This window comes from Palaemon carinicauda, unplaced genomic scaffold (genome assembly GCF_036898095.1).
Source record: "Palaemon carinicauda isolate YSFRI2023 unplaced genomic scaffold, ASM3689809v2 scaffold32, whole genome shotgun sequence".
NCBI lineage: Eukaryota > Metazoa > Arthropoda > Malacostraca > Decapoda > Palaemonidae > Palaemon > Palaemon carinicauda.
Window position 1 is genome coordinate 334,252 of NW_027170871.1, and position 144,179 is coordinate 478,430.

Sequence of the window (144,179 nt, forward strand, 5' to 3'; positions counted from 1 at the left end):
AGTCTTAGAACGTGCCTCGCTGTCCAGCGTGGAGGCCACCATCATCCACCACCGCCTCCGCTGGATAGGACACGTGCATAGGATGGATCCATCTAGGCTCCCAAAGAAAATATTCTACGGAGAACTGACCCAGGGCACCAGACCACGAGGAGCCCCGAAAATGCGCTATAAAGATCAACTAAAGCGCACCCTGGCTCTAACTGACATCGATCCTTCCTCATGGTAAGAAACAGCCAGGGACAGGAAAACCTGGAGGAGTACAGTACACCATGGCACCGTGGACTTCGAGGAGAGGAGGAGACAAAATGAGGAGGCTAGGAGGAGAAGAAGGAGAGAGCGATTAAAACAGCCCCGCCCACCACCTACCCTCCCTTGTGAACACTGTCCGCGACTCTTCCACCACAGACTAGGACTTAACAGCCACATCAGGCATAAGCACCCACCCCGCAGATAGGAGGCTGATGGCTAACGACAGAACCCAATACTCGGACACGAGTGGGCGCCGACGAATCCTGATTTCTCCTTACCAACATTGTAAATGCCAAACCAAAACTAATATCTACGTGTGTGTAATATGACTGCATTTCAACGCACCAGGAATGAAGGCATTGAGACAATAATACTATCATATCATAGACTATCATATAATGGGTGGATGGATGGAGTGAAGAAAGCTCTGGGTGATAGGAGGATAGATGTGAGAGAGGCAAGAGAGCGTGCTAGAAATAGGAATGAATGGCGAGCGATTGTGACGCAGTTCCGGTAGGCCCTGCTGCTTCCTCCGGTGTCTTAGATGACCGCGGAGGTAGCAGCAGTAGGGGATTCAGCATTATGAAGCTTCATCTGTGGTGGATAACGGTGGAGGTTGGGTTGTGGCACCCTAGCAGTACCAGCTGAACTCGATTGAGTCCCTTGTCAGGCTGGGAGGAATGTAGGGAGTAGAGGTCGCCTTTTTTTTCTTTTTTTTTTTTTCATTTGTTGATGTTGGCTACCCCCCAAAAATTGGGGGAAGTGCCTTGGTATATGTGTGTATGTATAATTTCTCATAGCAATTCAAGAACAAGATAGTTTTTGTTCGAAACAATCAGACTTTTTTCAGTGAAATCTTAGACATTTCTCAGAGCCATACTGTAGGGTGGGCTGTGGCACCCTAGCAGTACCAGCTGAACTCAGTTGAGTCCCTTGTCAGGCTGGGAGGAACGTAGAGAGTAGAGGTCCCCTTTTTTGTTTTGTTTCATTTGTTGATGTCGGCTACCCCCCAAAATTGGGGGAAGTGCCTTGGTATATGTTCAACCTAGACTGATTAACTTGAATAAAAATTCACTTAACCGCATCTTTCTAGTTACTGACAATGTTATAAATATGTAAGGCTTTCCCCACAGACTTAAAAATGGCCACAGCAGTATTCATCCCTATTTCAGGTACAGGATATGAATGTCGAACTCAAGACGAAAAGCTATTTAAGCCCCAAGCTGGTACCACCTTTCGAAGGGACAGCATGTGTCCTAAATGTAATAAAAGTATTCCCATAGACTCGACCAAAGGAATAACTATTGATTTAATTGAACGCAAACTATTTCAAGTTTTTACCTTTAAAGACATCTGGCAGGATTTAAATTTGTAAAACGAAGTTTCACTTAAACAATGAAAAATCAACGTGATAGTCAATCAAATTAAAATAAAAAATGACAAGTCCAGCTCATTGTGAAAAAATGCTCTACGAATTCAATTTCCTACATAATGCACCACAAAATTTACATGAAATTGGCCAGTTCAAAATATTGGAATTAAAATTTAACCATCACAAAAATTTTGCTTAAAGAAAAATTTTCAAAATTAAATTGAAAAATCTATGGTTTTCTATGAGCTTGAACAAAAATTGTACATTCTTTAAACCTACACATCCAGTATTAAACATCACAAAAACTGAAAGCAGCCGAAATATGCTTATGCCAAAGTAAGGTTTCCTTGTTCATTCATAGAAGAATATGATTTTTTGGCAATTACATTTGACATTACACATTCTACTGCACATTCCATAATACAATAACATAAAACATTATTCACGTACCAATTCATAGACATGAGTGAAAACATGAGCTCAAGCCTCCCTCAGGAGTAACCCTACCACCCCCTTGGACTTCTGTGCATAAGTTTACTTTCACATATGAAAGGGACAAAATATCCTTTAACAGTGACATAGAAAACGGATCTGCATCTGGAAGAGCGCAAGGGAAGCGAGGGACTTCTCTTTCCCATCTCGGCAATCATCTGTCAACTTAAACCTTTGAATCGGTTTCGGAACTGATACCCGACTGGCCACGTCCCGCTGAGAGCACTCGGCCTCCTCTCGAAGAGTTTTCAATTGAGACGATTCTCTGGGCTGCTTTCAGATTTCCCTCAAGGCAGCAGATTTTCTGAAATAACATGAAATCAGTTAATATTGTCATACTGTACACGTTAAAATAATTTGGTATCTTTAAACATGGATAACGAGGTACAACAAGGACTCAAACATTAAACATGGATAACGAGGTAAAACAAGGACTCAAACATCTTATATTTATGTTCCTATCACTAAAAACAGCAAAAAAAAAGTGGCATATTGTAACCCGTATTGCTTATTTGAAGGCACTTCAATCAATTTCTATTTAGTCCGTTACTGTAACTGTGCATGCAATCATTTAAACATTTTACATATCGACACCCTCATAAACTAATTTACCTAAGTCATTTTCTCCACTTGTTGGGAACTCAAAAAAAACCTTCTAATTTCCTAATACTTCATATCATTGTCTTGATTTTCAATTCACAAATTCTCAGCAGTGGAATTTGTGAATTAGAATTTGTTAATTGAAGCTCAATACAATGATATAAAGAATTAGGAAATGAGAAGGTTTTTTTTATTTCCCAACAAGTGGAGAAAATGACTTGGGCAGTTAGTTTATGAGGGTCAAGATATGTAGAATTCTCCCCTTGCTAATAATGCCCCGGGTGCATTTTTGCTACTACGGTATATCTTTACCTTAAGTTCTGGGTGATAGGAAGATAGATGTGAGAGAGGCAAGAGAGCGTGCTAGAAATAGGAATGAATGGCGAGCGATTGTGACGCAGTTCCGGTAGGCCCTGCTGCTTCCTCCGGTGCCTTAGATGACCGCGGAGGTAGCAGCAGTAGGGGATTCATCGTTATGAAGCTTCATCTGTGGTGGATAACGGGGGAGGGTGGGCTGTGGCACCCTAGCAGTACCAGCTGAACTCGGTTGAGTCCCTTGTCAGGCTGGGAGGAACGTAGAGAGTAGAGGTCCCCTTTTTTTTGTTTTGTTTCATTTGTTAATGTCAGCTACCCCCCCAAAATTGGGGGAAGTGCCTTGGTATATGTATGTATGTAAGTTCTCAAAGAATTTTATCATCTATGGGATTTTCAAATTCACGACAAACATGCATCTATAAGGAAGCTTTTCCATCCATATACCAAAGGCACTTCCCCCAATTTTGGGGGGTAGCCGACATCAACAAGAAACAAAACAAAAAAGGGGACCTCTACTCTCTACGTTCCTCCAGCCTAACCAGGGACTCAGCCGAGTTCAGCTGGTACTGCTAGGGTGCCACAGCCCAACCTCCCACATTTCCACCACAGAAGAAGCTTCATACTGCTGAGTCCCCTACTGCTGCTAGCTTTTGATTCCTAAAATATGGTCTAGCTCAAATGGATTGGATAAAAAAAATTCCAATCAAGATAAAAAGGCAATATCTATAGCACAATAAGTCATTTGTGGGGTTCAAAGTTGCAAATTCTGGGAACACTAAATTGACTTGCAATGTTAATCTATGCAAAATGTTTCTCGATATGGGGTAAACCCTTTATAATTCATAGTTTTGATCAATTCCTCCTATATTGCACCATGCAAAAGCTTATCTTGAACTATCTGTGGCGTTAGCAGTTACTTTCATTTTCCTTAACAAAATTGATGATTGCATTAAATGCTATAAATTAACTTCGTAATGAAAACGAAAAATCAAGGCAAAAAATCCCACATTAGATTGTTTTGTGTTAGCTAAATGCTATTTGATTCCATACCTCTAATAGATGGAATCTTAAAAGAGAATCCAAGAAAAATTATGTTGATAAAGGATGTAACTTCTGGTTATACATACATATACCTAGGCACTTCCCCCAATTTGAGTCCCTTGTTAGGCTGGAGGAACGTAGAGAGTAGAGGTCCCCTTTTTGTTTTTGTTTCATTTGTTGATGTCGGCTACCCCCCAAAATTGGGGGAAGTGCCTTGGTATATGTATGTATGTACTTCCCCCAATTTTGGGGGGTTGCCGACATCAAACAAATGAAACAAAAATGGGGACCTCTCCTCTCTACATTCCTCCCAGCCTGACAAGGGACTCAACCGAGTTCAGCTGGTACTGCTAGGGTGGCACAGCCCACCCTCCCACATTATCCACTTCTGGTTATACGACATCTAAACATGAATGAAAGCTGAAGACGACTATAATATAATTATCAATATTTCCAGATTACAAAGAACTAAATCGTCAGTCCATTCGGTTCCAACACGAGCTTCAACAAACTGTCACTTCTCACCTTAGTGAAGTGTACTTTATATTCAAGCTTTCCTATCAACGGCACCTTCAATATTTTAGTTTTATTTCAGAAGTATTTTGTTCTTTATTTCTAAGGTAGTAGGTTGGCTAGGGCACCAGCCGCCTGTTGTGATACTACAGCTAGAGAGTTATGGGGTCCTTTGACTGGCCAGACAGTACTACATTGGATCCTTCTTTCTGGTTACGGTTCACTTTCCCTTTGCCTACACATACACCGAATAGTCTGGCCTATTCTTTACAGATTCTCCTCTGTCCTCATACACCTGACAACACTGTGATTATCAAACAATTATTCATCGCCCAAGGGGTTAACTACTGCACTGTAATTGTTCAGTGGCTACTTTTTCTTTGTAAGGGTAGAAAAGACTCTTTAGCTATAGTCAGCCGCTCTTCTAGGACACTGCAAAATCAAACCATTGTTCTCTAGTCTTAGGTAGTGCCATAACCTCTGTACCATGGTCTTGCACTATCTTGGGTTAGAGATCTCTTGCTTGAGGATACACTCGGGCACACTATTCTATCTTATTTCTCTTCCTCTGGTTCTGTTAAAGTTTTCATAATTTAAGAAATAAGAAATATTTATTTCAATGTTGTTACTGTTAGTAAGATATTCTATTTTTCCTTGTTTCCTTTCCTCACTGGACTATTTTCCCTGTCGGAGCCCCTGGGCTTATAGCATTCTGCTTGTTTTTATAGTTTAAGAAATAAGAAATATTTATTTCAATGTTGTCACTGTTCGTAAGATATCTTATTTTTCCTTGTTTCCTTTCCTCACTGGGCTAGTTTCCCTGTCGGAGCCCCTGGGCTTATGGCATTCTGCTTTCCCAACTAGGGTTGTAGTCTAGCAAGCGATAACAATAACAATATCATCGTTACACCTAATAGTAGACTTAACCACTTGACCCACAATATATCAGGCTTCAAAATACTGCTTCAAAGAAAAAAAGTTTTAAGACCACATTCTATTTCATACCATCAAAAATAAGCTGTTATAATTTCTTGCATTGACCTCAAATCAATAGAACAACTCTACCAAGTTCAATGTCTTACCTTTAGAAGCTCTGAAACCAGATGGCAAAATGACTTAAACCACCATCGTTGTATGATAAGGATTTAACTCTTCCTCACAATTCTTCCATTTAATCTATTGACCTCCTTTTCATATTTGATCAACCTGAGGGAAAAGAAACATATGAGAATAAGGATATTGCAATCTCTTGTCCTACTTTTCAAACCTGTAAGGATCTTTAGAAAAGTTGTCCTGTTGCGTTAAAATTGATAAACAGCCCTTTGAAGGTTTACTGTCATAGTTCAAAGAATCTATGCTGAATGCTGTTTAACTGAACGTGCTTCTCAGTTATACACAACAGCTACAAGAGTATAATGAATATAACTTATGTAACATATTTAACCCTTTTAACCCCAGGATATTTGGAAATTTCCAACCCTTAACCCCCAAGGGGTTATTTTTTTCCCAGCACATTTTGCAGTATATATTTTCTAAATTGCTCTAACAGCCTTAATTTTTGTCATAGAGAGGTCAGGTTGGTCTCATTCTCTTGGAAAATGCCTGAATTTTCTCAAAAAATTATCAAAAAATATGAAAAACTAATTTTTATAGCATTTTTTTGCAAGGACGTACCGGTACGTCCATGGGGGTAAAGGGATGAGTTTTATGAAATGTACCAGTACGTCCTTTGGGGGTAAAAGGGTTAAAAAGAATAGGAATAGCAATAAAAAAATGGCAATTTATATACAACCAGATAACAGATACATGATTCAAGATAGCAATGAATCATGAAACTAGTGTGTAATGGCTAGCGTCAATACTACAAAATCAATAATGTTCACTCAACTAGGGACATGGTATGCTACACCAAATATAGTAATTCTTGATTTTTTCTCATAAATTTCTGTCCCACTTCTCAAAAGATATACTCACTTGTTTTTAATACAATTTTTACTTTGAATGGCATTATCAACTACCTTGAATCTTATCAAATAACTTGGCGATGCTACCTTTGATGGGTTCTTCTAAGGTGCTTTGAGAGAAAACCTTACATTTGTCTAAAACATTGTTAAGTGAACGGAAAATTATATCTACTTCTTCCATGATTGTTTGTTAAGTCTTTGCGACAAATTTCTCTATATTAACCCTTTTACCCCCAGGCTCTTAGGAAATTTCCAACCCTTAACCCCCAGGGGGTTATTTTTTCCCAGCACATTTTGCAATATATATTTTTTAAATTGCTCTAACAGCCTTAATTTTTGTCATAGAGAGGTCAGGTTGGTCTCATTCTCTTGGAAAATGCCTGAATTTTTTCAAAAAAAATATCAAAAATATGAAAAAAAAAATGTAAATAGCATTTTTTTGCAAGGACGTACCGGTACGTCCATGGGGGTAAAGGGATGAGTTTTGTAAAACGTACCAGTACGTCCTTTGGGGGTAAAAGGGTTATGCAATGAAAAATAATCTTGACTACAGTACTATGGTGTTAAAAATTACTTTTGTTATCAATTTCAAAAAATGAAAAGACCCCTGAAGAAAATTACTAATTTCGTATTAATCATATTTCAGATATTCTGTATTCAAATCACATGCAACTTTATTCTTGATAATTCTAAAAAGAATTAAAGAGAGACTCACCTTTCGTCCAATAGAACAATAGAACATATTCTATTGTCATGGAGGAATCTATTGATTTCAGGCTTGTGAGAAGTGGAAATAACAGCCAAAGACCTGAAAAAGAACAAAGTTATTAGTAATGGGTAATCTCTCCGTAACAAGAATGAATAAAACCGAAAATAGTATTTGGAGGCAAAGAATCAAAGGGTCTTGACAAATAGCCTGTTGTGAATGGATAGACAAAAGTGACAATGCTTTTATTATCATTATCATTATTATTATTATTACTTGCTAAGCTACAACCCTAGTTGGAAAAGCAATATGCTATAAGCCCAGGGGTTCCAATAGGGAAAATAGCCCAGTGAGGAATGGAAAAAAAGTAAAAAAATTTTGAGAACAGTAATAATAAAATGAATATTTCCTATATAAACTATACAAACTTTAACAAAACAAGAGGAAGAGAAATTAGATGGGATAGTGTGCCCGAGTGTACCCTCAAGCAAGAGAACTCAAAAGGACATACGAAGACCAGGGTGCTTAATATTTCATCTCGCCATTTCCCACCCCTTCCGAGTCCTCAGTTGTGGATTTGAAGAATCTTGAGGGTGTTTAAGTTTCTACATTTGATGAGAAAATAAAGATTTTCTGGATTAATAATAGATAGTGAAAGAAAGGAAGCGAGATATTAAAGAAGAATGAAGGGGGTTGAAAAGAGAAATCAGAAGGATTTAAGAAAAGGGTTGTGATAGCCAATTGCTCAGACCTGCTCAAGCTCTCTAGTTTCTTGTAGTGTCTGCAACCCCACCATCCTTGTGAGCTAAGGTTGCGGGGTCTGGGGGAGCCTATAGGTTTACCTGCTGAGTCATCAGCAGCCATTGCCTAGCCCTCCCTGGTACTAGCTTGTGTGAAGAGGGTGCGTGGATGCTGATCATATGTATACAGGGGGTCCTCGGGTTACGACGCTGATCCGTTCTTAAGACGCGGTGTAACCCGAATTTCCGTGTAAGTCGGAACACCATAAATATACGTACTGTACTGTACTGTAAAGTATTACTGTATACTGTACTATAATAAAATGTATCAAATGACATAAAAACAATATTAGAAAAAGAGAAAACAATTCCTTACCACATGAATTAAAGTAAATATCAATAAAAAAAGAAAACAATTCCTTACCACATGAATTAAAGTAAATATCAATAAAAAAAGAAAACAATTCCTTACCACATGAATTAAAGTAAATATCAATGAAAAAAAAAGAAAACAATTCCTTACCACATGAATTAAAGTAAATATCAATAAAAAAAGAAAACAATTCCTTACCACATGAATTAAAGCCTCTCCTTGCCTGCTTTATGACCGGGTGCTGACTTCTCCTCCTTTGCTATGTACGTGCGGTTAGGCATGCGCTTCCAGAATAAACCTGTCTCATCCGCATTGAACACCTGATAAGCAGAATAACCCCCCTCCCTAATTATCTCAGCCAACGCTTTAGGAAATTCACTTGCTGCTTTCTCATCCCCACTAGCAGCTTCACCTTGCACTTTAAGATTATGGTAATTGGCCCGAGCCTTAAATCGCATAAACCAACCCCTACTAGCCGAAAACTCTTCACTTTCACTTTCTCCCCCCCTTTCTTTTTTCAACGCTTCAAACAACCTTTTAGCCTTCTCTTGAATAACCATTAAGCTCACTGGAATACGCCGTTGATTTTGATCTTCCAACCAAAGCACTAATAACCTTTCCATTTCGATAATTAAACCACTACGCTGTTTCGTTATCACTGTTGCTTTCATTGGAGCAGATCCTTTTACGTGTTCAACAATGCGCTCCTTATCTTTAAGGATAGTAGCCACGGTCGAACGGCTAAGGCCAAGCGATCGGCCAATGTTCGTTGGCGTTTCACCGTTTTTAGACCGCTTAATAATGTCTAATTTCACTTCCATGGTGATGGCCTTCCTTTTCTTCGATGCACTACCATCAGAAGAATCTGCCTTGCGCTTTGGAGCCATAATGAAGGGCAAAAAGTTCAAAAAAACAATCAAACACGTGAGAGAAAGAACAGGCAATCACAACCAAAAATGGCGTATGAGTGGAACTGAGCGACGCCGTCTTCCTCGCCCACAACCACCGCAAAGCGTATTCATCCACCGCGCGCTAGAAACTAGTTCGCAATTGTTTACGTCGCTTACGACGCTAACGGTGTAAGACAGAACGACGCTTAATATTATTTTTATATTTTTATGGGGCGCGTTCGTAACGGCGAAACCGCGTAAGTCGGGACCGTCGTAACCCGAGGACCTACTGTATATGATCCGTATCTAGGACAAGTTGTTCATTGCTTTTGCCATTCATGAGCATTCATGAGTAACCTCTAAACCTTTAACCTTATCATTAGTAATTGAAAGACAGCTTCAATCTGTTTAACTTACTGTACTTTCAATAAGAGGTCCAGTATAGGAAATCCAGATAAGAACTATAGAAAAGAAACTCTTGACCTCACTCATAACCTCGTCGGACGAGTAAAAAAAGTCCTATCTGTATAAAATCTTGCGATGACAGACTGCATACGTCACCAAGAGTCAGACTAACAACATACATACCGGTACTTATACTAAGGCACTTCCCCCAATTTTGGGGGTTAGCCGACATCAAACAAATGAAACAAAAAAGGGGACATCTCCTCTCTACGTTCCTCCCAGCCTGACAAGGGACTCAACTGAGTTCGGCTGGTACTGCTAGGGTGGCACAGCCCACCCTCCCCCATTATCCACCACAGACGAAGCTTCATAATGCAGAATCCCCTACTGCTGCTACCTCCGTGGTCATCCACGGCACCGGAGGAAGCAGCAGGGCCTACCGGAACTGCGTCACAATCGCTCGCCATTCATACTTATTTCTAGCACGCTCTCTTGCCTCTCTCACATCTCTCCTCCTATCACCCAGAGCTTCCTTCACTCCCTCCATCCATCCACCCAAACCTTGGCCTTCCTCTTGTACTTCTCCCATCAACTCTTACATTCATCACCTTCTTTAGCAGACAGCCATTTTCCATTCTCTCAACATGGCCAAACCACCTCAACACATTCATATCCACTCTAGCTGCTAACTCATTTCTTACACCTGTTCTCACCCTCACTACTTCGTTCCTAACCCCATCTACTCGAAACATGTTATTTTTATTAGTAAAATAAATTTTTGAATATACTTACCCGATAATCATGTAGCTGTCAACTCCGTTGCCCGACAGAATTCTATGGAGGGATACGCCAGCTATCACAATACTAGAAGGGGGTGTACTTACCAGCGCCACCTGTGGCCAGGTACTCAAGTACTTCTTGTTGACACCTCCTCAATTATTCCTCGGTCCACTGGTTCTCTCTGGGGAGGAAGGGAGGGTCGATTAAATCATGATTATCGGGTAAGTATATTCAAAAATTTATTTTACTAATAAAAATAACATTTTTCAATATTAAACTTACCCGATAATCATGTAGCTGATTCACACCCAGGGAGGTGGGTGAAAACCAGTGTACAAGATTAAAGGATAGCTAAGTATCCCATATTTCATATAACAGTTATCTCAAATAACAATGAAATAATAAGTACCTGGTAAGGAAGTCGAATAGAACCGTTACTCTGCCTCTTTTTTAAAGTTCGTCTTCCTTACTGAGCGCAGCGTTCCTCTTGGAGGCTGAATCAACCCAAAGGTGCCAAAGTACACGGGGTTGCAACCCCTACTAAAGGACCTCTACCAAACCTTTAACCCAGGCGCTTCTCAAGAATGAATAGACCACCCGCCAAATCAAAAGGATGCGGAAGGCTTCTTAGCCTACCGTAACAACCATAAAAACAACAATAAAAGCATTCAAGAGAAAGGTTAAAAAAGGTTATGGGATTAAGGGAATGTAGTGGCTGAGCCCTCACCTACTACTGCACTCGCTGCTACGAATGGTCCCAGGGTGTAGCAGTTCTCGTAAAGAGACTGGACATCTTTCAGATAAAATGATGCAAACACTGACTTGCTCCTCCAATAGGTTGCATCCATTATGCTCTGCAGAGAACGGTTTTTATTAAAGGCCATCGAAGTAGCTACGGCTCTTACTTCGTGGGTCCTTACCTTCAGCAATGCAAGGTCTTCCTCCTTTAAGTGAGAATGTGCTTCTCTGATCAGAAGCCTTATATAATACGAAAGCCCATTCTTGGACATGGGCCTCGAAGGTTTCTTGATGGCACACCATAAAGCTTCTGACTGTCCTCGAATAGGTTTAGACCTCTTAAGATAATATTTGAGAGCTCTGACAGGGCAAAGAACTCTCTCTAGTTCGTTACCTACCATGTTGGAGAGGCTAGGTATTTCAAACGATCTAGGCCAAGGACGTGAAGGAAGCTCGTTCTTTGCTAGGAATCCAAGCTGAAAAGAACATGTTGCAGATTTGGTTGTGAAACCAATGTTCTTGCTGAAGGCATGAACCTCACTGACTCTCTTAGCTGTTGCAAGGCAGACGAGAAAAAGAGTCTTGAGGGTAAGGTCCTTGAAGGAAGCTGACTGGAGAGGTTCGAACCTAGATGACATAAGGAACCTTAAGACTACGTCTAGATTCCAGCCTGGAGTGGAAAGACGACGTTCTTTAGACGTCTCAAAAGACTTAAGAATGTCTTGAAGGTCCTTGTTGGAAAACAGGTCCAAACCTCTGTGGCGGAGAACTGAAGCCAACATACTCCTATATCCTTTAATCGTAGGTGCTGAAAGGGATCTCTCATTCCTAAGATGTAGAAGGAAGTCAGCTATTTGGGTCACAGAGGTATTGGTAGAGGATATTGAATTGGCTCTACACCAGCTTCGGAAGACCTCCCACTTAGACTGGTAGACTCTACGAGTGGAAACCCTTCTTGCTCTGGCAATCGCACTGGCTGCCTCCTTCGAAAAGCCTCTAGCTCTAGCGAATCTTTCGACAGTCTGAAGGCAGTCAGCCGAAGAGCGTGGAGGTTTGGGTGCAACCTGTCTACGTGAGGTTGACGTAGAAGGTCCACTCTTAGAGGTAGAGTCCTGGGGAAGTCGACTAGCCATTGAAGTACCTCTGTGAACCATTCTCTTGCAGGCCAAAGGGGAGCAACCAGCGTCAGCCGTGTCCCTTCGTGCGAGACGAATTTCTGCAGAACTTTGTTTATTATCTTGAACGGTGGGAATGCGTACAGGTCGAGATGGGACCAGTTCAGTAGAAAAGCATCCACATAAACTGCTGCAGGGTCTGGAACAGGGGAACAGTACAGCGGAAGTCTCTTGGTTATGGAGGTGGCAAACAGATCTATGGTAGGTTGACCCCACAAGGTCCAAAGTCTGTTGCACACACTCTTGTGGAGGGTCCATTCCGTGGGAATGACCTGATTCCTTCTGCTTAGGCGATCTGCTGAGACGTTCATATCGCCCTGAATGAACCTCGTGACCAGAGTGAGGTTTAGACCTCTTGACCAAATGAGGAGGTCCCTTGCGATCTCGTATAGGCTCCTCGAATGGGTCCCTCCTTGCTTGGAGATGTAAGCCAAGGCTGTGGTATTGTCTGAGTTCACCTCCACCACTTTGCCTAGCAGGAGGGACTTGAAGTTCAACAGGGCTAGATGAACTGCTAGCAGCTCCTTGCAGTTGATGTGGAGTAATCCTTGTTCCTCGTTCCACGTTCCCGAGCATTCCCGTCCGTCCAAGGTTGCACCCCAGCCCGAGTCCGATGCATCTGAGAAGAGATGAAGATTGGGGGTCTGAATGGCCAACGATAGACCCTCCCTGAGAAGGAGGTTGTGCTTCCACCACAGGAGAGTGGTCTTCATCTCTTGGTTGATAGGGATAGAGACTGCTTCGAGAGTCGAACCCTTGTCCCAATGAGCTGCAAGATGGAATTGAAGAGGGCGGAGGTGGAGTCTCCCTAGCTCGACAAACAGGGCCAGTGATGAGAGGGTCCCTGTGAGACTCATCCACTGTCTCACTGAGCAACTGCTCCTCTTCAGCATGCTCATGATGCACTCTAGGGCCTGGCTTATCCTGGGGGCCGATGGAAAAGCCCGAAAATCCTGACTCCGAATCTCCATTCCCAGGTACACAATGGATTGGGAGGGAATGAGTTGAGACTTCTCTATGTTGACTAATAGACCTAGGTCTCTGATTAAGTCTAAAGTCCAATTGAGATTCTCCAGACAACGACGACTCGTGGAGGCTCTCAACAGCCAGTCGTCTAAGTAGAGGGAGGCTCTGATGTTCGACAAGTGTAGGAATTTTGCTATATTCCTCATCAGATGAGTAAAGACCATAGGAGCTGTGCTTAGGCCAAAACACAGGGCTTGGAATTGGTAGACAACCTTTCCAAAAACGAATCTCAGGAAAGGTTGGGAGTCTGGATGAATAGGAACGTGAAAGTATGCATCTTTCAAGTCCAACGAGACCATCCAGTCCTCCTGTCTGACCGCTGCTAAGACCGACTTCGTCGTCTCCATCGTGAACGTCTGCTTGGTGACATACTCGTTGAGAGCGCTGACGTCCAGCACCGGTCTCCAACCTCCTGTCTTCTTGGCCACAAGAAAGAGACGGTTGTAGAAGCCCGGGGATTGATGGTCCCGGACTATAACCACTGCCTTCTTCTGCACAAGTAGCGACACCTCCTGTTGCAATGCTAGCCTCTTGTCCTCTTCTTTGTAGTTGGGAGAGAGGTTGATGGGCGATGTGGTCAGAGGTGGTTTGAGGCAGAATGGAATCCTGTAACCGTTCCTCAGCCAACTGACAGACTGGGCGTCTGCACCTCTCTTCTCCCAGGCTCGCCAGAAGATTTTGAGTCTGGCTCCTACTGCTGTCTGGAGATGCGGAGAGTCAGTTTTTTCCTTTAGATGTCCTGGATCCTTTCCTAGACTTGCTCCTGTGAGAGTCTGGACGGGAGCTTCCTCGGCTGGGGGCTCTACCACGAAAGGGCGGTATGAACCTCGTAGCAGGGGTATCAGCCACTGGGGAGCGATAAGTCTTGGGGACTGAGGTAGCAACCTTAGACTTACGAGCCGATGAGGCTACAAGATCGTGTGTATCCTTTTGTATCAGGGCAGCAGACAAGTCCTTAACCAGCTCTTCGGGGAAGAGGAACTTCGAGAGCGGAGCAAAAAGGAGTTGTGACCGTTGGCAAGGTGTAATGCTGGCGGAAAGGAAGGTACACAGTTGTTCCCTTTTCTTCAACACCCCTGATACAAACATCGACGCAAGCTCACCCGATCCATCTCTAATGGCCTTATCCATGCAGGACATTAATAGCATGGCAGAATCTTTGTCCGCAGGAGAGGTCTTCTTGCTGAGGGCCCCCAGGCACCAGTCTAGAAAGTTGAACATTTCAAATGCTCTAAACATTCCTTTCAGCAAGTGATCCAGGTCTGAGAAGGTCCAACAAACTTTAGAGCGCCTCATTGCAGTTCTCCGAGGCGAGTCTACCAGACTTGAGAAGTCAGCCTGGGCAGAGGCAGGTACTCCCAAGCCTGGTGCTTCTCCTGTGGCATACCAAACGCTCGCTTTCGAAGTGAGCTTCGTTGGAGGGAACATGAAAGAAGTCTTGCCAAGGTGTTGCTTAGACTGCAGCCACTCCCCTAAGATCCTTAATGCCCTCTTAGAGGACCTAGCTAGGACTAGCTTAGTATAGGTGGACTTAGCTTGTTGTACGCCCAGCGAAAACTCAGATGGCGGAGAGCGGGGAATAGCAGAGACAAAGTGGTCTGGGTAAACCTCCCTAAGTAGAGCCAAGACCTTACGAAAATCAATAGACTGTGGAGAAAGCTTGGATTCATCCACGTCTGATGAGGGATCCAGGTGTGCCTCCTCATCATCAGACGCCTCATCACCAGAGTGAAGCGAAGGTATCGGACAAGAATGCTGAACAGCAGAGTCAGAACGAGTAGGAACAATAGAAGTGGTTTCCTCTACAAGTAACTGTTGAGGGAGAACCTGAGGCTCAGACTGCAAAGGCTGAATAGCAGACGAAGCAGAAGGAAGGCGCATGGGTGGAGGAGGCTGACTCCTAGCATGAGCGGTTGAACCCAAGGATTGCGCTTGCTGAGCGGTTGGTGGAAGCGGAGTAGAAAGTTCCTGTTCCTGTGGTGAGAGCGGAGCGTGATGAGGTTGAGGCTGCGCAGAACAAGGTAAATGTCTCGCAAGCTGAGGCTCCTGAGGCGCAAGGCCAAGGTGTAGTGGAGCTTGCCTTGTGGATGGTTGAGCTCGCTGCAGCGAGAGCTGAGGAGACTGACTCATGGACGGGAGAGGTTGTTGTACCTCAGCCAAGAGTTGCACCACTGGTGGAGCAGCAAAGGGAGGCGGAGGAAGAGAGGTATAATCCTCCTGATCCCATAACAAAGGTTGCCTTAAAGAAGGCGGAGGCTGAACACCAGTGGGAACAGCAAACTCAGACCGTAGCTCAACATCGTACGCCTGGCAGGTGGTACTGCGATCAGGCGGAGCAAGCGCAGGCGGAGCGAGCGCAGGCGGAGCGAGCGCAGGCGGAGGGAGTGTAGGCGGAGGCGGAGGAGCAACACTCTCAGCCCGACACTCACGCATCAAGTCCGAAAGCTGTGCTTGCATGGACTGTAGTAGAGTCCACTTAGGGTCGACAGTCGAGCTCTGTTGTGGCAGAACCTTACTCCTCTTGGGCGGAGTGCAGTCGACAGATGACTGCGGCGAGTCAGAGCTGAGCCAATGACTGCAACCTGGCTGAGCACTCGCGGACTGGACTCTGCGTTTAAGTGGTCTCGAGACCTGAGACCAACGTTTCTTCCCTGACAGATGATCAGCGGACGAGAAAAAGACGGGCTCAATCGTCTGCGGGTGGGAGTGACGGTCTTTGGAAGACACGCCCGCAACCACCGAGGAAACTTCTGTGCGCCTAACAAGGCCTGCCGAACCCTTATGCCCTTCGACATTGCTTCTCCCCTGGGCATGGGAGCTTGCAAGAGGTCCCGGACTGGGAGGACGACTGGCTCGCACAGAAGAATCCTCACGCACCACACTGGCACTGACACTAGCACTTGGCACTGCACTGACACTAGCACTCGTCACAGCACTGGCACTAACTCCACCCACTGCACTCTTGACCTTAAGTTCCTTAACTTCGGCCATCAGAGACTTATGGTCACTTACCACTGACTCTACTTTATCGCCTAAGGCCTGAATAGCACGCAAAACAACAGACATATCAGGCGGAGGGCAAACAGTAGGTTCGGGGGTAGCCACTACAGGGGTAGGAAAAGGTAGGGGATCATGAGGTGAGGAAAACATTGAAGAGTGAGAAGAACTCCTCCTAACTCTACCTCTCTCTAACTTAGATGAATATTTTAAAAGACGGACAAATTCCAGTTCCGAAAGTCCGGCGCATTCCTCACATCGATTTTCTAACTGACAGGGCCTGTCCCTACAGTCAGAACAAGCGGTGTGAGGATCTACCGAGGCCTTCGGAATACGCCTATTGCAAGACCTACATCGTCTATGGGAGGGGGCTTGCGAAATGTCAGACATCTTGAATCCAAAGAGTTAGCCAAAGGGGTTTCCAAAATCAAGCAAAAGATCGTTAACCGTTAATCAGGACTATATAAAAGCTATCTAGCTAATATAAGAAGGTTTCCAGTAATGCGACAGCCGAAATCTGAGAGAATACTTCACCAATTAGCCGTGAACAAACTCGAAGATCATAAGCGTATCCCAGAACGTCTTGCCGGAAGCACGACAGAGGAATAATTGAGGAGGTGTCAACAAGAAGTACTTGAGTACCTGGCCACAGGTGGCGCTGGTAAGTACACCCCCTTCTAGTATTGTGATAGCTGGCGTATCCCTCCATAGAATTCTGTCGGGCAACGGAGTTGACAGCTACATGATTATCGGGTAAGTTTAATATTGAAAATAACAAGATTAAGATAAAATTAAATAACTGGGAAAATGTTTAGCTGATGGCCATCTTCAATTGAAGACTGCCACAATCTGAATAACCTGGAACACAGGATGAAAAGGAGTTCCAGTTTACTGTACTCCACAGACAACAGATTGATGGGACGAAGGCCATTGCGAATTAGTATAAATTACTTAAGCCAGGAATTAGCAAGAATTAATACCCCAGGAATTAAAACCCTACTCACAACTTTTTTATATACATTGTCTTTGAAAAATACTGTAAATCACTCAACTGATGGTTTATGGATAATATAGTTTTAACTTTTGATTTCAAGGTGGTCATGCTTTAAGAGTAATTTTAACTTCACATAATTCCTGCACATTGGAAATGTGCATCGAAATATCTATATTGCACTAGATCCTTTAAAAGCTCCTGGATTACAATGAAAACTATTTTTATGTGATCTTTATAATGTACTTTATGATGACCTGACACTAAAATGTGATAACACAAACTTAAAGGATAACCTAATCGAACTGGTGCTTAATGTTTATGGAATATCTTTCCAACTAGACGAAAAGAAAAACAATATGATGGGGCAAGAAAGAGTGTGTGTTTATACTAAATGAATACTTCCCTCACCATGAAGCACTGAGTACTATAATGTACTAGAAAATGTCCCTGTAAATAAACAAAATGTTTAAACAAACTTTGGGGAAGGACAAATCTAGAAACTACGATGATGTGCTTCGTTGATTTCTGACTTACCTTATTGCCTATGGTGGTCCCATTGTGGGTGTCAACTTGTGGGGATGTCCGCTCGAGAGGGGTCTGCTCGAGAGGGATCCGCTTGAGGGGGGTCTGCTCGAGAGGGATCCACTTGAGTGGGGTCTGCTCGAGAGGGATCCGCTAGAGTGGGGTCTGCTCGCTCGAGAGGGATCCGCATGAGGGAGGTCTGCTCGAGAGGGATCCACTTGAGGGGGGTCTGCTCGAGAGGGATCCGCTTGAGAGGGGTCTGCTCGAGAGGGATCCGCTAGAGTGGGGTCTGCTCGAGAGGGATCCACTTGAGGGAGGTCTGCTCGAGAGGGATCCAATTGAGGGGTCCGCTCGAGAGGGATCCACTTGAGGGGTCTGCTCGAGAGGGATCCGCTAGAGTGGGGTCTGCTCGAGAGGGGATCCACTCGAGAGGGATTCAACAGAGTAGACTGCATGCCGAGGGTATTATCCACATCCCTGTAAAAGTTCAATTATCTATAATTTCCTGAAACTTAGTTCATTAGGTATAAAAGTTCCCTTCATTAATTTTCTTAAGATTATTTTTAAATCAGACTTGGAACAAACGTTTTAGAATAAATTACTAATTTGGTCTAGTTCTTCTATAATCAAGAATGAATATTGATTTATAGGATGTTTTTTACCTGTTCAAGATATTAGGTACCTTTAATTTCTAGAATACACAATTATATTACATAAAATCAATTTCTTGCAAGTGTACGTTTATTTTGTCTTGACATAACTAAAACTTAAATCAGCATAATCTCATCTTTTCTCACACGAGATAGGTAAAAAAAAACTGCCATAATATGGATAAATACAATATAAAATAATGGCTACTTACGTTCATAATGACCTCTGATTATTAATTGATAAATTGTAAGAGGGGATACTGCATTAGAATCGAGTCGAACGTTCTAAATTCATTAAACTTACCTCAAAATTTTTCCCCAAATTTCATGTTGAAGAAATTCATTTCCATACATTATATTACGGCAAGTCAATTCGATACAATCCAAGTGGTTGTTTGTTGCTGTTATTATTATTACAAGCTAAGCTGCAACCCTAATTTAAAAACCAAATAGAAGTTATATGAAAAAAATGTTTCCAAAATATACTTTTCAAAAATCGTAAACTAAGACATTTTTCCTCTTTCCATAAAAAGTTTTATTAAAATACAAATACGAAAATTATGCATAATTCAAATATCCGTTTTACGAAAAGCACGAATTATTAATTCTAATATATTTATCAATTCAATTATTATTAATTTCTGGAATCAATCAGTTTGTTTTGAGAATTTAAATCAATTATAATTAATTGTATTAATTCCTTGATATTTTACGAAAAAAAATACATAATAAATTTATTAAAAGTCTAAAGAGTACATAGATTTTGTCTAACCCCAAAGTCTAAAGAGTATGTAGATCTTGTCTAACCCCAAAGTCTAAAGAGTACGTAGATCTTGTCTAACTCCAAAGTCTAAAGAGTATGTAGATCTTGTCTAACCCCAAAGTCTAAAGAGTACATAGATTTTGTCTAACCCCAAAGTCTAAAGAGTACGTAGATCTTGTCTAACCCCAAAGTCTAAAGAGTACGTAGATCTTGTCTAACCCCAAAGTCTAAAGAGTACATAGATTTTGTCTAACCCACAGTCTAATGAGTATGTAGATCTTGTCTAACCCCAAAGTCTAAAGAGAATGTAGATCTTGTCTAACCTCAAAGTCTAAAGAGTATGTAGATCTTGTCTAACTCCAAAGTCTAAAGAGTATGTTGATCTTGTCTAACCTCAAAGTCTAAAGAGAATGTAGATCTTGTCTAACTCCAAAGTCTAAAGAGAATGTAGATCTTGTCTAACCCCAAAGTCTAAAGAGAATGTAGATCTTGTCTAACCTCAAAGTCTAAAGAGTATGTAGATCTTGTCTAACTCCAAAGTCTAAAGAGTACATAGATTTTGTCTAACCCACAGTCTAAAGAGTATGTAGATCTTGTCTAACTCCAAAGTCTAAAGAGTATGTAGATCTTGTCTAACTCCAAAGTCTAAAGAGTATTTAGATCTTGTCTAACCCCAAAGTCTAAAGAGTACATAGATTTTGTCTAACCCCAAAGTCTAAAGCGTACATAAATCTTGTCTAATTCCAAAGTCTAAAGAGTATATAGATTTTGTCTAACCCCAAAGTCTAAAGAGTATATAGATCTTGTCTAACCCCAAAGTCTAAAGCGTATGTAGATCTTGTCTAACTCCAAAGTCTAAAAAGTATATAGATTTTGTCTAACCCCAAAGTCTAAAGAGTACATAGATCTTGTCTAACTCCAAAGTCTAAATAGTATATAGATTTTGTCTAACCCCAAAGTCTAAATAGTATATAGATCTTGTCTAACCCCAAAGTCTAAAGAGTACGTAGATCTTGTCTAACTCCAAAGTCTAAAGAGTACATAGCTTTTGTCTAACCCCAAAGTCTAAAGAGTACGTAGATCTTGTCTAACTCCAAAGTCTAAAGAGTACATAGCTTTTGTCTAACCCCAAAGTCTAAAGAGTACGTAGATCTTGTCTAACCCCAAAGTCTAAAGAGTATGTAGATCTTGTCTAACCCATAGTCTAAAGAGTACGTAGATTTTGTCTAACCCACAGTCTAAAGAGTACATAGATTTTGTCTAACCCACAGTCTAAAGAGTATGTAGATCTTGTCTAACCCCAAAGTCTAATGAGAATGTAGATCTTGTCTAACCTCAAAGTCTAAAGAGTACATAGATTTTGTCTAACCCACAGTCTAAAGAGTATGTAGATCTTGTCTAACCCCAAAAGCCTAAAGAGAATGTAGATCTTGTCTAACCCACAGTCTAAAGAGTATGTAGATCTTGTCTAACCCCAAAGTCTAAAGAGAATGTAGATCTTGTCTAACCTCAAAGTCTAAAGAGTACATAGACTTTGTCTAATCCACAGTCTAAAGAGTACATAGCTTTTGTCTAACCCACAGTCTAAAGAGTATGTAGATCTTGTCTAACTCCAAAGTCTAAAGAGAATGTAGATCTTGTCTAACCTCAAAGTCTAAAGAGTACATAGATCTTGTCTAACCTCAAAGTCTAAAGAGTACGTAGATCTTGTCTAACCCCAAAGTCTAAAGAGAATGTAGATCTTGTCTAACTCCAAAGTCTAAAGAGTATGTAGATCTTGTCTAACCCCAAAGTCTAAAGAGTACGTAGATCTTGTCTAACCCCAAAGTCTAAAGAGTATGTAGATCTTGTCTAACCCCAAAGGCTAAAGAGTATGCAGATATTGTCTAACCCTAAAGTCTAAAGAGTATGTAGATCTTGTTTAACACAAAAGTCTAAATAGTATGTAAATCTTGTCTAACTCCAAAGTTTACAGAGTATGGAGATATTGTCTAACCCAAAGTCTAAAGAGTACATGGATCTCAGCTTATGTCAAAGCTAAAGATTTTGTGGATTTCGTCTAACCCTAAAGATGCACAATTAGTGACAACTTGAGATACCAGCTCCCTCTCGCCTTCCCCCTCACTCCTGTACCCTACTTGATACAATGCTGCCCACCGAACCTGACTCTTCGACACACTCCATTTCAATGAAACTGCCGCTCTTCGTCAGCGAGAAGCGTTCGTTTGCCTGGTTCCAGCATGCCGGAGTTCAGTTTTGCCTGACTGACCCAAACACCAAAGCAAACTATGTTCTCGCAACGATTCCCAAGGACCCTTTCGGAAATTTCAGATTGGCTTTTCCACAAGGGGACACCCCAATAGCTTATGGTGCCTTCAAAACATACCTCCTGGAGCAGTAGTCTCCATCGCCAATCACCCGAACAGCCAAACTTTTTCAGCTCTCTCAACAACCGTTGGGGAATCAAAAGGCTTCGCTCGCTCGCTCTCAGGGAAATGACCAGTATTGCTCGCCTACAACCCGCCGCAGACAGCTTTCCCCGAGAGGTGAACTTACTTTGTGCCCTTAGGGTATGACGCCTACGCAAACCTTTACACACTACCATATCCCATGACAATATTTTGCTCATGAAGGACCTGATGACCAAAGTCGACGTCCTTATGAACAGCTACTTCACCACCTTCAAGACCTCCATCAATAGCTCTACTCCTGACGAAGAGGACAACTATTCAACATCGACCAAAGCCGAAGTGAATGCAGTAGGACATAGATGCCCACACCGTGATGTGTCAGAGCGACAACAAAGCCGCCCATCACCGATATATGCCACCACTCGCTCACGCCCCAACCAACAACCTCTACAGCTACTTACTGACGCCCATCGACAGCAGTTATTCTGCTATCATTCAGATACAGGGCTGCTGCGAAGAAATTGCAAACGGTTATCGGAAGCCAAAAAGTGCATCAGTAGGTCATCACTTGTGGCAATGGCCTCCCCTGTCACTAATTTTTTCTTTTAACATGATGCAGGTACAGGCGCCCGCCTGGTCGCTGTCAATGGATCTGCGATGCCCCCCTACAGATACAAGACCCTCACATTATCGTTTAGAAGCGCCAAATATCATTGGAAGTTCTCGTTGCTGACGTTACATTGATAATCCTGGGTGCAGATTTCTTCTCCCATTTCCACCTCCTGGTTGATGTTCCTCACCGACGGTTAGTCAATACAGACTCTTCCTATTAACGGTTATTCAACGCAGACTCTTACTCGTCAACACCTCTTAAACCCACCCCTTCCAACCTCACTCTCCACTACGCTCACCCCTTCAGTCGTACCCAGAAGTTTCCATCCAGAACTTCACCAAACTCCCACAGTTCCTGGCAAACACAGTATTTATCACCATATCAAGACAATGGGGCTCCCAGTGTTAGCCAGATTCAGGCATCTGACATCAGATCATTTGGCAGCAGCTAAAATGTTCGCTGAAATGGAAGAAATGGGCCTTTGACAAAAAGCCTCAAGCCCATGATCGTCACCCTTACCCATCGTCCTGAAGATAGATGGCTCCCTTGTCCATATGGGGGATTACAGGCATTTGAACATGCAGACAGAACCGGATTACTATCGGCTCGCAAACATCGCTAACGTGACATCTTACTTGCACAAAGCAAAGGCTTTCTTCATGCTCGACCTCCAAAAGGGATATTATCAGGTGCCATCCCGTAGATCACCAACACCACCCCCTTTGGTACCATACATCTTCAGTTACTCCTGTTTTGACCTTCATAATACTGGGGCCACTTTTCAACGCCCTATGGAAGGCATCTTTGGGGACCTCCCCTTCTGTGTATGTTACGTTGACTGAATACAGTACTTGTGCTCTCTTCCTCCAAAAAGGATCAACTCCGTCACCTACGCATCGTGCTCCACCGCCTACAACAGTACGACCTTATAGTTCTGTGCGACAAGTGTACCTTTGGACCCAACAAAGTACAGTATCATTCTTGGAGCACCGCATCACTCCTAAATGAGTCCACCCACTCCCTGAGGAGATAGCAGCCGTTCAGAACTTCCCCACGCCCTCGATCATCAAAGCAATACAGTACGAGAATTCTTGGGCATGATCAACTACTATCACCGTTTCCTGCCTGCCATCGGCACCACTCTTACAACCCTCTACGCTTCCCTTAGGGGCATGCCAAAAAACCTCAAGAGGGGTCCCCTTCAAGAAGAGGCCTTCTGCAATGAAAAGAATGCGCTGCTGCTCTCATTTTTTGTGCCACATGCATCTCTCCTTCTCTCCACCGAAAACAGCGATGTCGCTATTGGTGCAGTACTCGAGGAGGTGGTCAACGGCTCACCGCGCCCACTGGCCTTCTTCAACGGAAAACTGTCCAAAGAGGAATCAGTTACTCAACGTTCGACCAAGAATTACTGGCGGTTCATTAAGCTGTCCATCACTTTCGCCATTTCTTAGAAGGTACACCCTTCGTCATTCGCACGGACCACATGCCCCTGGTGCACACCTTTACTCAACAGTCGGACACCTGGTCCACCCACCAATTGCACCCTTCAACACATACCTGGGAAAATGAATCCATTGTCGATGCCCTTTCAAGAAACACATTGGTCGCCATTTACCTGGGATGGTATCATAAAGCCTTGGCAGAAGCCCAACAAATAGATCCAAAGTACCAAGCATGTAGGACATCATGCACATCCCTCCATTGGGAAGACGTCGCCCTCGATGAATCCAACGCCACCCTCCTCTGTGACATCAGTACCGATAGACCACGACCAACGATACCTGCTCCCATGCGCCGACAAGTGTTTGATATCATTTATGGCCTTTCACATCCCTAGCGCCGATCTACTGAACAGCTACTGAAGACGAAGTTCATTTGGCACAGTACTAATAAGGATGCTAAGAATTGGGTCCTTGGCTGTACCTAATGTCAAACTTCAAAAGTACATCAACATACACATTCAGGAGTGGGGACCTTTCATCAACCTCAAAGACATTTTGCCCACGTTCATGTCGACGTAGTAGGTCCCTTACCCACATCACATGACATTGACATCTATTTACAGTCATCGACCCCTCCACTCTTTGACCTGAAGCCATTCCCATGGAAACTGTAACGTCCACCTTATGTACAGTACATCTTCCTTACTCTCAGGGTGGATGGTGAGATTTGGTACCCCTGAGCATATTACTCCTGACAGGGGTATCACTTTCAATTCTCAATTGTGGACATCATTAGCAAATCTCCTGGGTATCATAATACATCAGAAAACCGCCTACAGCCCCGTTGCCAACGGAATGGTTTTAAGTTTTCATTGCACCATCAAAGCAGCTTTGATGTCCCGCTCCAATGACTCCAAGTGGTTTAACCCGCTTCCCTGGATCTCACAGGGACTAAGAACTACTCCTAAAGACGCCCTGGATGTCTCAGCAGCTGAAATGGTGCATGGTCGTCCCTGTCGAATTATTTCCGTCTGCAACCTCCTTCGACAATCACCAGCGGCTACGTCACGTTGTGGGAAAATTTACTCCATGCTCACAGACTTACAAACCCCCAGTTAAGCAACACATACCGACAGATTTGCACTCTGCGACACACACTTTTCTGCGCAACAACAGTAACAAGCCACTGCTAACAGCCCCTTATACGAACCCTTTCCTCATGATCCATCGCAATCCGAAGGCTTTCTCAATTCACATTTGTGGCAAAGAACATTGGGTCTCCATTGATCACATAAAACCTAAATATCTCCCACAAGATGACCCACCTACAGTGCGCCTCTCAAGATCAGAGCGCCCCATATCACAGGTATGTCTTTCTTAGGGGGGAGACATGTACTGCATGTGTTTCACACATGCTAGTACATTGTAACGATATTTTCGTCTTTTGTTTTTTATATTTCGTTCTATCCCTCACTATTAACAGAACCTGTTTAAGACTGCCTTTACGCAAATGAGTCTATTTGAATTTTTCTGACACTCTTTTCAGGAACCTCTTGTATATAAACTCGCTATCTGTTGTAATAAAGTCAGTTGCATTCACCTCGTCTCTCATTTACACCCTAACGGATTCTTACCTGGACCCTCTTGTATATAAACTCGCTATCTTTTGAAATAAAGTCAGTTGCACTCACCTGGCCTCTTCGTTACAACCTAACGACCCACTTACACAAAGGAAAAAGAAAAATTTATAAGAATATCTTGAATGTGTATATGTAGCAAATGAATATTTATATTTATACTTTTATTTCTAGATTGTTATAGAATGATGAAAAAGGCTTTAGACATACACTAATATTATATATATATATATATATATATATATATATATATATATATATATATATATATATATATATATATATATATATATATATATATATATATATATATATATGTACATATAGATATATATATAAATTTGTGTGTCTCTCTTCTTGTCTTTAGGATTATAGAAAACTAGTAAACTACTGTATTGCCTTAATATATGTCACTAGTACTTTACTATTTAATGAAATTGAGAGAGAGAGAGAGAGAGAGAGAGAGAGAGAGAGAGAGAGAGAGAGAGAGAGAGAGAGAGAGAGAGAGAGAGAGAGAGAGAGTACAGCAGTTTCTTTTTAATTGCTTAACTGGGGCTCTTGATATACTGCAGCCAGTAAGGGTACTGCAGAGATAGAGATTGAGGCAAAGATGTGCAAAGATAGAGTTGTTACCATTTCATAATCATCGTTTCTTATTAGCATTTATTATTATTATTATTATTATTATTACCAGCTAAGCTAGAACCCTAGTTGGGAAAGAAGGATGGTATAAGCCCAAGGGATCCAACAGAAAAAAATAACCCAAACAGCAAAGGAAATATGGAAATAAATGAACTACGAGTGAAGTAATGAACAACTAAAATAAAATAATTTAAGACAACAACATTAAAATATATCTTTCATATATAAACAATAAAAACTTCACAAAAACAAGAGGAGAAATAAAATAGAATGGTGTCCCAGAGTGAACCCTCAAGCAAGAGAACTTTACCCCAAGACAGTGGAAGACCATGGTACAGAGGTTATGGCCCTACCTGTGGAATAATGAGTTAGGACAGGTCAAATCTGGCGGGCAAGCGGCACGTGCGCCACCTAGGGGCGCAAAAGGTAAACAGGGATATAAACAGATTCACGAGGGAAGTCTCAGCTACCGGAACTGTTATACTACAATGATTTTAGGAATATTATCTTGATTTATTTGTAAGTAATAGTATAAGACGGTGCATCATTATCATGAGCCCAGAGGGGGCCATCATGTTTTATTTATATTTCGGGCTACATAGCAGCCTCATGAGAGTCACACATTTGGATAGGCCAATCAGGGGCATATTTTACAGTTCTCCCAATGAGTAATTTTATGCAGGTCTGGCATTAAATATAAGCACACATCACAGTGTACATACATATATTAATATATATGACAGTGCATATCCCATATCCATGCAGGCCACAGGAAGGTCATATTTATATGTATAGATATGTATGTAGCAGGATGGCCTATCACAGGTATGGTAGCCTATTTCATTCTATAACCATTACGAGTTTGTAATTACATACATTTATTTTTTCAGCTTCAAACATTCGTTGCATGTTCCTCAAATAAAGTCGTCAAATGCACGAATGTCTTATTGACGAATAGGGAATATAGTTCTACACTCAAAATATATTGAAAAGTTGCCCTGTTGGGAGGCTTGCCTGCATCAGACGTACGATACAGCAAATGACAGCACAACCGTTGCAGCCCGAGAGAAAGGAAAGAAAAGAGGAAAAAGAGGCAGACATTTATACCTTTGATATTAGGACTTATGTTGCAACCGCCATCTTAGACTAGATGCTTCTTGTCCTGTGAGGGTTTGCTACACTACCAGTTGAGCGGCTACCAGCAGCCCAAAGGTAAGTGTCCGGGGACCTGCGAGTATATTTCCGAAAGCAGTGGGGTGCTGAAGGTCGTCTGCTGTTAACATAATCTAGCCTTCAAGACTTGCGTCACTGACAGGTGGTGGTGAAGAAACGGCAGAAGAGACCCAAAAATCTAATACAGTAAGCATGGAATCTAACGGTCGCCATGTCCTGTGTTCCTTCTGAAGCAGATGTTAGAGCATCTGCTAACACCTCCAGCAGATTTTCTGCTGATGGGCCACCATCAATGCCTAAGGAAGGCCAAAACTTCCAGTGGTCCGACACTTGCTGAGCTCGGACCACTGGAGGTTTTGGCCTTCCTTGGGCATTGATGGTGACCCATCAGCAGAAAAGCTGCTGGAGGTGTTAGCAGATGCCCTAACATCCAGGACTTCTGCTTCGGAAGGAGCACAGTACATGGCGACTGTTAGATTCCCTGCTTACTGAATTAGATCTTCGGGTCTCTTCTGTCGTTCCTTCACCACCGACATGGATATCCTAGACTTTGACTTCTGGCAAGTAGAAGAAGCATGGCACCCTCCATCCCGTTCATCGACCTCTGATGCTGAGTTATCGGATGGGACACCAGCTGCGCCAGTAAAGCAGCAGCCACCTGTCAGGACCGATTGTTTGCCGAAACTCTCGTCACATTTACACAACCAGCATCCCTCACGAATCTGGTATTGAGTACGTGCTCATAAACCTGCCACCATTATTCGGTCCCGTGCAGGAATGAGTACATACACCCTCAGTTGTCACGAAGGAAGCTCCCCTTACCCACCACCTTCTTCTAACAGCTCAAGAGAAAATACATCAACAATGACGACCAGCAGAGTGATTGTAGAATTTCGGCCAACTAGCGAGCTCATCCTTCACACTAGCAAAGGAATGATGATGGCACACATCTCCTTAAAAGAAGTGACCAGAGATCAGGATGATTTTCTTCTGTCCTGTAAGGGCACTACGACGTTATTTGAAGAGGACTGAGCCAAGGCCGTCTAGAATAAAGGACAGGTGGTCCGAGCTCAGCAAGTGTCGTCCACATAAACGATGGAGAACATTGACGAGGAAGTGGAAGGATATTACCTTCAATGAAGGGAGTGGATAGTCTTACTTCAGGAACCTGGTTTGCGGGAAAATGGAGGTCTCCTACCTTCCTTGGTTTCCCTATGGATGGCTCGGCTCTACGATATAAAAAGCCAAAAAAAGTGCACCAGAGGAGAGAAAAGGTGCTAAAAAGCCTCTTGTGGAACAGCGTATGCAAATTTGCCTCTAAAGACAATCTCTCTTTAAGATTTCTTTTTCCTTCAATCGTAATCAAACCACTATAAAAGGAGGCTATGACCTACACTCATCACAGGACAATTACTGCGAGCAATCAGGTCCCCTGCAAAAAAGGACAAAAGAGATGGGGGTCAACAGCAGGCCAGCAGGTTTACCAGGGCAGACCCACATGTCGGTACGTGGGGTTTCCACCATAAGCAGACGGAAAACGCTTCTGATAAGAAAAATTAAAAAAACGATCAAAGCAAAATAGAATTGACATAAGGAAGAAAGTCCAGAACTGAGAATAAAGGGGATATATTTTGTCTAACCGGAAGTAAACACTATAATTCTGCCTTAACCTAAAATTAATTATTACTAGCTAAGCTACAACTCTAGTTGGAAAAGCAGGATGGTATAAGCCCAAGGGCTCCAACAGGGAAAAACAACCAAGCAAGGAAAAGAAATTAACAAACTGCAAGAGAAATAATGAATATGAAATATCTCAAGATTGGTGACATTAAAATAAATCTGTCATATGTAAACCATGAAGGGAAACTTTATCAACCTGTTCAACATAAAAAAAAAAACATTTGCTGTAAGTTTGAACTCCTGAAAAAACTGAAAATCATTATCATGATTTTTACCTTTTTACCCCCAATGCTATTTGGAACTTTCCAACCCTTAACCCCCAACCGGTTTTCTTTTTCAAGCACGTTTTGAAATATTTTTTTTTAGATTGCGCTGACAGCCTTAATTTTTGTCATAGAGAGGTCAGGTTGGTCTTATTATTTTGGAAAATGCCTGGAGTTTCTCATAAAATTACCAAAAATATGCAAAAAAAAAATGCAAATAGCAGTTTTTTGCAAGGACGTACCGGTACGTCCATGGGGGTTAATGGATGAGTTTTGTGAAACGTACCAGTACGTCCATTGGGGGTAGAAGGGTTAAATGCAAAGTTATTTATACCATACTACAGTACTTCAAATGCATGAATATATAAGGAAGAAAATTTTGTGGTTACCTCAATGTATAAATTTTTGGGAGGCTGTCTTGGGTGAGATCCAAACCGCAACCTTCTCCGAGGGACCTCATGTGGACCTCGTGTAATTCGCCAGATTTTTGTTGCACTTATTGAACCACTGAATCTGGAAGAAATTTCAACATTATTGTAAATTTTAAACAGGCAAATATTACAAGCATTTAAATATAAGCAAATATTGCAAATATTCATACTGGTAAATACTACGACCACTAAATAGAGGCAAATACTGAAACTATGCAAACAGTCAAAGCCTGATCAATTCTATGATTTTTTCATACACTACACGTTGCAATTTTTACAGACAACACTGACATCTTCCGAATTTCAAACAAAATCATCACTTAACATATCGTCCCCCTCATAAACTAACTGCCTAAGTCATTTTCTCCACTTGATGGGAAATAAAAAAACCTTATTTCCTAATTCTTTATATCATTGTGTTGAGCTTCAATTCACAAATTCTAATTCACAAATTCCTCTGTTGAGAATTTGTGAATTGAAACTCAAGAAAATGATATAAAGAATTAGGAAATGAGAAGGTTTTATTTTGATTTCCCAACAAGTGGAGAAAATGACTTAGGCAGTTAGTTTATGAGGGTGACGATATTCAAAATACAGTAATCGTGAATATTATTGCTTATTTTTGCTTACACTTTTTCATGCAATAATACACATAATGCTGGTAATGAAATTTTTGAATAGCAGAACTAAAATAAAATTAAAATATTAGTTTTAGAAACATAAAAATATTGAGATTTATTTGCTGCTAATTCACCATCAGTGCATTGTAAGTTGATAATTTTGCCTATGCTTTCATTAATTTTAATTATATTATATACTAAAAGAAAATGGATTTATACACTGAAAAAACATAAAAAAATCATTAAATCAAAGAAAATAACTAAGGTCTTCATATCTCACAGAATCAGTAACCCAAAACTGTGTGTTTGACCACCGACAAAGTTTTACAAAACACAAAAGGCTTAGGAAAGAAGACATTACCGGTAGGTGTAAATTTAAGGAGAAACCACACGAGGTTAAGACAGCAGTGGGAAGAGCAAGGGCTAAAGCATATGATGAGTTATATGAAAGGCTGGATACAAAAAGAGGGAGGAAAAGAATTGTACCGATTGGGTAAGAAAAAAAAAAAAGGTGTTTGTGACAGAAGGATTTGGCAAAGTAAGGGGGGGTGAGGTATGTGGAGGATCAACTTTTTATGTTAATTTTTTCTATTTTTTTCTTTTTTTTTGCCAAATATTTTTGAGAGAGAGAGAGAGAGAGAGAGAGAGAGAGAGAGAGAGAGAGAGAGAGAGGTAATTAGTGTAACGATTGTTTGTAGTGAGAAAGACTGCTGGCATAATTAGGGTTGTTTGTTTACTTTCTTGTGGCTAGTTTAGACCAGTAGTGAATGTCTTGAGCAAAGGTTTTCTTTTACTGACAACAGCCAGAGGCAGTTGTGTGTTCAAATACTGGATTCATTCTTTTTTCTACCAGCTTTGGAAGTGTTTATCTATTATATCAGTAAGTACAGTAATGTTTATTTTGCCTTTGGGGTGATTGTGAATGATAGAAAGTTTATTATATATCTTTGATTATAGTAAGATAAGTTTAGTTGGCTAGGAGTGTCCGTACGTGTTTTTTCTTTGCATTTTGAGATTTGTTCCTTCTTTTCGAGAAGCATCTGAAATGATTCAGAAGTCTACAATAGAGTTGGAATCAGTAAAGGTGCTATCAGATCCCCCTCCTCTAAACACCCCGAGAGATCTGTTCTCCTGTCTCGTGGGATCTTCCAAAGGGCCGATAGTGAGTCTGAGGTCTGCGACCATTAGTGGCCACTGTACCGAGCGAAGGGTACCAGTTTCTGTATGCATGAAAAGGGACCCACAAGCTTCTGCTAGAAGTGAGCTGGAAGGAACTCCTGGAGAAAAGGTGTTACAATCTGTCTAAAGATGGAAATACTCTGGCTTGGACCGTATCCATGTTCATGCCCAAGTACCATAGACGACATTGTGGGTCAAGACTCGATTTCTCGTAATACAGCCGGATACCCAGGTCGCGGAAAATTCGAGAATCTAATTGGTGGATAAGACAAGATCTTGACTGCCAGTAGTGGCCAGTTGTCCAAGTACCGCAAGAGCATTATTCCCGTCGCGAGAGCCCATGAGGAGACTTAGGGTGAACAGGAGAGTGAACGTCTGTGGGGCTGTTGATAGGCTGACATATAGCACCTTGAACTCCTAAGTTCTATCTCTGAAAATGAAACGCAGGTACTTCCTTGATCTTGCATGCCCTGCGCCACTGTGCAGCAGGTCTCCATCTCAAACCGAGTTTGAAGAACAAACTGCTTCAAGCAGGAAAGATCTACAACAGGTTTTCAACCTCACGACAACTTCTCCACTAGGAGGAGGTTACAGAAGAAACCCGGGGACTTGTGTAAGACTTCCTCTATTGCTTCATTCTCCAGCATCAGTGAAATTTCTTTCTCCAAGAGCAGATCTTATCGGGATCCCGTCAACAGCTTGTAAACAGGATATGATACCCTGAGCGAAGAAATTCTATAGCCCTGGGATCTCCCCCGAAGAACTGCTACCTCGTCCAGTAATGTTGCAGGGGGTGCAGCATTCCCCTACAGGTGTTAAGTCTAGGGATCTACTGTCCCTAACGGGTCCCTTGACGTCCTCGACTCCTACGACCGGAGGGACGCACAGGTCATTTGTGTATCGCCGGACGCATGGAAAAACTTGCATCAGCACTAGGAGCATATGACCAATCTTTCTGATATTTTTACACTTTAACCCCTTGCGAGGAGTCTGGAAGTGTTGATGCTTTTCCAGGTGAAACTTTAATAGCTTCCTTTCTGGAGGAAAACTTACCATTTGAGTCTTCGAATGTCACTTGTAGCCTCGACTCACTATGGGATCTCACTGAGGAATAATATAACTTTGAAAGTTAAAGGAGTTGGTGATACCTGTTGTCCATTCGCAGAACGGTGCGAGGACAATGTTGGCTTGTTATTATTCATTAATTGATCTACATTAATGGGTGAATTCTGCATCATGGATGAGAAATCTGTTCCCCTGAGCTTGGCATACTCGGTGGGGATATTGATCTGTTAGGATTTACAAACTCTTGGAGAAATTAACAGTTCCTCTAATAAATGATCCTAATCACTTAGAACATTTGCCGTCTCACTAAGAATAATCGGAGATAACTCTTCAACATGTGCCTGTTTGATGAAGATGCCCGCATCCTTTGTTATCGGTGCCTCTGGGAATTCTGATAACGATAGGTAGGACAGTGAAAATTCGGGGCTCGTGAGAGATTTCTGCTTCTTGCCCTCTTTGGAGAAAGGAGAAGATGAACAATCCCTCTTAGCTTTCTCTTAACGACAGCTACTGAATTTCTCCCGTTGGGAAGACGAACATTCCATGAAGATTTCGCAAGTGGGAGACACGGAACACTTCTTACCTTGACATGCAGGCCATGTAGGATGGGGATGGACATCCACCCGACTCGCGAAGCCACAAGGACGATCCTCAAGGCCATGGCAGGTTTTCATACATACTTAAGAAGCACTCGTGATCACATGAGCTGATAAGAAAAAAGAGAAGAGGGGTCAGCGGCCGAGCAGACGTCAGTTCGTCGCAGCGGCCAAGAGTAAAGCTGGGGACTTGGCCGCAGAGTCCGTCACGCCTACCCAGCTTGGGTAGGAACGGGACAACCATACAAAGTTACCAGATCCACAGGATTTCCTTAATTTTGGTTGTAGATAAACAGCAATGCTGTAGAGTGTAACCCGTATAAACGACGAGGGTTCGTATTTGCAAAAGAACAAACAGCATTGCATTACAATAGACTTCTTTTAACAGATCTTATGCTTTCAAAAAAGGCATTAAAGTAGAACAACTTTTCTGATCATGGTTACGTGAATGGCGCTGAGCATTGCATACAAAGCATCAACTTTTACTCCGGCTAAAGTAACCTCAACACTTTAAAGTCGAGGACAGTACGGCTAAATACAGCAGGACGATGGTAACCATTAACAAGTTGTTCAATTGTTTGCCTTCATATACTAGACTAGAAGTGCAGCTTACATTAAATTGCAACCATGTGCATTTCACCCTGATTTTTTTTACTAGAGCGTAAATTCTGTGTCGAGGCAACTCCTGGTAGATTTCAAACCAATCATGACCTAACCTATACTAGGTACAGACAACCTTCACCTAGTCTAAACTCACAAAAAAAAAAGGGGAGCCTATGGTTGTGATGGCCTGGTGAGAGCGTCCTTGCCTGGCGATTGCCGGACTGGGGTTCGAGTCTTGCTCAAACTCGTTAGTTCCTCACCATCCTTGTGAGCTATGGATGGTGGGTTTGGGGGAACCTATAGGTCCATCTGCTGAGTCATCAGCAGCCATTGCCTGGCCCTCCTTAGTCCTAGCTTGGATGGAGAGGAGGCTTGAGCACTGAGCATATGTCAGTCTCTAGGGCATTGTCCTGCTTGATAGGGGCAAACGTCACTGCCCCTTGCCTCTGCCATAACTGAGCAGCCTTCAAAACCTTTAAAACAATTGTACTTACAAAAATGCCAAAGGTACCATAAGTATGACAGGTTTACTATACTCTAGTACAATATTAAGAGACTGGAACAAGGCATAAGTGGCGGATAATGGTCACGTAGATACTTGAAGCTTCCGTGACCTCTTACCACTCTGAATTTGAGTTACAACTTGATCTTAACCCCTGAGTTCGTAACAGGTGGTGCTGTTGTCCCAACTTCGATTTTTCCATTTTCTTTATTGTTAGTCAGGACGATATTTTTCACAGCAAATCAGAGAGGTTTCGACTGTCGAGTGACTTATTTGTAACAGTTCTATTAAAATACTTGTTTAGATAAGATTCATTTAATGGTATTGGAAACATCCCAAACTAGTGACCATTTCCCTACTGGAGTAAATAGGAAGTGTTAGTGGCGTGCTCCAAGGCATTTTGAACAGTTTCGATTATGTTAATCAATGTAAAAAAGCTCTTCACAAATTATCAAGACAACTTACACTATTATATACCTCTGAAAGACTGAAGTTTCCGTTGGGAAGCCAGACGAGAAGTAAACACAGGGTTGCGAGTTGTCTTAGGTTAAGCTAAGAACACAAAGGGGGGGGGGGAGCTTGCTAGGGGGATGCAGCGTGACCAGTAGGTAAGGATTCACTGTACGTAATGTTTTGATCAATTCATCAGCACTTTAGCGGCAAAACACTGAACCAATCGACAGGCGCAGTAATTTAAAATAATCCAATCAGTCCCCGCTTAACCTGGGAAATTGCCAGAGGACTTTTTTTATTCAATCAGAATCCAAACATTTTAAAATTCAAACAGGGTAACGGGAGCATCAAACTTAGTGTGGAGATGCCCGTTCTAACTTCTTGGCCGCCGAGACGTCAAAATGGCAACGTTGAACTCCGAGAGTTACCAAGTTCGACGTGATACAAGAGCTTCCTTTTACAAGTTAAACAATCTAAAGCTGGTGAGGTTATGAACTTCACCCAACAAAGGGAATTCTTCTTCTTCTTCTTTGTCTGCATCTTTTCCCACTTTTATGTGGGGTCGATGTTTCTGACCAGCTTTCTCCATCTACCTCTGTCCCACACTTCATGACCAGTTAATCCCTTTGATCGAAGGTCATCCTTGATACAGTCCATCCACCTTCGCTTTGGTCTCCCTCTCCTTCTCGTTCCCTCGTACCTCTATTTCCATCACCCTCCTCCCTATATACTGTTTATGGCGCTGTTATAATAGTTCATGCCAAAGGAATATTGCTAAAAAACCATGAAGATTTTATAAATATCCAAATTATCTAGATGTTTTTGTCATACTACCTTGCTTTGCATATGATGAACCACAGAACACGCACCAGTCCATCTCATTCACTGACCGCCCCCCGAAAGAAAAAAAATAAAATAAAATGACAATGCGGGTTGAATGTAGTTCGTTGGGACAGGCGTAAAATTTCTTATTACTTGTAAAATCGATTTCTTTTACAGAATATGATTAGTGGTTACATTGCCATGAGTGTAACCGGTTAGGAGGCAAACACAGGGTAACCTAAGAATGTCTCCTAGGTTAGGATAAGTGGGGACCCTTGAGATAGGCAGTGTTCTTGCGTACGAGGTTTTGTAGTATGACGGACATGGCTACGAACGACTGGAAATGGAAAGAAAATTCCCAATTTTTGTGAGCTCAGGAGGCCTTGGCCGTCTATATACAAAGGCTCCATTATTCTTCAACACAGGACTAGGTAATGAGGCTCAAATTCATTTTAGTAGGGTTGTACAGTATTCAATTCTTAGTAAAAATCAGTTTAACTATTGTATTACAGTAACTAAAAACATCTATTAAAATAGATTGTAATAACCTAACTTACCATATCCTATCTATTAAATATATAAAATGTATCCGCCCTGCTACAAACTGACCAATTCCCTTTTAAAATTTTGGTTTTTAAAAAAATCCAGCTTTTGGAAAATAAAAATTTCCACAAATTCTTATCAGAAACATTCAAATTAGCAGTAAATACAATCAGAACACATTCAGCTAAAAAAAGGATTTTTTTTCCCTAGGTTACATTGCCCTGCAATACAGTAAAATAATACCAGACGATCTATGTACTCAAGCTTATTTTGAAGGGCCACTGTCCATATTAACTAATTATATGGATTTCCCAACAAATATTCTCCTCAGAAAAGTCCAAAATACCAATAAATACAAAGAGAAAACTTTTAGCCTTCGTTATTTAACCGGCAGAGATTCGGTAAACGACCTATAGGGGGTCAAACTTACGTTGAATGAAGGCATTTGGCCGGCTTTACTTCTTTCCAGATTTCGTAAGATTTCCAGAAATTCCAGGGATTTGTCTGGTAACATTGTTGGACGTTGTTTCTTTCCACTTTATAAAATAAGGTTTTAGTTCACAGGAAATGTTTAAATAACGGTATTAAATAACTTCTGGCAGTTCGCAAACTTCGCGCTTAATGTTATTGTTATTGTCGAAGGCTGACAGTTTTGTTTACTGGAAACGTTTTTTACGACGTTTTACGATTTAGTGGATATTTATAGATTATTATTTTTATATTTGGGCAATAATTCTAATAATCATTTTATAAAAGTATCAATTATAAACTCTTTTAAATATTAATGTAAGTTTATATTTGTAAACTTTTCTTTAAATGATGATAAATATCCAATTTTAATTACTGAACTCAACCAAAATCTAAAGACGATACGCCATTTTGGTTTGTGATTAAGAATGCGTTTACTACGACAATTTATAATATCATAAATAACTCTAAATTATTATTCTTACAATTGTGATTTAAGTATAATTATTTAGTTATTTATATAATTATTTAATTTATTTTTGAGTAGTGAGGTAGTTTTATTTTCATAAACTTTCGTTCAAATAATTGCAAATATCAAACTATATTTAGTAAACGAAACCATAAACAGACGATCAGCTGTTCAAACATCTAAACTTGAACCTGTTTAAGTTTATGGTTTTGTGTTAAACCTGTTTAAGTTTGTGGTTTTGAGTTTGTTTCCTACAATAGTTTATGATTTTCTAAATATTTGGAGATTATTATTCGTATAAATATACATTAATTCTAATAATTTATCTATATTTATATGAATATATTTATATTTATATATTATTGTACAATTAATTGCATTAACTATCGTTTAAATTATTCAAAATATTAATCTATAATAAACGAACTAAACCAAATAAAAACCATATGATTGGTTATTTCCTCTCATAAAAAGAAATAGTTTTACGTATACTTACTAACTCTCTCTCTCTCTCTCTCTCTCTCTCTCTCTCTCTCTCTCTCTCTCTCTCTCTCTCTCTCTCTCTCTCTCTCTCTCTCTCTCTCTCTCTCTCTCTTTCTTTAAGTAGTAAAAAAAGAGGGAGCTACAGATGCACAAGCCACCCGTTGATATACTACTGCTAGAGAATTATGGGGTCCTTTGTGGCTAGACAGTACTACATTGGATCATTATGTCTGGTTACGGTTCATTTTCCCTTTGCCTGTACATACACCGAATAGTCTGGCCTATTCTTTACATATACTGCTCTTTCTCCATACACCTGCCGACACTGAGAATACCAAACAAGTACTGCACAGTAATTATTCAGAGGCCACTTTCCTCTTGGTAAGGGTAGAAGAGACTCTTTAGCTATGGTAAGCAGCTCTTCTAGGAGAAGGACACGCCAAAATCAGACCATTGTTCTCTGGTCTTGGGTAGTGCCATAGCCTCTGTATCATGGTCTTCCACTGTCTTGGGTTAAAGTTCTCTTGCTTGAAGGTACACTCGGGCACACTATTCTACCTTCTTTCTCTTCCTCTTGTTTTGTTAAAGTTTTTCATAGTTTATATAGTGAATATTCATTTTAATGTTATTACTGTTCTTAAGGTATTTTTATTTTTTCCTTGTTTCCCTTCCTCACTGGGCTATTTTCCCTGTTGGAGCTTATAGCATCCTGCTTTTCCAACTAGATTTTTTATGTTACTTTAAAATATTGCTCTAAGGAAAAAAAATAACAGGACTTTTTTTCGAAGAAATTTCTGAAATGAAGAAATGAAAAATATTTCATGAAATAAAGTTTGGATTTTACGAAAACCTCTAAATTTTGATAAAACTTAAAAAAAATAAAAAAAATCAAGAAGTAGAATGTGGTAAGAGATGTGGAAAGGTAAATAGCATCTCTCTCTCTCTCTCTCTCTCTCTCTCTCTCTCTCTCTCTCTCTCTCTCTCTCTCTCTCTCTCTCTCTCTCTCTCTCTCTCTCTCTCTTTATCTCTCTCTTTACAAACACACACAGGGTTGTGTCATGTAATGACCATATTGTTGAATTACATAAGACAATCATGTACAGGACCCAGTTTACGAATTGTGATGACATTGTTATTGCAGTACCAAGCATGGACACACACAGACAAACAAACAAATACACACACACACACACACACACACACACACACACACATATATATATATATATATATATATATATATATATATATATATATATATATATATATGTATGTATGTATGTATGTATGTATGTATGTATGTATGTATGTATGTATGTATGTATGTATGTATGTAAGATGCCTTAGGCCCAAGAGCTCCAATAAAGAAAAATAGCCCAGTGAGGAATGGAAATTAGAAAATAGATATCATTTATATATAACACTCTCGTGAAGTGTCAGAAGCAGTGGGTTTCATCATCTGTTTGATTACATTATTACTAAAATTTAACCAAACATGAATTACAGTCATTTAGTTTTTTCACTATTTAAACTAGATATAATAAAACTATCTATTGTCCACTAGTAGCGTTATTAAACACCTAATTCAAACCAGTGAAGCGATTAATCAGTCCTTTAGCTAAGCTTTAGAACTCCTCCTACTTATTATGACGTCATAGAGACGTATTTTCTTAATAAATATAATGCAAATTACATTACACTTGAAATATAACAGAATACGAACTAAAATAATGTAATCACCTTCGTTATATAAGCTCGATATGATAATATTATCCATTTGAATATCGAATGTCAGCCTCACTTAAACCAGCAAATAGAATTAATCAGTTGACATCACAAAGACTTATTTTTTTTTTTAAATAGAAATTAATAATTTGGTATCCGGAATCTATCTCTACGATGAAATATGTTATCAAACCATCTTACAAGGACCTATTTCTATACATTTTGAATAAAATATATCTTTAAATCCTTTAAAACCGAAAAATTCTTACTACGCGTCTAGCATCTTAGCCAGAACCTAGTTAATTATTTCTTTTGAAATAACGTTTTTATTTAGCTAACCTATTTAAATGAGTTCTATTATATATTTTATTAAAAAAATGATATTTTAAGTTGTATTTTATAATAATTATAATTTATATATCTAAAATATTCTGTAATAACTATAAGTTTTTCACTCAAATCTTGTCTAGCCAGGATTTGAGTGAAAAACTTAGTTATTACAGAATATTTTGGATATATAAATCATAATTATTATAAAATACAACTTAAAATATTATCAATTTATTAATAAAATAGAATTTAGAATTCGTTTAAATACGCAAGCTTGATAAATACGTCATTTTAAAAGAAATTATTAACTACTTTTTACTCCTAAATTTTAGAGACTTCTCGGTAGTTATGAGAAAATACTAACCATATTAAATTCACACTAACTTATCTATGTATAAGTATCAAATAATGCTAATATACTCAGAATATCACTTCACTAGAAGAGTTAATTTTCGTATTAAAAGAATCATTTTGAAATACCAGAGGTTTAATTATCTGTTTAATGACGTTATACATAAAATTTAACAAAATACTAATTACAGTTATGTAGTTCCTTCAATATTTAAGATCGATGTAATAATAGTATCTATTTGAGTGTCCAATATCAGTGTTATTTAACAGCAAATCAGTTAATCAATCATTTAGGCAGCTGTAAAATTCATCCTACTCTCTATGACGTCACAAAGACGTATTCTATAATAGAAATAATAATTTGGGAAATAAAATTCCTCCCCATGATAAAATTTATCAAAAACATCTTACAAGGGACTATCCCTTTGTAATTTGAAGAAAATATATCATCAATTCCATTAAAGACAAAAATTCCTAAGCGCTATCCACTCTAGCTAGAACGTTTGGTTGAAATTTGACGAAAAATTGGTCAGATTTCTCAAACAGTAACGCATAAGTCGCAGGATCTCTCCCTAGTTGGGATATTCCAGTGTTCTAATTGGCTGTATTTTCTCAGTTGTGATTGGTTGTTGCCTTCGCTTACTACACCTAGGCAGACGTACACACGCACATCTAACATCGTAGCCTTAAGGACAGTCAAGTATTCTCTCCAATATGACTTATTTATTTAACTATGCCCATTAACAAGATCTAATAGTTATTCATTATTAATTTATAACTATTCATAGTTTATTTCAATATAAAATTGTAAATTATAAGTCGTTATTTATCCAAAAGAAGTATAAGTTTTTCACACCAACTTAGCAGATTCATTCATAAAAATACGTTTCCATGACGTCACATACAACCACCAATCAGAGCTCAGGACGAGTCAACCAATGAGAGGCCAGATATTTCCCGCTAAAAAAATCCATAAGTCGAGAGGGTTCCTCCGACTTATGTGCTGCTGTTGACGAACTTTTCAAATTCACGCAAAAATCTCGTTCGATCTATTCAATGTTTTTTTTTATTTCTTTATTCAAGCAATTAAAGGTTTTTCATTAAGTAATCACTCTCGATTAATATATATTATCAAAACAATTTATAAAGAATGACAGGTAATAAAGAAAATTTATTTATTTCTTAAATAAAAGAATAAAAATCTCGAAGAAAATTCGGGCAGATTGCTCAAACAGCAACCCAGGGACCTTAGCGGGATAATCCAGTGCTATGATTGGCTGTATCTTCCTTAGCTGTGATTGGCTGCACCCATCGCTTACTGCAGCTTCACACACATACGCACGCACTCTCAAGATCGTAGCCAGAACACAGTTACGTATTTCTTCGAATATGACGTATTTATTTAACTTCTGTCCTTTAAGAAGATTTATCAATTGTGGATTAATAATTTATTACTTATTTTATGATAATTTTCATAAAATTTATAATTTATAAGTCATATTTTATATATTATAAGTGTATGTTTTTTCATGACTACCAGTGGATTTCATGACGTCATATATAACCAGCAATCAGAGCATAGGACAAATCAGCCAATGAGAGGCCAGACATTTTCCCGCTCAAAATGCATAAGGTGAGAGGGTTCCTTTGGCTTATGAGCTGCTGTTGACGAATTAGTCAAATTCACTCGAGATTTTAGATCATCTTTTTTTAGCTGAGGATTTTCATCCTAATGTCCTTCCTATAAACATACGATTTGGTAACCATTTATTTGTTCAATTACTTAATACCATAAATGTAACAAAATACAAATTACAGTCATGTACTGTAGTTCTTAAATTACATAACCTCGATATAATAATAGCATCTGTTTGAATATCGAATAATAGCTACGTGTTTATTACTCAATACTTCCAGCAAACAGAATTATCCCACTCTTGTTAACGTATGAAAGACGTATTCTTAATGAAAATAATGATCTAATCAGAATTTATTCATCTACTAGAATATATCATAAAAACATCTTATGAAGTATTGTTTCCATATATTTTCAAGAAAAGTTATCTCTAATTCCCTTAAAAACTAAAAAAAAAATCCAGCTAAGTCTTACCATTTTAAAGGTTTAGAGACATTTTAATAAGGAAATTCGGGTAGGTTTCTCAAACAGCAACTCATACAGACATACGCACGCACATCCAACATCGTAGCCAAAGGGAACGTCAAGTATTCTTTCCAATATGACGTTTTTATTCAGCTATGCACTTTACCACGATCCAATATTTATTTATTACTAACTTATAACTATTCTTAGTTTATTTCAATATAAAATTGTAAATTATTAATCGTAATTTATCTAAAAGAAGTATAAGTTTTTTACACTAACCCAGCCAGATTCTTCCTTAGCTGTGATTGGTTGATGTCTTCGCTCATGCAACTTTGCGGACATACGCACGCACTCTCAAGATCGTAGCCAGAACACAGTTACGTATTCCTTCGAATATGACGTATTTATTTAAGTTCTGTCCTTTAAAAAGATTAATCATTTATTAATTATTAATTTAATTATTATTTTATGTTAATTTTGATAACACACATAATTTATGAGTCATAATTTATATATTATAAGTACAGATTTTTTACGATTACCAGTGGATTTTATGACGTCATATAATCCACCAATCAAAGCGTAGGAAGAATCAGCCAATGAGAGGCCAGACATTTTCCCGCTCAAAATGCTTAAGGTGAGAGGGTTTCTTTGACTTATGAGCTGCTGTTGGCGAACTAGTCAAATTCATTCGAAATTTTTACCAAATCCCTTTCATCCTATTTCTTTATTATTTATTGTAATAATAACTACAAAAATTATATATTTAAGATACATTTTATTACTAAATATTGTTTTGAGTTTGTTTTTATAAAATGTACAATGTTTAAGTCTTAACTTATCTGAGATACAGTATTTACCCCTACCCTTTATGACGACATATTTCCTTAACGTATGATTTGTTAAACATTTGTTCAATTACATTTTACCATGAATGTAACAAAATACGAATTACTGTCATGTTCTTACACTATTTAAGCTCGATATAATAATAGCATCTGTTTGAATATCGAATATTAGCTACGTGTCACTCAGTCAAACCTTCTTCTTACTCAACCAGCAAACAGATCTTGACGTCTCAGACTCATTTTCTTCATAAAAATAATGAGCTAGTATAAGAATTTATTCCTTTTCTAGAATATATTATAAAAAACATCTTATAAAGTATTGTTTCCATATATTTTGAAGAAAAGTTATCTCTAATACCCTTAAAAACGAAAAATCTTTTCAAATAGTGGCGGAAATTCGGGTAGGTTTCACAAACAGAAACGCAGACGTCCCGAGCTCTTACAAATTTTTACTACGCGTCTAACATCGTAGCCAAAACTAAGTTAATTATTTCTTCAAAAATAACTTATTTTAATAGCTTATACTTATGAACATGATTCAATATTTATTTTTATTATGTAATTAACTCTATAATAAGTTCATTAAAATAAGATATACAATTTGTAATTATTAACTTATCTAAAATAAGTATAGATGTTTCACTCCTGCTCAGTCGAGTTCATTCATAAAACTACGATTGTATGACGTCACATACAGCCACCAATCACAGTAGAGGACGAATTAGTCAATGAGACGCCAGATATTTTCCCGCTAAAAATCTATAAGGCGAGAGGGTTCCTCATACTTATGGGCTGCTGTTGACGAAAAAGTCAGATTTACTGACGATTTCGGGCAAACGCTCTAGCTAATGAGGTTTTTTTCATCCTATCTTTCTTTCTTTTTTTCCACATATGATAAAATAACAATTGTATGTATCTAAAGATCAATTTTATTACGAGATGATTGTTTTCGAGTTTAATTAATAAAATTTGCAACTTTAAGCAATAGTTTATCTAAAAGAATATATATATTATAAATAACCCTTACGATGACGTATTTCTTAATTAATGATTCGATTAAATGATCTGTTCAATATATTTAACTCGATATGATGATAATAAATCTATGCTGTATCAACGTAATTACGAAAATTTGGACAGCTTTCTCAAACAGCAACTCATATCATCGAATCTCTTAGCGGTGCATTCTAGCCTTCTGATTGGCTACATCTTCCCCAGCTCTGATTGGTTACTGATTTCATTTACTACGACTTCAGACACACACAAACGCACTTACATATAACATCGTAGCCAAAATGAGGGTCAATTATTCCTTCAAATATGACAAATTTATTAAACTTATGACCTTTATTAAGATCTATTATTTATTTCTTTAAAAAAATCAATACTTTTCCATACCTTTCTGAATTTATGAAAGATCGTTCCTTGTCTTTAGTTCAAGCCCTCTACATATTTGAGGTCTTGGTATGTATTTCAACTTCTTAACACCACATCTCACACAGCTGTCCATAGTTCATCTGATACTCCAGGCCCTGTCTTTACTCTAGATTTAGCTTAAAAGTGGGATAACCAACTTGACCCTTTACTTACTTTTATTTTATTTTTACTTTTGTTGTCTCATTATAGCGACTCATAGTGGATCTCCAGCATGTAGCCAAACTCACATTAGTCAATTTTATCATTTTTCTCAGCCTTTTGTTTAACGCCTTTTCCCTTACTTGTATTTGCATACCATTTTCCAAGCAGTGTTATTCAAGTTCCACTTTGCAGTTCATCGCCATTTCCGTTGCATACCATTAATGTAAAACTTTCTAACTCACTTAGTCTTGTCAACTTTATTTCAAGTCTTTAAATTTTCTGGTTCCCATTTCCTTTACATGCCATTGATGTTAGACTTTTTTCAACTCATTTAGTCATGTCTACTTATTCCAGGAATATATTTTCTGGTCTTTTCCGTTACATACTATTATTGTAAGGCTTTTTCCAACTCATTTAGCTTTGTCTACTTATTTCAAGTCTAAGTTTTCTGGTCTCGTTTTCCTTTGCATACCTTTATAGGTAGTAGGTTGGCCTGGGCACCAGCCGCCCGTTGAGATACTACCGCTAGAGAGTTATGGGGTCCTTTGACTGGACAGACAGTACTACATAGGACCCTTCTCTCTGGTTACAGTTCTTTCCCTTTGCCTACACAGACACCGAATAGTGTGGCCTATCCTTTACAGATTCTTCTCTGTCCTCATACACCTGACAACACTGTGATTACTAGACAATTCTTCTTCACCCAAGGGGTTAACTACTGCACTGTAATTGTTCAGTGGCTACTTTCCTCTTGGTAAGGGTAGAAGAGACCCTTTAGCTATGGTAAGCAGCTCTTCTAGGAGAAGGACACTCCAAAATCAAACCATTGTTCTCTATTCCTGGGTAGTGCCATAGCCTCTGTACCATGGTCTTACACTGCCTTGGGTTGGAGTTCTCTTGCTTGAGGGTACACTTGGGCACACTTTTCTATCTAGTTTCTCTTCCTCTTGTTCTGTTAAAGTTTTTATATTTTAAATAGGAAATATTTATTTTAATATTGTTACTATTCCTAAAATGTTCTATTTTTCCTTATCTCCTTATTTCCTTATTTCCTGTCCTCACTGGGCTATTTTCCCTGTTGGGGCCCCTGGGCTTATAGCATCCTGCTTTTCCAACTAGGGTTGTAGCTTAGCATTTAATAATAATAATAATAATAATAATAATAAAAAGATTATTTTAGTTAAATACAAATTTTTAAGGGCTAAATATTTTGAAATATGTATAGGTATAACGTCACTGGGCCTTCGACGCAACATTCATTCATAAATACGAGTGTGTGAAGTCACACTACAACCAGCCAATCAGACTGCAGATATTTCCCGGTATAAATGCATAAGACGAGATAGTTCCTTTGAGTTAGGGGGTGCTGTTAACAAACTAGTCAAATTGACGTAAGAATTTTGTAAGGCATCCCTTGTAATGAAGACAAGATTATATATATGCTCAACTTAAAAGCAAATTTCAGGGGAAAATATGAAGATAATTTGTGTGACCTGTGCTAAGATGAAGATACTACCGAACATTTATTTTTATGCCCAAAATTAGGACAGCTGAAGAATGTAGAAATAAGTTTAGGTACGCTGAAAAATCCTAGCAGGGATCTGGCTGCACTTATAGGTAGGGCAATGCGTATAAAAGAAGAATTTAAGAAGTCCAAACTGACCACAATAGGTTGCCAAAATTGATGATAGCAAGGTGTTATCCTATCTAATTTTAAGGTAGAAGGGAATAAAAGTAAAGATTGAGAATCTCATTATGGTATTAATTTATTTAAGGCATAAACTTAAAAACAATAATAAGAATAAGCTTAGAAGCTTTGCTCCTATCAAGGAACCAGGAATGAACCAGGAATGAACCAGGAATGAACCAGGAACCTGAACTTAAACAGATTATTAGACCAAAACATAAAAAATCGATCCATAATATAAATATTTCGGGAAATATCAATAAAGATGTTTTAATATTATTATTTTTATTTATAATATTATAATAAGTAATAGTAGTTTGAATAATACAATGAATATATGTATAGAATTTCTTTAACCAGTTTATTGTTTAACAGACGACGCCCATAAATGTAAACAAAGTGAGTGAGGAAGCCGGCGCCACGTGTTTAATTCAACTTTAAGGGTAATATTAACATCTTAACTTATGCGATGGTTAAATATATATATTTATATTTTCTTTATCAACACAATACTCACAAAACTCATTCTCTTTATTCGTCAACCTAGTCATTAGGTAATTTTGGTATTTTATGCCCTTTTCAGCATCCTGCCTAAATCTTAGGGACACGCTTGAAACGTAATTGAAATAATGAAATGCATATATTTGGGATTTTGTGTGTGAAATTTAAGTTATAATTCCGTCTGTCCTGTTAATGATTGTCCCAAACTTTAGAATACGGCATTAGGTAAGTAGGTAAGGACACAGCTTGTAGGTTAGGTTAGGGGGAAAAGTTTAGGTAAGTTGATGTCCATTCTTAACACATGAGGAACTGGTCGCTGATATACAAAAGCTCCAACCATTATTTCCCTTGCAAATAAATAGTTAATAAGATATACCCCAATATATCCTACAGTAATGGGGCCAGTCAGTGGGAACCATGGGTTCAAGGTAGGGGAGATTTACTGGCGAATGGATAATTAATGGTAAAACTAACCTTTTTTTCTATATATGTTACTCTCAGGGACGCATAATATATCCACAAAAAATTGCACAAAATATGGGGATCCTCTTCCCCTGAAATGTATATTTCATTCATTAGGTCATGTTTTGTGAGTTGGAGGTTCTTGTTCTTGTTCTTGTTGATGGGCGGAGGGATTTGCCTTTCCATCGGCACCACCTTGGGTTTCTTCTTTATTCTAATTCTTTTATTTTCTTCTCCCTTTTTTTCCACATTTGATAGATATGTTCTTTTCTTTTCTCTATTCCTTCTTTCTTGAACAGCACGTTTCCTATTATCTTCTTTTCTTCTTCATACGGCTGTTGCAATTCCACTATTTTTCTTCTTTCGTCGCTGAGGTCTGGACACTCAAGAATGAAGTGGGCGAGGTCTTCATTAACTGCCCCACATAGTTTGCATTTTACCCTACCTCCCGCTTCATGTCTTTTCCTATCATTTAATTTCAAACAGTTGGCCCTAGCTCTATACATAATAATAGAATTAGGTTTGTTGTTATAAAACATTTCTTCTCCTATTTGCCCTTTTTCTTGTTCGTATATTTCTAAACTATTTTTCTCTTTTATCTCATCCCTCCACTTTTTACCATCTACTTCTCTAATTTTGGCCTTAAGCTCTTCTCTTCCCATTCTTCTAAAGGTTCTATCGTTCATTTCCATATCTTTAATCCATTTCTTAGTCTCTTTCATCCACCTGTTATTTTCATTTTCTTTCATTTCTTCCAGAATTGTCTTCAGCAAATCATTTCTCCCTTCTTCTATCCCTTTCACAAACCTTAGCCTTCCTCCTGCTATCCTAGTTTTCATTTGGGACATTCCTATCTCTCCCCGTAGTGTTGCTACTGCTGCATATGATGGTGCTCCCAAAAGTTTTCTTCCTACTCCGTTTTCAATCTGCTGTAATGGTTTTATTTCACTTTCTGTTATGTTCATTACTGCCGTGCCATACAGTATTCCGGGTAAGGCAACATTTTTCCAATATGTTTTTCCTATCAGTATTTTGTGGCAGCTTTTCGCAATAATTGAGAAGGTTAGGTTAGGTAGCTTCTCTGCCTTTTCCATCATTTTCTTCTTTTGTTTTTTAAACATATTTCTTTTCCCTTCTATCTCTCTTCCTAAGTATTTTATGCTATCTGTTACTTTAATACCCTCTATTTCTTCAGGTTTTTCTTTCTTATTATATATGATTATATGACTTATTTTTGTTTATTTCTAGCCCACATTCTCTACATATTTCTACCAGTATTTTTATGTTTGCTTCTGCATCTACATACTATATTTTTTGCTACAATTAGACCGTCATCTGCAAAGAACAATGTCCTAATTTTTATTATTTCGTTTTCAAAGCCTTTTCCTTTTTTTTCTAATTCACTTATTATTTTATATGTAATTAGTTTAAATAGAGTAGTTGACCCCGTACATCCCTGTTTTATCCCACTCGTTACTTCAAATTCTTTATCTAATTCATATCCTATGTTTATTTTGGTTTTGTCTCCTTCGTAGATTTCTTCCAATGTATCTATTACATTTGGGTGTATTCTATATTCTTTCATAATTTCTATTATTTTTTCCCTCTTTATTGAGTCATATGCTTTCCTGAAATCTATTGAAATTACTATTAAACTTTCCTTCCTTTTGTAGCTTTCTTCTACACAGTATTGTAAAATAAATGTTATCTTCTACTTTTCCTCCTTTTGTGAACCCGGCTTGCATTTCTTTCATCTCCATATTTCTCTCAAGGTGTTCTATTTCATCTTTCATGAGGGCCATAAATATTTTGTATGAGGCATTTGTAAGGGCAATTGGTCTTAGATCTTTTACTGTGTGTTTCTTTACCTTTTTTATCATTTTTGTTTTAGACTTTTTCCACTTTTCGGGCTTGTTCTTCTCCTCCGTTTCATTTTGAAGGCACTTAGTAATTATTTCCAAACATTTGCTGTCATTAGCTATAGTTTTATATAATTCTGGTTTCTGTTCATCTGGACCTGCTGCTTTTTTATTTTTCATTTTTCTTAACATTTTCTTAACTTTCTCCTCTGTTAACTTGGGAATATTCATTGGTGTTATCTTTCTTGTTATTGGTGATATCATATCCATGTGCTCTCTTATTTCTATAGGGAATGAGTGTCCTAATGAGTTTTCTTCTTTTTCTATTTCCTTTAATTTTTCTATATAACTTTGTCTTTCTTCACTATTCCATACCTCTTTCATTTTATTTTCGTGCATTTTATAAATGTTTTCCCGCCAGAACCTATCTATTTGTTCCTCTGCTACTTCTTTGGATAGTTTTTCTCCATTTTCGTCATATAATTGTATTTCTTCTTCCTTTTCCTTTTTCCCTTTTAGTTTGTCAATATTTTTGAATATCTTGTTCCTATCCTTCCTTACTTCATTAGCCTTCTTTTCATTTTCCCACATTGCTTCCTTTATTACAGCCTGCATTCTCTCTTTTTATTGTTTATACACAGTCTTATTTTAAGTTTTACGAAAGTGCGCCTTTCCATTGGAGCCTTTGTATATTAGGGGCCAGTTCCTCACGCGTTCATTATAAATGGACATCACCTAACCCAAACTTTCCCCCCTAACCTAACCATCAAGCTGTGTCCTTAACTACTTAACTAACGGGGGGCCAACTGCTCCCTGCGACACCCCTTAAACTCCCGTATTCCAATTTAGACATAATAATACATACAGGTGGCCGATATCATACATACACCCCAACTGTGGGGGTATGCATAATGACGGCCAATTAAGAATAGAGTAGTGTTAGAGGACCCCCCCCTCACACTGCGTTAGATCCCGGTTAGCTAGGGACACGGGTTGTGTGTTAGGTTAGTTCTGTGTGTTTAAGTTAGGTGGTGTTGTTTTGTAGAGGTTTTGCAGAATAACAGACACAGTTTTTGTAGTACGGTGACCTTGGCTTACGAACGGCTAGAAATTGGGAAGAAATTTCCTAGTTTAACCTATACAAAAATTTGAAAAATACATATATCTGATGAATATCATGAAGATATTATGCTACAATAAAGTAAAGCTGCCAGTATTCTCTATTTTGGTATAACTTAACCATGCGTCAGTCGTAGACACATTCGTATGATATGTATAGGAATATGGAGTCCTTAGGCAAATAGGTGATTTCCGTGGTGAGAGGGTATTTATCCGTAATTTTTGATGGGTCATGTACACTAGTAGAATACTGTCAGATAATAATAGACTGGTTAAAGTGTATTTTTTGTGTTTTGAATGTTTCTGTGAACAATAACTAGTAGAAACCCTTATTTGCTTATTTATGGTGGGTCGACTACCACAACTAAAAACTTTAAACGCCTTCAAACACACCCTATATCAGTGTAGCGGTCTTAATACCAACCCCCTTACCTAAATATATTTATGGGTATATTTGCCCATGGAAATAACACTATTTAATCACTTATTGGTCGTTTTACTGCTGTGTCTTGCATCTCTAACAATTTAATATCTTCATCCTCCTTGGTTATGTCAAGCTGTACTTATTGCATTACCCATTTGTGTGGCCGAGTATTTTGCCATTACATGAGCTGATTACCGGAGCTAAAGTATCTTTGTTCCGTAACTGGAATACAAACCACGCTATTTAATAGGGGGTATTACTTTCGGCGTAGCTGAAATGACGAGCCATTAATTTTTAACAAGGGTTTACTACCCACACTGCTAGTTAACGGGGGTAGGGGAGGGTAGCTTGCTAACCCCCCCCCCCTCTCACACACCTGTGTTTGAGCTTACTTTGCTCTCGGCTCGGTTGGTGGTCGGACGTGTCCGCACTCATCCTTGCCGTCATTTGTCAGCCATTTAAAGCTTTTGTCTTTTCTTTTTCTACTACTGTATATGTAAAGTTTGCCTCTGCGATCATGCGCACTTGCCCTGGGTTTCCCGACCGCCCCTGTGGAACATTCATGTCAGCGGTCGAGACTGATCCTCACGCTCTTTATCCTTCTTGTAGGGGCCAACGGTGTGGTAACAACAACAGGTTTAGTGAGTGGTCTACCTCCCAGTGGGAGAAGGTTTCGCGACGACGGAAGAAGAAGTCCAAATTGGATATTTCTCCTTCTAAGGTTGCTTTGAAAGGAGAAAAATTCAAGGCCTCTTCCGTTGTCCAAACCTCCTCCGAAGCTCCCACTCGGTCTGTCTCCTTCGAGAGACCGTCGAGTGGTAGCGTAGACCGATGTATTGTTTACCAACCTCGGGACTCGAAAGATGACGTTGCTTCCCCTAGCGAAGCAGCTCCACCTCTCTCCCCGGGGAAGGATATGTCATTAACCTCCCTTTTCCAGCTTTGTTCCTCCTTGGGTCTTAGGGTTTCGCCCTCCAAGGAGGTTTTGCTTAACTACATGCGATTGGGTGCCGCTGTCAAGCAATCGTCGTCACCGTCAGAGGTTGATCCTCTGTCTCTTGTCGACGTTGTAGTGGTTTGCGGACTGTGGCCAGAAGTAGCACCCGAACTGCCTAGTGTCCGAATGCCGACCACAACTCGATGTTTACTACACAACAAATATACAATGGTGGAATACTCAATAAACCTAAGTAACAGGTCAAGAGAACGGAGCTCTGGGCACCACCCCTTGATTTATACTGGACAAGGGGACCCAGCTAGAATCTTGCTTTTTTATCTTCTCTTTCATTGGGCTAGCTGGATTAACATGTAAGAAGAACGTTGATTCATTTCTGGGAAATCAGTAGAATATTGTATATAGCTCTATATTCTTTAGGTAAGATGGTTTTAAGCTCAAGTAAGGGTCAGAACATTAGGTGAAAGGGAACATTTATTGATTAATAACGGGACACGGTGTGGGAGGAAAGAATTATGATAAATTACAGTACTTATGAGAGAGATTAAAAAACAGTGGCTGAGGAAAGGACACCATGGTGTAAGGAACTGGAATGAAATGCTGTTTTCATAAAAAAACAAGAAAAAAATATTCATTTGTAAATATTTATGTCAATTCAAATAATCAAATTTAGGGCAAAATTATCAGCCCTTTACACTCCAGCTCCACAAATAACAAACAATAAATTAATCATTTGAAAATGAAACAAAAAACTGTTAGGAATACCTTAACATAAAATTAGTATTCCTTTACACTTCAGCATCAGGGTAACACGTTAAACAAATTTTGAATAAAAATAAAAAATTATTCACATACTGTACTACAATAATTTTCCCTGAATCAACACTGTGCCTTCTATATCCAGTTCTCCACTAAGCTGCAAAGTCACTTAAAATTATCAAACTCTGAACAGTACGGCCGCATACGATGCCGTGCAGATCCCTGCGGGCCCACAATAACAATGTCTCGAAAAGTTTGTCACCAACAGTAGAGCCTAAATCTCTCACTCTTGAAAGGGGTTTTGAATAGGTCTGAATTCAGACTAACCTCGAATACAGTCAGTCACCTCCTAACATCTGAATTCACTTCTTTGGCCTCCGACCAGATATGCCATTTCAGTAGCTCCTGTGAACTATTAATGTTTATGACACACTCTCATATAGCAACACAGTAGCTTGCTTTTAGTTACAAGGCAAGTTGTATGGATACAGAGCAGCATAACAGACCACTACACACTGGTAACAGGCCATCAACCACATTCATAATTGTTATGAGCAGTACTAGACGGATACTCTGTTTCTATATACATACAGTATTCTCAAGAGTAAACTTCCCTTACACTCCCTACTTAGTGTAGGGGCTGCTGTCAATACCTGGAAAGGAACAATAACAGATTAAGACATTTTTGGAAAGAGGGGCTTGAAGGATATAAAAGAAAATTAAATAATATGTTTCATACACACAAACCATTAAAGTTTTCCTAGACACAAACCACTATTCTATTGCAACGTTGTGGTGTCAGAGGTATCCAATGCGGTATCACCCATCACCTCTGCCTCTCCAAACTCTACGATAGCTGACGGCTTAGTTCCTCCCATTCCTGTTCAACCTATGAGGGAGAAACTAAGTCCATCGTCAGTCTCTGCTAGTGTTTCTCTCCCTCGGGGGAGTTAACTTACAGAGACTCCTCTTCGGAAGACTGCAGAAGGTCAGCTTGCAGATCCAGCGGCCGCCAGAGGGCGCATTCGTCGGAAGGCTCGCCTTCTTCTTCGCCTTAGAGGCCTTCCTTCACCTGCGGTGGAGGCGCCTCTTTGGTTCAACATCTTCGATGCAGTCCACCGCAGAGGAGCCTTGAGTCCAATCATCCATCACTGCTCCTGCACTGATCCTGGACCTTTCTACAGATCGTTTGCGATTCAGTGGAAGGTCGTCCTTTTAAAGGACACGTCGACCTTCCATCCGACAGACCTGCCGACCTGCCATCACCATTTCTACATGAGCCTAACAAGGGTCCACCAAAGCAAGCTATTGCGGCCAACCACATACACGCTACGCGGCAACGAGACCTGACGAACGCTCCTTAGTAGCTCGTCAGGCCCCATCACTAAACCCTAACACAGGGCATCAAGGGCGTATGCGCTAACATGCGCATATGCTCCAACAGGAGCATAACTCCATCACTCGACATGCGCACCCTCATGCGCATATGCGCCCACGTTCTCCTGCGCACCAGGTCTTGCCTGCGCGCCCTGCGCTTACGCGTCAACATTCTCCTGCGCCCGCGCCTAGCTGCAGCCAACACTCAACCTGCGCGTCATCAACCTCCGGCGCGCCAGCGCTCTCCCACGCGCCATCAGTCTTCTGCCCACGTGCATACGCGCCCAACATCCAACTCCCCTGCGCGCCATGCTACGCATCATCATACACGCCAGGAAAAACCTGCGCGCCAATGATCTACTGAAAGTAGTACTTCTGGGAAGTCAGCAATGCGGGCTCCGCCAACCAGTACCATCGCGCCAGCGCTCACCCGCGCGCATCCGCAAGGATACGCACGCTCGCCCCCTGTGCACGCTCGCCCATCCTCTCCAAAGGATGCGCGCCATTATTCTCTCGCGCTTCCGCGCGCCCCACATGATTCAACTGCGCCCGCGCGCCAGAGATTTTTCTCGTGCGCGTCCTACGGCTAGTATAGATACCCACGAACTCTCTTCCGCGTGCCCGCGCACTCAACGTGGTAATCCTGTGCGCCCGCACTCGCGAATACTCTCCCGCACGCGACAGCAGTCTTCCACGCGCGCAAGCCCCGATATTCTTCCTCACGTGAGCATCAATATCCTCCTGCGCACGAGACTACTGAACTACGCACGGCAAGGTCGCCATTGCCTCATTCCCCTCCCCGCAAGCGCATACCACCGCGCATTGTGGGAGAAGGGAAACATCCAGAAGGGTCCAGGATCCCAAAGCTACCGCAGGCAAACCCACCAATGATGGGGACTCCTCCCTGGGAACCTTCAAACCCTGATAGCGCGTGTGTCAGCCAACAGCCCTGATTCGGTGCACTGATCAGAGCTGTAACGCAGGCTATCAAGCCTGTCTTTTCTGAATTGGGACACAGAACCATGGCTGCTTCTACCGCTTTGAAGAGAAAAAGAGGCGTTCCAGACGTGGTCACTTCCCCAAGGGCAAAACTGACTCCACGCAGACCTTCGAGGCAGGTTCCTTCTTTTCCTCAGACTACCTCTCCTTCCCTTTCGGACGAAGAATTCCCGTCCCCAATGGGGGAAACTCAGTCGGGGATTGAAAGGAACATGCCACCCTCGTCAATGTTGGAGTCCTACATCCTTCCCAGGAAGGAATCTAAGGACTCCAAAACATTACTGAAGTCCTCTACTATGACTAGGATGGAGCCAGCTAGCCACTCAGGGAATGTCTGCTACTCTCCCCAAGAAGAGCCTTTTGGGGATAGAAGGAGACTCCGCTGCAAGTCCTACAGCAGGAGGAGACCAGCAAGAGTCAGAACATGCATTTTGGCAAGTTCTGACTCTAATGAGGGCTCTCAACCTGTTTTCAGACCCAGACATCCCTCCTCGAGAGGGCATGGACACGGGTCTTGGACCATGTCCTTGGTACTCAGAAACCCTCCAAGACCAGTGCAGCACTGCCCTGGTCTCAGAGGGTTAAGGGTACCAGGGACAAGATCTCGCAACATCTGTCCTAGATGTCCTCCTCCAACCGTTCCGGTGCCACCAACAAGCTCCTCCCACCTCCTCGCGTACAGCAGAGGAGGTACAGTACTTCGAGATCCTTGAGGAGCCTTGTTTAGCTCTTCCTCTTCACCACTCGCTGGAAGAGCTTACCAGGGGAGTCCCTCTTGAGAGACTCCAACCGGCAGGTCTCGTTCTCGGCAGCCAAGATCCTCAACCAGGAGAAAGTTGCTAATTGAGCTATGCAAGCCACTTCGTGGCTCGATGTCTGGTTGGTGACCTTAGGTATCCTGATACGTTCTGAGGACGTCTCCAAAGAACGTACCAGGAAAGCTATGGAAACCTTCCTTCTCTCAGGTACTCGCACGATTGAGTTTCTGGCCCACCAAGTCTCGAACTAAAGGGCAAATACCATCCTGAAATGTCGGGATGCAGTAGCTGAGGGATTCCATGAGAAGGTCCCTAGCACCGTGATCAATAGGCTCAGACATTCCTCCCTAGAGGGATCCGTCTTGTTCGAGCCTAAGGATGTGGAACATGCCGCTGAGAGGTCTCATCAAGACTCCCTCCTTCATAGGGCTTTAACATCCAAGCCCTATAAGCCTCCAGCACCAGAGCAGTCCTGTCCAGTCAAGACCACTAAGACGACAACAGCAGCGAAGACCTTGGTGTCTAAGCCCTTTCCTGTCAAAGAAAGGAAAGGCAAAAAGTCCTCCAGGGGAGGCAAGAATCCTAGAGGGAGCAGCCAAGGCCGAAAATGCTAGGATAGGCAGTCCCCCTGCATGTCCACCAGTTGGGGGATACCTACAATGTTGCTCAACCAGGTGGAAGCAACTCGGGGCCGATTCCTGGACAATCTCCGTGATCAGTCTAGGATATCGCGTCCCGTTCATAACATTTCTACCGACAACAAATCCAGTGTCATTGATCTCCCTTGCCATGGGATCGGCAAGGGGCCAAGCCCTTCGGGCAGAAGTCCAGACCCTGTTGAAGATGGGCGCTCTCCAAGAGGTCCTCGACGGATCTCCAAGCTTCTTCAGTCGACTCTTTCTTGTAAAGAAGGCGTCTGGAGGCTGGAGACCAGTTATCGACCTCTCTGCTCTGAACAAGTTTGTCGAACAAACTCCGTTAAGCATGGAGACGGCAGACACGGTCAGACTAGCAGTAAGACCGCAAGACTTCATGTGCACACTGGACCTAAAGGACACGTACTTCCAGATCCCAGTCCATCCGTCTTCAAGGAAGTACTTAAGATTCAGCCTAGACAACAGAAAGGACCAGTTCAGGTGCTGTGCTTCGGTCTCTCCACGCACCACAAGTCTTCACCAGTGTTCACCCTAGTATCATCTTGGGCACACAGGATTGGCATCTGTCTCCTCCGTTACCTGGACGACTGGTTAATCCTAGCAGACTCGGTGTCAACCCTTCTTCAACCCCGAGACAAACTTCTGAGACTTTGCCAAGATCTGGGGATCATGGTAAATCTTGAAAATTCTTCACTGCTTCCCACTCAGACTGGTATATCTAGGCATGATTATAGACACTACTCTCCACAAAGCCTTCCCATCAGACGACAAGATAGCAAGGCTGAGGAAGGTCGCAAGACCTTTTCTCAGACGAGAAGAACTTTCAGCCTAATCGTGGTTACGTCTCCACGGTCACCTTTCATCGCTGGCCCGTCTAGTTCCCAATGGTCGCCTCAGGATGAGATCCCTCCTGTGGCGACTAAAGACCCGGTGGAATCAAGCGTACAACTCCCCGGACATTCAGATCCCCATGGGACCTGCGGGACTGACGGATCTCCAGTGGTGGGTGGCAGACGAGAAGCTACGAAAAGGTGTGGATCTTCTCGTCTCCCCCCGGATTTGATGCTGTTTTCGGACGCTTCAAAAAAAAAAAAAAGGGCCCCACGTGCTGCACCACACGGCCTCAGGCCTCTGGTCAGAGTCAGAAAAGTACCTCCTCATAAATCTCATAGAGATGAAGGCCTTCTTTCTGGCCCTTCAACAGGTGATGGTGATGAGCGACAACACCACAGTAGTGGCCTACGTCAACAAACAAGGAGGTACTTTCTCGCATCAACTATCCCATCTAGCAGTAGAGATGTACGCTTCATTCCGGGCAAAAGGAATGTGGTCGCCGACAATCTGAGCAGAGCATCTCAGATAGTGAGTACCGAGTGGTCTTTGGATCATCTAGTAGCCAACAAGGTCCCCGGCATCAATGACCTCAGATGTCAGGTTGCCTGAAAACTTTAAATCAATCAATCAACCAACAAGGTCCTGACTTTGTGGGGTTATCCGGCTCTGGACCTCTTCGCAACTGCCCTGAACTTCAGACTCCCGATGTACTGTTCCCCAGTCCCAGACCCCAAGGCTCTCTGGCAAGATGCTTTCCAACAATGGTGGGACAACATCGACGTTTACGCCTTTCCCCCGTTCTGTATGATGAGGAGGGTACTCAACAAGATCAGAACATCGGTCAATCTTTCAATGACCCTCATAGCTCTGCTATGACATCACGCAGAATGGTTCCCAGACCTTCTGCAACTCCTAACGGAGCCACCAAGAGAACTCCCTCCATGACACAATCTACAGACAACCACATGCCAACATCTTCCACAAAGCCGTATGTTTACTACGGCTTCACGCCTGGAGACTATCCAGCATCTCTTCTCTGAGAGAAGATTTTCGCAACAAGATGCGATCAGGATGTCTGGACACCTGCGAAAGTCTTCAGCAGCAGTCTACCAGTCAAAGTGGAAAGTCTTCTGTGGTTGGTGTCGTGGAAGGGGTATCTCTCCACTCGATGCCACTATTCCAACAATAGCGGAGTTCCTCGTGTATTTGTGTGAAGAAATGCGCCTTTCAGTCTCGGCAGTGAAAGACTATCGCTCAGCCTTAAGTCTCGCCTTCAGGCTGAAAGGAATGGACATTTCCTCATCACTAGAACTTTCTCTACTCATACGTAGTTATGAACTTACCTGCCCTCAGTCGGAAGTGAGACCTCCCCCATGGAACATGGTTCGAGTTCTCAGGTCTCTTAAATGACCTCCATATGAACCATTATGCCAGGCATCAGATCGCCACGTAACCTGGAAGACGGTATTCCTGCTAGCTTTGGCCTCGGCCAAGCGAGTGAGCGAACTTCATGGTCTCTCGTATGACATTGCCCATTCAAGGGGATGGGGGGAGGTAACGATCAGCTTCGTCCTTGGCAAGACTCAGAAGCCAGGAGTAGCGGATCCTCGATTCGACTCCTTCCGGATTTATAGTCTCCGTACCTTAACAGATGACCCAGACCATCTACTATGCCCAGTAAGGAGGTTGAGGGTGTACCTCAAAAGAACAGCCGCAGCCCATCCTCGTGTGCCAGCACTATTCATCAGCACAGAAAGGACTAAGAAGAGGGTCATCAAGAACACCATCTCTGCATTGATTCGAAGGGTCATTGACCTGGCACTGAATCCAGACCCTCCTCTGTCACGTCGCCCCAGAGCATATGATGTCGGGCATAGCTATGTCCCTGGCCTTCAAAAGAAATTTTTCAGTGATGCAGGTTCTTCAAGCTGGGGTGTGAAGACGTCAAACAACGTTCACATCCCACAGGAGACTCAATACGTTCTCTATCGGTCCTGTGATGGCTGCACAACAGCTGGTTTAAAACCTCAAGCTCCTTATTGGACAAGTAGCAGAAGGTTGAGGGCTTTGTTACCCGGTTTTAGTCTGCATGAATGAAAAGGTTTGACTGGCCCTTATTCTTTTCTTCATCATCCCCTCTCTTGGTGAAAGCAGCATCCTGGGTTCTCTGCATAGCTGACCTCAAACCACTGCAGGTAAACCAAGCTCCCTTGTGTTCCTAGTATCAAGATTAATACTGTTACGTCCCCATACCCTGACAAGGTGGTATTTGGAAAGTACTAGTCTACAAGTTTCCATCTAAAGAACTTCAGAACAACTTCCTAGGACGAGTCACACTTCTTCATATCTTCACACACAGCTTGCGTAGGCCGCAGACCTTGCGTAGCAAGGTTCTAGCGAGGTGCAGGGACTCCTTATTTCTTGGGTGCTTGCACACTCAAATAAGGAGTCCCCGGGCAAAGCCAAAAGCCAGACTGGCTGGGACGTCCACCCTTCCTAATAGGTGAGTCGCCCCTATTAGATAGCGTGGTTTGTATTCCAGTTATGGAACAAATGACAAATTCGTAGATAATTTGTATTTTTCCTAACTATACAAACATTAGCTATTTAACCAAACTTGCCCGCCAGCCCTATCCCCCTTGAAGTCTTACCTCAAAGCAAAGTGAGCTCAAGCACAGGTGTCTGAGGGGGGGGGGTAGCAAGCTACCCTCCCCTACCCCCGCTAACTAGCGGTGAGGGTAGTAAACCCTCGTTAAAAATTAATGGCTCGTCATTTCAGCTACGCCGAAAGTAATACCCCTATTAAATAGCTAAGGTTTGTATAGTTAGGAAAAATACAAATTATCTACGAATTTGTCATCCAAGTGGAAAGTAGCCACTGAACAATTACAGTGCAGTAGTTAACAACTAGAGGGAAGAAGAATTTTCTGGTTTTCTTAAGTGTTGTCGGGTGTATGAGGGAAGAGGAGAATATGTAAAGAATAGGCTAGACTATTTGGTGTAAGTGTAGGCACAGGAAAAAGCCGTAACCAGAGGAGAATCGAGTGTAGTACAGTACTATTAAGCCAGTTAAAGGGCCCAATAATGCTAGCAGTAGTATTTCAACGGGCAGCTGCTGGCTTGCCAGTCATTAGCGGGGAAGCATCACACCCTGCTCGCTCACTATAACTCTACTGTACTTTGATTTCAGCAGTCGGTGGAGACAAAGCTCTGTCCCCACTGGGCTGAAACTGGACAAATTCCAGCTTTGCGCTTGGGCTCTGTTCCCGGTATGAGGATATACAATATTGTCTTGGGGATTATAATCATTATGATTATTACTACTTGCGAAGCTACAATCCTAGTTGGAAGAGCAGGATGCTATAAGTCCAAGGGCTCCAACAGGGAAAAATAGCCCAGTGAGAAAAGGAAATAAACTATAAGAGAACTAATATTTTGATAACAATAACAGCATTAAGATAATTCTTTCATGTATATACCATTACAGCTTAGAAAAAAAATCAAGAATAAGAGAAATAATATAGAATAGTGTGTTCAATTTTACCCTCAAGCAAGAAAACCCTACCCTAAGACAGTGGAAGACCATAGAACAGAGGCTATGGCACTCCCCAAGATATTGTCTTTAGTCGAGAACTTGATTAACATGTTACCTTTAACGCCTTAGGCTGGCCAAGGGTGAAAGCTCATCCTCACCTCCTTGGAGTTAGATTTCAATGAAGTCTTAGGATCAGTCTTCTTTCCTTCTGTGTCTATTTGCCAACCCTCCGTGGTTTTCTGACAGACATGCGTGAATAACACGCATCCTAGTGAGTGCGGTTGATTCAATGTTTTCAGTCTCGCTTATTGGAAGTCGGTTGCTTCGCGTTCCGATTGTGGCGATCAACTCGCTCCTAGCAATTTGGTATGGTGATCAAATTGTTTTAGTGATTTGAATTCCTCTGTGTCCTCAGCTCACATTCGGGGGTAAGCTAACATTTCGCTCGCTTGCGACAACAACGTCGTAACTCAAAAAAATGTATTTTTGAGTTATCCATACAGACATATTCATCTTCAAATGCTGATTCTTTTGGCAAAAGTGTCATAATTGTAGCTAAAAAATTGATCGCTTGACACGCTAAATGTCCTAACGACATACATTAATATGAGTGTGTTTTAATTGATTAAAATGGCTCTCCTGAAAAATAGCTATTTTTGAGTTATGACGACGGTATCGCAAACGAGGCTGAGAAAGTCTGCTTCTCCCTTCAGGTACCTTCCAAGCTCAGTAGTCCATCGACTGGAGCTTTCTGCCGCATATCTACTGACTGGCGCAGGAGGTTTCAAAATCTGTAAGGAATTGGGTAAAACTTTGGCCATATTCCAACTGAAAGATTCCAGACTTGTGGCTCTTCATAGAATTGAGGGCCCAGATCAAGTCGCATAGATGACAGTCTGACTAGAAACACCGTCAGCTGAGCTGACACCGGAGCAGGAGCTGTAAGAGTCGCCAGAGGTACCACTGCCGGAATCTTCTTCACAGGTCAACTCCTGTTCACAGTTGGTATTACTGATATAGCTGGTCTATTGTCAACCTTAGTTTGGCATTTCTGTTTGGGAATGGCCCACGTCTTAGCAGGATCTGCTGGAACATCTTCCAGTCTGCCTAGTCAGCCAAGAACTGCTTCCTTAGTCCACGTATAGGGCTGCTTAGTAGTTGCCGTAATAGGTGGGAAAGCAAGTTTGTGCCCCTATTAAAGGACTTAAATTTGTATAGTTAGGAAAAATAAGAAATACTTTAAAGATTTTTATTTTGATTTTCGTGTATTTTGTACCTGAGGTTAGAAACGTAACATTGAATAATTGGTATTAATTCAAAATAGAGTAAAAGACTTGGATTTTACCCATTGTGCATAATTGCTCAAAGAATACTAGTCTTTGATAGGAATTGGATATTTGCCTCAGAGCAATGCTTAGTATGCATGCAAGATACATTCAATGATAGGTCCTCAACAATATGAGTTCTGATTTTTAATTATTTTTCATCTTATTTCAGGTCCCTACGAAGATGAAAGCGTTGCAGAAGAAGTATGCGGAAAAGTCTTGTCTGAAGGTGAAGGGCATTACTTGAGAATCAAGATGTAAAAGGAGAACTGCTAATATGTTGGTGAGGACTGTGAGGGACAAGGAAAAGGCCCCTTTAGCTCATGTCAGCTCATCTTAGCTTTTGTCGTGATTGTATGTCATCAAGACCATTCTGCATCTCTTTAATAAAGGTAAGAAGGATTTAAATACCTATGAATGGTAAACTAATCATAATTATGGAAAAGGTTTATTTCTAGGCTGCTAAGTTTCTTAAAGATGATTGTAAATGATAGAATGTGTTAGGTTTGGTATTTTTGAAGGGTCTTGTGTTGGTTAGTTCATGTAGGAAATCTGTTTAGGTCACGTCCTGCATTTACAAACTTGTTAAGCCCCAACCAGCATATCCATTAAACTGAGGGACAGCTGTACTGTATCTAGAATGATACAGGTGTATGTGTTGTTGCATTGGTATAATACAGTAAACAGTTATTTTGGTGGTTGTATTTACTTTTCTCAGGTAATGTTCATGCCATTAAGTAATGTAAAGTGTTAAGTAAAGAATAGAAACATTATCAGATCAAAACTTTAGAGTACTTGTTCTTATATGAATATCAACTATTGTCCCTTAACCCTTTTACCCCAATGAACGTACTGGTACGTTTCACAAAACTCATCCCTTTACCCCCATGGACGTACCGGTACGTCCTTGCAAAAAAATGCTATAAAAATTTTTTTTTCATATTTTTTATAATTTTTTGAAAAAATTCAGGCATTTTCCAAGAGAATGAGACCAACCTGACCTCTCTATGACAAAAATTAAGGCCGTTAGAGCAATTTTAAAAAAATATACTGCAAAATGTTCTGGAGAAAAAATAACCCCTTTGGGGGTTAAGGGTTGGAAATTTCCAAAGAGCCTTGGGGTAAAAGGGTTAATAGGAGAATGATTTCAATGACAGCCATCCGAGCATTCGCATCGATATCGCTTGTAGGCTAGTATTGTTATTACTAGCTAAGCTATGACTCTAGTTGGAAAAGCAGAATGCTACAAGAAGTTGCTCAAGTGGTCGTTTGTGACCGGTCTGGTCTAACACATTTCAACTCCTGATTGGTGATACACCCTCTCACCTGTCTGGCCAGGGAAGTAGCACATCTAAGCCCTCTTATTTCTTCTAGTAAACACAGTCCAAGGTAAAGAAGTAGGTGAAAGGTAAATCAATTGTACACAATACAAACCTAAGCTGGTACTCAGGTATGTGTACCTCCAGATCCCAGTCTATATCCTCTTTTTGAGAGTATTGTACCTTCACTTGGTGGTAGTGAACAATACCAGTTTAGGGTGCTGTGGCATGGGACATCAACAGCCCAACAGGGGTTCACCAGGATCTTCTCCCAGGTTTCTGCTTATGCCCCAAACAGATCTTGGCGTACTTAGGCTTGAATCTAGGCAGTGCGAGGGAAAGTATCCCTGGTTGCTGGATTGCCTTATGAGGTTGCGAGAGCTAGCTTTCCTGTTGTAAGACAATTCTCATGTCAAGTCCATTGGTTGCAAGGAGTTTTGAGACACCTAGTCTCCTTCTAGCTCCTAGTTACGAACAGTCAACTTAGGATGCTGTCAATACAGTGACAACACAAGGCCTTCAAGCTACAAAACAAGGTCCCTCCTGGAATAGTATTCCGATAGAGGAGATCAAAGACAGATCCTGAATGGTGGTTTTCTGACACCAACCTCCGCTGGAGTGCAGACTTTCCGTTTACCCCTTCTGAACTTATGCTCTTCACTGATTCATTAACCCTTTTACCCCCAAAGGACGTACTGGTACGTATCACAAAACTCATCCCTTTACCCCCATGGACGTACCGGTACATCCTTGCAAAAAATGCTATAAAATTTTTTTTTTTCATATTTTCAATAATTTTTTGAGAAAATTCAGTCATTTTCCAAGAGAATGAGACCAACCTGACCTCTCTATGACAAAAATTAAGGCTGTTAGAGCAATTTAAAAAATATATACTGCAAAATGTGCTGGGAAAAAAATAACCCCCTGGGGGTTAAGGGTTGGAAATTTCCAAATAGCCCGGGGGTAAAAGGGTTAAGGTTGTGGAGCCTTACTGGCTCCAATACAAGAGTGTTAGGTCAGTAATCCGATGATTGGAATTGCCGCATCAACGTACAACAGCACTAGCATTCAAATGACCTGTCTCGCCTTCCAAGCATATTCTAAACCTTTTCTGTCGAACCAGTCTGTGGTGTCAAACGACACTACCACCGTAGGATAGTACCTGTAACAAGGAAATACCATTTCTTGTCAGCTTTGCTTTCTAATGGTACAGATCCGGCTTTGGATAGAAAGCACGGCAATATCCCCGTAAGCCAGCTTCAGCTCGGACAAGAAGAACATCCATTCAGACAATCTGGGCAGGTGGACTCCGATACAGTGATCTGGATATGATTGGTTTTTATATTCTCAGACACAAACACTTAATGACTTTTGGGGGCTCACCAATGATAGACCTTTTCCATCGGCCCTCAACTAGAAATTCACGGTATCGTTTGCCCCAGTAACATTACCGGAGGCAGCGTTATAGGAGGTTTCTCAACATCCTTTGGACATTCTTGAGGTCTACATTCTTTTCCCCCTTTTTGCCTATTACCGGACTATGCTGGGTCAGCCAAGAACTTATTCCCTAGTCCCCATGTAAGGATCTTTAGTAGGCTAAATGGGATTGTTGCCAGAACAGGTGGGGGGGAGGCAGAAGGCAGGGATTCTGTTTGGTAGTAACTACCACCACCTCTTTGTATATCTTGACAACCAAGTTCCTGCTCCTACTGAAGGACTCATAGTTTGTATAGTTAGGAAAAATACAAATCACTCAATTTCTTTTTTTCATTATTTATTTTTCAAGTATTTTTTGTCTAGGTTATGTAAGGAAACATTGATCAATTTATATTAACTCAAAATTGAGCAAAAGAATTTGTTTTCAGACAAGCTGCATTATTGCACACAATATAATTAATCATTGATAAGAATTGGATATTTGCCTCAGATAAGTCCTCAACAATATTAGTAGTTCTGATTTTTAACTATTTTTCGTCTTATTTCAGGTCTCTACAAAGAGTAAATTTCTGCATAAAGGTGGACTTTACTTTAAAATCCAGATGTAAAAGGAGACCCGCCAAGATGATGCTGAGGACTGTGACGTAAAATGAAAGAGGCCCTTTTAGCTTCTCATGCGGATGAGTTGGGGACAGATAGTGATCATACAGACAGCATAATTACCATAGAAAATAATGACAATAACGCTGTTGAGAAATCGGCCGGATGCACGGCATGTCATCTGATCATAGGTTTTAGTTTCGTTTAGTCTTTGATTATATGTCAAGACAACTCTGATAAGTGTAAGAAGGATTTGATTCTTTATGTAAAGGATTGATTTCTGTTTTAGGTTTGGTGTTTTGAAGGTTATTGTGTAAGTTAGCTTATATATGAAATCTGTAAGTCACGTCCTGCTTTTACTAACGGGTTAGACCCCAACCGGCGTATCCGTTAAACAGGGCGACAAGTGTAGTTGCATTAGTTTATCAGACAGCTATTTGGTGGTTGGATTTGCTCTGCTTAGATAATGATCATGCCAATAATATAAAGCTATGTTAGTTAAAGAATAGAAATATTGGGTCAAATCACCTTTTATCCCTTTTACCCCCAAAGGACGTACTGGTACGTTTCACAAAACCAATCCCTTTACCCCCATGGACGTACCGGTACGTCCTTGCAAAAAAATGCTATAAAGATTTTTTTTTTCATATTTTTGATAACTTTTTGAAAAAATTCAGGCATTTTCCAAGAGAATGAGACCAACCTGACCTCTCTATGACAAAAATTAAGGCTGTTAGAGCAATTTAAAAAAAATATACTGCAAAATGTGCTGGGAAAAAAATAACCCCTTGGGGGTTAAGGGTTGGAAATTTCCAAAGAGCCTGGGGGTAAAAGGGTTAAGAGTATATATTCTTTAATACGATTAATATTTCTCAATGATTGGCCTCCGAGCATTCATATCGATTCTAATCATAGTGTAATATGACTTCCCAAGCTATGGCCCATTCTAGAAAAGCAGAATGCTACAAGCCTAAGGGCTCCATCAGGATCAGTAGCCTAGTGATGAAAGAAAATAAGGATATAACAAGTGAACTTTATATAAGTAATAAATAAGAATATATGAAGTATTTTAGGATCAGTAACAACATTTGAATACATCAGTCTTACATAAACTATAGAATGAGACAAATTAATCTGCTTCACGAAAAAGCATTTACAAGAAGTTTGTACTTCTAAAGTACCCATGATGCAACTGGCTGATTAGGAAGATCATTCTACAGTCTGGTCACAGCTGGAATAAACCTTCTAAAATACTTTTAAGGAATGTGACTTATCATGGAGAAGTTATAACTTAGAATTAACTGCTTTCCTATAGTCCATTTTTCAATATTAAACTTACCCGATAATCATGTAGCTGTCAACTCCGTTGCCCGACAGAATTCTATGGAGGGATACGCCAGCTATCACAATACTAGAAGGGGGTGTACTAACCAGCGCCACCTGTGGCCAGGTACTCAAGTACTTCTTGTTGACACCTCCTCAATTATTCCTCTGTCGTGCTTCTGACAAGACGTTCTGGGATACGCTTATGTTCTTGGAGTATTTTCACGACTTTGGTGAAGTATTTCTCTTTGATTTCGGCTGTCGCTTTACTGGAAACTTCTATTTTAGCTTAGTTAGCTTTTGGAATTAATTTGATTAATTTTGGTGACGAAGAGAGTATGAACTCTCGTTCACCTTTCAATGGCCGACCCTTCCCTTAGACGGAAGTGTTGGTGTCTAAGAGAGTATAGACTCTCTTTCTTAATTTTGCTTAACAAAAGTTATAGATTTATTTTATATCTCTCCGCCTCTTATAGGCCTCTTCGATTAACTTCCTTTTATTATAAACTTATTAAAATTAATTTTTATATTTGTTTATATTCGACCTTCCTAATAGTAGGCGGTCTTTTCTTGGTACCGAAGTTAATTAACATTGAGCCCGTCATTTCGGTTTTACCCGTTAACATATTATGCTATTTTAATGTCTTTGAAAGAATTTCTTTGATAGTCTCGTACTTTTTCAAAGTTGAACTAACGTTTTGTTTGTCTCTGCAGTTGTTGACGTTCAGAACGTTCAACTTGCCCTCTATCGTTACGATAGAGAAAGAATGTTCACGGTTTCACGTTGCAGTAAGAGTAACCGTGTCTAGCGTTTTGTTCATTCTTTCTTAACTTAATGGTTTTGATCCTAATAAAGGAACTTTTCATTTTGGGAAATATTTCAGTTTTTTCCTTTAACAATAATATGTTTTAACGATATATATGATTGGGCTCTTCTCTCAGGTTCTAAGTCAAGAGAGAGAGAGAGAGAGAGAGAGATAGAGACGGAGGGAGAAAGAGGATAAACGTTTCCCTCAAGCCTGCCAGGCGTACGAGTAACGTCGTTATCGTTTTTGCTCTTATCCCTAGTCTCTTTAGGGGAAGAAACTAAACGTTTCTAGAGTGATCTAGTGTTTAGTCTCTTTCCAGCCACTGAATTATCTTTCATTAGATTTTTCTGTTACATTGTAATTCTGTTTTCGCAATTACTAACTTTTGAGAAGGATAGAATTGCGTGTTTCAGGTACAAACCACTTAAAGTTTCGAGTTCAGTGAAATAAGTGCAAACAGAAATCAAAGTGATAAGTGATTAGCGCAAAGTATGTCAGTGTTATGCGTGAGGGTACTTTTGTGCGCGCCAGTCGTCCTCCCAGTCCGGGACCTCTTGCAAGCTCCCAAGCCCAGGGGAGAAGCAATGTCGAAGGGCAAAAGGGTTCGGCAGGCCTTGATCGGCGCACAGAAGTATCCTCGGTGGTTGTGGGCGTGTCTTACCGAGACCGTCACTCCCACCCGCAGACGATTGAGCCCTTATTTTGCTCGTCTGCAGAAGAGATTTAGAGGAGAAAATAAAGGCAGAGTAACGCTGGTCTCAGGTCTCAAGACCTCTTAAACGTAAAGTCCAGACCTATGCCAGACGTACGAAGTAAAGTTCAACAACCCGGATGCAGTCATTGGGTTAGCTCTGACTCTCCTCAGTCATCAGTTTGTCGGGCTGAGAGTGCGCCTACACTCCCCCCGCCAATGCTCGCTCCGCCTGATCGCAGTACCACCTGCCAGGCGTACGATGTTGTGGACTCTACTACAGTCCATGCAAGCACAGCTTTCGGACTTGATGCGTGAGTGTGGGGCTGAGAGTGTTGCTCCTCCGCCTCCGCCTACACTCCCCCCGCCTACACTCGTTCCGCCTGATCGCAGTACCACCTGCCAGGCGTACGATGTTGTGGACTCTACTACAGTCCATGCAAGCACAGCTTTCGGACTTGATGCGTGAGTGTCGGGCTGAGAGTGTTGCTCCTCCGCCTCCGCCTACACTCCCTCCACCTGCACCCGCTCAGCCTGTGCTCAACCCGCCTGCGCTCGCTCCACCTAGTCGCAGCACCATCTGCCAGGCGTACGATGTTGAGCCACATTCTGTGTTCGCTGTTCCCAGTATTGTTCAGCCTCAGCCTTCTTTAAGGCAACCTTCTGTTTGGGATCAGGAGGATTACTCCACTCTTCCTCCTCCTCCCCTGGCTGCTCCACCGGTGGTGCAACTCTCGGTGGAGGTACAACAACCTCTTCCACCCATGAGTCAGTCTCCTCAGCTGCTGCACCGAGCTCAACCCGTGCACCCTGATCTTGCGCCTCAGACACCTCTGCTTGCGAGAACTTTACCTTGTTCTGCGCAGCCTCTTCTGCTTGTCTTTTATTCAGCCTTTGCAGACTGAGCCTCAGGTGTTCCCTCAACAGAGTCTTGAAGAGGAAACCACAACTATTGTTGTTCCAGCTCGTTCTGACTCTGCTGTTCAGCATACCTTACCTCCATTTTCAAACCATGGCAAAAATATGAATCATGAGTTATGAATGTAAGGTAAACATTATGTTGATTTTTAAACCCCATGCAAGCATGCATAAAGCACTCTAGCACTGGTCATGGAATTTCTGAGAAATGTTAAACGCCATGCACACGCTCTGCTTTCCTTACAGCAGGCTCTGCTTACAGCAGGCTCTGCTTACTACATGCTCTGCTTACAGCATGCTCTGCATTCAGCATGCTCTGCATACAGCATGCTCTGCATTCAGCATGCTCTGCATACAACATGCTCTGCATTCAGCATGCTCTGCATTCAGCATGCTCTGCATACAACATGCTCTACATACAGCATGCTCTGCATACAGCATACTCTGCATACATCATGCTCTGCATACCTTACCGCATGCTTCTCAGTCACACATCTTGGGTTGTTGCCAACTCACTAGACTGTCAAGCAGTTTCATTACGTTGCCTTCTAGTCTGCTGCTTTTGCACCAGTGAACCCTCACTCAGAGAACTTAGCTTTTCTAGGATAAGGTCCCTGTAGATGAGAAAGTTCTTTTCTCCCTCCTTCTGATATTCCCTTGAGGACTCTGTCATTTGGAGGGAGCCTTTAGCTGCATAACCTCTTATGGACTTTTATTTAAGCTTAACATGCTTCCAGGGAAGGTAATGGTTCCACTTCAGTCGCTAATCCCGTCTGTTACCACACCTGCTCCCTTAGACCTTGAGCTGTGTTGCATGACATGCAGTCCAAGCTTAGTCCTTGTTAGAGGATTTTTTGTTTACGGAGTCAATGTGTCACGGGGAAGACGTTCAACAACCAACAGAAGTGACTTGTTGTGACGCAGTGCGGCAACCTCAGCAACCCGTTAAGGAGTTGTCTGTACGACCCAGACAGTCTAGACAGATTCGGGTTGTCACTGTACTTCCTCGCTTGCCCATGATTGACAGTTCACAGACTGTGCAGCAGTATCATGATCTTGTGTCCGGCTCCGTCAGACGACTGGCTTTTAAGAGCTCCCACAAGTCGTCGCTGTCTGGAGATTTTCAAATGGACTATGGATCTGACCAAGGAACTGGGCCTCCTGGTCAATTTTGAGGAGTCTCAGCTCGTCCCATCCCAGACCATTGTCTCCTTGGGTATGGATCTTCAGAGTCGAGCTTTTCGGACTTTTCCGTCGGCCCCAAGGATCTTCCAAGCCCTAGAATGCATCCAGAGCATGCTGAGAAGGAACCGATGCTCAGTCAGGTAGTGGATGAGTCTAACAGGGACACTTTCATCGCTGGCCCTGTTCATCGTGTTAGGGAGACTCCACCTCCCCCCCCCTTCAGTATCATCTAGCTGCTCACTGGATAAAGGACATGACGCTAGAGACGGTCTCAGTTCCTGTTTCCGAAGAGAGGAGGTCTTCTCTCGCGTGGTGTAAGAACAGCTTTCTTCTCAAGGAAGTCTACCTTTGGCTGTTCAGAAACACGACCGCCGTCTCCTCTCGGACGCATCAGACACGGGCTGGGGTGCGACTTTGGACGGACAAGAATGCTCGGGAACATGGAATCAGGAGCAAAGGACACTTCACATCATTTGCAAGAAGTTGTTGGCGGTTATTCTGGCCTTGATAAACTTCAAGTCCCTCCAGCTTAACAAAGTGGTGGAGGTAGACTCTGACAACACCACAGCCCTGGCTTACTTCTTCAAGCAGGGAGGTACTCTTTCGTGGAAGTTGTTCTAGATCGCAAGGGACCTACTCATCTGGTCTTAAGATCGAAAGCTAACTGGTAACGAGGTTCATTCAGGGCGGTATGAATGTCATGGCAGATCACCTCAGACGGAAGGGTCAGGTCATCCCCACAGAGTGGACCCTTCTCAAGAATGTTTGCAACAGACTTTGGGCCCTGTGGGGTCAGCCAACCATAGATCTGTTCTCTACCTCGATAACCTAGAGACTCCTGTTATATTGTTCTCCGATTCCAGACCCAGCAGCAGTTCACGTGGATGCTTTTCTGCTGGATTGGTTCCACCTCGACCTGTATGCATTCCCGCCGTTCAAGATTGTCAACAGGGTACTTCAGAAGTTCTCCTCTCACAAAGGGACACGGCTGACGTTGGTTGGCTCCGCTCTGGTCCGCGAGAGAATGGTTCTTAGAGGTACTGCATGGCTGGTCGACATTCCCAAGACTCTTCCTCTAGGAGTGAACCTTCTAAGTCTACCTCTCGTAAAGAAGGTACACCCAATCCTCCACGCTCTTCGTCTGACTGCCTTCAGACTTTCGAAACACTCTCAGGAGCTAGGGGCTTTTCGAAGGAGGCAGCCAGAGCGATTGCCATAGCAAGGAGAACATCCACTCTCAGAATCTATCAGTCTCAAGGGGAAGTCTTCCGTAGCTGGTACAAGACCAATGCAGTTTCCTCAACCAGTACCACTGTAACCCAGATTGCTGACTTCCTGTTATATCTAAGGAAAGTAAGATCCCTTTCAGCTCCTACGATCAAGGGTTACAGAAGTATGTTGGCAGCGGTTTTACGCCACAGAGGCTTGGATCTTTCCACCAACAAAGATCTTCAGGACCTCCCTAGGTCTTTTGAGACCTCAAAGGAACGTCGGTTGTCCACTCCAGGCTGGAATCTAGACGTGGTCCTAAGGTTCCTTATGTCATCAAGATTTGAACCTCTCCATCAGCCTCTTTTTAGGACCTCACATTAAAAACTCTTTTCCTCGTGTGCTTGACAACAGCTAAAAGAGTAAGTGAGATCCACGCCTTCAGCAGGATCATTGTTTTCACATCTGAAACGGCTACATGTTCCTTGCAGCTCGGTTTTTGCTAAACGAGCTTCCTTCACGTCCTTGGCCTAAGTCGTTCGAGATCCCAAGCCTGTCCAACTTGGTGGGGAATGATCTGAAGAGAGTTCTTTGCCCAGTTAGAGCTCTTAGGTTCTATCTAAAAGGTCTTAACCTTTACAAGGACAATCAGAAGCCTTATAGTGTGCTATCAAGAAACCTTCTTTTCCAAGTTCTAAGAACTCAGTTTCTTACTATTCAGGCTTCTGATTAGAGAAACACATTCTCATCTGAAGGAAGAAGACCTTGCTTTGCTGAAGGTAAGGACACATGAAGTGGGAGCTGTGGCTACTTCAGTGGCCTTCAAACAGAACCATTCTCTGCAGAGTGTTATGGATGCAACCTATTGGAGAAGCAAGTCAGAGTTCGCATCATTCTATCTCAAAGATGTCCAGTCTCTTTACGAGTACTGCTACACCCTGGGATCATTCGTAGCAACGAATGCAGTAGTAGGCGAGGGCTCAGCCACTACATTCCCATAATCCCATAACCTTTTAACCTTTCTCTTGAATACTTTTTATGGGTTGTACGGTCGGCTAAGAAGCCTTCCACATCCTTGTTGATTTGGCGGGTGGTCAATTCTTTCTTGAGAAGCGCCGAGGTTAAAGGTTGTGATGAGGTCCTTTAGTATGGGTTGCAGCCCTGTATACTTTAGCACCTTTGGGTTGATTCAGCCTCCAAGAGGAACGCTGCGCTCAGTAAGGAAGACGAACTTAAAAAAGAGGCAGAGTAACGGTTCAATTCGACTTCCTTACCAGGTACCTATTATTTCATTGTTATTTGAGATAACTGTTATATGAAATATGGGATACTTAGCTATCCTTTAATCTTGTACACTGGTTTTCACCCACCCCCCTGGGTGTGAATCAGCTACATGATTATCGGGTAAGTTTAATATTGAAAAATGTTATTTTCATTAGTAAAATAAATTTTTGAATATACTTACCCGATAATCATGATTTAATTGACCCTCCCTTTCCTCCCCAGAGAGAACCAGTGGACCGAGGAATAATTGAGGAGGTGTCAACAACAAATGATTGAGTACCTGGCCACAGGTGGCGCTGGTAAGTACACCCCCTTCTAGTATTGTGATAGCTGGCGTATCCCTCCATAGAATTCTGTCGGGCAACGGAGTTGACAGCTACATGATTATCGGGTAAGTATATTCAAAAATTTATTTTATTAATAAAAATAACATTTTTTGTCTCTTTAGTTCATTGATAAATTATTTTTGTATCCATTTTTTCATCTTTTATGAAAAGATAAATGTGTGCTTAAGTTTGCCAAGATCCTATGAAATGTGTTCTGCATGTTTATAATTCTTGTAGAGTTTGAAAATGTACATATACTGCAGAAGTTGCATCATTTTGTTCAATTGAAAATGTCTGTTTTTATTGATTTATTTGTAAGATTATGTATTTGTGTTTGTATGAAAAACAAATCTGAACTTAATGACCTCGCAAAGTGTCAATATCAGGACGATGCAGAGTGCACTGGAGTAAAAATAGCCACTTTTCTCCTAAGATATCCTTGTTGGATGGTTTCAGAATCCAGTTGCAGAACTTAAAGAGGAGCACTTATGGTCTTTCAGGATTAGTTCATATTGAGAAAGGTTGCAACAATGTTGGTTGAATAGCTACCAGTGTCTCATGAATGGAGAATCTCGGTTTGGCAATATCCGAAATCCTCTACAGGCCGACAGATTTTCTCTGTTCCGTACGTTTTCCTGGAATGGAAACGTTCTTGCTCATTTCCTCGGCATAAGGGAGAGGATTCTTTATTACAGACTGGTTTTTATTTTTCTGTGATTGGAGGGAGGTGTAGATTCTAAGAGGGCCTTCATCATTGGATTCTTTAAACTTGAGATTTAATGTTTCCTACATCTGAAGTAGTGTGTTTAACAGCAAACATGTTTTTGATGTAGATTGTTGCTTTTTCCAGTCATCTCAAAACCTGAGAGTGCTTCCTTCTTGTGTAATGTATATTCCATAATGGGACTTTAGTCTCTCATTTTTAGAAATTTTTTTACCCTTTTACCCCCAAAGGTCGTACTGGTACGTTTCACAAAACTCATCCCTTTACCCCCATGGACGTACCGGTACGTCCTTGCAAAAAAATGCTATAAATTTTTTTTTTTTTTCATATTTTTGATAATTTTTGGAGAAAATTCAGGCATTTTCCAAGAGAATGAGACCAACCTGACCTCTCTATGACAAAAATTAAGGCTGTTAGAGCAATTTAAAACAAATATACTGCAAAATGTGCTGGGGAAAAAATAACCCCTTGGGGGTTAAGGGTTGGAAATTTCCTAAGAGCCTGGGGGTAAAAGGGTTAAGAGGACCTACTAAACTTTTAAAAAGTCCATCATTGAAGAATCTCATGCTTGAAACTTTCTACCATTTTAGTACTATCTTTTACTCCAAGAGAATGTTTTATCTTCAAAGAAAATTCAATTGACAGAATTGTGAACAGTTTAACATATAAACTGACTGTTTTTGTATTCTGTACCAACTTAGAATACATTTCAGGAATTACATGATATTGGCAATTTGTGAGTACAGTTTTCCATGGGTTTTTTACATTGATGCTACAATGTTTTTTTCTCTGGTTGTTAATCTGACCTCACAGATTGCCAATATCATGACAATTCAGAGTGAATGTTTTCAGAACATTTTGTGCTGGAGTACAATTGATGATGAGGAAATCTTTGTAGGTCTTCGACAGTTCATTTATAGGTAGAAAGACTGCAATAATGTTAGATATATCGTCAACGGCTCATTATTAGGAACATTTAGGGAGATCCATATCCATATACCAAAGGCACTTCCCCCAATTTTGGGGGGTAGCCGACATCAACAAGAAACAAAACAAAAAAAGGGGACCTCTACTCTCTACGTTCCTCCAGCCTAACCAGGGACTCAGCCGAGTTCAGCTGGTACTGCTAGGGTGCCACAGCCCAACCTCCCACATTTCCACCACAGATGAAGCTTCATACTGCTGAGTCCCCTACTGCTGCTACCTCCGCGGTCATCTAAGGCACCGGAGGAAGCAGGAGGGCCTACCGGAACTGCGTCACAATCGCTCGCCATTCATTCATTTAGGGAGATAACGTTCAAAATCCCTTACAAGTCAAAAGAGATTTCTGTAGTTTCGTATGGATCTCCAGAATGACGGTGCATTCTTGCCGACTGCCCCAAGTAGAAAGTACAGTAAAGGATTATTCCTCAGCCAGTAATTTCTATATCCTTATAAAAGAGATTTTGACAAAGGAAAAGTCTATTTCTAGGCGAGGGTACTTGTGTCGCCCAGTGAAATGCTCCATAACCCTTTTACCCCCAAAAGGGCGTACTGGTACGTTTCGCAAAACTCCTCCCTTTACCCCCATGGATGTACTGGTACGTCCTTGCAAAAAACTGCTATTTACAATTTTTTGAGAAATTTCAGGCATTTTCCAAGAGAATGAGACCAACCTGACCTCTCTATGATGAAAATTAAGGCTGTTAGAGCAATTTGAAAAATATATACTGCAAAATGTGCTTGAATAAAAGATAGGGTTGGAAAGTTCCAAGTAGCCCGGGGGTAAAAGGATTAAATTAAAGCAGCATTTCAAAGGTATAAATACTGCTAAATATACTAGAGAAAAAGTTGCATAGAATGCCAGGAATATATCCAGCTCACTCACCCTTATAGGGTGTCGGTATAAATGTATCTATATCTGCTTAATTGAGGATAGATTAGAATCTAAAAAAATCTTTGCCATTCGATTTGTGAGCTAAAGAGGTGATCTTCGCCCTCAGAAGTGTGTTGAAAACGGACATGTTTTTGTATTGCTGGTATGAACTAGATTGTTATTTTCTCCGCTCAGGTAACATATTTCCTGCTGCTTCCTCCGGTGCCTTGGATGAAAAAGAAAGCACACTTTCTAGTATAGGGATATGTTTGGTGCGAGTAGATTGCTGTATATACATCTTTTTTTTTTTTCAAGCACATTTTGCTAAATATATTTTTTAAATTGCTCTAACAGCCTTAATTTTTGTCATAGAGGGTTGGTATCCGAAAGAATAGATCTAGATATCCGACCATTTGTCCACTTGACGAAGGTCCTCCAATAGGAAGTTAAATATGATTTGGATTTTCATATTGCACTTGAGGTTTGTAATGAAAATCTTGGTAAGCAATTTAGGTTTTCACTTTAGAAGTATCCTTTGATCCAGAAAAATTTTCTGTTTAGTTTTCTCTTTGGATAAGGGATTTGAAGGATACTTGTCATCATGCTTTCATAATGTTATAATTCAGCAGTTAAGTTCATTCTTTTCATCCTGAGGATGTTACAAGGTTGTATTTTCTGAGCTAGTCAGGATTACTTTTCCTCTCATGAGGGATTTAATTTTTTCCCTCCATTCATATACAGTATTTGTGTAGGATTTACTTAATACAGGTCTTGATATCAATTTTGACTTAAAATAGTCTTGATAAGTCTTCATTTGTCTAAAGGATGTGTAGTTATCTTTCTGTCTGTTCCAAGGATTTATTTTTACCTTTGGTCCATCCATATACCAAGGCACTTCCCCCAATTTTGGGGGGTAGCCGACATCAACAAAGAAACAAAACAAAAAGGGGACTACTCTCTACGTTCCTCCAGCCTAACCAGGGACTCAACCGAGTTCAGCTGGCACTGCTAGGGTGCCACAGCCCAACCTCCCACATTTCCACCACAGATGAAGCTTCATACTGCTGAATCCCCTACTGCTGCTACCTCCGCGGTCATCTAAGGCACCGGAGGAAGCAGCAGGGCCTACCGGAACTGCGTCACCTTTGGTAAACCTTGTATGGATTTAACATGAAATATTTATGTTTTTTGCATTGTTAAACCTGACTCTTTACGTATTATTTCTTAGGATTTAAAGGAGTAATCCCCTTTTACTATAGAATGAGTGACTAAAACCTACCTGGAAGAAGACAAAGATATATGCTATCCTTTTTGCCTTTTCTTGGCACATCTTGTGAAGATACTTGAAATGTGGGTCCTCATATTTGAAAGCTCCTCCGTAAACCTTGATTTCAAAAGGTTCTAGTCAAATGCTCTCCGTAAACCTTGATTTCAAAAGGTTCTAGTCAAATGCTCTCCGTAAACCTTGATTTCAAAAGGTTCTAATCAAATGCTCTCCGTTGACTTTTGATGTTGCATTCAACAGCTGATTTTTTATATGAATATTTGCTTAGGTGCTTTTTTCAACAGCTATTTTTCTAGATTTTTGTTTGATTTCTATTGTGCCACATCTGTTTTAGGCAATATACTTTTAGATGTTTAGAGGAAAACATTTGAAGAATACTGCTTTGATCAGTCTTCTATTATCTCTTTTACTCTTTATCTAAATCCTTTGAGCTTTCCGTGTTTGGGAGACAGTTTTGCCTTTGAAGGAACATACATACATATACCAAGGCACTTCCCCCAATTTTTGGGGGTAGCCGACATCAACAAATGAAACAAAAACAAAAAGGGGACCTCTACTCTCTACGTTCCTCCAGCCTTTGAAGGAAAGAAAGACTATTTTTTTTCGATGTTCTGACACAGGAATATTCTTTCAGTGTAACTTTAGATGTAATCTTAGCTCAAATGCATTTGATTACTGTACTTTCTGCACATTTTACTAGAGAATATCTTTCCAGTAATCTTCATTTTATTTGATTTATGATTTCATAATTGAAAGTCCTATCAGCTTGACCTCATCATCATATATTATTGCAACAAAATTGTATCCACAGCACAGTGGCCTGATTGCGTTCGTAGAGGTCCAAATTTGTAAGGTTGGCCCCTGTTCACACCCACGAAATGTGTGATCTATTGTCTGGATGGGATGCCCAGATGGGCACTCAGCTGAGGGGGCGAGGTCCCACTTATAAAGATTGTCTCCAGGTTTTCCAACTCTAACTTTTGCTTAATTAGGAGTAACCCAGAGGGGCTCTGGATGGCCTCACCAGGTAGTCAACTGTTTGTTTCTCTCCAGTGTTCTAGGCAGTGAGCTGCTGACTCCATTGGGTCAAGGCTAGTGGTGGTTATGGAGCTCTTGCAGGATTTCAGTCTGTCTAACCATCCAGTGATCATAGAGCGTGTGCTTTTCATCATTCTCTTATTTATATTTTGGGGTCTTTTCGGTGTTTGGTGGTGCAGTGCCTGCCCATGTATAGAGCACTGGAATGGGTGTTGGTCCTAAGGCATCAGTAGTTATGCTACATACTTGAGTTCATCGTCAACTTTAAGGGAATGACATGACCTTTCCCAGACTGGTTTGGAGTATTTGGCAGTGGATTCGTTGAGTGCCAGAGCTGTTTGTCTTAAGGTTTGAGCCTTTTTTCCACAATATAAAGAGGTTATTTCTGGCAGTTATCTTCACCTTTACTTTCCTTGCATGCTCCCTAAAAGATGGTGTTCGGTTTAATGTAACGCCTAAATGTTGTAGCAGGGAAGCTATCATTCCATACGTTCAACTCCCCTTTCGCCCGGTAATTTTTAAGCAGGAAAGCACATTACCTGTTTTTTATCTGGGTTGGCATTTATGAAGTTTCACTTTTATTCATAAAGCATCAGATAATTTGCTCTCATTGGTAGTAAATAAATCTGACTGTCACTGGATGGCAAAGCAGAGGTCATCTGCGTATGTAAATTACGGATTTCTCTAAACTTGACCCGAGGAATGTCGACCTTCATCTTTGGCTATCAAGTAAGATGCCGTAGTCATTTTCATTGTCTACAGTACTATGCAAAGTTTTTCTTAGGTGATCATTATATTGAATTTACCCTACTCATACAAGAATGAGATTTCATTGCGCCTTTACAAAATTATAGTAGCTGTTAGTGCTGAAGAGGAATGAGGATGGGGGTGGGGAGATGTAGGGGTAGAGAGAGGGTATGTTGACGAAGGAGAGGTCTAATTGGTGAGGGATCTATGATCGTGGTTCAATCACGCCCCAGTTTTCTATACCGACACTCGACGAGTGAGCGAGCTAGGTTTATTCCTGGCATTCCATGCATCTTTTTTTTTCCTCTGGTATATTCAGCAATAACTATACCTTTGAAATGGTGCTTTAAGGAGCATTTCACGGAGCGACACAGGTCGACCCCAGAAATAGATTTTTCCTTCGTCAAAATCCCTTTAATATTCGTGTGAACAGCTAGTGATACAGTGAGTCTTGATCCAAATTTCTTTTGAGGTCTGTATTATTGGTCTGTGCTTTTTTTAGTGCTTAAGTAGGCTATAGATTTTTACCTCTGTATCTCCTGTTGTCTAATGGAATTGCTATAAACTTTTCTTGTTGGTTAATGCCACCACCCATTATCGGATTTGAGATTCGCTCTGTTTAGACGCCTACAGTATTTGACCAAAGAATGTTCATCGACAAACTTATTCCATTGTGTCTTTACAAAATCATAATACATACATAGATATACCAAGGCACTTCCCCCAATTCTGGGGGGTAGCCGACATCAACAAATGAAACAAAAACAAAAAAGGGGACCTCTACTCTCTACGTTCCTCCCAGCCTAACAAGAGACTCAACCGAGTTCAGCTGGTACTGCTAGGGTGCCACAGCCCACCCTCCCACATTATCCACCACAGATGAAGCTTCATAATGCTGAATCCCCTACTGCTGCTACCTCCGCGGTCATCTAAGGCATCGGAGGAAGCAGCAGGGCCTACCGGAACTGCGTCACAATCGCTCGCCATTCATTCCTATTTCTAGCACGCTCTCTTGCCTCTCTCACATCTATCCTATCACCCAGAGCTTCCTTCACTCCATCCATCCAACCACCCAAACCTTGGTCTTCCTCTTGTACTTCTCCCATCAACTCTTGCATTCATCACCTGTATTAATATGTTTATGAACAGCTATTGATACAATCTGGGTTGATCTGTATTTGTTTGAGTTTTGTAGCTGTGGTCTTTGTTTATTTTTGTGCTCAAGCAAGCTGTTGATTTTTTTGCCTCAATGCCTCATCCATCCATCCATCCATATACCAAAGGCACTTCCCCCAATTTTGGGGGGTAGCCAACATCAACAAGAAACAAAACAAACAAAACAAAAAAGGGGACCTCTACTCTCTATGTTCCTCCAGCCTAACCAGGGACTCAGCCGAGTTCAGCTGGTACTGCTAGGGTGCCACAGTACCAGCTGAACTCGGCTGAGTCCCTGGTTAGGCTGGAGGAACATAGAGAGTAGAGGTCCCCTTTTTTGTTTTGTTTGTTTTGTTTCTTGTTGATGTTGGCTACCCCCCAAAATTGGGGGAAGTGCCTTTGGTATATGGATGGATGGATGGATGAGGCATTGAGGCAAAAAAAATCGACAGCCTGCCTCATATCCGTTGTATTTTCTCAAGTTGATTTCTGTGGATATCATTAGGTTTACCCTCCTTTTGTGCAGCTCTCAACTTTTCTTGTATTTGTTGGCACCATTAGCCAATTTCAGAATTGGAATTCTTTGTGTTTTGACTCGTACAGTATTTGACCAAGGAATTTACATGGACATTTTGACTGTACTCGATGCACGAATGTCGTTTGCTATTGTTTTTCATTTACAAATCTGTATTTACTTTGTAAATAACTGTATTTTGCATAAACTTGAGATGGATTTTTATGTCCTTTGATAGCTGCCATTTTGTCAGGGGAGTCAATTTCTCGCTGAGCAGTTTAGAATTGCTACTTTTCTCATTTTTGGGCAAAATTAGTTAAAATCACCATCTCTGTCATACAACTTAATGGCCAAAGTTCTAGTTCAAGTTTCTTGTTTTAGAGAGATCAAATAAGAGTTAATCTCTTGCTAGTCATCAAAGTCATATGAAGTGGACATATGTCTCCATTCCAGTACTTCTGTGAACCACTCTCTTGTGGGCCAAAAAGGGGCCACTAGACTCATTCTGGTTCCCTCGTGCGACACGAATATTTGCATCACTTTGTGCACAATCTTGAACGGTGGGAACGCGTACACGTCCAGATGGGACCAGTCCATGAGGAAAGCGTCGATGTGAACTGCTTCGGGGTCTGGCACTGGGGAACAGCAAGTCTCCAGTCTCTTCGTCTTCGTGGTTGCGAACAGGTCTATACAAGGACGACCCCAAGTCTGCCACAGGCTCTTGCAGATTTGCTGATGAAGCGTCCATTCTGTAGACAAGACTTGAACTTTTCTGTTCAGACTGTCTGCCATCACGTTTCTTTCCCCTTGAATAAATCTTGTTACAAGGGTTACATTCTTTTCTCTTGCCCAATAAAGGAGTTCTCTCGCAGTCTCGTAAAGACACCTCGAGTGGGTTCCGCCTTGCTTGCCGACATTACAACGCTGTAGTAATGTCGGAGTTGACCTGTACCACTCTGTTGAGGACTGACTTTTCGAAGCCTTTGAGGGCTAACAGTGTTTAGAAGTGCAAGATGGAGTTTGTTTTGGATCACAGCAGTGTCAAGAGGGGTCTGGAAGAGGTAAATGATCTGCACATATGAGCTGTTCATTGCATCCAGTTTCCATAACCCTTTTACCCCCAGGCTATTTGGAAATTTCCAACCCTTAACCCCCAGGGGGGTATTTTTTTCCCAGCACATTTTGCAGTACATATTTTCTAAATTGCTTTAACAGCCTTAATTTTTGTCATAGAGAGATCAGGTTGGTCACATTCTCTTGGAAAATGCCTGAATTTTCTCAAAAAATTATCAAAAATATGAAAAAAAAAAATTATATAGCATTTCTTTGCAAGAACGTACCGGTAAGTCCATGGGGGTAAAGGGATGACTTTTGTGAAACGTACCAGTACGTCCTTTGGGGGTGAAAGGGTTAAAGCTTTATTGCAAGAAAGCTATTTCTGCCAACTCAATGGGAATGTCCCCAGTGATAGGATGTGGTTGAAGGGATTCTGCCTTCCGTTTATGACCGCAATTTTGCTTTCTTCTGATTACAAATGTTAGATTAGAGGGTATGTGGTATAATCTCCCGTTTGGGTTGATTTTGTTGCCAGTCACCACTCAGTTGAGATTAGGATTCCTTTGATGTCGAACGCCAGTGTACTTTGATTTTTCTGCTTCAGTGTTAATTGTTTACATTCTAAATACGTATCTTTGTATGCTGGGTTTCCGAGACATTTTGAATGGACCCATTTGCCTCAAATATTGATTATTTAATCATTTTGGTGTTAAGCATATGTTTAACCATTATTCTGGCAATTATTTTTTTAAAAAAGGCTTAGTTTTCACCCAAGACACTGTTGGTTAGTGGCCTATAAGGAAGAAAGAAAAACAAGCACAAAGATATAGTGGAGAAATCCTTAGGATAACAGCCTTGCGTCTTTATCCTTAGGATAACAGCCTCGCGTCTTTATCCTGAGGATAACAGCCTCGCGTCTTTATCCTGAGGATAACAGCCTCGCGTCTTTATCCTGAGGATAACAGCCTCGCGTCTTTATCCTGAGGATAACAGCCTCGCGTCTTTGTCCTGAGGATAACAGCCTCGCATCTTTATCCTGAGGATAACAGCCTCGCGTCTTTATCCTGAGGATAACAGCCTCGCATCTTTATCCTGAGGATAACAGCCTCGCGTCTTTATCCTGAGGATAACAGCCTTGCATCTTTATGACTTTCAGGGTAAAAACGCCTGTTGTTTCCTAAGGTTTAAGTGTAGGTCTTAGCTATGTGAAGCTATTCTTGTGGACTCGGAATTTTGTATAGTGCTTGACTTTCCAGTTGGGTAACTTTAGTACATTATTTCAGTGAAATCTTTCTTGGTTTGAAAATTATCTGCCCGTGATTCTGTACTTGGGAATGGGGATTCGGAGTCGAGCTATTTGGGCTTTTCCGTCTGCCTCAAGGACGGAACAAGCCCTGGTGAAACTTCAATGCTTTCTAGAGAAGGGAAAGTGTTCTGCGAGGGATTGGATGAGTCTTCTGGGAACCCTTTCCTCGTTGGAGCAGCTTGTCTCCCTGGGAAGACTGAATCTTTGTCCTCTTCAGTTCCACCTCAATCTACATTGGAACAGCTGGAGACGAAATGTATCCCCATTTCAGAATCCACAAAGTGATGCCTTCAGTGGTGGAACGACCCCGTCAAACTTCAAGAGGGTCGTTCTCTGGAACAGAAGAACCCAGACCTTGTGTTGTGTTCAGACGCCTCGGACTCGGGGTGGGGAGCAACACTGGGAAAGTTGGAGATCTCGGGTTCCTGGACAAAAGATCAGGAGATCCTCCACATAAACCAGAAGGAGCTGTTGGCAGTCCTGTTAGCCCTCAAAGGCTTCGAAGAGTCAGTCCTGAACAGAGTGGTACAGGTCAACTCTGACAACACTACAGCGTTGGCCTACATAGGCAAGCAAGGCGGAACCCACTCGAGGTCTCTTTACGAGACTGCGAGAGAGCAGAAAAGGCCAAGTCTTGTCTACAGAATGGAAGCTTCATCAGGAAGTCTGCAAGAGCCTGTGGCAGACTTAGGGTCGTCCTTGTACAGACCTGTTCGCAACCACGAAGACGAAGAGACTGGAGACTTACTGTTCCCCAGTGCCAGACCCCAAAGCAGTTCACATCGATGCTTTCCTCATGGACTGGTCCCATCTGGACGTGTACGCGTTCCCACCGTTCAAGATTGTGCACAAAGTGATGCAAAAATTTGTGTCGCACGAGGGAACCAGAATGAGTCTAGTGGCCCCTTTTTGGCCCACGAGAGAGTGGTTCACAGAAGTACTGGAATGGATGGTGGACACACCGAGAAGCCTCCCTTTGAGAGTAGATCTTCTCAAACAACCCCACTTGGAAAGGTTCCATCAAAACCTCCAAGCTCTACATCTAACTGCCTTCAGACTATCGAAAAACTCACGAGAGCTAGAGGTTTTTCGAAGGAAGCAGCTAGTGCAATTGCGAGAGCAAGGAGGTCTTCTACCATCAAGGTTTACCAATCTAAGTGGGAGGTTTTTAGAGAATGGTGCAGAAACAACTCTGTTTCCTCTTCCAGTACCTCTATGACTCAGATTGCTGACTTCCTTCTGTACCTTAGAAGGAAGCGTAAGTTTTCGACCTCAACCATCAAGGGATACAGGAGCATGTTAGCGTCCGTCTTCAGGCATAGGGATTTGGATCTGTCCAATAACAAAGATCTCCAGGACCTTCTCAAATCTTTTGAAACGACTAAGGAACGACATCAGGAATCGCCAGCTTGGAATCTAGACATAGTCCTGAAGTTCCTAATGAGTAGCAGGTTTGAACCTTTACATTCAGCCTCATTTAAGGACCTCACCATGAACACTCTCTTTTTGGTCAGTTTGGCGACAGCAAAAAGTGTTAGTGAAATTCATGCCTTCAACAAAAATGTAGGCTTTAGAGATAACAAGGCTATCTGCTCCTTACAGCTAGGTTTTCTTGCTAAGAACGAACGCTCTTCACAACCCTAGCCCAAGGCTTTTGAAATTCCGAACCTTTCGGATTTAGTTGGGGAGCAATTAGAGAAGGTCCTGTGTCCAGTAAGAGCCCTGAAGTTCTACCTGGAAAGAACGAAGAATTTACGGGGCAAGTCAGAAGCACTTTGGTGCTCAGTCAAGAAACCTTCGCTACAGATGTCTAAGAATGCGCTATCCTTCTTCATCAGGCTCTTAATAAAGGAGGCTCATTCTCATTGTAGTGAGACAGACCTCAAGCTTTTGAAGGTCATGGCACATGAGGTTAGAGCTGTGGCAACGTCTGTAGCCTTCAAGCAGAATAGGTCTTTGCAGAGCATCATGGACACGACATTCTGGAGGAGCAAATCTGTGTTCGCCTCACACTATCTAAAACAAGTCCAGACTCTTTATGAGGACTGCTACACCCTGGGACCATTCGTAGCAGCGAGTGCTGTAGTGGGGGAAGGATCTACCACTACACTCCCGTAACTTAATACCCTTTTTCTTCCCTTGGAACTGTTGTATTTTTATGGTTGTTTGTGGAGATTGGACGCAGTTCACAATCATTGATTTATAGTCAGGTGGTCAGTTTGTTCCTTGGGAGGGCCCGGAACAAGGGTATTGGAGGAGGTCCTGTCACAGAGGTTATACACCGTTTTGACAGCTCCTAGAGGTCTTCAGCCTCCGGGGTGGATTGCTGGGTCTCATAAGGAAAGCGGACTAATGACTAGTATCATAAAAGTCAGCTTCCTTATCAGGTATGAACCCTTAAGCTTGTTTATTAACTCTTAGGTAAATTCCAACAATGTGTCAATCAGCTATATATATAACTACCAGGTAAGTCAGATGTTTAAAAATGTTATTTTCATAATAAAATAAATTTTTGAACATACTTACCTGGTAGTTATATATAATTTAATTCCCACCCACCTCCTCTCTAGAGACCTAAGGGCATGAAAGATCTGAGGAATAGTTGAAATGGTTCCAGGGACCTTGGTAGAGGGCGCACTGGTGGTACACCTGGCTACCCCATCGGCGATTACCGCGAGTTTTGAAATTCTGCCGTGACGTCAGGGACTAAGCTATATATATAACTACCAGGTAAGTATGTTAAAAAATTTATTTTATTATGAAAATATCATTTCTCCTAGCCCTGGCCTCTGCCAAGAGAGTCGGCCAGCGACATGATCTGTCTTATGATATCGCCCTTTCAAGGGGATGGGGACAAATGACATTAGTTTCATATTTGAGTTCGTTAGATTGCGAGTCTCAGTTCTGTGACAGATGACCCAGACCAACTGTTACTCTGCCCTGTGAGGGCAATGAGGAAATACTTGAAAAAAACCTCCAGAATCCACCCTCAGATCAGCAAGCTCTTAGTGAGCATGGAGGGGACCAAGAGGAAGATTACTGGATCAGACTGGTAATCGAGAGAGCCATACAACCAGGCTCCTCACCTCCCAGTCGTCATCCCTGTGATCACGACTTCAGGGGTGTCGGCACATCCCTGGCGTTCAAGAAGAATTTATCTCTTGACGCAGGTTTAACAAGCGGGCGTGTGGAAACGGCAAATAACGTTCACCGCCCACTACCTGCAGGACATTGCCCACAGGAACCTGAATACATTTACTGTACTTTAAGTCCTATGGTGACTGCATAAAATGTGGTCAATAACACCTCAGCTCCCTTGTAGGATAAGTAGCAGTTGGTTGTGGGCAGATGTTACCCACGAGTAAGTCTAGGATGAATGCACGAGTGACTGGCCATTTCATATTTCACTCCCCGCTCTTGGGGTCAAACATCTGAGGAACTCTACAAACTTTCTTCCTCTGACTGCAGGTGGGTACCATGCCCCTTGTGTAGCCTGATATATGTTTATGTATTTATATCCCCATTCTCCAAGCAAGGTGGTCAGGCAATGTCTAGTTTAAGTGGGGAGCTTCGCTCCAAAATTATGCTTACCTAGTCAAGTCACATTGCTAAATTCTACACATAGCACAGATTGCCCTGACTGCCATCCTTTAGTGATTACGAGGTGTTAGGGCGCCCTCTGATCAGCTCATGCGAAGCACAGTGTGTGTCCCAGGGAGTCTTCAGCCAGTTGGATTTAGGACTTCCATCCACCATGGGGTGAGTCTCCAACGTAAAGAGTGTGAGGTTTGTACATAGTGCTGGAATATATGACAAATTTAGAATGTATTATTCCTGACCATACAAACCTGAAACTCTTTACGCATACTGGTCCTGCCATCACCTTCCCCCGGAAGTCCTGCCGGAATTGCAAAGTGTCGGTTTACTAGCGCTGGTGTGAGCTGGGTGGTTGGTCTACTCCCGCTACCTCCCTCCGCTAACTAGCAGAGCCTAGTTACGCCTCCTAAAGGCTTTAATGGCTAGTTTCAGCTATCGCCGAAGTAATACTCCTATGTAAAGAGCTCCAGGTTTTTTAAGTTAGGAAAAATAAAAAATATTTTAGAATTTTTTGTTTTTTTGTCAGGTAGAACTAGGAGAGTAAAATAACAACAGTGCGTCCGCGGCAGAGGTAGCCCTCTCGAGCACAGTTTTCTATTTCGGCCCGATTTCTATACGACGTTTTAGAAAACTGGCTGCAGAGAGGCCTACTCTGCCGCGGCAAAAAATAAAAATAATTTAATTACGGTAATTATAAAAAATTTTCTAAATTCTTTATTGATGTTTTCCATGTTGTCTTTATCTGAAAATTTGACTAAACTTTACCTTGAATTGAGCCATCAAAATTTAGATATACAGTATTTCAATTAAGAAAAAAAAATTATTTTTTCATGAAAGTCTTTAAAAAAATCACTGCTTGTTTATTTCAAGTCAAAATTCTTCTAAAAATTTCAGTCAAAAATTCTCTAAAAATTTCAGTCAAAAATCCTCTATAAAAATTTCAGTCAAAAATCCTCTAAAAATTTCAGTCAAAAATCCTCTTAAAAATTTCAGTCAAAAATTCTCTAAAAATTTCAGTCAAAAATCATCATAGAAAATTCTGTAAAAAATCCTAACTAAAAATTTTTTCAAAATCTCTCATTAAAAAATTCAGTCAAAAATCCTGAGAAAAAATTACTTTTCAATTTTATTTCAAATCAAAATTCCTCCTTATAGTCATAGCTGACATTTGAGTACAACAAGCCTTATTTTACATAATAATTCAGAAACATTGACATTTTTACATAATCAAGATATTCTTCTAGGAGAAGTCAAGGGTCCTAAGTGTATCAAGCGTTGCAGTCTGCCTTCAGGTGGACGCTACTGGCAGCGTCACGCAATAGGACGTAACCCCAAAGCTAAAACGTCTACGGGGGACTTTGGGGCTTCCCCAATGGCTGGCCGTTCCGGTGCTGTTGCTGCCCGTCGTCCGGAAACGGCAGATTTCGACTGACAGGGTGGAACAGTATGGCATCTTAGGTCAGCTTAATAATAATAGTACAGTAGGTGATTATGATACATTTATGACCCACACGGCTGGCGTGCATAGCACATTTCGCTACCTCATTGCAAGAGGGTCGTAACTCCAAATTTGCTAGTTTTGAGTTATATGGTGTACAAGATTGCCGAATTGATTCTGCATCTTTTGGTAAAAGAGTCGTGAATCTAGGTGAATTAGCGGCCGAGAGATGGCACTAAGGAGATTGTGAAACATGATCAAATTCATAGGACTAAGCAACTTTCAAATGCGTCTCCTGAAAAATCAGGAATTTGGAGTTACGACCCTCTTGCAATGAGGTAGCGATTTGTGTACTGCTTGCCAGAACAAAGGATCATTGAGTTAATGTTTATTTGGAGCGAAGCAAGCCACGGCGGAGTGAAATCCATTTCAGGTATGGGATATAAATTATAGGTAATTATGATACAGTACTTTGATAGCTACCCAAGCGGTTGGCGAGCAACATCTATGTACCGCTTGCCAGAATACAGGAGCAGCGAGATGAAGTTTATTGCAAGCAAAACTAGCCATGGCGAAGCAAAATCTATTTGTGGTGGCAAATTGCACAGCCTTCTCTTTAGCCAGTTTTCTAAATCGTCGTATAGAAATCGGGCCGATATAGAAAACTGTGCTCGAGAGAGGCCCCTCTGCCGCAGTCACTCTGTCGGTGTTGCTTCGTCCTGTTAGTTTTACATGAAAAAAACTTTTTTTTCTGTTATTTTTCTCGGATTTATGTTTTATTCTGCTGTTATCTTCCGCACATACCTAGTTTTCCTTTGCCACCACCCATAATCCCAGTTCCCACCTGGGGACCCCCATTAGTGTTGGGGTATGTAGGGCTTTGGTCATCGGAAAACAACGGCTTTATGGAAGGTAACAACATAACAAAACAAAACAAGACCAAAGAAAGAAATCGTTTTTCATGTTTATTACCAATAAACATTATTGCGTTGCTTGTGTATTCTGGCAAGCGTTACATGATGTGATGTGCACGCCATCTGCGTGGGTTACTATCAAAGTACTGTATTATGACTACCTATGATTTATATCACACACACCAAATGTTTTTGCTCTGCCGTGGCTCGATTCACACGCAAATAAACAGAATCTCATCACTCCTCTGTTTAACCCTTTTACCCCCAGGCTATTTGGAACTTTCCAACCCTTAACCCCCAGGCGTTTTTTTTTTTTATTTTCAAGCACATTTTGCAATATTTATTTTTTAAATTGCTCTAACAGCCTTAATTTTCATCATAGAGAAGTCGGGTTGGTCTCATTCTTTTGGAAAATGCCTGAAGTTTTGCATAAAGTTATCAAAAATATGCAAAAAAAAAATTTTATAGCATTTTTTTGCAAGGCTGTACCGGTACGTCCATGGGGGTAAAGGGATGAGTTTTGTGAAACGTACCAGTACGTCCTTTGGGGGTAAAAGGGTTAAGCAAGAGGTACATGAATTCGCTGCACATGCCAGCCGTGAAATCATTATGTAATGTATCATAATTCCATAACTCCTGTATTATTATTATCAAGCTGATCTAGGATGCCTTATTGTCCTACCCTATCAGTCGGAGTCTGGTGTTTCCGTTTGACGGTCAGCAACGGCACCGGAACGGCCAGCCGTTGGAGAAGCCCCAAGTTGCACCATGCGTCTTATAGTTTCGGGTTTATGGACTTTTGCGTGACAGTGCTGGTAGTGTCAACCTGAACGTAGACCTCCAAGCTTAACACAGGACACTTGACTTTTCTTGGAAGAACAACGTGGTCATGTAAAAATGTCAATGTTTCTGAATTATGTGAAATAAGGGTTGTAGTACTCAAATGTCAGCCCATGACTGTAATGAGGAATTTTTTTATTTAACATAGTTTAAACCTCTCATAAATGTCGGCCATGACTGAAATTAGTTTATTTGAAATGAACTGAAGTGTATTTTTAATGATGGAAATGAAAACGCTCTAATGAGGAATTTTTTAACATAGTCAGTTTAAACCCCTCATAAATGTCGGCCATGACTGAAATGAATTTATTTGAAATAAACTGAAGTGCATTTTTAATGATGGAAATGAAAACGCTATAAAACAGGTGATTCAATTATATCTGAATTTTGATTGACCAATACAAGGTGAGGCTTAGTCAAATCTTGATACTGAAAAACATCAAACAACTTAGAAAAATGACATAGTGTATTTACTGTAATTTCATTATTTTATCTCTGTTATTATGCATTTGCACATTATAAGGATGAGTCTCTTATTATAATGTTGAAGGATTGTGTTATTTATAGGAACAAATCTTTTAAGTTGCACTATTCACCTTAACCGCGCCACAAGGTCTGTTTACCTCATTAAAAGCTTAATGGCCATTCTAGCTTAGCTTAAATTATACTCATATTAGGTTAGGAAAAATACAAATGATTAAAAGATTTTTTTATTTTTTATCTTAATTGGTTATTAAATTTTTTATAAATATAGTATCCTCTTGATTTCATATGAAAATACTGTACCTTACTTCTGTTAAACGATTGGTATCTACCCTGAATATTAATAAAAAAAGAGATTAATTTTTATTTATTGTAGGTATGCATTGCCAGTTCAAAACTAATTTATATTTTTCTTCCGTAGATTGGCGAAGGGCGTCGAGAATGCCTGAATCAGCATTTCTTGTTGGCCGTGTATAACTAAGTCAATGTTTGTTTGTTCCAACACCACAACAAATACAAATATAGGGAGAACATGTCTTCAGAACTGGCAGAGCCATTAATTGATGACAGGCGGTGAACGCAGGCGAGTAGCGTCAACTGTCGAAAGCTCTTCACTTTTGTCTTCGACTTCACTGAGTACAGACGCATGATTTAAAGGTTTAAAGGTCGCTCATGAATGGCAGAGGCAAAGGACAGTGACATTGCCCTAGCAATCAGGACAATGCCCTAGAGACTGACCATATATTATATGATCAGCGCCCAAGCCTCCTCTCCACCCAAGCTAGGACCAGGGAGGACCAGGCAGTGGCTGCTGATGACTCAGCAGATAGACCTATAGGCTCCCCCAAACCCCCCAACCTTAGCTCACAAGGATGGTAAGGTTGCAGACCCTAATGGCACTAACGAGTCTGAGCGGGACTCGAACCCACGACTGGCAAACACCAGGCAGAGACGTTACCAATCAGGCCACAGCAATCGTCCCTTTGTGCTTATTGTAGGTTTGTAGATGTTTATATTGACCAGTCTTTTGAGTGTCGTATTTGTATAAAAGTGGGTAGGTAGGTTCGTTGGCCAAGGCACCAGCCACCCATTGAGGTACAGTACTACGTACTGCTAAAGAGCAATCGAGTCCTTTGACTGGCCAGATAGTACAGTAATAACATTGGAACCCCATCTGGTTATTACTCATTTCCCTTTGCCTACACATACTGTACACTAACAGTCTGGCCTATTCTTTACACATTATCCTTTTTCCTTTACCACCTGACAACACTAAGGTAACTGAAAAATTCTTCACTCAAGTGGTTAACTACTCCACTGTAATTGTTCAGTGGCTAGTTCCCATATAGTAAGCGTAACAGAGACGCTTTAGCTACGGTAAGCAGCTTTTCTAGGACACTCCAACATCGAACTGTTGTTCTTTAGTCTGGGTAGTGCCACAGCCTCTGTACCATGGTCTTGCTCTGTCTTGGATTAGAGTTCTCTTGCTTGAGGGTACATTCACGCACACTGTTCTATCTGTTTCTTTATTTCCTTTTCTCACTGGGCTTTTTTTTACCTTTTGGAGCCCATGGGCTCAAAGGATCCTGTTTTCCCAACTTGAGTTGTAGGTTAGGTAGTAATAATAATAATTGTTAAAAAGTTTTCCTTGATATAGGGACAGTATACTGAATACCTATTTTATCAAACATTATCATTGTTGAATTACTCAGCAGGTATAACAATAATTTAACCAATTTGTTCTTACCAGGAAATTGCACCAAGATGAGCAAAGAAAAAAAGTTATAATTTTTTACTTCAATTGTTCTTTAAAAGCAATGGATTGTATAAATCTTACTTCAATTACTCTTTACCATCAACTAATATTTAATTTCAATTATAATAGTAGTTCCTGTGCATATACAGTACAAGCCTTTAGCCCTTTAAAATAGGGAAAGGCCTGTCTGCCAGTTGGAAGCCTTTCACTTTTGGGTTTGGCCGCAATGAGTATTGACTTACTGTTGCTCCATAACCAAGGCCTTCATCTTTTTCATTTTCTTCACAGAAAGTAAATACTGGCAGTTGGTGTCTGTGATAAATGAAAAGGTTGGATGCTACAACCAGTTTATGGCAAAACTGGCTGTTGATTCACACACACTGTGTTCGCAGGCGTACGTTTTGAAGGGGAAAATGAGAGCCAAGTCTTATGCAGTGTCTGTTTTGGCGACGCCTAAGAACATAACGATGAAGTCTTTTACCTCTTTCTTTCCCTCATCGAGTTTGACTGCTTTCGTGTATATGCCCCTGGCTCTGTCACTGGGATTCTCCTGCAATCTCCATTGGCGTGTTTTTAGGGTTCTGGTGGTGTGTCGGGTTCCCCCCTATTGATTGACGTACCCTATAGAAGGGTAAGAAACATGTATGTTGCTGTGCAGATGGGTAACAATGAGGCTTGGGCCTCCTAGGGTATGGCAGGTAGTTTAAGGGAGCTGGTAGCTCACCCACTGTTTTCCCGGTACCAGTGTCTCTTGTGATAGAGGGCGTAGGTGAGGTGACCCCAGTGATTATTCTCCATTATCCATTCTGTGAGGGTTGTGTGTTGCTTAAGCACTGGTAGGGCCAAGAAGGAGCTGTCAAGGAACACGATCTCTTATGGCTTCTTAATATCTGTAAAGCGTACACCTCGATCTCTGAATGTTGAGGTACCAGCTAAGACCAGGACTCTGAAGTCATGGGCATAGACCCCACCTTGCCTTTAAAGAGGAATCTCCCAGTCAGCCAGGTGTTGAAAGCTGGGGTATGCGAATGCTAAACAACCTTCACGGTCTTCTGCCAACAGGTGTATACCCACAAATCACGACACTTTTGTGCTTGGCTGTTCATGTAGTTGCATAGCCAGCCCATCTCCCACACGGGACTGGAAGCATATTATCTATGGTAATGTGTGGATGCAAGTCTGGAATGAAAGGTAAAATGACTGGCTCTTCTCCATGTTTTCTTTACCTTCTCTTGGGGGGACGAAGTGATCAAATTATCACTTGATGAAGCTGACTTGATGCCTGTAAGTTTACACTTCTGAGCACCATTTTTTAGATTCATGAGATCCTCCTTAGGCAAGGGGGAAGATAGTGGAATATACACCAACCCAATTATCATACAGCAAGTATACTATATTATTCTGGACCCCATTCTCCTTAGGGGAAAAGTATCCCGCCTTTGACTACCTACTAATCTTGTACAGTATATTCATCCATATGATGCAGACTGACATTTCCAGGAAAAAAACAAAGGAACAATCGGCTTGGTTTTATGGTGAATTTCAACAAACCAATCCTTGAATCTCATTTTAAAGATTGCTAAAGACATTTGCTCAAGTTCATATAGCTAGGAAAAATACATATTACTTTTAAAAACTTTATATAAATTTCTTTTTTACTCTTATTTCAATAGAATCTAATATTCTATGCAGTGGATAATAGGATAATATGTGGATATTTAGTTGTCATTTGAAATAAATTTTGGGGGATACCAGAGTACACCATTTATTTTTTTCTAATTTTCTTTTTCCCTTTAAAGTAATGATTATTTTTTTAAGAATATAAGGGACTGTGGAGACCTTAGATTACTTTTTCTTAGCTTTGCATAATGGAAGAAATCTGTTCATGATTTTGATTTACTTTAGAAAATAGGCTTTGTAACTGGTTCTGTACATGTTAAATGAATTTTGACTTGAATGATGTATGCTAATCTGTTAAATTTTCCCCTACAGAGGTTTACCATGCCGAGGCGTTGAAAAAAATGAGCTTTATTCAACGTAGATGATAAACAGAGGATAAAAAGAAAGAACTGCTTCTATGGGGTCACAAATCCCCAACATTGATTCCTTACAAAAGCAGCAAATTGGTGAGTACAGTAGTTAAAATGATAAACTTCACAGCCATTTATTTAACCTATTTTTTCTCTTTTCTTCGTAGTAGTGTAAAAAAAAAAAAAAAAAAAAAAATTATTCGCTATGATGATCCCATTGTCCTCTGATGGTTCGAAAAGTGGATTCGTCAGTAGTCAAAAAGCCTACGACTGTCTTCCTCAGTGACACTCATCCGTAGTACTCTGATTATTGTTCTCCCTTTACAGTTTTCTCTCTTACTTGGATTTTATGGCTCATTCTTAGTCTTTACTCTGCATCAGGTTATTTTTGTCATACTTGAAATAGATGAAATCAAAAGTTTATTTAGTTGTTGACTCTTTGCCATGGAAAACTTTTCACTTTTTAGATGTCGACTATGTTGGACCCACATTGTTTGATTTTATCTGGTTTTAATTGCAAGTCTTAAATTGGTTTCTGATTTTATTGTGATTTTAATTGTTTCTTTTAAACTGGTTTCTGATTTTATAGTCTAAAACAAATTGGTTGTTTTATTCTGATGTCTGATTTTATCTGGTTGGTTTCTGCTGTTTTAAAATAATTTCCGATATAGTCAAGAAATAGGTTTCCTGTATAAATTGGTTCCTGATTCTGTTGTTTCTGCTGTTTTAATTTTAAATCTGTTTCTGTTCTGAGGTTTCTGCTGTTTTTACTTGGTTTCGGATTTTAAAACACTGAATTGGTTTCCAATTTTATATTTTTTTCTGACCTTGTTGTAGAAATAACTTTGTTTTGGGTCTTAAAACAAAACAGGTTTGTTTTCCTAACCTTGAACTATCTTATATTTCGGATTTTAAAACACTGAATTGGTTTCCAATTTTATATTTTTTTCTGACCTTGTTGTAGAAATAACTTTGTTTTGGGTCTTAAAACAAAACAGGTTTGTTTTCCTAACCTTGAACTATCTTATATTTCGGATTTTAAAACACTGAATTGGTTTCCAATTTTATATTTTTTTCTGACCTTGTTGTAGAAATAACTTTGTTTTGGGTCTTAAAACAAAACAGGTTTGTTTTCCTAACCTTGAACTATCTTATAGTTTTCAGTATTAAACTATTTCTTAGTTTGTTTTACTTTGAAAATTATTTTGGGTCTTGAAACAAAACAGGTTTGTTTTCCTAACCTTGAACTATCTTATAGTTTTCAGTATTAAACTATTTCTTAGTTTGTTTTACTTTGAAAATTATTTTGGGTCTTTTGAGTTTTATAGGATTTTAATTGTTTCATGAAAATTATTTTGAGTTTTATAGGATTTTAATTGTTTCATGTTTACAATTTTGTTTTATCCAGTTATTTTTTGGCAACTTGAAATCCAAGTTTGTAACCTAATTTACTAATGGTTCTATTCTCACCTTTTGATTCTATAATTTGTGTGTTTTGCTTTTATTTGAACAATAATTTTAACATATATAGTCTTTTGCTAGAAATTATTCCTAAATTATTATTTACAGATAAAAATATTTTTAATTTTAACATGTAAAACAAAATAGAAATTATTCTTAAATTATTATTTGCAGATAAAAATATTTTCATGTATGATATTAAAATAATGTCATTTTAACATGTATAGTTTTTTCACTTGAAATTATTCCTAAATTATTATTTACAGAAAAATTATTTTCATGTTTGATATCAAAATTTTAGTAATAAATATTCCTAAATTTAACTTATTATTCACAAGAAACTTTCATAGATTTGTTCAGTCATTTTTTACTTTCATAAATTTGTTCAGTCCTTTTTTACTTCTGATTACAAAAATGTTCAGTCATTTTTTACTTCTGATTACAAAAATGTTCAGTCATTTTTTACTTCTGATTACAAAAATGTTCAGTCATTTTTTACTTCTGATTACAAAATGTTCAGTCATTTTTTACTTCTGATTACAAAATGTTCAGTCATTTTTTACTTCTGATTACAAAAATATCTTAAACTTTCATAGATTTGTTGTCATAAAAACTAATGATTATAAAAATATCTTGAACTTTCATAGATTTGTTCAGTCATAAAAACTTCTGATAAAAATAAATTCAGCTGCTTCAAAGATATGACTGTTTACAATAACCTCTGCTTTTTAGTACAAAATGTTATTTAACTTTGATGAAAGATTTTCATGTATTGTTAAAGTGATTATTGAAATTTCAAGTGGAAGTGTTAGTTAAATTACAGAGGCAATGGTTTATAAAATGTGTTAAATAAATTACCATTATCACTTCCAGTAAATTACCATTACAAAGATATGTCATGTTACATTTGATTGTATATACTAACACCGAATACTGAAGCTTTAGTTAATTATTTTTTGGCTTTTCTTCAATTTACAAGGTCTCTTCCAGATCCCCTGTTCCTGCTGATGAACCTCTTTGTTTTATCAAAGTGTCCTGCTGCCGAACCTCTTGGTTATACCACCGTTCCTGCTGATGAACCTCTTGGTTTTATCAAAGTGTCCTGCTGCCGAACCTCTTGGTTTTACCACCGTTCCTGCTAATGAACCTCTTGGTTTTACCAGTGTCCTGCAGTGGAATTAACACCAGTTATATATTAGTTGACACAGTTAATAAAGATTTTAAATGTAAGTTAATAAAGGAAATTAAATTATTCTGTATTTTTCTTAGCCATAAAAAACCAGAGTTCTTTATATTTCTTTAGTCTTTAAACTAAAATGGTATTTTTTTATTCAATATAAAGTACTGATAATTCCTTTCAAGAGTCCCTCGACTAATTGAAAAACTAAACAAATCAGTTTTGAATGAATGAAAGGGGTAAGCATCCATGTGTGTGTGAAGGGAAAACAGAAGAGATGCTTCTCTCTGTTTATCATATCAACCCAGTCCCAGTACACCAACACAAAGATTTAACAGCAGAAGTGAACAAGGCACTTGAACTTGTTCTTGAAAGTCGTTCAGTCAAATGGTGACGATGCAACTGGGAAGAGATATCACCTGGACGTACTATCATGGAGTATGTGTTAAGTTCCTAGAGAGAGGCAAGGCCCAAGCACCTTTCCAGGAACAGAAAGACACATTGAAATCATCCTTCTGCTTCACACACTACAGCAGTAAAACTTCAGACGGTGCACATCAACGTCTGAGGATTGCCAACCTCCTTAGGATTACGTTGCTGACGTCACACTGCCTCATGATGATTATTACTAGCTAAGTTATAACCCTAGTTGGAAAGGAAAGATGTTATAAGCCTAAGGGCTCCAACAGGGAAAAGTACCCCAGCAAGTAAAGAAATTAAGGAAATAAACAATATGAAAAGTAATGAACAATTAAAATATTTTGAAAATGGTAATTGGAAAAGAAAGATGTTATCAGCCTAAGGGCTCCAACAGGGACAAATATCCCAGCAAGGAAAGAAATTAGAAATAAACAAAATGAAAAGTAATGAACAATTAAAATATTTTGAAAACGGTAACAACACCATAACAGATATTTCATATATAAACTATAAAAAGACTTATGTCAGCCTGTTCAACATGAGCGAGGGAATAGACAGAAAATAAGAATGCTTTATACAGTTGAAAGAATGTAGTTATTGGCAGGTTGCACAGGAAACTATCATACAGCCTACAGTTATCGATAAGCCACTGAACATTAATCCTTTCTTCTAAATACTATATCCTTAGCAGAAAAGATTTAACAGCTATTTCCAGCTTCACTGAAACTACGAATGAATATAAAATTTGATTAATAGCATTACTAGGAATTACCTAAACAAAATTGACTTAAGATTAGTAGCATGATGTATGCAAAAGATTAGAGACTTGTAATTCAAAGAGACTACTAATGCATCTTTATTTGGACCAATTACAGTGTATTATCAAAACAGGGAATGAACTCTACTTAAAGCAGACCCAAATAAATTTGTGATGTGTGAACCAAATAGCGAGAGGATTTCATATAGAGAAATGCTATACTGTACCGAAGATTTATCAATGATTGTAGTATCTGAAGTGATTTGTATTTTCCCTAAATATACAAAACCAAGTCCTTTAATAAGCGTATACTTTCAGCAAAGCTTGATCTTGGTTGTTAAAATCTATGGAGCGAGATAGGGGGGTAGCGCGGGAAAATCTTGGTCGAGATTGAGAGGTCAAGGACTCTCCTATAGAAAGTGGTTCTCGCTGAGTATATTGTGTCGGAACAAATCTATAACAAGGTGTCTGTAGTTACAGCCTGGTGACAATGAAGCCCTGATTCCTAATTAGCCACTAGGTTACAACCATGGCCTGGTATGTGGTCAAGGGAAGAACCTATATCTGTGAGGGGGATATGCTGTCTACATGTAGGGTCATACGAGAACATGGGTGCATACACATCTATTCACCCCCTCATTAGGAAAGATGGGAGAGGAGCTTCTAAACAAACTTACTACCTAGAAAAGATGCTTGATCATGTGGACCTCAACCTACATTCATTGTCTGGTCCAGCATATAACATAGTGATTACTGCATCCCAAGGAAGGGAAAGATAAAAAAAGTTAATAAGGCCACTTGACATTACCTCTCATTCTGGAGTAACATCACGACTTATGCACGGTGAGATGCCTCTTGTCCCGTGGGCAAGCTCGATTTACTGACCTGACCTGCTGAGCCCCTATTATTATTACCTTTATCATTAGGCTACTAGCCAAGCTATAACAGTCGTCTGAAATGCAGAATGTGCACTCTCACAAGAAGGTGAACGAAGAGGTGAGGGTACACTTCTGCAGGAGGGACCTGCTGTAGAAGGGCACAGTCCAGTAGGAGAATAAACTAGGCTACGAGTAAACATGCAAGGGCTCTCTCCTGTAGGAGAACGAGTACGCACAGGAGAGAACTCATGGGTGCTTGAGCAAGCAAAGGTAGAGACATACACCTAGTAGTGCTCTAGTGGGCATGTGAATAGCCGAGGGTGAAGGAGTGTGAGCGAAAACAAAGCAGGCGCAGGAGCATGAGCACAAACACAAGTAATGCAAGATTACACATGTATAAATTAGCATGTTAGTTGGTACACATGAGCATGTAAGGAAATGCTTGTCATAAGTAAAAGGAGCACTCTCAAGTGTCCTCTGCATTGTCTCGTCTTATTTTTCGTCTTAGGTGAAGCAAGTCCATGGGGCAGTACTGTCTCTCCCATGAGGAGAGATACGGTAGCGTAACATACGCAACTCCTATCGATCAGTCTTCTAGGCCTTGGTCCAAAAAGAAGAAAAGAAGGGTGGAACACTTCCATTCCGACTGGAAGTGAGTGAAGAGACGACCTTGTCTGGCATCCTGGCCGATGCCAAAGACACACTTGAGGAAAGAGATCCTAGGTACTCTATGAAGAGGCAGCACTATCAGGAGATATGTCTCTTGAACCTTCTGTACACAAGAAAATTCTGACAATATGAAGGGCAGTAACCTTCCCTTTCAACTCGGCAGCAGTAGCTACTCCTATCATGCATAAGGAAATAAACAGGAACAAGAAACCATATAAGCAAGATACACAGACAACTGTCAGTTAGCTACAAATGTCCGGAAAACAGAAAAACCTTTCATCTTCAATATCCTTTGTATGAAAAAAAAATTGCCAATAATTATCTAAAAGGAAAAAGAAATAAAAGATTAAAAATGTCAGTTGACAGTGCCGGGAGTACAGTACGTCTAATATCCGGCAGCTGAAAAAGTGGCTATTCAGTATCACAGCAGGCAAGGGAGGCTTCGTTATCACCAACCAGTAACTACAGACACCACCTTATTTCTAACATCTCAGTTCTAGCTACACTGAATACATAACCCTATAAGCAGATGAAGATTTGTATACAGTACATGTAGAAACAAATACTATTTGAAATGTACTAAGAGTGGGAATCATATATGCCAATGCAATTAAATTTCATATTGGAGTGCCAAGGTTGCTAGGTTTAAAAATGCACAAGTGTGTATCGTGAGATTGATGAATATGGAGTTTCGTTGAAATTCATTGGACTGAGGATTGTATATATTTAGAAGCTTCATTGAGCGAAGTAAATATTAATCTACTTTTAATAATATACAGTATTGTCATATTTGAAAAGGGGAGGAAATATGTTTCATAGAATTATATATTTGAAAGTGAATGCAGTATGTATGTCATTGAATGCATTGTGTAAAAAGGTAAAGTAGAAAATACGTAGGCATTGGCTGATTTTGGTCCAAGAACCACAGACACTTCTCCGTATTTGCTGTGACAGAGCAAGCAAGCAAGCTATGCATCAATTATTTTTAAGTGTAAAGGAAATCGAGCAGTATGGAAGAAGAAATGAATGCTTTGAGGGAAGAACTGAGGAGGAGAGTAGTTGAGAATGAAAGGTTGAGGAAGACAAGTGAATAACTGAGGATGATAGGGAAAGAGAAGAAACAGTGAAAGGTTACCTGAAAATACCCGAGATAATGGAAGCAAGAACATCTGAAATGAAGAAATTAGAGGGAAAGGAGATGCAGAAAAGGAGAGAGAGAGTCCTACATCAGCACGCAGGAAGTTGAACGAGGGTACTAAGAAAAGCAGACGTCAAGAAATGCAAAGTTTTAACCCTTTTAGCCCCAAAGAACATACTGGTACGTTTCACAAAACTCATCCCTTTACCCCCATGGACGTACCGGTACGTCCTTGCAAAATAATGCTATAAAATTTTTTTTTTTTTTCATATTTTTGATAATTTCTTTTAAAAAATTCAGGCATTTTCCAAGAGAATGAGACCAACCTGACCTCTCTATGACAAAAAATAAGGCTGTTAGAGCAATTTAAAAAAAATATGCTGCAAAATGTGCTGGGGAAAAAATAACCCCTTGGGGGTTAAGGGTTGGAAATTTCCAAAGAGCCTGGGGGTAAAAGGGTTAATAAAATTACATAAAAGCAAAGTCAAAAACCCAGCCACTGAGGGGGGACAAGCCAGCATCAACTTGGTGCCGGCCCCAAGCCCGGGTAAATGGGGAGGGTTGGCGGAAGGAAAAAGCATCCAGCCATGAAAAATTAACCAAAACCAATATGGCCAGTGGAGATTGTGAGATTAACCTGTGATGAAGTGTGGGACAGAGGTAGATGGAGAACACTAGCCAGATACATCGACCCGACATAAAAGTGGGAAAAGATGAAGACAAAGAAGAAGAAGGAAAGTAAAGTCAAAGTATTCACCAACAAATAAGAGATCAAATGGGTAAGGATAAGAAAGCAAATATGAGCAAATCAAAGAGAATTTATGAAAAGTCTTTAAGATATCGTTACTACATAAAAGTCCCTGATAGTACAGTATACAGTACAGTGGTTTGAAGAGAAATTAGTGGTAGTTTTGAAAAAAAAATAATTAGGAATGTACAAATTTGCCAGTTTTTCGGAAGGGAAATTGGCTTAGTTTTTCGGAAGGGAAATTGGCTTACTTTTTTACAACAATTATGCGTGTGGGTGAACAGTTATGAATCTGCGAGAGGTCAGTGATCAGGTGAATATGAAAAGAGCTGCCATTAACCCTTTTACCCCCAAAGGACGTACTGGTACGTTTCACAAAACTCATCCCTTTACCCCCATGGACGTACCGGTACGTCCTTGCAAAAAAATGCTATAAAAATTTTTTTTTTTCATATTTTTGATAATTTTTTAAGAAAATTCAGGCATTTTCCAAGAGAATGAGACCAACCTGACCTCTCTATGACAAAAATTAAGGCTGTTAGAGCAATTTAAAAAAAAATATACTGCAAAATGTGCTAGGAAAAAAAATAACCCCCTTGGGGTTAAGGGTTGGAAATTTCCAAAGAGCCTGTGGGTAAAAGGGTTAAGACCAAAACTAAGCTTGTAGCAGATAGAATTAGAAAAAATAAGACAAGATGAGCATGCATAGACTGGAAACTTTATGAAAGTAGTACAGTAGTACCGTATGCAGTCAAGGATATAAATGAACGTATAGCGTTTGTACTGAATTTCTTTTCCACTGTACACGTCAATGTCCGAGTTTATAAATTTGTAAAGCAAAAAATGTGTAAATGGAAAATTGTAATGGGATGGTGTGCTGGAAACAGTAGATCATGTAACCCAGTGAATGTCATAATAATCTTTCTGGATGAATACTACGGGAATGAGAGTGAGAGAGAATGCAAAAATAGAACTGTGTACGCTTGGCCTCTCACATATAAGAGATAAAAGATTCATAAGAGATATAAAAGATAAAAGTCAGATTAAAAGGCGATTTAGATGTAATAGCTTTGGTCATTAGAAGAATAATAATTTAGGGTCACTAGATACGAAAGAAAATGCATTGTGTGAATAAATGTTCTCCATCCATCCATATACCAAGGCACTTCCCCCAATTTTGGGGGGTAGCCGACACCAACAATGAAACAAAACAAAAAGGGGGCCTCTACTCTCTATGTTCCTTCAGCCTAATCAGGGACTCAACCGAGTTCAGCTGGTACTGCTAGCAATAAATGTTCTAAAAGTGTAATAAGATATGCCATACAGCAAAATTGGGTTTCACAGAGTGGAAAGGGAATGAAAATTGTGGTCAGAAAGTATATTTTCCCAGGAAGCATAAGGCTCCAAGAAGCAAATAAACAAACTGAACATGGTTGGTCTGGTAGTGAATGTTTAGGAGAATGGTGAATATTTATCAAATCGAGAATCAATAAAGTAAAGGGAGCTGTAGTACGTTCCAGCATAGTGCTATACAGTATTACATATCCTTGTAGAAGCTAAGTAATTTGTCCCTCTGTGGAGGATACTACAGTACATCCTATCAATTAAAGGCAACAGGTCATTTGTAATTGTACAATTACCATTAATATTTACCACCATCATGGATAGAAAGTCGACAGAATGAGTTTGAAGAATTGAACATTTGGGGCGGATATATAGGTTGATAGTGTAATTCTATCAATTTGAAAAGGAATAAGAGATGGAATGAGGTTGTGGAAATTAACTCTTTTACCCCCAAGTTATTTGGAAATTTCCAACCCTTAACCCCCTGGCGTTTTTTTTTTCAAACACATTTTGCAATATATTTTTTTTAAATTCCTCTAACAGCCTTAGTTTTTGTCATAGAGAGGTCAGGTTGGTCTCATTCTCTTGGAAAATGCCTGAAATTTCTCAAAAAATTATCAAAAATATGCAAAAAAAAAAATGTAAATAGCAGTTTTTTGCAAGGACGTACCAGTACGTCCATGGGGGTAAAGGGATGAGTTTTGTGAAACGTACCAGTACGTCCTTTGGGGGTAAAAGGGTTAAAGAACCTCATAAGCTTGAATATGATTAAGTGTGAGGAATGGAAGTAGTGTGTGCATGGGAAAGAAAGAAAGGATAAACTACTATCTCAGGATACAAGTATTATACATCTGCCAAAGAGTAATCTCGGTGAATGTCAGGGCAATGTTTCTGGATGGATACTAAGCAAATGAAGGAGCCTTTGTAGGGTGACGGCCAGATCCCGTAGAAAACGGGAATATTCTGAACTGTGGCCGTCGTTCTAAAAACGATTTTGGCAGGAGAAGCTAACTTAAAAAACCCACCTAACCTATGCTAAAAGCCGTATCCTTACCCAGGGGGGCTTCACACCCCCGGACCCCCCCCCCCCCCTTACACAACAGTTTCCTTACCTACGAGTATGACGGGAGAAGCTAACTTAAAAAACCCACCTAACCTATGCTAAAAGCCGTGTCCTTACCCGGGGCGGACCCCCCCCCTACACAACATATTTAAGATCCGTAGACCATTTCCAAACATTTTTATTCTATACAAGATAACAGTCGGAGCGATAATAAGCAAATTAGGACGCTTGGCCGTAGCGCTACAAACTACCCGAAGTGTATACCAAGAATGCTAGAAAGGAGAGATATGTCATGAACAAATGTAACTGAATAAGTGACAAAAACTTACATCAGATAGAACAAAATTCATTATTATTATTATTATTACTATCCAAGCTACAACCCTAGTTGGAAAAGCAAGATGCTATAAGCCCAGGGGCTCCAACAGGGAAAAATAGCCCAGTGAGGAAAGGAAATAAGGAAATAAATAAATGAAGAGAACAAATTAACAATAAATCATTCTAAAAAAAGTAACAACGTCAAAACAGACACGTCATATATAAACTATTAACATCAAAAACAAATATGTCGTAAATAAACTATAAAAAGACTCATGTCTGCCTGGTCAACAAAAAAGCATTTGCTCCAATTTTGAACTTTTAAAGTTCTACTGATTCAACTACCCGATTAGGAAGATCATTCCACAACTTGGTCACAGCTGGAATAAAACTTCTAGAGTACTGCGTAGTATTGAGCCTCATGATGGAGAAGGCCTGGCTATTAATTGAATGTGAAGCATACTAGAGTGGCAGAACTTAGTGATGCAAAACTACAGAGTTTTGACAAAGGAAAAACTAATTTTTGGGGAGGTGCTCTGTGGTCTCCAATGACTTTCCTGTTCAAGGCTAGAACAGGGAATCCAATACCAAAGAAATATTGTTTCCCTGCTCTAGGGAAAGTGCACCAATGTGCAGAGTACAGACTCTGTGAATTATAGGGGAGACCTGCAGGTCAGGCCCATTACAACTTGCCATAACACTTCTAAATCTGCAAGTTGTCAATGACTGCTGAAAATGTAAGAAAAGTAATTAAGAGGTTCAAAAATAGGAAGACAGAGGATATTACAAACCAGAAGCTGCACTTGAGTGGTGATGTGTGATTAAATGGCTATCAGGGTTTTTAAAAGCTAGTCTACAGGATGCAAAGCTGGTGAAAGAATAAATAAATATAAAGATAAAAGTGACTTGTAGGAATTTTAGGGGACAAAGGTTACTTGATATAGTAAGGAAGGTGTACGGTAGGATTTTGATTGCCACATACTGAGGAAGGTGTACGGTAGGATTTTGATTGCCACATACTAAGGAAGGTGTACGGTAGGATTTTGATTGCCACATACTAAGGAAGGTGTACGGTAGGATTTTGATTGCCACATACTAAGGAAGGTGTACGGTAGGATTTTGATTGCCACATACTAAGGAAGGTGTACGGTACAATTTTGATTGCCGAAGGAAGAAGGTGAAAGAAGAATTGGTAAAGGGAGGAACTCTGGATTTTGAAGAGGGTGCGTGGATCATGTGTTGATTACAATTCAGTTTTGTGGAAAGTAAAATTAATAAAAAACATTATGGCACACCAAAAATATATGATAATTTGTGAAGGTATATTCAGGGTGAAAATGAGATTGTATGGTACTGATATTGAAAATAAAAGCTTAGAAAAGTGAAAGTTTTATAGAAGCATGCAAGAGTAGTGTTGAGAGGGCAATGACTAGTGTGGTGATAAAGATGTAAGGCTTAATAAGTCTGACTCATTATCTTCATGGATGGAGTTATGCAAAAAGTCAGGAGAGAGAAAAATGGATGTAAATGCAACCACTACACAGAACAGTAACACCCAACTCTACATCATGAATTTGTTCCAAGAGACAAGAAGCAAAGCGATTTTCGACACAAGATGGATTTCCGCCTTAAAAAGCTACCTGTATTTTTCCCATATACCCTATTGAACATTTAAAAGTAATTGAAACATGCTATCTTTTAACCCTTTTACCCCCAAAGGGCATACTGGTACATTTCACAAAACTCATCCCTTTACCCCCATGGACGTACCGCTACGTCCTTGCAAAAAAATGCTATAAAATTTTTTTTTTCATTTTTTTGATAATTTTTTGAGAAAATTCAGGCATTTTCCAAGAGAATGAGACCAACCTGACCTCTCTGTGACAAAAATTAAGGCTGTTAGAGCAATTTAAAAAAAATATACTGCAAAATGTGCTGGGAAAAAAATAATGCCCTGGGGGTTAAGGGTTGGAAATTTCCAAAGAGCCTGGGGGTAAAAGGGATAATAAATACCAAATACCTACAGTAACAAGTTTCCATGTGAAGTACAGTACTGTACTTTTTAAAGCACCCAACTATTTTAATAAAATACATTGCAATGGTGCATGGATAGAGAGCCCAGAAAGGAGGTAAATCAATGGAGGAATGGAGTAGAAAGATGACTTCCTTGCCAGTGCCTATGAGAAGGGAGAAGGTAAGATGATGAGTGAGACTTCATGTTGGCTATTGTCAGTAAAATAACTGATCACGGTGGAACGAAACAGAGCTTGCTCGACACGTTACAGTTACACCACAAAGACAGACAGAATTGCATATAGACAGAACAGGACAAAATTAGACAGGATATATGCAATTAGAATGGAGACTTTAGGAAAGAAAACGTACTGTGTGGAAACAAAGATATAAATATCTGTAGGGTGTTGATAAAAAATTCCTTGGCTACCGTATTGAGCAATGTCTGTGTTTACCATTTAGAAAAGGATAAAATGAGATGGGTAAATGAAAAATTTAAATGAGATGGCATGCAGAAAATAGTGGAAAATTGAGATTAAAATTGATATGAATGCAAGAAATGGATAGTGTATATATGAGAAAGTAAGGAGAAAATTGTTTCATAATAGAAGGTATACAGTATAGACTTGCTCTTCACAAGCAACCCAGTAAAAGTTATGGCAATATTTCAGGATGAATACTGTGGAATTGTGTCAAATCAAAATGAGTAAACTATACTGTATACCCAAGATTCTAGAACACAGAAATAAGTATCATAAGATATACAAGAAAGGATAAAAGACAAACTGGAAGGGGTTTAAGATGTAATAAATTAGGTTTAATGAAGGTGATCACTCAGCACATGCTTTAGTTGCGGAGAGAAAGGGTATCGTGTGAATGAAAGTACGGAAGTGTAATAGGCTATGCCATTTCACAGAATGGAGGTGGTCTGGATATTGTACTCAGCAAGGCCATTTTGTTGGGATGTGCTAGGCTTTCTGAAGTATATGTACAAAGTAAAGCATGATTTGATCTGATAGGAAACAGCACAGCTCCAATAAGCAAACGTATAAACAGAGTTGATCTGGTAGTGAATGTGTAGGAAATGGGAAAAATAAAAACAAAAAGGTTAGGAGTGGATAGAAATACTAAGTGTTTGAAGAAATATATAAAATTTTACAAAACTTTAGTAGAACAAGCAACTTCAGATATTAAAATACGAAATGAGTGCGAGGGCAGAAAAATGTATTTTTAACCTAGAATAAGGGATTAAATGGAGCATAGGCAATATTTTGAGCAATAGGAATCTGACAAGAGTATGAGTGTATAAAAATCCGTCAAGGAAATGGTTGAGTACAGGTCCTATACTAGAACATGGTGTGTTGCAGAGGGCTACGTAATAGAGGAATGTAACATGCATATTTAAAATTGCTTCGGTTTGAGATTGATAAATAGGGTACAGTATCAAGTTTTATGCAACTTCATATATTAACCCTTTTACCCCAAAAGGACGTACTGGTACGTTTCACAAAACTCATCCCTTTACCCCCATGGACGTACCGCTACGTCCTTGCAAAAAAATGCTATAAAAATTTTTTTTTTCATATTTTTGATAATTTATTGAGAAACTTCAGGCATTTTCCAAGAGAATGAGACCAACCTGACCTCTCTATGACAAAAATTAAGGCTGTTAGAGCAATAATAAAAAAAAATATACTGCAAAATGTGCTAGGAAAAAAATAAACCCCTGGGGGTTAAGGGTTGGAAATTTCCAAATAGCCTGGGGGTAAAAGGGTTAATTACTTTGATTTAGGTAAGCACTAAGATTTGCTGCTTTGTCAATAATAATGAACTTTTACCAAGTGATAATATCAATGTTATAAAATTTTATAAAATAAATACGATGGTCAGTTTCATGATTATAATTAACGGTAGAGTTGTGAGCATATGAAAGTAAATTGAGTGATCACATGCAATTGTAAAAACTTTTGAATAAAGAAAATATATCTTGTCCTCACAGCCCCAAATTATGAATAGATTTTAAAAAGACAATCATCTATGGAAGTGAAGCATTGATATTAATCCGAGAAAGAGTTGGTGGTTAGTACCGATTAAGATATTTGAAAATCCACGTATAACAAAATGAACCTAATGATGACCAGAATAGGATTAATGAAAAATATGTAAACCACCAACAAAGTTGTATAGAAATATGTGGTTCAAGATAGTAAAGCTGACAGATGGTGTCAAGATGTGTGTTGGATTAAGTAATGTTTATTAAGAGATTTTAAATCAAATATAAAGCAAATGATCAAGTAAATTAACTTGCTAGGACAGATGCACAGGTCTTAGGAAAGGATTTCTGTTACAGTGGAATTCAAAGCAGGAAGCAAGAAGGCTGTACATAAAAGTAGCAGCATCATAAAAAAAAATTGTCTGCACCAAAGATACTATTATATAATGTCCAATTAGTAGAAACGAAAACCATATGCAATATGGCCTATACTACTCTGTAATGCAGAAACACAGGCTGCCGTATTGAGAAAAATAGAACGTATTTTGTTAGGGGTGGTGCTATGGTTTGCTGTGGGTTAACTTATATTTCACACTAAGATGTACAGGTATCATATGTGAAAGGCACAATTGTATGTTCATAATTAACCCATGATAGATATGAACATATGAAAATGTCTGATCTGTGGTGACGAATTAATGTGACAGCCTAAGCCAACATCTAGGAAAAGATATAAGTACTGTATGTATAATTATACACCAACTTTGAACTTACGCACACTGTGATAAAAATACATCATGCAATAGATCATCATAGTCTGCATATCCAATTCTTATATCAAAAAAGGAGAACAAGAACATGGTGTGTATAGAACGTGTTTCATACACGATCGTACACTAACGTTAGTTTTTTTTTCTCTCGGTCTCCCCTGCTCTAATAATATAAACTTGTTTAAGTTTGCTATCAAACATCTCGTTTGGTTTGAATTTTGTCATTTTTGTTCGCAACTATCTGTATATTAGCTCGCTGTCTTGTTGAATAAACTATCACAAGCATCTCTCTCCTCTGTAAGACCCCAACAGTTACATTGCCACATTAGCAACCCAAACCAAACTGTACCACCACCGTTATCAAAGTCGTGTTCCATTTTTCTTGACTGTGCAGCCAATGTCCCTAGGCCATATTGCATTAGGCTTTCCCTTTTTCAATAACCCTTTTACCCCCAGGCCTTTCGGAAATTTCCAACCCTTAATCCGCAAGGATTATTTTTTTTCTCGAACATTTTGCAGTATATTTTTTTTTAAATTGCTCTAACAGCCTTAATTTTTGTCATAGAGAGGTCAGGTTGGTCTCTTTCTCTTGGAAAATGCCTGAAGTTTCTCAAAGAATTATTAAAAATATGCAAAAAAAAAATTTTAATAGCATTTTTTTGCAAGGACGTACCGGTACGTCCATGGGGGTAAAGGGATGAGTTTTGTGAAACGTACCAGTACGTCCTTTGGGGGTAAAAGGGTTAATACAACATTATATAAGAGGACTTTGGGGGAGACTATTTCACCATGTTAATGCCTCTCGACTTGACTCCTGACTTCAGCATAACAGAAATGCTCTACCTCTTCTAACACCTATTTATCTATCCAAATAGAAATTGTTCCTTTTGAACAAATGTTTCAAAACAAAATCTCCTTAAGTCATTTAGAAACACTTGAAACCCAGCAGCCTAATGTTGTGGATAAGACATTTGAAGAGCAGTATGAGAATGAAAGCATAAGAGAATGAAAATATATTGCACATGAAGAGATGTGATTGCAAAGTCCAAGAGGGATATAAGAAGAAAAGGCAGATTGAAGGGTATTTCAAGTACAACGGAATGGGTGAGAAGAATAAGTAGGTGGTCAATGGGTATCTGTTTTTGGCTCTGGCAAAGTAGATCAGCGTGTGAAAGATTGTTACAGAAGTCAGATTACGGTAAATGTTTCAAGAATACTGGATTAGATCCTATAGCAATTATATGGAGTGCTGTAATCATGGCCCAAAGAATCATTTTTCTAAAATAGGTTAGGCTTTAAGAAGCCAATGTACATGTTGTGGAATGGAAGGTCACGTGGAGTGTGTGTGTATATAGTTAACCCTTTTACCCCCAAAGGACGTACTGGTACGTTTCACAAAACTCATCCCTTTACCCCCATGGACGTACCGGTACGTCCTTGCAAAAAAATGCTATGAAAATTTTTTTTTTTCATATTTGATAATTTTTCAAGAAAATTCAGGCATTTTTCAAGAGAATGAGACCAACCTGACCTCTCTATGACAAAAATTAAGGCTATTAGAGCAATTTAAAAAAAAATATATACTGCAAAATGTGCTGAGGAAAAAATGACTCCTTGGGGGTTAAGGGTTGGAAATTTCCAAAGAGCCTGGGGGTAAAAAATGTTATTTTCCTTAGTAAAATAGATTTTTTAATATACTTACCCGATGATCATGTAGCTGTCAACTCCGTTGCCCGACAGAAATCTAAGGTCGGGATACGCCAGCGATCGCTATACAGGTGGGGGTGTACACAACAGCGCCATCTGTGAGCAGGTACTCAAGTACTTCTTGTCAACAAGAACTCAATTTTCTCCTCGGTCCACTGGTTCTCTATGGGGAGGAAGGGAGGGTCCTTAAATTCATGATCATCGGGTAAGTATATTCAAAAATTTATTTTACTAAGGAAAATAACATTTTTCAATATTAATCTTACCCGATGATCATGTAGCTGATTCACACCCAGGGTGGTGGGTGGAGACCAGCATACATGTTAACATTAGAACCTAAGTATCCCGTATTTCATTTTAGCAGTTATTCAAAATAACAAACATAAAATAAATAAGTACCTGGTAAGGAAGTCGACTTGAACCATTACTCTGCCTTTTTTAAGTACGTCTTCCTTACTGAGCCTAGCGATCCTCTTAGGATGCTGAGCGACTCCTAGGTGCTGAAGTATGAAGGGCTGCAACCCATACTAAAGGACCTCATCACAACCTCTAATCTAGGCGCTTCTCAAGAAAGAATTTGACCACCCGCCAAATCAACCAGGATGCGGAAGGCTTCTTAGCCTTCCGTACAACCCAAAAACAACAATAAAAAGCATTTCAAGAGAAAGATTAAAAAAAAAAGGTTATGGGATTATGGGAATGTAGTGGCTGAGCCCTCACCTACTACTGCACTCGCTGCTACGAATGGTCCCAGGGTGTAGCAGTTCTCGTAAAGAGACTGGACATCTTTGAGATAAAATGATGCGAACACTGACTTGCTTCTCCAATAGGTTGCATCCATAACACTCTGCAGAGAACGGTTCTGTTTGAAGGCCACTGAAGTAGCGACAGCCCTAACTTCATGTGTCCTTACCTTCAGCAAAGCAAGGTCTTCTTCCTTCAGATGAGAATGGGCCTCTCTAATCAGAAGCCTGATGTAGTAAGAAACTGCATTCTTAGACATCGGTAAAGCAGGTTTCTTGATAGAACACCATAAAGCTTCTGATTGTCCTCGTAATGGCTTTGTCCGTCTTAAATAGTACTTAAGAGCTCTTACTGGGCAAAGTACTCTCTCTAGTTCGTTCCCCACCAAGTTGGACAGGCTTGGGATCTCGAACGACTTGGGCCAAGGACGAGAAGGAAGCTCGTTTTTAGCCAAAAAACCGAGCTGCAAGGAACACGTAGCCGTTTCAGATGTAAAACCTATGTTCCTGCTGAAGGCGTGGATCTCACTGACTCTTTTAGCTGTTGCTAAGCAAACGAGGAAAAGTGTCTTTAATGTGAGATCCTTAAAAGAGGCTGATTGAAGCGGTTCGAATCTTGCTGACATCAGGAACCTTAAAACCACGTCTAGGTTCCAGCCTGGTGTGGACAACCGACGTTCCTTTGAGGTCTCAAAAGACCTAAGGAGGTCCTGTAGATCTTTGTTGGTGGAAAGATCCAAGCCTCTGTGGCGGAAAACCGCTGCCAACATGCTTCTGTAACCCTTGATCGTAGGAGCTGATAGGGATCTTACATTCCTTAGATATAACAGGAAGTCAGCTATCTGCGTTACAGAGGTACTGGTTGAGGAAACTGCATTCGCCTTGCACCAGCTTCGGAAGACTTCCCATTTTGACTGATAGACTCTGAGAGTGGATGTCCTCCTTGCTCTGGCAATCGCTCTGGCTGCCTCCTTCGAAAAGCCTCTAGCTCTTGAGAGTCTTTCGATAGTCTGAAGGCAGTCAGACGAAGAGCGTGGAGGCTTGGGTGTACCTTCTTTACGTGTGGCTGACGCAGAAGGTCCACTCTTAGAGGAAGAGTCCTGGGAACGTCCACTAGCCATTGCAGTACCTCGGTGAACCATTCTCTCGCGGGCCAGAGGGGAGCAACCAACGTCAACCGTGTCCCTTCGTGAGAGGCGAACTTCTGAAGTACCCTGTTGACAATCTTGAACGGAGGGAACGCATACAGGTCTAGATGGGACCAATCCAGCAGAAAGGCATCCACGTGAACTGCTGCTGGGTCTGGAATCGGAGAACAATACATCGGGAGCCTCTTGGTCATCGAGGTAGCGAATAGATCTATGGTGGGCTGACCCCACAGGGCCCATAGTCTGCTGCAAACATTCTTGTGAAGGGTCCACTCTGTGGGGATGACCTGACCCTTCCGGCTGAGGCGATCTGCCATGACATTCATTTCGCCCTGAATGAACCTCGTTACCAGCGAAATCTTTCGATCTTTTGACCAAATGAGGAGGTCCCTTGCGATCTCGAACAACTTCCTCGAATGAGTCCCTCCTTGCTTGGAGATGTACGCCAAGGCTGTGGTGTTGTCGGAGTTCACCTCCACCACCTTGCTTAGCTGGAGGGACTTGAAGTTTATCAAGGCCAGATGAACTGCCAAAAGCTCCTTGCAGTTGATGTGAAGTGTCCTTTGCTCCTGATTCCACGTGCCCGAGCATTCCTGTCCGTCCAGTGTCGCACCCCAGCCCGTGTCCGATGCGTCCGAGAAGAGACGGTGGTCGGGGGTCTGAACAGCCAATGGTAGACCTTCCTTGAGAAGAAAGCTGTTCTTCCACCAAGTCAGTGTAGACCTCATCTCTTCGGAAATAGGCACTGAGACCGCCTCTAGCGTCATGTCCTTTCTCCAGTGAGCAGCTAGATGATACTGAAGGGGGCGGAGGTGGAGTCTCCCTAACTCGATGAACTGGGCCAGTGATGAAAGTGTCCCTGTTAGACTCATCCACTGCCTGACTGAACATCGGTTCCTTCTCAGCATGCTCTGGATGCATTCTAGGGCTTGATTGATCCTTGGGGCCGACGGAAAAGCCCGAAAAGCTCGACTCTGAATCTCCATACCTAGATAGACAATGGTTTGGGATGGGACGAGTTGGGACTTCTCTATATTGACCAGGAGGCCCAATTCCTTGGTCAGATCCATAGTCCATCTGAGATTCTCCAGACAGCGACGACTTGACGGAGCTCTTAAAAGCCAGTCGTCCAAATAGAGGGAGGCTCTGATGTCTGCCAAGTGAAGGAATTTGGCAATATTCCTCATCAGTTTGGTAAACACAAGAGGTGCCGTGCTTAGGCCAAAGCACAGGGCTCGGAACTGGTACACGACCTTTCCAAAGACGAACCTTAGGAAAGGTTGGGAGTCTGGATGGATGGGGACATGAAAGTACGCGTCTTTCAGGTCTAACGAGACCATCCAGTCTTCCTTCCTGACCGCTGCTAGGACCGACTTCGTCGTCTCCATCGTGAACGTCTGCTTGGTGACAAAAGCATTGAGAGCACTGACGTCCAGCACCGGTCTCCAACCTCCTGTCTTCTTCGCTACCAGGAAGAGACGGTTGTAGAAGCCCGGGGATTGATGGTCCCGGACTATGACTACCGCTCCCTTTTGTAGCAAGAGCGACACCTCTTGTTGCAACGCTAGCCTCTTGTCCTTCTCCTTGTAGTTGGGAGAGAGGTTGATGGGAGACGTTGCTAGAGGGGGACTGCGGCAGAACGGAATTCTGTACCCCTCCCTTAGCAACTTCACAGACTGAGCGTCTGCACCTCTGCTCTCCCAAGCTTGCCAGAAGTTCTTGAGCCTGGCTCCCACTGCTGTCTGGAGAGGAAGGCAGTCAGATCCTGCCTTTTGCGGACTTGGAACCCTTCTTGGATTTGCCACGGTGACTGTCGGCACAGGTACCTCCTCTGCTGGAGGTTCTGCCACGAAAGGGCGGGATGAACCTAGTTGCTGGTGTGTCCACTGCTGCAGAACGGAAAGGTCTAGGCACGGAAGGTAAAGCTTTAGCCTTACGTGCGGAAGATGCCATCAGGTCATGGGTATCCTTCTGGATCAACGAGGCAGCCATCCCCTTGATCAGCTCCTCCGGAAACAGACACTTGGAGAGAGGAGCAAACAACAACTCCGACTTCTGGCAAGGAGTGATCCCAGACGACAAGAAGGAGCAAAGATGTTCTCTCTTCTTAAGCACTCCCGACACGTACGAAGCCGCAAGCTCACCAGACCCATCCCGAATGGCTTTGTCCATGCTAGACATGATAAGCATGGCAGAGTCCTTATCCGAAGGGGAAGTCTTTCTGCTTAACGCTCCCAAACACCAATCGAGGAAGTTGAAGATCTCAAAAGCACGAAAGACTCCCTTCAACAGATGATCCATGTCAGAAAAGGACCAGCAAATCTTAGATCGTCTCATAGCCAGCCTGCGGGGAGAGTCAACCAGACTTGAGAAGTCGCCCTGGGCAGAGGCAGGAACTCCCAAGCCGGGTTCCTCTCCCGTGGCATACCAGACGCTAGATTTGGAAGCAAGCTTGGTAGGCGGAAAGATGAAAGCAGTCTTTCCCAGTTGCTTCTTGGACTGCAACCACTCTCCCATAACCCTCAAAGCTCTCTTGGATGAGCGTGCGAGGACAAGTTTGGTGAAGGCAGGAGCTGCTGACTGCATGCCCAGAGCAAACTCGGAGGGAGGAGAGCGAGGGGTTGCAGACACAAACTGTTCCGGATACAAGTCCCTGAACAAGGCAAGGACTTTCCGAAAGTCTAAGGAGGGAGGCGTAGACTTGGGTCCTTCTAAGTCGGAGTGCGGTTCATCCAAATGTGCAGCTTCGTCATCCGATACTCCATCATCCGAAAGCTGAGTAGGAAGTGGCAAAGGTGGAGCAGAAAGCTGAACGGCTGAATCCGGCAGCACGGGTGCATGCGTAGCTGCTGCGGATCCAACATCATGCCGCTGCTGGTCAGTCTGCGAGCTGGCAACAACAAAAGCAGAGTGCTGGTGCGTGGGAGGGACTGCCGTGGGTTGCGGAGCATGCCGCATTGTGTCAAAACACGGCAGCTCTACAGCACCTTCCCACTGCTGATGCGGTAGCTCACGCATGTCAACGGAGGGTGCAGCATGAACATGCGTCTGGCAGGGTGGACTGCGCATCGGTGGTGGAGCTCTCACAGGTGGAGTGTGGGAGCAGGCAGCTGCAGTATCTGCTGAGCGCACAACCATGGCAGATTGTAGGTTAACTGGTGCCGTGTCAACCTTCTCAGCACGATACTCCTGCATAAAGGAAGCAAGCTGAGACTGCATAGTCTGCAGCATGGACCACTTAGGATCTACCGTGGTTGGTGCAGCAACAGACAGAGTAGTTGCCTGCTGCGTAACCACTCTACCTCTCTTGGGAGGTGTGCAGTCTTCGGAAGACTGCGGCGAGTCCGAACTGACCCAGTGGCTACACCTGGGCCGTTGGACTCGCTCGGAAGGGACCTTACGCTTGAGAGGTCGTGAGACCTTGGTCCAACGTTTCTTCCGCGAAACTTCTTCCACAGACGAGGAATGACAGGGCTCATTCGTCTGTTTGTGGATGGGACGATCTCTGACAGATACGTCCGCAACCACTGAGGGTACATCCGTACGCTGATCAAGGCCTGCCGAACCCTTTGGTCCTTCGACATTGCTTCTCCCCTGGGCTTAGGAGCTTGCAAGAGGTCCCGGACTGGGAGGACGACTGGCACGAACAGATGTACCCTCATGCGCAACACTGACACTGACACTTTTCACTTCACTTGCACTCACAACACTTCCCACTGCACTTTGCGCTTTCAGCTCTTTGACATCTGCCAAAAGCTGATTACGGTCATTAGCCAATGACTCCACTCTGTCACCAAGAGCCTGAATGGCACGCATCATATCCGCCATGGAGGGCTGAGCACTAGTAGCAGGGTCGGGAGTCACCACTACAGGGGAAGGAAAAGGTTGAGGGGCATGGGGAGAGGAAAAATCAAAAGAGCGAGAAGAACTCCTCCTGATCCTATCCTTCTCTAGCCTACGTGCATTTTTAAGGAATTCGTTAAAATCGAATTCCGAAAGCCCAGCGCATTCCTCACATCGATCTTCCAATTGACAGGATTTACCCCTACAATTGGAACAAACGGTGTGAGGATCTATGGAGGCCTTCGGAAGACGCCTAGTACAAGCCCTAACACTACACTGCCTGTACTTAGGGACTTGAGACTGGTCAGACATCTTGAATTGTAGAAATAGTCAAGGGGGAATTCCAAAATCTAGCAAAGTTCGTTAACAATTAATCCAAATTAAATCAAAAAGCTTGCTAAGCTAATGATAAAGCTTCCTGAATAGCGAAGGCTAAAATCTAGAGCGAATACATCACCAAAATCGTGAAAAACAACTCCAGAATCAACAGCGTATCCAAGTAGGTCTTGCCGGTGGCACGACAGAGGAAAAATTGAGTTCTTGTTGACAAGAAGTACTTGAGTACCTGCTCACAGATGGCGCTGTTGTGTACACCCCCACCTGTATAGCGATCGCTGGCGTATCCCGACCTTAGATTTCTGTCGGGCAACGGAGTTGACAGCTACATGATCATCGGGTAAGATTAATATTGAAAAAAAAGGTTTAAGATGTGAAAAAGAGAATGTCAGGAATTTATTAAAAATGAAGTTTGGTAGACCTGGATATAAAAAGTGTTTGAAGAGATGCATTCTATACTTGAAAAGAATGCATACTGTATTCAAAAGATGAAAAAAGGTTTCACATGTAATGTAGTGATTGAGATGACAATATAAAAGATAAAAGGGATTTTGACGAAGGAAAAATCTATTTCTGGGGAGAGACCTGTGGCGCCCGGTGAAAAGGGGTCCTTCTAATACACTTTTCTGATAAAATCTTCCAATTATACCAGAGAAAGATAAAAGCATGGAATGCAGAGGTTACAACCCTCGCGCGAGCACCTTGTGGGTGTCGTGTATAAAGCAAAGGCGCGTGAAATCCACTATTCACAGGTTGTCTTCCATTTAGTTAATTCATTCGTCAAAGGGATGGGCCGATACAAAGGCCCTAGCCAACCTACCAGAGCCACGCCACCCACGCCCCGACGCGAGCGCCATCTGAACAACATCCTTCTTTTACTGTAGTATAAGTTGGAACGCAGCTTTGATTGATAGCCTCATGACAGGTAGGTATCAAGTAGTTTTTTTAAAACAATACTATTAACATCTGCAAAACAGGGGTAATACTCAGTATAAAATTTGTATAAAGTAAGGTTTCAAGATCATTATTTAAGGTAAAACTAAGTGTACTAAAGTGCCTGTTTGTTAACCCTTTTACCCCCAGGCTCTTTGGAAATTTCCAACCCTTAACCCCCAAGGGGTTATTTTTTTCCCAGCACATTTTGCAGTATATTCATTTTAAATTGCTCTAACAGCCTTAATTTTTGTCATAGAGAGGTCAGGCTGGTCTCATTCTTTTGAAAAATTTCTGATGTTTCTCATAAAGTTATGAAAAATATGCAAGAAAAAATGTAAATAGCAGTTTTTTCGCAAGGACGTACCAGTACGTCCATGGGGTAAAGGGATGGGTTTTGTGAAACGTACCTGTACGTCCTTTGGGGGTAAAAGGGTTAATGGGTACTTGTGTAAAATAAAGGTGAAAATGGATTAATTGCAGTTTTAGAGTTCAAGAAACATGTGGTGAAATAAATGGGTATTTGTCTAACTTCACCATGAATTTCTGGGTACAGAAGGAACTTTTCATTGGTATACGAGGGTAGGAAGAGATTTGAAAAATATGAAGTGGGATGAACATGAAAACTACAAAATATAAAAGCTACAGTGAATAAAAAAGGGATTTTGACGAAGGAAAAATATTTCTGGGCTCAACCTGTGTTGCTCCGTGAAATGCTCCTTAAAGCACCATTTCAAAGGTATAAATACTGCTAAATATACCAGAGAAAAAAGTTGCATGGAATGGCAGGAATATATCCAGCTTGCTCACCCCTAAAGGGTGTCGGTATTAAAACTGGGGCGAGTGATACCACTACCAGAGGTCCCTTTCCAATTAGACTTCTCCCTCCTCAAAATCCCCCGTTACTACGAGGCGTCGTCCACTACAGAAGACTAGCTGTAAGCACATTAGAAGAGTAAGGCAATCAAGAATAAAGAGAAGAAACATATGGCTATTATGAAACAGGAAGTTGTTCAAAAAATATTCAAGAAAATAAAAAAAAGCTTTAGAAATTTTCAAGGAATGCAGTTTAGTGTAAAGATTTACGAACAACTGGACCTGAATAAATAATGGAGGTTAACTCGGTTGAGTCCCTGGTTAGGCTGGGAGGAACGTAGAGAGTAGAGGTCCCCCTTTTTGTTTTGTTTCATTGTTGATGTCGGCTAACCCCCAAAATTGGGGGAAGTGCCTTTGGTATATGTATGTATGTATGTATGTCCTGTATCTATGCCGTATCACAATTTATTCTGGGTCAATACATACAAATATTCTACTAGTTGAATGAGGAGTGGAGAATAGAAATTGTTGCATAGTTTGAAAAGGTTAGCATGACCGATAATATTTATAGAAGTGACTCTTGAGAAGGATGATGCGGTCTCGAGTAAAGTGGCCTCTAGAGCAAATATGTCTTCATACTGACGTGGTAAGTGCAATATATATTTGGAAAGTTTCAAATGCTATATTACCGTATGAGATTTACCAATGTGTGTAGACTAAGTGAGTAAGAGTGGAGACAAATGTACAGTATAGCTAAATCTAAAAGCGAAAAGCATGTCAAATTTATTTAATCATACATATACCAAGGCACTTCCCCAAATTTTGGGGGGTAGCCGACATCAACAAATGAAACAAAAAAGGGGACCTCTCCTCTCTACGTTCCTCCCAGCTTGACAAAGGACTCAACCGAGTTGATAGTTGAGGAATAAAGAATTTATTTCGAGTTCATTAGATTAAATATTGTATACATTAAGTTGATTTATTAAGTTAAAAATGTAGATAAGTTTTTTAACAAAACAGTACTTTTACTATGAAAAGTGGAGGTTAATATGTTCTAACCCTTTTACCCCCAGGCAATTTGGAACTTCCATCCCTTAACCCCCAGGGTTTTTTTTTTCCAAGCACATTTTGCAATATATTTTTTCAAAATTACTCTAACAGCCTTAATTTTTGTCATAGAGAGGTCAGGTTGGTCTCATTCTCTTGGAAAATGCCTGGAGTTTCTCAAAAAATTATCAAAAATATGCAAAAATAATTTAAATAGCAGTTTTTTTGCAAGGAAGTACCGGTACGTCCATGGGGGTAAAGGGACGAGTTTTGTGAAACGTACCAGTACGTCCTTTGGGGGTAAAAGGGTTAAAAAGATAGTACTGTATGCGAGTGAATTTCAAAATTATTATTAATGGTAAAACAGTGTATGAAAGGGACTATATAAGAGCGTAACCAGGAAAATAAATTAAAGAAAAAAATAAATAAATGTATGATTACTTTTGATCCCTATAAATTCCAATCCTGCTATTTTCCATGTTGGGCTTATAGCATCCTGCTTTTCCAACTAGGGTTGTAGCTTGGCAAGAAATAATAATTATAAATATAATATATCAGGCCTAACGTGGGCATCACTCATTGGGCTCCAACTCAACTGGGTCCAGAAAGAAGTGTGAGTGAGGTTAGACTTTACGGTTTGGCAGTGTGGCATGGACGATGAATTGAAGACTTTGAGAAATGAACTAAGGAAGAGAGAAAATAAGGATGAAATATTTGGGAAGGAAAACGAGTACCGAGGAGGTTAGTGAAAGGGATAAAAAAACAGAAGGGGTTCCGTGAAAACCTCAAAGGAAATAATGAAAGATGGGATAGCATACACAGAAAATGGGAAGAATTGAAGGTACAGAAAGAGATGGAAAAAATGAAAGCAAGGATAGCATACATTAAGAAAATGTGAAGAATTGAAGGTGCATAAAAAGAAGACAGAAATAATGAAAGAAAGAATAGCACACATTAAGAAAATGTTTAGAATTCAAGGTGCAGAAAAAGAAAAAGAAACAATGAAAGCAAGTATAGTATACATTAAGAAAATGCGAAGAACTGAAGGTGCAGAAAAAAAAGATGGAAATAATTAAAGAAAGGATAGCACACATTATTAAGAAAATGTTTAGAATTGAAGGTGCAGAAAAAGAAGACAGAAATAATGAAAGAAAGGATAGCATACATCAAGAAAATATGAAGAATTGAGGGTGCAGAAAAAGAAGACAGAAATAATGAAATAAAGGATAGCATACATTAAGAAAATGTGAAGAATTGAAGGTGCAGAAAAAGAAGACAGAAATAATGAAAGAAAGGATAGCACACATTAAGAAAATGAGAAGAATTGAATTTGCAGAGAAAGAAGAAAGACAACTCTTGCAATAGCATCCTGGAATGTGAATACGAGTACAAGAAAAATTGCATCAAAGTGCAAGGCTGTGAGAAAAGTACTATGTAAAAGCAAATATGTGAGAGTACTCATCAATGGATACAAGTCAAGATAAGAAAGCAGAGAGGATGGGAGAGTCAAGAGTAACAATGTACAGAAATAATGTTAACAGAAGTAATAGCTTATGGCTTTCTCTACTTTACATCTGTTGTTACTAGGGTTATCAACAAACTTCAAGGCCTCTATAATAATACCAAAGTATTGTCTGAAAAGAGTGAGGTATGTGGAGATGCAATAAGCAAAGATTAAAGGTGCAAGAACTAGGCAGTTTCTTTTGTTAATTATGTATGGGAAGTACGCCATTTTTAAAAGACTATTACGAGTGCGAGTGAGAAAGGTCGAGTGATCGGGCGAGAAGAATAAAAAGATACGAGAATAAGATAGAAGGGAGAGTTTGTAGAAGGAAGGGGAAAATGATTGGAGATGTATATGGCATAGACTGGAGACAGGGAATGCGGATGTAAGGGACGAGAATTTAAATATTTCATACGTGTGAGAGTTTACCCATTTGAAAATGAAGTATAGGAACGAATGGAAGATCATGAGTTATAATGTAGTGTGTTTGTGGGAGAGAAAGCAGAGGAAAGTATCCAAGAGCAAATGACTTACAGTATTGTATAGATTCATTAACGTGTAACTCGGTGAATGTTATGGCAAAGTTTCTGGATAAATATTACGGGAATGAAAGTGAGAGAACTAGACTGTAGAAGATTATATAATGTACCAGGAATGGTAGACTGAACACACACGAGACCAAGTCATGAAAAGGATACAAGAATGAATGAATGAAAGTCAAATTTAAAAGGGGTTTTAGGTGTAACAGAATGGGTCATAACTTGAATGAAGGCAGATATACGTTTTGGTTGCAGAGAAAGGGCATTGTGTGAATTAGCACAGCAAAGCAAGTTAAACACCACCAGTGTAAAAAGTTTGGCCATAAAGCAATAGTATGTGGATTCAATTCGTAGGGGTGCTGAAATTGTGGTCACCAGAGTCATTCTGCTAGGATGTACAATAATACAAAACATGATTATGCAAACTGCGGCATTGCTGGTTGTGTAACGCCCATGTATAGGAGACTTAGATTAATGAAAAAATTAATATCAGGAATGGATGGTGGTAATATTAGGAGAAATGGATAAAAGGTGATAAAAGTAACACAAAATAATTGACCTCAGTGATTTGTGTAGGGGTCAGTATAAGTGGCTGCGAATGACAAGCCAAATTTACAGCAGAGGAACAAATAGCTCGATAAAAGGTCAGATTTTGAGCAAAAAGAATATGACATGAGTAAGAGTGTATGAAAGACCAAGTAGAAGTAGATTCTGTACTAGAGCATGAATGTGGTTATGAATAACAGTGCAAGACATATTTAGAGAGGAATAAAGTTATTTTTAATGAATATATTTCATGATTTAGTAGCCTGTTTCCAAAAAATCCATCTTCTTTTACAGCTTGGTTTGAGAGAACAGTTCTAGACAAAATGGATAGCATATTTAAAGTGCTGGCATAACTAAAGTGTTCGTTAGTCTAATTTCATGTTGAGCCAGGTAGCCTATGCGGCATAATTAGTCTATATGGCATATCACTCTAAACACAAAGAAGCGGCTTCTCAAATCACTAGTTTTCCCCATCGCATCATACGGCTCAGAATGTTGGGTTTTAAAAGCTACAGATCGGAAAAGATTAGAAAGTTTTGAACTATGGTGTTACAGAAGAGTCCTTAGGATAAGCTGGATTGAGAAAAAGACTAACGTGGAAGTTCTACAAAAGATCAATATCGAAAAAAGATTACTTGACATTTTGGATGAAAGAAAACTAACTTTTATTGGACACCAGGTTCGGAAACACAATACTCTGGAAAGAACGCTACTAATTGGATCAGTCTATGGTACAAGAACGAGAGGAAGGCCTAAAACTAGACTGAGTGACAATATCAAGGAGATGTGCGGGCTAACGATGGTGGAGTTGGAAAGGAAGGCTCAAGACCGGAATGAATGGAGAAGTTTTGTGCAGAGGGCCACGGCCGTTCGACATCAAACATCCCGTAATTGATGATGGACAAAATGGTGAACAACCTACTATTTATGGAAGTAAAGTATGGAGGTTAAGTCTGAGAAGAAGGATGCCGTAATGTTGAAGAAGTAGAAGAGAAACAAGAGGAATAAAATTCACCGTATGTCCAAGGAAAAGATCACGACTGGTAAACAACAAAGGAAAAAATAAAAGCAAGAAATTACCTAGTGGTAGATATTGTTACTTAAGGGATATAGCATAAAAAGATGTGCATTGGATGACACAGTTTGTTTAGTCCGAGGTTTAAGATACCCAAAATACACAAAGTTCAGTGGCTAAGCTCTAAGATACATACAACTTCTGGAAATCATTCTGGATATGGAAACACTAAGAGCAACCCCTGGTTGCAGGTGAAGTCCCCTGCATGGTGATCAGTGGAAATATTCATTCTGTTCCTAAAATAACTAATTTTGCTTAGACTCAATATTTTTTAACTTTTTTGTTCAAATATTAGATATACAAAATGTGTGCAAGTATTAATAAAATATTTTAATCATATAATTTTATGTTTTTTCTTTGAGAAAAGGTTAGTATCCTGCAGCAAGTTCATCACAGATCCCATCCAGAAGAACAAATCACAACTTTATACTTACCCACATTTAAAAGAAGAAATATAAGAGAAATGTTCAGTGGCTGACATAAAAAGTGATAAATTATTTTCAAAGTTGTGCATTGCTTCACAAACTCGGAATGAAAATCTTGAGGAATTTTTTAAACAGGAAAACCAGCCATGGTTGATCTGGACAGCATTTTGGGTCGCAGCCATAAAAGGTTTAGAACCACTGGTCTAAGGAATATGACTGGTGTATCTCGAGTAGACAGGGTTAGGAACGAAGTAGCGAGGGTGAGAACGGGTGTAAGAAATGAGTTAGCAGCTAGAGTGGATATGAATGTGTTGAGGTGGTTTGCCCATGTTGAGAGAATGGAAAATGGCTGCCTGCTAAAGAAGGTGATGAATGCAAGAGTTGATGGGAGAAGTACAAGAGGATGGCCAAGGTTTGGGTGGATGGATGGAGTGAAGGAAGCTCTGGGTGATAGGAGGATAGATGTGAGAGAGGCAAGAGAGCGTGCTAGAAATAGGAATGAATGGCGAGCGATTGTGACGCAGTTCCAGTTGGCCCTGTTGCTTCCTCCGGTGCCTTGGATGACCGCGGAGGTAGCAGCAGTAGGGGATTCAGCATTATGAAGCTTCATCTGTGGTGGATAACGGGGGAGGGTGAGCTGTGGCACCCCTAGCAGTACCAGCTGAACTCGGTTGAGTCCCTTATCAGGCTGGGAGGAACGTAGAGAGGAGAGGTCCCCTTTTCTGTTGCATTTGTTTGATGTCGGCTAGCCCCCAAAATTGGGGGAAAGTGCCTTGGTATATGTAGTTAACCCCTTCAGTAAAGAAGAATTGTTTGGTAATCTCAGTGTTGTCAGGTGTATGAGGACAGAGGGGAATCTGTAAAAAATAGGCCAGACTATTCAGTGTATGTGTAGGCAAAGGGAAAGTGAACCGTAACCAGAGAGAAGGATCTAATATAGTACTGTCTGGCTAGTTAAAGGACCACATAACACTCTAGCAGTAGTATCTAAACAGGTGGCTGGTGCACTGGCCAACCTACTACCTTCATTGCAAGGTCTTTAGGGGATTTATTCTTAATACTTCTCAGAAGTACCTAAAACCACAAATTAATTTATCATCATCATCTCGACTATGCCTATTGAAGCAAAGGTCCTCATTAATTAAACAAACTAATAATGTTACCACATATCTTGCGAAATTTGAGAGAGAGAGAGAGAGAGAGAGAGAGAGAGAGAGAGAGAGAGAGAGAGAGAGAGAGAGAGAGAGAGAGAGAGTTCCTAGCTATAAAGATCTAAATATTATACTCACTATGCAGTTATTGAGACTACCAGGCCTTTCAGATCCCAAGGTATTTTTTTTCATCTCTTAGTTCGAACCTTTTCCAAAATATTCGTCGATTCTTTGGCTTTCATCAATGCCAATCTTCACGACCTGTAAATGAGAAAAAAATTGTCAATATTTCTCTCTTGAAAACCACAAGAATATTAAAACATGATCTTGTTATGATAACTGATCTAAGTACACAACTTTTTCATGTCTGTACATTAGAATCAACACATGAAACAACAAAGTATACTTTTTAAATGCATGTTCCATAGAGTACAAACCAATCTCTGCCTATTTTATTTACAAACCAATATCAACCAATATCTGCCTAACTTTTGTACACCCATTGGACCAGAAAACATTTTAAAGAACCTGTAATATGATCTGGTCCATTAACTTCGACAATCATTGAAGATCCCAGAGAAGGAGGGCACTCCAAAATCAAACCATTGTTCTCTAGTCTCAGATAGTGCCATAACCTCTGTACCAGGGTCATCCTCCACTATCTTAGGTTGGAGTTCTCTTGCTTGAGGATACAATCAGGCAGACTATTCTAGGTTTCCTTATTTCCTTTCATCCCTGGACTATTTGCCCTTTTGGGTTTATAGCCTCCTGCTTTCCTAACTAGGGCTGTAGCTTAGCTAGTAATAACAATAATAATAAAGACAAGAACAGTTATGAACTCGGGGTCAGCCAGGGGTAAAATGGCATGACCAAGAGAAGTTGAAATTGCCCCAAAGACGATTTACCAGAAGATTGATACCTGAAGAATGCAGCAGTTTCCAAAAGAATATAACCAATGAAACCATTGGGATAGAAAGCAGAATATAAAAAGATCTGTATCATGGGGTTGGACATATTTCTATTTAAGGGATCATATATATTACTGTATTAGATTTTGGATAATTATTGATGCCATTTCTCTTTAGGTGATGAAAATTTCAAATCTAGACGGTACGGCGATTCCTTAAGACATACTAAACGCACATGACTCTTGAGCTTCATGTCTTGCATGATGTCTGAGGAGCAGTCAAACCAAGGAGAGGAAGATTGGAAGATTATAGGCCAAAAAGTTACTGTTTATATTGCTTAAGTAATCATCTTTAATTATAAGTTTAGAAAACCTGATACAGTATTTTACTTAAAAGTAATCAGCCACCATATTGTGGTTCACCTATTTATTTCTCAGTACATCTTGGATTTATGAAGACCTGTAAATCTATATCACGGACTCCTCTTTATATACCAACTATTTTATTGTAAAGTGACTTTATTGGGTTTATAAAAGCTTAAATTTATAAGGCTAATAAATAAATATGGAAAATTATATTGAAAAAATTGGGAAAAATCCATCTGCATGTACTTTAGAGCTTTCCCAGAGGGACTTGGAACATAAGACTGAGATAGCCAAAAGATTACTGTACTGTGCTGTGGAATTAAAAGGTACCTTTACTTTACTCACTAAAATAGAGGGTGAGAAAGAAGAAACGCTGTTAGACCAATATAAAATAATAGCCGAATGTGATACAGAAGGAAAATTGAACATTAATTCTAGATAAACCAACAAATTAAAATGGATGGCAGTAATCAGAACCGGGTGTCCAAAATACTTAAGAGAATTGTTACATATTGCGCAGCCAACAAATCGTGTCGACACGATAATAATTACAGATGGCTTTAAACTGTTGGAACCTAGATGTATGTCTACTTTAGGCTCCAGAGCCTTTAAATATGCAGCCTCGAGACTATATAATAAGCTCCACGAAACATTCGAATGATTGAAGACATTAAGGTTTTCAAGAGGAAACTGAAGACTTTCTTATTTCATGAATCTTTTCGCAGTGACGATTCAACAGTAAATGAACAATATGCAATACGAAATGTTAAATACTCTGAACGAACAAGGTAAACGACAGTGGAGGTCCTGTAGAGAGTGGGGTTCCCTTGCTATATGGGACGGGAAAAGCAGCCATCAAAGTAAAGTAAAAGTAAGTAAAGAAACAGTTCTGGCTCAAGGTTAACCAAAAGAGGATTATTTTGTATAAAAATTGCACCATAACATCTAAGAGTTGGTACAGATAAGATAACCACCACTATGTAAGGATGCAAATTAATGAGGAAAACAATGTTGCTTGTGTCTATAACAATACAGCAAGACAGGAGAAGATGGAAGTCTTTGAGGTCACAGGGGAAAAGGTTCTTTATAAGGGTTATGTATCTGGACATTGCCTACTTACAAAAAGGAATGAAGCTCCCAAGAGAATACCTTTAATTGAGAGTTGATAGAAAAACACATGTAACACCCAAGTACTGTATTTCTTAAAAGAAAAACTTCAATTAAATTCAAAATATCAGTCATGTTACATTAAGAGTGGCACTGCTCGATGGTAACGAAGATAAAATGGTATGGATTAAAAGTTGAAAGGCAAAAAAATTAACAATATATTGCCAACTATTTTGGACCAAGCACCTTCAAAAATGAACTAGAAGTTTATCCAAACTGGCTTAATCTTCATTTATAGGGCAATCACACAAAAGACTGCCAGGTATATAACCCCTACACATTTCACATTACCAACTGAATAGTCAACCAAAAGGAAACCAAGTGAAATAAGAAGTTGATCAAGACAGAACTTGGAAAGACATAAGATACAAAATTTTCAAGACTATATGAGTCTTTGGATCACACTGACAGATATGATTTATGAATTTGTGCTTTATAAGACAATACTGGGGTCTGTGAACCCATTTCAAGTGCAGGAAAACTGAGCAGCTATGATAAACAGTAAAGGGTAAGAGACTGGACAGCAAAGACGGAAGAAAGGAACCAGGAATTGAGGTAAAGTAGAACGATATACAGAAGGTGCCGATCGAATGCTGCAAAGACTTAAGCAATGCCTAAAGTGCCCTGGAGGAGGAGCACTGGTGACAAAACCCTCCTACAAATAGAAATATGCATCAACATGGCAATCGAGACATCAATTTTATAGTAAACTGGAAAGGAAATATTGCCATTGTAGCTTAGGAGCTGTGATTTGTGATACAGAATTTCAGCTATAAGGCCCAGAGCTCTAAATGGGGAGATCCTTCAGAGCAGAGGTGCAAACTTAGGAGGAAATCCCCGCTGTTATATAATTAAGTATAGAGACATCTGATAGAGGAGAGAAATTGTGAAAAGTAGTATAGTGCAGCCAATATCCAAAAGGACCCTTCTAACATACAGTGCTATGATACTGGACCCACACAAGGCTAAGATTAAAATTATTTACCTTAAATACTCACCTAATACAATTAAATAAATAGCCTATGATTGTTTGGAACTAATATTAAGATTGTCTTGGAAATTAATTCACTCCTCCCTAAAGTAAACTTTATAATCATAATTTATATAATCTATTACACTTTACCCAAGCATTAAAATTTACAACAACCTAGCAGTGCTTTATCAAATATCTAAGGACATAAAATGATGGAAAATATTAAAATAAGTAAAACCTTCATCAGTCGTGGTGCCATGTGCTACAGTTACATTAGAGGTGGCTTCCTGGACCGTTACTCTTGACATTTCTGAAAAAACCATTTGAAGATATTAGACATTTGTCATCAATTTCAAAACAGGTTCACATAAGATTCATTAAAACTTCAAATGTGACAAAAAGCAGGATATATCCTTTGTTAACTTCCAATAATATTGAAACCTATCTTTCACTTGTTTAGATCAGACATTTAGTACTATAAAATTTACATTTCCAGAATAGTCACTATTGACAGGCTGTGGCTTGACATACAGCATAAATTAACTAAGGTTATAAACATAGTAAATGAAAACTTTAACATAATGAATCAAAGAATACTAACTACTCCACCAGCGGATTCAAGGCAGAAATCCACAGTTCCTCCCCCTCGAGAAGCTTTGGCTTCTTCCTCCTCTCCTCTGAAGAGGGAGTGAGGAGTTCCTCATCAGCGGAGGCTCAGCATAGTCGTTCCGCTTCCAAAAGCTTGATAGTGTATAGATCTGAAAGTAAATCAATTATTATTCCAAATATTACATGTAAAGTACAGTATACTACCAAGTGATTTACATAATTTATAAAGAAAAAATTGCAATTTCTTCACACAGACCTCATATGACATTTTTGTCTTAATTTGTAATTAATTAACCCTTTTACCCCCAGGCTATTTTGGAAATTTCCAACCTCGGTATGAAATTTCAATTCATTTGGTTGTAATACCAGGGCACAGGAGACCAGAATCTAATTTATTTTGTCAGAAAATGGCAAAAAAACTAAAATTATTTTGGTATGTATCGAAAGAAAAAATTTAAACGCATCTGGGTATTTACCCACTCGACCTCTGTGCCAAATTTCAAGTCATTTGGCCCAGCAATGACTAAGATGAATTGATTGGAAGATTTGGCAGCAGGAGGCGAAGAAACATTCGGGAAAAACAATATATGTCCCTCACATGGAGTGAGGTATGAAAATCAAACCATTGTTCTTTAGTCTCGGGTAATGCCGTAGTCTCTGTACCATGGTTTTTCACTGTCTTGGGTTAGAGTTCTTGTGCTAGAGGGTACACTTAGGCACAACATTCTTTCCTTTATTTCCTTTCCTCACTGGGCTATTTTCCTTGTTGGAGCCCTTGGGCTTTTAGCATCCTGATTTCCCAACTAGGGTTGCATCTGGTATACAAGCTTTGAGATAAATTATTTAATCTTATACGATGAGTAATTGGTCCTTAACCCTTTTACCCCCAAAGGACGTACAGTACTGGTACGTTTCACAAAACTCATCTCTTTACCCCCCATGGACGTACTGGTACGTCCTTGCAAAAAAACTGCTATTTAAATTTTTTTTTTGCACAATTTTCATAATTTTTTGAAACTCCGGACATTTTCCAAGAGAATGAGACCAACCTGACCTCTCTAAGACAAAAATTAAGGCTGTTAGAGCAATTTAAAAAAAGATACTGCAAAATGTGCTTGAAAAAAAAAATAACCCCGGGGGTTAACGATTGGAAAGTTCCAAATACCCTGGGGGGTAAAAGGGTTAAGAGCTGCTTACCATAGCTAGTCTCTCTTCTACCAAGAAAAAATAGCCACTGAACAATTACAGTGCAATAGTAAACCCCCCTTTCAAAATTGCTGGAATATGTCATTCTTGAACAACTATAGTCCATTTTTTTTTAGCGAGGCAGATTTGCACCGACTCGCAGCGGTGCCCTTTTAGCTCGGAAAAGTTTCCTGATCGCTGATTGGTTAGAATTATCTTGTCCAACCGATCAGCGATCAGGAAACTTTTCCGAGCTAAAAGGGCACCGCTGAGAGTCGGTGCAAATCTGCCTCGCTAAAAAAAATTTACTATAGTTCGTCACTTTTAAGATTCGAAGCATTGCCACACAACCGTTCAGCATACAGACAATTATATTTTCATTTGCTGTTATAAATGATCGGCTCAAAACGATGGATGTAAACAAATTTGGTATCTTGATATTGCCCCGATCTTGGCGCTACTTTCGATAGTTGTGCACGAACTGCTACTCAATGATTTAAGGGCCAATGGTATCGAAGATGAAGCCTTTGAGTATCTAAAAGATTACTTGGTTGACAAACTACTGTCTACGAACTGGAAACTCATTTATCATAAGAACCATTAAAAAAACGGGTACCCAAGGGATGTGTACTAGGCCCAGTCTTATTCTTTACCTATACTTTAGATCTATCAAATGTATGAAGTGGAGTTTAAACTGTTTGCGGATGATACACAACTTTACCTGGCGTACAGGAGAACGTGGGGCGCATATGCGCATGAGGGCATGCATAGCGCGTGATGGCGCTATGCTTCTGTTGGAGCGTAATGCGCACGTTGGCGTGTACGCCCTTGATGCCCTGTGTTAGGGTTTAGTGATGGGGTCTGACGAGCTACTAAAGAGCGATCGCCAGGTCTCGTTGGCGCGCAACAGTGTGCTTTGGTGGAGCCTTGTTAGGCCCATGTAGAAACGGCGACGGCAGGTCGGCAGGTCTGTCGGGTGGAAGGTCGACGTGTCCTTTAAAAGGACAACCTTCCACTGAAGGAGATCGCGAATGATCTGCAGAAAGGTCCAGGACCAATGCAGGAGCAGTGATGGATGATTGGTCTCGAGGCTCCTCTGCGGTGGTCTGCATCGAAGATGTTGAACAAAAGAGGCGCCTCCTCACTGCAGGTGAAGGAAGGCCTCTATGGCGGAGAAGAAGGCCGGTCCTTCCGACGAATGCGCCCTCTGGGGGCCGTTGGATCAGCAAGCTGACCTTCTGCAGTCCTCCGAAGAGGAGTCTCTGTAAGTGAACTTCCCCAAGGGGGAGAAACACCAGCAGGAGAGGACTGTTGGACTTAGTTTCTCCCTCGTAGGTTGAGCAAGCACAGGAGAAACTAAGCCTTCAGCTACTGCGGGATGTGAAGAGGCAGAGGTATTAGGAGATACCACAACGTCAACAATTGACAGAGGATCAACCTCTGCCAAAGTCGGCGATTGCTTGAAATAAAAAATAAATAAGATTATTCATGAGACCTTTATATCTTCATAGATTATACTTCCTGTAATTGCAAGTTTGGCCTTTTCTGTCTTAAAGCGGAACTAACTGAATACATTAATATAATGTGATTTACTCGAGCAGGGAAAGTTATTCAGTGCAATCATGAATTTTTTTTTCAAATCTAACAATTCTTTTTCAAACAGATAAAAAGCATGAAAACTATGAATGACAGGCAATATCTTAAAAGAAAATACTTATTTGTACGAATGTAATGAACAACTATAACACTAACAGTACAGTACAATAAAGAACATTTTTATCAATTTTTCTATTACCTACATTATGCAGTACTGTACACACATCCGTGTTGCAAACTTTCAGATTCACAAACAACTACCGCAAGTAAGAAATATGTTCAAACTCCGTGGAGTTATAATTTTGTAATTTGCGCCACTCCCGACTGGGTCCTGATCCAGCCGCGGCCAATGGTAGGCAGCACCAATCCGCTGTGTTCAAAATCTATTGTGTTTGCTACTGTGATATTCGTGGCTGTTTGTGCGTATTACCTCCGCCTTAATACCATAAATTACAATAACATTATCTATGACTGATAAGCAGATTGCTAGTGGTAGTGCAATGAAGCACAAAGATTAGTGGCGATGCTACTAATGTGAAAAAATGGCGTGCCATTTCAGTGGAAATGAAAGTAGCCATTATCAAGAAACCAGATAGCGATGAGAAGGTAAATATTGCACGTGTACTTCAAATAAATTGTTCAACAATTTGCAAGTTATAAAACTATGAGCTATCTGATGACGGCGAATTATCTCTGCTATTGCAAGAGAAATGGTTTAAACGAGAGAGAGAGAGAGAGAGAGAGAGAGAGAGAGAGAGAGAGAGAGAGAGAGAGAGAGAGAGAGGTTTGAGTACGCAATGTTTTATGATAAGACATTTGAAAGTAATTTGCATTTTTCCTAACGAAACAAACCTGGAGTTATTTATAGGGGATATTGCTTTGGGCGTAGCTGAAAGAAGGGCCATAAGATTTTATCGAGGGATAACTAACCCAACCGCTAGATGGCAGGAGGGTTAGGGGTAGCCGGCTAAACCGCTCGCTCACACACCACCTGGGCTGATCACCCTCTTTGCTTGCAGGCAGGACTTTCTTGGGGGAGAGGGCTAGCAGGCCAATTTGTATAAATACATAATTGTCATTTGTTCCATCACTCTATACAAACTCTCGCAATTTATAGGGGACGACTTACCTCGTAAGAGGGAGGAAGTCTGTGCCAACTGACTTGGCCTTTGACCGAGGTTCTCTCGTTACGATATGGATTGTTAGCAGTAGGAACCATGCGCCTTATAAAAATGTTGTACACTAGCGACCTGCGCAAGCTGTGTGTTTGCAACACTAGCAATGTGGCTGGTCTAGGTACGGGTTCTCAGTCATAGGAAGCAGAGTACTAGACCTCATCCAATTTCTTCTCGCTAGGAGTATTGGGGACCCAACATATATAATTTCTATACTAAATTATTCAAAGAAAATGGATCTAACCTGCAGAGAGGCGAGGTCAGCTGTGCCGAGTACCATGATGATGATTCCCCAAGGGAGAGGAAGGTGAAGGATTGAAAGAAACCAATCATTCTAACTCACAGACTAACCTGAGTAACCTCGGCCCTCAATCCAGTTAATTCTAATAGCCAGGCCTTCTCCATCACGAGGCTCAATACTACGCAGTACTCTAGACGTTATATTCCAGCTGTGAACAAGTTGTGGAATGATCTTCCTAATCGGGTGGTTGAATCAGTAGAACTTCAAAAGTTCAAAGTTGGAGCAAATGCTTTTTTGTTGACCAGGCGGACATGAGTCTTTTTATAGTTTATTTATGACATATTTATTTTTGATGATATGACGTTGTTACTTATTTTAGAATGATTTATTGTTAATAAAATTTTTTTTTTAGGAGCCAAAGGATTGGCAAAAAGACGGGAGCCAAGGTTGAATAGCCAACATCTGACTCTTCAATTCTTCATTGTTATTAAAAAAGTGAGTTAAACTTTTATTGAATTTGTCATAAAATAAATTCGATGAACCAAGTGAAAGGTGGTGACTTAAAACATGTCTGTAAGTGCTAAGTAATTATGTGAGAAATCTGATATTTTTATTATCACCTTAAAAATCTTTAATGAATAAATGGACTAATAGGTCAGTTTATGTTTGTATCATCCAAAATTGGATGCTATGGTAGGTAAATAATTTTCAGCTCTTCCTCAATCTAGGGAAATTATTTTCAGTTGTTCCGTAACTGACATAAAAACCACGCTATTTAATAGGGGTATTACTTTCGGCGTAGCTGAAGTGACGAGCCACTAAAATTTAACGAAGGTTTACTATCCACACCGCTAGTTAGCGGGGGTAGGGGAGGGTAGCTTGCTACCCCCCCCCCCCCCTCACACACCTGTGCTTGAGCTCACTTTGCTCTTGGCTCGGATGGTAGACGGACTTGTCCTCTCTCATCCTCGCCTCTCTCTTGGCAGCCATTAATGCTTTTTTTTTGCTTTTTCTTTGACAAGTTTGTATGTGAAGTTGGCCTCTGCGATTATGCGCACCTGCCCTGAATTACCCGACCGCCCCTGCGGAACATTCATGTCGGCAGTCGAGACAGGACCCTCGCACCCTTTGCCCTTACTGTAGAGGCCAACGGTGTGATAGTAATAATAAGTGTGGTGAGTGTAGGGAGTGGTCTATCTCCCAGTGGGAGAGGTTTTCTCGGCGACGTAAGAAGAAGTCCAGGCGGGATATTTCTCCTTGGTAGGTTTCTTTGAAAGGAGAAAAACCCAAGGACACTTCTTCCGTTTGCCCAAACCTCCTCCGAAGCTCCCACTCGATCGGTCTCTTTCGAGAGACCGTTGAGTGGTACCATAGACCATGGTTCTGTTTTCCAAGCTCAGGGTTCGAGAGATGGCGTTGCCTCCCCTAGCGAGGCAGCTCCACCTCTTCCCCCGGGGGAGGATGTGTCATTAACCAATCTCTTTCAGCTTTGGTTTTCCTTGGGGCTCGAGGGTTTGCCCTCCAAGGAAGCATTACTTTACTACATCTGATTGGGTGCCGCTGTCAAGCAATCGCCGACTTTGGCAGAAGTTGATCCTCTGTCAATTGTTGACGTTGTGGTATCTCCTAATACCTCTGCCTCTTCACATCCCGCAGTAGCTGAAGGCTTAGTTTCTCCTGTGCTTGCTCAACCTACTAGGGAGAAACTTAAGTCCATCGTCAGCCTCTCCTGCTAGTGTTTCCTAGTTTCCTTTCCTCACTAGGCTATTTTCCCTGTTGGAGCCCCTCGGATTATATCATCTTTCTTTTCCAACTTGGGTGTAGCTTAGCAAGTAATAATAAAAATAATACAATCATATATTCAAGTTTTGTCAGGGTTCTACTTTATCCCAATAATTAGCACTATGAACCAACTTTAGCTGGAACAGGGAAAATACCCCAGTGAGGAAAGGAAATTAGGAAATAAACTACAAGAAAAGTTTAAGCACAACAATATCATTAAAATAAATCATACATAACTATAAAGAATTCAAAATATCAAGAGGAAGAGAAATAAGATAGAGTAGTGTGCCCCAGTGTACCCTCAAGCAAGCTATCTCTACCCAAAGACAGTGAAGACCATGGTACATAGGCTATGGCACTACCCAAGACTAGAGAACAATGGTTTGATTTTGGAGTGTCCTGCTCCTAGAAGAGCTGCTTACCGTAGCTAGAGAGTCCATCAAGGGATTCAGTAATTAAGGGTTTAAAAGCAGCAAATAATATTGATGTAAAGAGTAGCATCTGCATAAGCAACAAACTTGTTTTCAAGGCCAAACCATTTATGTACGGAAAGTCATCAACTTACAAACTTAACCCTCTTACCCCCAGGATCTTTGGAAATTTCCAACCCTTAACCCGCAAGGGGTTATTTTTTCCCCATCACATTTTGCAGTTTATTTTTTTTAAATTGCTCTCACAGCCTTAATTTTTGTCATAGAGAGGTCAGGTTGGTCTCATTCTCTTGGAAAATGCCTGAATTTTCTCAAAAAATTATAAAAAATATGAAAAAAAAATTTTTATAGCATTTTTCTGCAAGGACGTACCGGTACATCCATGGGGGTAAAGGGATGAGTTTTGTGAAACGTACCAGTACGTCCTTTGGGGGTAAAAGGGTTAAGGCCAAACCATTTATGTACAGAAGGTCATTAACTTACAAAGTTGGTTCAAAGAAGCTGTTAGCAAGTTAAATTGTTTTAAGCCCAATTTTGTTTAATCTTGGCCAAGGGAAGGTAGGCCTAACCTGAATCCCATGCCTATGATTTCGAGCTACAAAAGTCAACAAATAGTCAGGTTCCATATGAAATAGATATAAAGTTTTTACAAATGCTGTTTTGACTACTGTATCAAAAGAAATAGGATTGAATGGCGAGCGATTGTGACGCAGTTCCGGTAGGCCCTGCTGCTGCCTCCGATGCCTTAGATGACCGCGGAGGTAGCAGCAGTAGGGGATTCAGCATTATGAAGCTTCATCTGTGGTGGATAATGTGGGAGGTTGGGCTGTGGCACCCTAGCAGTACCATCTGAACTCGGTTGAGTCCCTTGTTAGGCTGGGAGGAACGTAGAGAGTAGAGGCCCCCTTTTTGTTTTTGTTTCATTTGTTGATGTCGGCTATCCCCCAAAATTGGGGAAAGTGCCTTGGTATATGTATGTATGTATAAATCAAAAGATGTATTGTTTAACTACGGTATTTCTGTATCTTTGTTAATTTCAGTTGGATTTTTGTTTATATCTCTGAAAATTAAGTTCAGGACCTTCTGTATATATGAAAGTACAGTAATGAGTTATGAACAATACCCACAGGATCATCAGATAAAATTATTACTATCCAAGCTATAGTCTTGAATGGGAAAACAAAATGATACAAGACCTAAGGCTCCAACAGGAAAAGCAGTCCAACGCTAAAAATAACTATAGTCTATTTCTTTTAGCGAGGCATATTTGCACCAACTCGCAGCGGTGCCCTTTTAGCTCGGAAAAGTTTCCTGATCACTGATTGGTTGGACAAGATCATTCTAACCAATCAGCGATCAGGAAACTTTTTCCGAGCTAAAAGAACACCGTTGCGAGTCGGTGCAAATCTGCCTCAATAAAAGAAATGGACTATAGTTCGCCTAACTTTCAACTGGGCTCCACAAGGCGCTAGAAGAGTTGGAAGACCCAGGCCTACATGGCAGAGGACTATGCTGCGTGAAATAGGAGAAGATGAATGGGGAAAAACCAATTTAAAAGCTCAAGATAAGAGACGACTGGTGAAATCTAACCGAGGCCCTTTGCGTCAATAAGGATAGATGATGATGATAGATTAATTAAAGATATAATTATTATATCAAATGCTAAAGATGAAAGTTCATTAAATATACTAACTACAGAATAAAAAAATGTAACAAATGCATTTTTAAAATTACACTTACATATAAAGGTTAAAGGTATCTGGTTTCAGTTCCAGTTCCATCAGAATAGATGCTCACCAGAACATAAGCCGGGCAAGCCCAACCCCCCACTGTGGTGCCCTACCACAGCAGTAGCCTCCCCAGTAAACAGCTTAAACTCACGACCCTGGGCGGGATCGATCTCTTAACCTGAAAAAGATAAATACATATCAGAAAGATTGAAAATCGCAAATCAGACAATGACTAGGTTAACCCTTTTACCCCCAAAGGACGTACTGGTACGTTTCACAAAACTCATCCCTTTACCCCCATGGACGTACCGGTACGTCCTTGCAAAAAAAATGCTATAAAAAAAATTTTTTTTTCATATTTTTGATAATTTTTTTTTAAATTCAGGCATTTTCCAAGAGAATGAGACCAACCTGACCTCTCTATGACAAAAATTAAGGCTGTTAGAGCAATTTAAAACAAATATACTGCAAAACGTGCTGGGGAAAAAATAACCCCTTGGGGGTTAAGGGTTGGAAATTTCCATATAGCCTGGGGGTTAAAGGGTTAAGTAAAATTTTGAAATCACATCACCTGAAATTCCATGAAAATATCATGTTATATATCAGTTTAGCGAGATCGGTGTTACTGTATGGACACGAGTCGTGGTATAACAATGAAACAATATCTAACAGATTTTGTAGATTTTACATCAAAGCCCTCTGAAAAATATTAAGAAATGGCAGGACAGGATTAGAAACTGAAACTATAAGAGAGATTACTCAAGTGCCATATGTGGATGAGAACATGGTGAGGGGTAGATGGAGATGGTTTGGGTATGATCTTTGCACTCCAAGAGATTAGTTCACCACACCTTCAACTGGGCTCCACAAAGCACTAAAAGTTTCGGAAGACCCAGGCCTACATGGCTGAGGACTATGAAGTAGAAGATGATGATGAATGGAGAAGTATTGTTTTAAAAGCTCATTATAGAGATGACTGCGTCAATAGGCTTAGGAGATTACAATGATAAATAAATTATATATATATATATATACATATATATATACATATATAAATACATATATATATATATACATATATATATACATATATATACATATGTGTGTGCGCACGCGTATGTGTTTACACACAAAATAGAATTATAAATGCATATACAGTATACAGGTACTGTATATATGAAGAAAAGGAAAATAGGGAAAAACTACAGAAGTAGTTTAAGAACAAAACATTAAAATAAATCTTTCATATATAAACTATACAAACTTCAAAATAACAATGAGGAAGAGAACCAAGATAGAATAGTGTGCCCGAGTGTACCCTCAAGCAAGAGAGTTCTACCCCAAGACAGTGGAAGACCATAGTACAGAGGCTATGGCACTACCCAAGACTACCAAAGACGAACCTATCTTCTTGCAACTATGACAGTTTTAATCCTCGGAAAATAGCCTGACCTATGATTTGCCCAAAAGCTATATCTGTTTTCATGGTCTTAAACCATCTGGATTCTAATCTTAACCCTTTTACCCCCCAAAGGACGTACTGGTACGTTTCACAAAACTCATCCCTTTACCCCCATGGACATACCGGTACGTCCTTGCAAAAACTGCTACTTACATTTTTTTTTTCATAATTTTGATAATTTTTTGAGAAACTTCAGGCATTTTCCAAGAGAATGAGACCAACCTGACCTCTATGATGAAAATTAAGGCTGATAGAGCAATTTTAAAAAAATATACTGCAAAATGTGCTTGAAAAAAAATAACCCTTGGGGGTTAAGGGCTGGAAAGTTCCAAATAGCCTGGGGGTAAAAGGGTTAAAAACTAGCGATTTGTTCCTACGAAAAAGCAAATATTACAAAGCATTTTTCCTCTGCCTACACAAACATCAAACAGTCTGGCTTATTCTTTCCACAATCTCCTCTCTCCTCATACACCTGACAACACGGAGATTACCAAACAATTCTTCTTTGCTCAAGGGGTTAACTACTGCACTGTAATTGTTCAGTGGCTACTTTCTTCTTAAGGGCAAGGGTACAAGAGACTCTTTAGCTATGGTAAGCAGCTCTTCTAGGTGAAGGACACTCACAAAAGCAAACCATTGTTCTTCAATCTTTACCTCGGGTAGTGCCATAGCCTCTCTATCAGTCTTCAAATGTCAAATTAGAGATCTCTTGCTTGAGGATACACCCAGGAACACTATTCTATATTAATTATTATCATTATTATTATTAATAAAAGCAGAATGCTATAAGCCCAATGGCTCCGACATGGATAATAGCCCTGCAGTGAGGAAAGGAAACAAGGAAATAAACAAACAATGAGAGAAGTAATGAACAATTAAAATATTTTGAAAACAGTAACATTAAAATAAATCTTTCATATATTAACTACAAAAACTTATGGAGCCTTTGGGCTTATTGCATCCTGCTTTTCCAATTAGGGTTGTAGCTTAGCAAGTAATAATAATAATAGTAATAATAATAGATGATAAACCAATGCACATCAAGATCATTTCTTACGATATAGTAAGTTTTCAGCAGCCTATTTTCAATCCTATCGCTAAGAATGAGGCAGTCTAAGGCGATTCCCATGGGGGTCTTAGCTCCCCTTTAGGTAAGTAGGTGAGGACACTGTTTGTAGGTTAGGTTAGGTGGGGAACCTTAGGTTAGACAGCGTTCTATCCACGAATCCCTGTCCGTCGTTATATAAAGGCTTGTATCGTTCAGTACCAAGCTCTAAACCAAAGTTGAAAATAGACATTTTTGGGATTGAAGTACTGTACCTTGAACCAGGAAGTCTCGCAAACTATCATAATAGCAATGGATTCATATTCGAGACTTAAAATTTATATAACTTAGGATGAGAAAACATTTCCTTAGAAAAAGTTTTTCCTAAAGTAAGTACACTTCCAACCTAAAGAAATACTCCTTAAATAAAATAAATGTATACACTAATAATTTTCACCTTTTCCCACCTAAATCATAAGTCGAATGCAAGCTACAGTCTGAATATCCTAGTAGGATACAAGCTACAGTCTGAATATCCTAGTACGATACAAGCTACAGTCTGAATATCCTAGTAGGATACAAGCTACAGTCTGAATATCCTAGTAGGATACAAGCTACAGTCTGAATATCCTAGTAGGATACAAGCTACAGTCTGAATATCCTAGTAGGATACAAGCTACAGTCTGAATATCCTAGTAGGATACAAGCTACAGTCTGAATATCCTAGTAGGATACAAGCTACAGTCTGAATATCCTAGTAAGATACAAGCTACATTAGCACCAATATATTCCAAGTACTTCCCTGGATTGTAATTCTGTACCAGTAACTATTTCTCGCTACCTTTCCGCTTGGAGAGCGAGGGGAGCCACATCCAAACAAAAACCATTTGAGGGGAGTTTCTCCCAACTTACATCGGAACACTTCAAAGTACCTATACAAAAGTAACACTTCCTATTTCCTTCATTAGGAGTGTTGTGCTATAGTAAATATTTACCCACATTAATTTCCAACTCATTCCCACTAACTACAGAAGCTCTATATCATAGTAAATATTTACCCACATTAATTTCCAACTCATTCCCACTAACTACAGAAGCTCTATATCATAGTAAATATTTACCCACATTAATTTCCAACTCATTCCCACTGACTACAGAAGCTCTATATTTGGCTATGCCGTGGCTCGTTCCGCTCGCAAATAAACATAAATCACTGCTCCTCTCTTCTCTCAAGTGATATGTGGATGTATTGCACACACCTATCACATGGGTCACTATCATGGTCTCATAAATGCCTATAATTTACATTACACCCATCAAATGGTTTTTGCTTAGCTCTCAAGTAAATAATTCGATGTTTAAAATATGACACCAGGAACACTTATTTTCATCATTAATGTAAATTTCTTTTGTCTCCACACACCTACGACATTCATTTTCTGGGTCGACCTGTGGCGGCCGGTGAAAAGAGTTCTTCTTATATACCTTTTCTGATAAAACCTTCCAATTATACCAGAGAAAGATAATAGCATGGAATGCTGAGGTTACAACCCTCGCACGAGCACCTTTTGGGTGTCGTGTATAAAGCAAAGGCGCGTGAAATCCACTATTCACAGGTTGTCTTCCATTTAGTTAATTCCTTCGTCAAAGGGATGGGCCGATACAAAGGCCCTAGCCAACCCTACGACATTCATTTATATTTTCCTTGGGTAAATGACGTGACATTTCTTCGAAACACATTATTGCTATTATTATCATTACTACTAGCTAAGCTACAAGCCTAGTTGGAAAAGCAAGGTGCTATAAGCCCAAGGGCTCCAACAGGGAAAAATAGCCCGGTGAGGAAAGGTAATAAGGAAATAAACGATATAAGTAATAAAAATCAAAATTAAATACTTTAAAAACATAAACAACACTAAAACATATTTAACTTATGAACTATAAATGGACTTGTGCAAGCCTGTTCAACATAAAAACATTTGCTGTGAGTTTGAACTTTTGAAGTTCAACAGATTTAACTTACCCGATTAGGAAGATCATTCCACAACTCGGTCACAGGTGGAATAAAACTTCTAGAGTACTGTGTAGTATTGAGCCTCATGATGGAGAAGGCCTGACTATTAGAATTAACTGCATGCCCAGTATTACGAACAGGATGGAACCGTCCGGGGAAATCTGAATGTAAAGGATGGTCAGAATTAGAAAAATATCTTACGCAACATGCATAATGAACTAATTAAACGACGGTGCTAAAGGTTAATATCTAGATCAGGAATAAGAAATTTAATAGACCTTAATCAATTGCAAGATGAGAAAAAATATTAAACAGTTTAAGTCTGCTCGTTTTCCAAGTTGTTTCTTAACCCTTTTACCCCCAAAGGACGTACTGGTACGTTTCACAAAAGCCACCCCTTTACCCACATGGACGTATCGGTACGTCCTCGCAAAAAAAATGCTATAAAAAATTTTTATTTCATATTTTTGATAATTTTTTGAGAAAATTCAGGCATTTTCCAAGAGAATGAGACCAACCTGACCTCTCTATGACAAAAATTAAGGCTGTTAGAGCAATTTAAAAAAAATATACTGCAAAATGTGCTGGGAAAAAAATAACCCCCTGGGGGTTAGGGGTTGGAAATTTCCAAATAGCCTGGGGTTAATGTTTCATGTGTCACAATTACTATCTCTTATTAACCCTTTTACCCCCAGGCTATTTGGAACTTTCCAACCCTTAACCCCCAAGGGTTATTTTTTTTTCAAGCACATTTCGCAGTATATATTTCTCAAATTGCTCTAACAGCCTTAATTTTTGTCATAGAGAGGTCAGGTTGGTCTCATTCTCTTGGAAAATGCCTGAAGTTTCTCAAAAAAATAAAAAATATGCAAAAAAAAAATTAAATAGCAGTTTTTTGCAAGGACGTATCGGTACGTCCATGGGGGTAAAGGGATGTGTTTTGTGAAACGTACCAGTACTTCCTTTGGGGGTAAAAGGGTTAAGTTTGTACATTTGTTTCAACTTAACTTGACTCATACCCATTGAACATTGTGACAATTTTCACCTAAATATACTGTAACTCCACCCACTAAACACAGCGCTCCAATGAGAATGTATTAATATTGGCTAGTGGGAGTTTTCAAGGGACAAGTACTAAGACAAAAGACCTGTTTATGCATTCGTTACACTTGACCCATATCTATCTCTGACTATTTGACTAAGCCTCATCTAAAATTGCCCTATCAGATTCTAGATATATGTTAATAAATAGGTTTTATTGGGTTTTCGTTAAAATAGTCTTCTATTCTAGTCATAAATCTCATATTTGACACTTTTAAGGGTTGTACACTAACCAAGTTAAACACGCCACCGTAACAATTCCCATACTTTCTAGATTTTAAGTAACAAGTATTCTTCTAAAAGATAGTAAGTGTCCTAAATATGTTGATACATCATGCCAAAGTTCGTAGCCCTTCACCCAAAAACATCAGACACAGAATGATAAGTTGAAACTATATAGCATCCTAAGTCAGCTTAATAATGCTAGAACATATTATGGTCCCAGAAATAGTGACAGGCGCAGCTGGCATGCACTGCGAATCCGCATACAGTATTGCTTGCCAATAGAATGCATTAGCGAGATTGTGCTTATTTGCTGGCGAAGCGAGCCCTGGCCATGCAAAAATCCCTTGAGTGATGTCATATCACTGTGCTTGATATCGGAATATGCTAACGATATGGAAAATGGTGCTAGGGAGAAAACGGTGTTCGAGCAAGGTACCTCTGCCGCAGTCCTTCCAAAGGGTTCTTTTCACCCTAGGGGGTAGCTAGATATTTGGGGGACTGGGGCATCGAGTTTGTAAAGTTATCATTATTATTATTATTACTTGCTAAGCTACAACCCTAGTTGGTAAAGCAGGATGCTGTAAGCCCAGGGGCTCCAACAGGGAAAATAGCTCAGTAAGGAAAAATAACACTTTCTTCCCCTGTTTTGGAGGACTGGGGGAGGTTTGAAAAAATCCAACCCCGTCACCCCATACCTACACCAGTGGTTTTACCACGTTAATTTAGCAGAAATAAAGAATTTCTTTATCTTTTATCATTATGTTGCGATCAGCAGTTATTACCTTAGACTTAAAGGTAGTTTACATTGCCATCCCCCTAAAGATTGATTCTCACCTGGCATTATTGTAGGGGATCTATCACCAACAGAACACTTTAAAAACAGGAATTAATTTCATGATAGCTACGGACGAAAAAAGCTTTTCTACCAAAAGACGGGCGTTTCCTATAGAAAAAAGACGTTGGTTTTCTTAAAAAATTACATTTTCACTACAACTAGAAACTTAATTACCCAAGAAATAATAATAAATAGAGTTAACGTGCGCAACTCATCATAAACCGCTTGCCAGTACATAGGAGCTTGTTTTCCTTTTTCCGTGAGCGAAACGAGCACACGGCGGAGCAAAAACATTAGATTTCTAAAAAATATCCACGTTCTTAGGTGGTCAAAAGGGTTTAAGGTTTATTTGCTGTTGAAATGAAGGTCATATTCAGTGAAAGCACATTATTTACTACAGAAAGAACTTTTTTTCGGCTCAAAATATTCTGTCCATAACTATAATTTCACCATTATTCTAGCATATATATGAATTTCTTTGCTAGTTTTCTTATGTTGGGATCAGCTGTTATTATCATAGACATAAGGGTAGTTTACATTGCCACACACCCCTAAAGACAGATTCTTACCTAGGGTTCACAACCCCCCTAAGGGCCAATTCTCACCTGGGGTTTGTGTAGGGTGGTAGTGATCAGAAAAGACAGATTCATGAAGCTATCATCAACAGAACAATATAAAACAAGAAATCTAAGAAAATATGATTTTTGGTAATTGTGTAGGAGACCTCCGCGCTCGATTTAAAAGTTTCTAAAAGTAGAAACCGAAAGAAAACAGTAAATTAGAGCTACAGTTACCTTGAAACTGTGAGATAATCCTCCTACAACCACCTAACTCTTACACAGAAAATGTAAGCATAAACCTACTACTACAATTATGGGGGACCCCAGTGGGAAAGCGGGGTTTTTGGGTGGGGGGAGGAGGAGAAAGTGATTTTTCGGGGCACTACCGAACCTAATACAACTACCTACCCTACCCTGGGGGCCATGTACCCCTACCTAGGCCTACCGGGGGGGGGGGGGGGCCTCCCCCCCCCCACCTGCGACCCCCCCTTAAGGCCACAGTAATTTTCAGGGCACCACCGAACCTAAAACACCCACCTAACCTAGCCTATGGGGCCCTGTACCCCTACCTAGGCCTACCAGGGGGGGGGGGGGGGGCCCTCCGCCCCCCCCCCCTGCGACCCCCCCTTAAGGCCACATTGAGTTTCAGTTCAAACGAAACAAATTCAAATGAAAACGCCTTTTGCAAAAAAAGGAACACAAACTTCAAATTAGTCTCAATATCTAACTTACCTTTGAAACAAGACACGAAAAAATTGCACCTCCTCTTCCTTTTCCCACGAGTA

The 144,179-nt window shown here is 40.3% G+C and overlaps 4 long non-coding RNA genes across 8 annotated transcripts in view; 1 reads left to right on the forward strand and 3 right to left on the reverse strand.

Annotated features, from left to right (window-relative positions):
• Positions 1–1,056: 1,056 nt before the first annotated feature.
• LOC137636530 (uncharacterized) lies at positions 1,057–18,021 on the reverse strand. 2 transcript variants are annotated; one of them, XR_011043136.1, is made up of 3 exons: positions 17,905–18,021; positions 5,665–5,788; positions 1,057–2,417 (listed from the first exon to the last, which is right to left on the reverse strand). It is a non-coding gene; the product is annotated as an uncharacterized lncRNA (long non-coding RNA). The 2 variants fall into 2 exon arrangements; XR_011043137.1 differs by lacking the exon at positions 17,905–18,021 and adding an exon at positions 7,262–7,356.
• Positions 18,022–18,272: 251 nt separating this feature from the next.
• Positions 18,273–36,616, reverse strand: LOC137636531 (uncharacterized). The gene is made up of 3 exons (XR_011043138.1): positions 36,414–36,616; positions 29,559–29,682; positions 18,273–18,369 (listed from the first exon to the last, which is right to left on the reverse strand). It is a non-coding gene; the product is annotated as an uncharacterized lncRNA (long non-coding RNA).
• A 9,810-nt stretch (positions 36,617–46,426) lies between these two features.
• On the forward strand, positions 46,427–91,577 carry LOC137636526 (uncharacterized). Of its 2 annotated transcripts, XR_011043132.1 has the most exons (4): positions 46,427–46,469; positions 61,762–61,981; positions 64,894–65,187; positions 90,064–91,577. It is a non-coding gene; the product is annotated as an uncharacterized lncRNA (long non-coding RNA). The 2 variants fall into 2 exon arrangements; XR_011043131.1 differs by lacking the exon at positions 90,064–91,577 and having other exon boundaries at positions 64,894–66,261.
• A 4,342-nt stretch (positions 91,578–95,919) lies between these two features.
• Positions 95,920–144,179, reverse strand: part of LOC137636525 (uncharacterized) — a 49,864-nt gene continuing 1,604 nt past the window's right edge. For 2 of the 3 annotated variants that reach the window (XR_011043128.1, XR_011043129.1), the window contains exons 2-5: positions 136,220–136,330; positions 128,005–128,161; positions 124,129–124,251; positions 95,920–96,056 (exon numbers count right to left, since the gene is read on the reverse strand). This is a non-coding gene — a long non-coding RNA (uncharacterized lncRNA). The remainder of the gene's footprint in view (positions 96,057–124,128; positions 124,252–128,004; positions 128,162–136,219; positions 136,331–144,179) is intronic. The other variant, XR_011043130.1, reaches the window with a different exon arrangement.